Source organism: Pochonia chlamydosporia, chromosome 3, assembly GCF_001653235.2.
Source record: "Pochonia chlamydosporia 170 chromosome 3, whole genome shotgun sequence".
NCBI classification, from domain to species: domain Eukaryota; kingdom Fungi; phylum Ascomycota; class Sordariomycetes; order Hypocreales; family Clavicipitaceae; genus Pochonia; species Pochonia chlamydosporia.
In genome coordinates, this window is record NC_035792.1 from 4,475,225 (window position 1) to 4,610,086 (window position 134,862).

A 134,862-nucleotide genomic window follows, 5' to 3' on the forward strand; every position below is an offset into this window, starting at 1 on the left:
CTGCCGCGAAGGATAGTCTTTCCAGCGAGACCTTTGCTGCTTTTTCCACCGGATGATTGTGGGGTGGACATGTTTGGCCATCGGGGCCCGCCTCTTGCTGCTGCGGTGGGAGGCATCGTGATTCGTGGGTAGATGGTTGAGATGGAAGGTAGGTGGGCGCGGTAGTTGAATCACAAAAATTCTTTGGGTGGTTTGCAAAAGTTGTGATGGATTTTGATGAAGAGGTGTGAGAAATAGGTTGGGGGGTTTCACGGTGAAAGAGTTGGTTCGTGTGAGGTCGTCTGAGTTGAAGTGAAGTGAATGGCAAGTGAGGCGAGAGTGAAGAGTGAGGGCTCGGCTGGCATGGATGCGGAGACCCAGGCCAACCGGCGAGTAACACCAACAACGGAAAACATCTGCAGCAAACGACCAACAGCTTTCTGCAGCAACTGCTGACGCAATATGATTCGTAACCTAGCACGTATTTTGTTTCAATTACCATTATGAGTTCAAGGGCATTTATTCCGTCGCGAACTCGGGCATAGTTCATCACCTTGGCACATATTACCCAGGAACGTGTTTGACATCCAAATATCGGTCAAGTCGAGATGAATTCATAGCTAAACACTTTTATGCGATCCGCTCTAGTCGATACCTTGACACCCTGTACGCCAACAACTCCTCGTCTTCAAAGACTCGCCGCCACCTGGGGGGGCTGCACCACGACAGGCACAGTCCTGGCCTTGGTCTGAAGGTATCTAATGGTATCAATTCATGTACTTTTTGTTTCCCTGTTTTGCCGCGCCATTTTGTTTTGTAGTTCCACCCAAATGAACCTTGCCAGGTCATCAATGAAAAAGGAAAAGGAGGACATAACGCGCATTAATAAATAATACAAAACAGTTTGTGTGATTCACAACTGTCGATAAGGTGGCATGCCCACATTGTCTTGTCGTATGCCAAATATTAGTTGTATGTGTCGTAAAAGTCAGCGAGAACGCAGCAGCCACTCAGCGAGGCATATTCCTGTGCGGTTGGCTCGTTGCGATGTAAAAAGGAAAAAGGGTCATTATCATGGGCATTCTCGTTGCCTTTGCTCACGACTCTGAGGAGTCAGCCACGGCGTCTTCAACCAAAGGCTCGGTAGGCTCCTCAGTCTCCTCGGGAGCAGCTTCAGTAGTCCCGTTGGTGGTCTCCTCAGCCGCTGGTGTTTCAGCAACTGGCGCCTCGCTCATTGTCGCATCCACGGTACTAGGCTCTTCTGTTTGCTCTGCGGCAAGCTCCTGTTGCGACTCTGATTGTTCTTCCGCCGGTGCCAGGGCTTGGTCCGCAAGGTGAGCATCTTCGTCAGTACGGGATCTTTTACTTGGCCGCTCCAAGTCACCACCAAGGGCATCCTTAACCGCCTTCAACTCCAACTCCAGCTCGTCCAGGCGGCGCTTCAAATTATTCTCTCGGCGATGGCTATCGTCGAGTTGGGTCTGGAGCTGCGAAGCGCTCTCCTGACTGGCGTCCAGCTGTGTCCTAAGCTGTGTCTGCTCAACGCCAGCAACTTCTTGTCCGCGTCGGGCAGCGGCTTCTTGTTGTTCAAGTTGGCTCAGTCGGCCCCTGAATAGCTCGTTGATGACTTCCAGCTCGCTAACTCTCGTCTTGAGGCTCGAATTCTGAGCAATCAGCTGCTCATGTGTTTGCGGTGCGTCCCGATCGCCGTTTTCCGAGGCGCCGTTAAACCCAGTTCCTTGGTACGGGTCGTCAACCATGAATGAGGGGAGCCCTTGGTTGTACATGGATGGTGTGCCGGTGCGGGAGATGGGAGAGTCGGATCCATCGTTGCCGTTCGCCTTGTGCGAAGTTCGACGTATAGCTTGGGCGGCGGCGACGGCATTGTGCGCAGAAAGGTCGGCTCCATTTACATCGGCGCCCAGGCCAAAGTTCTGAGCCGCCTGCTGCTGTTGCTAAAGGAGAAAGAACGGGTCAGACATGTCTTTGTGCTTGTCGAGGATGTGCGGAAGTTGATTTACCTTCTTCTTTGCCGCAAGGTCAGGTCGAATCGTTTTTACACGATTACGGCTCTTGATAACGTCGGTCTTCAAAGAGATCGGTCGAGGGCGGCCATGCAGCTTGAGGAAGAGGCCGCAGGCGTTGCAGAGCACAGAGCCAAACTCATCGCGACGCCACAAAGGAGTCGTGGATGTTGTGCAGTTTTGGCATGTTGGCTGCGTAGGGGAAGTGTTAGTGGCCATCATGTTGCCGGTTGTGCGCTGTGGAAATGCGTGGGTGAATGGGGAGGCGCCCGGCGATAAATAGGCTGACTGGGTACAGATAACTATCGTGATCGATAAGACGACATGACGATGCAGGAAAAAAAAAACTTTTGGTCTCCCGCATGCGCCCGACTGATAAGCGGCGATAAGCAAGCCACGTTTTGCGACAGACCCAGCAGCCTCCAGTAGCCTGCCCGGGATTACCCACGATAAGACACGTGACCCACTCTTATCTCACGCGATAAGGATAGCAATGTCAAATCGTGGCTCCCTGCCAAGGATGCTGCAGCGGAGGATAGGAGAGACCTGGTTATCGACAAGCAACACCAAAGTACTCTCCTGAGCTCCATATGCGTCTTGAGAGATGAGCAAGCTCAAAGGAGAAGTGTCGAGGCGTTCAATCTCATGCAGGATTGGTGTTTTATTTGGGTATTATCGCGGACTTGTCAAACTCACCAAATTGCCGTTCCCATTAGTCGCGGCTGGCGGCGTGGCCCCTGTGTAGGTTGGATTTTGCGGTGCTGCAGTCGCTCTGTTTATGAGTATTAGCTCCATATACCGATTGTTGGTGCTGGAGGTTTGATAGTGAAGTTGACCAGCCTAGACTTCTAGGCCAGTATAAATGAGCCTAGGGCCGGGCAGTGGCGGCTTGCATCGACGCTGGCATATTGACTCAAGATTCGCAATTATTCATAACTCTGGCTTCAATACAGCTTCCATACCTCAGTTGCGGTGAAATCTGCGCGACATTGCTCGCCGCGAGGGCGGTGATGGCGGGGAGTTGTTGCAAGTTTGCAGACGCCGAGGTGGAAGTCGAGCTGGGTCGCGAAATCGGCTCGGTGACTTGTGGCAGGATCTGGGGCTCCTCCATGATGATAATCGGCGCTGTGTGTATGTTTCGTCGGATACAGTATTTGCTATGGTATCGGAATAGAGAGCGTAGAGAGTCGCCGAACTCGGTCGCGACTTGTTGCCAACCCTACGTGTCGATAGCGATGTCGATTAAGAGCGGATCAGAAGTACGACGGGAAGACTGTTCGTATGTGCGTAGGAAAAGATTGCGCGACGGAGATGGGTGGTGAATCGAGCGAAGGGAAAAGGCGAACTCGGAAAGGTATGGCGCGTCGCAAAACAAAAACTTTTGATGGTGAGCAGAATAAGATGTCGGCGAAATGGTGGCAGTTGAATGAATGGCTGAAAAGAAGACAGCATGCAACGAGTACAGGGCAGAAATGGGGCAACAAACACACAACGCTTCAAGGAAATAGTGACGTGTTGTTGATGACGGGCATGTGGTGAATAGGAGGATATGACGATGGAGCGCCAGCAAAAATCGAAGGAGTACAGACAGTAGGGAAGATGGGACTATTTTTGATGATGAATAAGGACCAGCCAGACCAGACCAGACTTGACCACCCCAAAATTGGCTTGACCAGAACGGAGCACGCGGCGCATACAAACTCTGCACCAAACATTCGATGGATACCAGATGAGACGTGTAAAGCCAGTCAATGCCAGTCGAGGCACGGCCAGGCCGCATGGGGAGCGGTTAGCCCCTGTAAATTTTGGTTGGGGCCTTGCCGGGCCGGAAGTGGCTAACCAGACTGGCTGGGACTTGACATGCACAGGACTGAAGCAGACTGGACCAGACACAAGAGCCGGGCGCTTCTTGACCACTTGCAGTTGAGGAGAACCACTGCGGCCGCTGGTGAGGGCGAGACGGCGTCCAGTAGCAGGTCGAATCTGGTCGCTTCCGTCAGCAACTCCCGACATGTAATTTCAAGTTCAATTTCAATTACAGCGTCATGCCGTCGGGCGGTGCGAGACGAGGACACATGCAGGCAAACTGGAGGGGTATGCAGTCTGTGCAGGGCATCGAGGCTTGATGACTTTGGCATCAACCAGCACGATCAGCTCAACTTTGACATCAGCCGCTTGCACAACTACCTAGGTACTTACAAAGCAGCCAAGGTGCCTACCTAGGTAGTTTGCCCACGGCTGAGTAATGCAATCCTGCTTTCGTCTGTTATTTCCCAGACCCTGATATCTCCTCGGTTGGTCCAACAATTTGACTCCTTGCTATGCTCTCCAATGTTTATTACTTAGTATGCAAAGTGACCAGACTAGAATAGCAAAATCGAATCGAGCATAAGAGCGGAAGGCCCACTGTCCAAGATGATTTGGCTCTTGGCGTCATATGCCAGCCCACTCTCAGCTTTTCGCCCTACCCACTTGACTTGACATGACATGATGAAGGTCGTTATTATTTGGCTTCCGTACTTGACTCTTTTGTGCGGTCTGGTCTGAGGTGTGCAGACGGACTGCCACGTTAATAACTGCATGGTTTAAGATGGTCCGGTCTGGTGCCACCAGTTCTGCCCCTCCAGCCCCTCCAGATGTCTACATAGTCCTCCAGCCCAGCCTGGCTTTGTCAGTCCCAGCCATCCAGATCAAATCAAATGTCAAATGCAGGCCCACGACAGCGGTGAGTGAGGTACCTGGGTCACTAAACTAACCCAAACTAGACCCTGCCACTCGACGACATCGCCGTCGGTCTGCTGTTCCTCTCATCTATCCACCTTCAAACCTTGTTCCCATCTCCTACTTCAATCCTCTTTTCCTCCTTCCTACGAACCTCGTCTTTTCACACACTCCCTCTAATCAACACACTGTCGATTTCCAGAATGTTCAATTGGGCGAAGCAACAGTAAGTCGATCGAGCTCTTTTCTCTTCCGCTTGGCCTTCATCGTCAACCCCGCCACTCCATCGCAATACCAACACCAGCTAACCATCTGCCGGTCGCCGGCACTTCTAGGTTGGCCAACGTCGCCGGCACTCAGGAGCCCATCTACGGCCCGTCTGCGATCAAGTCGGTGGCCGAAGAAGGCAAAGAGACTCCTTTTACCGAACTTACCCGCGATGACTTGAAGTGGACGGCCATGGAGTCGACCTGTGTCGAGACCCAGAGCTTCTATCTGATGTCGGACGACGGCCACATCGGTCTTGCGCAGGTCATCTACAGCAACGTTGCGTATGTTTTCCCCTCTCCCCCATCCTGTGCGTATGTGATTTAGCACCAAGGACCCTCTGCTAACATACATCCCAAGTGGCGTGCGAACGACTTGCCAGTTCAACTCCAAGGTCTTCTCCAAAGATCCTTCCAAGCCCCACCTGTGGTGTTCAACCCCTCTGAACAACTTTGAATTCAACGAAGACAAGACGGCCTGCTATGCCGACGACTGCGCGCTCGAGCTCTCCGAAGACGGAAACGAATACACCATCAAGAGCATGAACGATGAAAAGTCCATCGTTAACCTCAAGATTACCCGCACAGCTCCGGGTTTCAAGGCTGGCAAGAGCGGCACCACCCAGTACGGAACTGATCTCGAAAATCCCTGGGGAAGCATCCGCCACGTCTTCTGGCCACGATGCGCCGCCGAGGGCACCATCACCACACCCGATGGCCCCGTCGACTTCAAGGGCAGGGCCATGTACTCGTTCGCTCTGCAGGGTATGAAGCCGCACCACGCCGCTGGCAAGTGGAACTTTGCCAACTTCCAGGGGCCCAACTACTCTGCCATCATGATGGAGTTCACCACCCCTCCCTCGTACGGCTCAACCGTGGTCAATGTTGGCGGCATTGTCAACGACAAGCAGATCATCACGGCCGGTCCTGGCCACGAGGCTATCCACACCGAGGTTAAGAACGACTCGGAAAACGAGTGGCCCGAGCCCAGCTCTGTCAAGTTTGAATGGACAGGCAACGAGAAGGATGCCAAGCCGACCAGTGCCGTACTGGAAGGTCCTCTCGGAGACCGAACGGACCGTGTGGACGTCATGGCCGAGGTGCCTGGCTTTGTCAAGACGATTGTAGCCGCCGCTGCTGGTACGAAGCCGTATATTTACCAGGTATGTTGCCATTTTGCCGTTTTCCCCGTTTTCCTGTTTTCCCGTTACCAAAGTAGGGATAGAACGGCCCAGCTAACACGCAGCGCAGTACGCACCAAAAATGACGCTCAAGCTCAAGATTGGCGACGAAGAAATCACCGAAGAAGGCCAGCTATTCATGGAGGCTACGTTCATCACAGAATAGGCCGGCGCGAAGATTCAACAAAGAAAAAAACAAAGATAGATTGAGAAACAAAGTGTGAGGATTCTAATATTTGTGCTTGGAAGAGATGGAAGAAACGACTGCATGCATTACACATCGTGTTGGGTATTACACACTAATAAACCAGAACAGGCGTTGGAGACGGTATTGGTCACTCGCTTTGATATATCCCTTCTTGTTCCTAGCATATTCGGCAAATATTCATCTTTTTTTTTTTTCGGTGTTGGTATTACGCCGAGCATTATACAGGTACAAAATTTAATACTCCTACAATGATGAGCTAAGGGGAGGTTGTGAAATGAGTTTTCGATTCCCTTCCGTTAATTGCAAAACGGCATCTAAAAGCAGCCGTCTCTGGTATATGCAACCAACCTTAAAAATTTTGAGTGTAGTCGTGGCTGGTCGCGACTCTTGGACACATGCCGCATTTCCGCAACCGGACAGCGCCGCAAGAGACAAGCATCGACATCCTCACTTGGCAGCGCGCTATTAAGTCTACCAATTTTCCAATTTTTTTAAAATTTTTGTCTTTCAAAAAAAAAAGGGGGGGAATAATAAAAAGCAGAAACACATAAAGGCAATCCTCTTGTAGAAATGTTTCCTAGTACTGGTGGTGCTACACAAAACACAATCCACCCATCCAAACTCACGCGCTACATTCCAGCCACATGATGCCAAAAACGGACAACAAATATACACGCCATAACTCAGAATAATATTCCGACTTCTCTCTCTGTCTCTTTGTTTTTCTATTGTACTCCTTCTTTTTGTTCTTTGCTTTATGCACAATCAATCTTCGACATGGACGCCTACAAGCCCGACTTCCCCTCCCCTCTGAATCCTCACGCTCCCCCACAAAGACGAGACGTCAGAATCAAGCGAAACGTGAGCATCAGTCCGGCACAGCGTCTCCTCCGGTACAAAGCGGCAGAAGCGTGGCGGTCATATGTCCTCCTCCAAGAGGCGAGAGAGTATGAGAAGCTGTTGATGGAGAAGATTGCTTTGAGAGAGGTGTGTTTTCTTTCTTTCTTTTGGCTAGTGTTGAGATGAGGCTAACTTAAGCAGGGTATGGGAAAGACTCAGGACTACATCGAGCGTGTTGATGAAGAAATGGGATATTTGGAAGAGGAGTATCAGTTCCATATGCCTGACTTGAGCTTCTTCACCCCACGAAGGGTTGTGCTTGCGATGGGATTGATGAGGCGGTTAGATGTGGGAGGGTGGTTGAGATGCGAGTCACAATGATACTCATCATTTGTACAAGGTGGTTGAAGATACATATATGAACAAAAGTCATAAGTAGGATACGGGCTGGTCCCATTCTATAAGGGGGGTGGTTCACTCCCAGTCTATACTAATTATACATTATCTCTTGACGTCATTGCTTCTCCTGTGTCTCTTTACTCTTTTCGTCCACGTCTTTAGTCTTGTCTGCATCTTTACTCTTCACACCCTCACTCTTCTCCTTCACATCTTGGCCATCCTCCCGCAACGCCTGCTCAACCTGCCAAATCGCCCTCTCCAACTCAATCTCCAGCGCCGGCACATCCAACGTCTCCGAAAACGACGTAACCTGCTCCTGCGTCAACAGCAACCTCTCCTTGCCGTCCTCCACGGCCCGTATCTCCCCGTACAACTTGTCCAGCGTCCTCGACGGCGTAGGCTTGAGCAACTTCTCCCCCACCAGCCACTGTATATGCTTGCCGCCCGCAATCGCCCTCCAATGCGACCAGGCTCGATACACGAGATAGAAGAACGGCAAGTTGGGGATCCTACAAATGTCAGTCAAACAAACACAACAAGAGCAGAGCAAATACGCACACTGGCACCAGCGCAAAAGGCAACGTAATCGGCATCCCCACAAAACACCACATCAACCTCCTCCGATGCAAACCCTCCCTCTCCCTCGCCAACCCATCCACCACGCGCAGCACATCCCCCTCGCGCAGCACACCTCCCGGAAACACCAGCTCCACCTTCTCCTTGCCCTCAATCTCCTCCTGGCGACGGCGCGTCGACAGCGGCGGCACGCTCTTCAGGCCCCATTCCTCGTAGGGGATGCGCCGAAACGCATGGTTCCCGTACTCGACCACCTTCTTCTGCCAGCCCGACGGCTTCTTCTCCCACTCGGACCATTTGCGGGCGGCGAAGGCGGTGCCCCTGTCGAGGAGGGACGAGTTGGGCGGCGAGGTGGTGATGTGTAGGCGCTGGGCGTAGAGGAATGTGCGGCGCGTGGAGAGGGGGAGGAGGAAGATGCGCATGGTGGTGGATGGATGCGTCGATTGATGAGTATGGGAGAAGCTGTTATGATTTTGTGCCCTTTTTGTGTTGTTGGAGTGGCGAGTTGGAGGCCGCTTGTGTCGCGAATTCGCCGCTGCGCTTATTGCGTGTCGGGGGGGGGTTTATTCCTCCATTTTGATATGGGGTTGCGGGTGTGTGATTTAATGTTCTCAGGCGGTTCGTAGGTTGAGCTGGTGAGGTTGACGGTTAGGGGGTGCGAATCGATGGGTGATGAGGTTGAGATTGCTAGGATGCTAGGCGACGATGTTGAGCGTGATGTCAGAGCTGGGCTAGAAAATTTGAGAGTCTGTTTGACTGCTTGCACCAGACTGTAATAGCTTGCTGCACATTGGTTTGGACCCAGTTAGGACCGATTCGATGCATTTGATTGATGGATGGACTTGGCAGAGATGGAGGATTGCCGGCTCCACAACCACAACCAGGACATGACCAACATAAGACCAGCCATGCAGTCGTCATGACTCCAACCAACACCTCCATGTCGGTCGAGCCACCCGATGGCCTGCACCAACACACCTGCGGCTGGAGCTGGAATTGACTGGTGGCACAGTCGAGTCGACCTGGGCTAGACCAGACTTGACTTCTGAGTTGACATTCTGCACATGCAGGTTCAAGCGGCCATGCCCTTGGCCCACACTACCAGATCAGACCAGACGCCATACATGCGGCTAATCAGCCAACGTGGGGACAGACATGGACCAGACATGGACAAAACACCGAACCGTGTAAGTCAAGTGGTCCTTTTCCAATGTAAATAAATCGTCTAGTGTCGTCGTCTATTATTGTTGCCAATGAGTCTCTAAGAAATGTGCCCTAGCCTATTTCTGTATCCGTAAAACACAGAAAAAAGAACAGAAAAGAAAGGAAAGGAAAGGAAACTCCAAAAAAAAAATCACTCAATCGTCTCGCTCACCCACTTCATCCACTCCCTGTTCGCTAGCAGCCGCCCCATAGACTCCTCATCCAACGTCACCAATATCTCATACGGCGAATCTCGCTTCTTCCCTGGTAGTACAAGCCCGGCACCCATATTCCACGCCGGCTGCGCACGACGTACTGCATCGGCTGTTCTCCCGCGTGAACCCGGTTCGTCTCCGGGCTCCAGTCCCGGCAGTCCAAATGCGATATCGCCACCCAGGTGACGCCATGAGTTGACGATGAAGTCCAGCGGATCCTGGGGATCAATGTTGACGCCCACAAGACGAGGGTCCGGCGCGGCTCGAAACATGGCCGTCCGCATCGTGACGCTCTTATCGTCGATGGCCTTTATAGATGCGTCGATCATGCATATCAGCTTGCCAAGCTCCTCTTCCCTAGTTGAAGTTGTGGCTGGTGACGCCTTTGGACATGTTGCTGATGCTGATGCTGTCTCTTCCCTGTCATCGCCAATCGCAAAATGACTATCGACGCTGGCGCTAATTCTGGGCATGCAAACTGCATTGCTTGCATATCCGTCTAAACCATGCTCAAACGCACGCCTTCTCCACGACGCCGGAACCAGTAGGTGCGCCATGGCGGTCGAGCTTCGCACATGAAGACCCTTGCCCTTGTCTGTGCCGTTGGTAATATTGGAGTGGTTGTTATTTGCCGTCGTGGACTTTTGTGGCTGATGAGATTCCAGTCGTGCAACAGTGCAGAATGACCACGTAACGGCCGCTAGACAGGCAAAGGTCGATGGACAGACGCCGTTGGCAAAAATAACGTTGCCCTTGGCCCATTTTTGTGCCAGGGACTTGAGCATTCCAATCTTGTCCTGGTTGAATTTAAAGATGCGTCCCGTCTTGGGAACATCGCCAAGAGCAGTCGGCCAGGCTTGGCGGTTGCAAGGCGCAGTCGGTCCTGTTGGTTCTGGCAGTATGGTGTATTCGGGGCATTTCTTGACGAGTCCCTCAAAGGACAGCTTCTTGACAAGAGCGGCCGTCTTGTCCTCGGGGATGTCGACGTCTATGTTGGTGGGATATCCAAGGTCGACCTTGACAGCATCGCCATTGACGGCACCGCCATTGACAAGGCCATGGACAACCGCAGCCGACGCGTGCTGAAACGTGTGAGCCGCAAAGTTCGACACAAAATTGCACATGCCAATGCCATCCGAGATGGAATGATGAATAAAGACGCACAGCAAGAGACCACCGCCTCGGATAACGCGTGCATGAACCTCAGTAACGGGCGCTCCAGGCCCGTCCGGTGTCAAGTCATACGACAGACCAAACCAGGGCCCAACAAAGGCCTTGCAGGGGAAACCCTGGGCCGCCAGCTCCGGGTAACTCCAGCCAAAGGGTAAGGGGTCAATGTCCCGTCGATTGTCAAAAAACTTGAAAGAGACTACATCATTTGGCGTCGTAGACAGGTACACCTTACCCTTTTCCGGCCCAAGACAGATCTTGCCAGCAAAGTGGGGGAATCGTCGACATGCAAGGCTGAGGGCACCTTGGATGCGAGTGCACAGCTCATCAAAGTCGTCCAGCTTGTCATTGAGCTTCAGGCAAAACACTTGCCGAACATAGGCTCGCATGGCAACCTGGTTCCAGGTGCTAAGGAGACGGAGCTTGTCCGAATCCGAATCCGAATCTGAGACCAAGACCATCCTGATCCTGCCCAAGATCTGGGGGTGGGATGGGAAGGCTTAGTTTTGTGTGCGGCGCGTCCTCTTTTTTTTTTTGCTCCTTTTCTTTTTTTTTCCTTTTTCTTTTCTTTGGCCTCTCTTCTCTTTTTTTAGTCCCTCTTGTTTCCTCTTCCCCTTCTCCTCGCCAGGCAAGGCACGCTCGGTAAACGGCCTGGTTTGTTTCTCGTTCTCCCGCTTATCAATCTGGGGTCGACGAGTATTTCTGGAAATGGCCAAAACGGGGAACTTGGGTGTCACCGCAACTTTGACCTTGCTTCTTCAAGTTGGGCCAAACGACGGGCCGTGCTGTGCTGCTTCGTCTCTACTTCCCTGTTGGTAGAAACAAGGCTCAAGCTAGCTGATAAAGAAAATCGCACCAGACCGAAGTGTCTCGTCTAGGCGAAAGAGTGCAAAATGCCTGCAATGGACTTGTACTCTGAAAAAAGAACAAAAAGTATCACGAGCAATCAAAAAGACGGCACGAATCTTTCTCGATCTGCGGCTCAAAAAAAGTGAAGAGCAGAAATGTAAAAATGGGGAAAAAGCAAATCTACGAGGAACCAAAAAAAAAAAAAGAAGGAAACCAAGAGGAATCTCCCCGTCTCAAGTATGAATCACGAAGCCCTCCAACCTCAACATCAGGCAAGTGTGAATGAGAAGCCCAGTCCTTGCGGGACTGTGACTCAATCGCACCTTCCGCAGGAAAAAGCAGATCTTTGTTCAACCAGCGTCTTGTCCAAAAGAAACGCCAAACCTGTTCTCTTGCTGGTCGACGACAGTTTCACCACCCCAACTTGCATGTACGCACAGAATCCAGACGTAGCCCGTGAAGTTTGACACTCGAATCCGGGTTTCGTCGGGAATTCCGCAAAACGTGAACTGGTGGCATCAAGGGGGAAAAAAAAATATGTCCAGCGAATTGTCGAGCCAAGCCTCATTGCCTTTTTTTCTCCTGTCACGTTGTGCATCTCGGTGTGTTTGGCGTCTCTTCATCAGCCAAGACCCCTTTGCTGGCGCATTGTTACAAAACTCGTGCTCTTGTGGGACGGCGCCAAGAAAAGGAATGGACAACACAAACACTGCCAGCTAATTCATTTGTGACTGTGTTCCCGTCGTGTATCGTACCAGCAGATGTGCTGTTTCAACGGCAAAGGTAGCAAACTAGATCTGCAAACGGCCCCACACATCTTCAAAGTCTACAGGGTAAGTCGTCATCTACTTTGATCTCATCAAAACCGTTGACAATAAACATGCATGCGTCAGGTAAGCTAAAACCAGGCTAATCATCCTCATCTACCTCAAATCCTGCCCGTTTCTCCCCTTCACGACACGATCCGCCTGCGCAACACCACCCGTCTAGATCGTCCATAGGTTACACCGTGACAAAACGCTATCAGTTGTGCTACATCCCGAGTGTGACGATAACGCGTGAGACACCAGCCACAAGGGAGAACGTGACAAAGTTGCAGATACGTCATATATGAAATATTATCATCCTAGATTCGTGCGAGTTATCATATTACACAAACTCACCTTGTTTCTTCACATCTGGGAGGCGCATCAAGTCGGAAGAGTGGACCCACCTACTGGTACGGGATTGGCCGCAAAGTCTCTTAAGAAATAATAACACCACCGCTTCCAACAACATCCTGGGCGGATGGTTTAGTGGTATAATACTCCCTTAGCATATTTCCACCTGTGGATCTAATCTGGGAGTGGTCCGGGGTTCGATTCCCCGTTCGTCCAACTCGGTGGTATCAATCCCACCATTATACACATCTTTTTTTGCTCTTTTTGCTGTTAAACTTTTGATCCGAAAGAGTCCAACAACTCCTTTCACCTTTGTGTTTGGTTGTTGCTTTTTTTGCTCTTATTCAAATTGTTTGCCATGTGACCGCTGGGTAACGCTGCTCCCAAACCTCCACGTATTATATTATGTAGTGATATATCTATCGCATGAATGCATGTCTCATCAAAGGCTATGTATGTGTATGTATGTCGCCTGATCGTACGAAAAGTCAGCTCATTTGGCTTCATCGGGCTTGGGGCTTTTGCTACGACCGCCAGCCAACCCCCTGCCCACAATCTTCTCCGTCCATTTCCAGGAAGATGGGCTTAGACGTCCTTGTTGTGTCTCGTCTTTGGCCGGTTCCGCAAGCTGCTGCTGCTGCTTCCTTTTGCCATGTTGCGCATCGCCGTGCAGGTCAGCATCGCTCTCATTTTCGCTGTCCATCCAATCCCGATCGCTCCACGTCATAGAGTCAGCCCTATCCGACGATCCGGCACGGGGAGCTGGTGAGGTGACATCTCCATCAGGCTTCTTCGGCAATTCGGGGACCTCGTCCAACGCTTCGCGTGCTTCTCTTGCCTCGTTGGTTTCACCGCTGTTTGGTTCGTCAGATGAGCCAGAGCTGCCCTCATTCGCTTGATCAAGTTGACCCAGCCGTTTGACTTCCCGACCATCGGCATCGGGCGACCGGTGAGACGCGAATGCGCGCTCTACGTTTGGCTCCTCGTCATCACGCATCCGTGCGGCCTCGGAGTCACTGAAATGGGCGTCCACCATGTGCTTGACAACAGGCCAGCCATGAGCATTGGCAAACATGCGGCGCACTATGATGTTGTTGTGGGCGTCCGGTTCCAGCTTCACCAGTACCTTTCGCCATGACAGGTCCCGATGATAACCTCTGGCAATCTTCTCTTCCACGCGCATGCTTGAACCGTCAATTATCTCCGCCGGGTGTTTGTCGGGGTTGGTGTTGGCAGTGTCGTCATAATCCTTTGTCGATTCTATGGAATCAGCGTGGTTGATGGAAGGATAAGGCGACGAGCCATCGCTCTGCATAGAATTCTGAGACGTTGCAGACATCTTGCCGGATGTCTTACGACGAACAAGCGTCGTCTGCCGCTTCTTCATGGGCGGAGGCGGTATATCACTAGGATGGTAAACCCGGTCGTGGAAAATGGTCCTGGGACGCTTCGATGGATCGAGAAGGTACTCAGTGGTGGGTACGCTTGGGTTGAGAAGGTCGCCGGCAGATTCAAAAAATGTAGTTTTAGGTGGTGCAGTCATCCCATCGATGGCCTCCTCCATCTCCTGCCCAGTTGTCGCCTTACCTGGTCGCCTGTCCGTAACATCAGTAGCACTTGAGTCGGCCGTATCAGATCCATTGGGGTGTATCGTCTGGCCGCGTCGCAAAATCTTCTTCTGTTTTGCAGAAGTCACTTGAGGCTTAGGAGGCTCGTTGCTCTTAAAGAGGTTGAAGAAGCCGGCCAGAGCCGACGAATGCGAGGGCTCGCTGCTGGTGTCAGAGGTAGGATCCTCGCCGTCGTTGAATGGCAGTGGCACTGAACGAATGCTTGCTCTGTCGTCCTCGTTGATAGCGTCGTCCGAAGGCTGCGGGACCTGGCGCATGCTTCCCCTTGGTGTACTTGTGCCGGAGTCACTCTGCAGTGTTTGATCGTCTGACGGTAGTTTCTGCTTAGACCGCGGAGACAAGATGTTCGTGCCTGTCAGCTCTGCCCAACCAAATCCAACAACAGTTTCTACTAAACCGGCATCTCGCCGAGCCTTTTCGACGCGGCCAAGACCCTGCCAATCCAAGAATAAGAGACAGCTTGTGCGAAGAGGAACTATGCCGTCGTTGACCACATTGGAGTAGACGGTGCGGTTTCGGAACTTTTTGAGGGCCGTATGCGCTGGGCCAGTAGGCAAGATGCGAAGTAGAGGCTTGGATTCAGGCTGCGATTCCCCGTATACCTTTTTGTGTGCAGACTCGCCAAGATTGCTGACAATTGCGCCCCATCCGCTGCGGGCGAGTGTTGGGGCTCTCCAGGTCAGGCCAAGATCTTGTCCGGTTCGTCCGACTAAGCCGAAGTCAAGGGCAAATTTCACATATAGAGGATTTTCGTTGCTCAAGCCAAGAAACGGTGAGGCTAAAGTGATGAAGTTGACTGGCTGAATTAGATTGAAAAAATTGGGGGAGTGTTTTTGAATGTAGGCAATGGCGTAGGTCTGAACCAAGCCGCCAAGTGAATGTCCAACGAAACTGATGCTTGTAATCTTGTAGTGCCTGCAGTAACTGTCGTGTTTTGCTTTGGCAACATCGGCTTGTATTGTGCTATGCTTGTGGGCCTGTTTAACATCGTGGTCGTCATTGTGGTGGTGTTGGTGGTTATGGTCGCCCCTCATAGCTTCAGCGAGACCCTCACCAGCCCCCTTGCCAAGCGGCAGAAAGGGTTGATCGGGATACGTCATAGAGAGAATATATCTTGAAAGTCGTTTGCCGAGGTATTTGATGCCCTTTTCGGTCTTGGTGGCGTTTCCAGGATATCCGCGTACGATGACCTCTTCGTCGTCATCGTCATCGTCGTCAAGGTGGGACTGGTCTCTGTCGTTTTCTTCGCCTTGTTTTGTGTCTTTTGACTGTGACTCGGTTGAATCAGCCTTCTTAGTCGCCCGCTCCCGTGCCCGCCTAGCTTTGGCATCGATGCGCGCCTGTTTTGCAGCAGCATCTATGCTTTCTTTAATGTATAGCATATCAGCTCCGAGATTGCTGTGCAGCCCGTGAGTCAAAACGACTAGATGAACCTTCCTTTTCTTGTGTTCTTCCGCTGGAGGTAGCTTGTCCTCTTCCGTTTCCGGGTCTCCCGTTTTGACTACACTTTGTACAGGTTTATCCGCACCCTTAGCTTCCGCTCTCTTTTCACCTATATCGTCCCAACCAGGGAGTCTCGGTGTATTCCACAGGGTAGCTGTATCCTCCACTTTGAGGTGAATGGCGCGAGAGAAGACTCCTTTGGTTTGTGCAGGGTGATGGCCGTCCTTTGCACCCTGACTCTGCTGGTGATCACTAACCCGGCCAGGTTGCGGTACAGCGCTCGAATTGCTAACAATAGGGAGTGATTGACTCAGGTTGAGCGATTTGTAGTCGCGTGCCATCACAACCTCGAAGCCTACTGCAGCCGAAGTCGAGAATATAACCTGTGATGCAACTTCGATAACCCAAGTGGCACATTCGTCATCGTGCTCAGGACTTTTCCCAAAGCCGCCATGTCGGCCGGCACCGGCACCCTGGCGGATATCATCTGGAACGATCAGTTCACATTCCCAGGCGCCCCCTGCTTTGAGCATGGGTTCAAACTCGGGGACTCCATAGCGGCGAGGGTTGAGGAACTTCTCGTTGGGGTTATAGTTGGCGGGATAAGCCGAGACGGAGAGCGTATAAGGTCCGTGTACAAAAGCAGCGCGCAGAGCAATGGTGGAGGTATTTCGAATTCGAACGTGGAGTTTTTCGGGCGAAGGTAGAATTCGATCTTGCGAGGGTGTGTAGGTGATGGTGTATCGGACGACTTCACCAATCTTGACGCTGCCGACCTGGTGCAGTAGAAGCATAATGGGATGAAAGTCCCAGGGTAGGGCAACAGTCCACCTTGAATGTTAAACAGGCCCGGTCGACCAGAAAGCTGCCAACGCAGGGTTCAAGCTTGTTTGGCGAAGCGTGAGGTCGGGAGGGGTGCTGCACCGAGATTAGAAGGCAAAGGAGGTATCAACTGCACGCGAGCATCATCGACAAGCACGTGGTACACAAAAGTGTTGATGTCAGAGCGCGACAGCCGCCACTAGATGCACAAGGCCAAGCGCGACGTAGCATAAATAGTACAAAGAATAAGGGGGCAGTCCTAGCACAAGTTCGTCATGGTGCGCGAGGGTTATGCGGTGAAATAAAGTCATATAATATGGAGAAGGTCTCGAACAGAATACAAGTCAGCAAAATATACGGGGTTGAGATGGTGGGACTGATGACATGTGCGACATTGAACCAGACGCCAGCAAAATTGTGGATGCAGATGCCAGATGTGGATGTCGATGCAGAAGGTGCAGACAGCAGTTCTTCCCTGCTGACAGCCAAGGGGTCTGGTCTGGTCTGTCGATGTGGAACCAGCCGGGAAGAAGCAGGACTCCGGCATGGCGTGGAATCCATGGATTTGGCAAGTGCGCTCTCCGGAGTTCCTTCTCTTTGGCACGCCACCTTTTACGAGAGGCAGCCGATTCCGCTGCACCCGAGGTTGGCATCTGGATTGGAGGTTTGTCGAATGGAGTTGATGGTATGGCCCGTATTTTTAGATACCAAGCTGTCTTTCAGACATGGTGGAAGGAGAATAAGTCGAGTCATTTCATGACAGCACACCTACATACCTAGGTAGATACTCGAGTATTGGGACCAACGTAAATTTCTGTTCCGTTGGTACTTTGTTTGATGAGTTACTAGGAAAACATCACACATTCATGAGTATCTCAAGCGACGACTCTTTCCTCCTTTCCATTTCGCCAAGGAAATCCTGTCTTCTCTCGCGTCCTTCCAAACACCGAATAGCCAGAAGCACGACCACAAATTTAGTGTAATAAAATAGCCGTTACTATAACCATTACATACCCTGATTGCTTTGCCCGTATGCACGGAGCAGGAAGAGGACAAGGAGAAATAGAAGGATCAAAAGGAACACCAGAACTGTTAGTTGAAATCACCATATCCAACAGACCTTCGCCCAAATAGGCATCTCATAGTGTCATGCGTAAATCAGAAGACGACGATAAAAGAGGAGGTAGTGTATTTAATCTACTCTTGGAAGATGAGAGCATCCTTGACATGGAAACACAAAACTTCCCTGACTGTTCCATCAAACAATTCATCCTCTGCCAAACCTACAAGTTCCTTCTACTCCAAAGTCCTCGAAAATGACTTTAAAAGCCACCCTCTATGTCTCCCTCGCGACATTAATACCCCAAACCACCACAGCCACCCCAGCCATAATACCCAACATCGTCGGCGGAGATCCAGCAAAAGAGGGCGAGTTCCCATACATCGTTGCCCTCGCACAGCCTGACTGGTTCTTATGCGGCGGCACCTTACTAAACGCCAATACTGTCCTTACCGCAGCTCATTGCACCGATGACAGCGCTTACAATACCTCAGTTCGAGCAGGATCACTGGTACGTACTAAAACATGACCTCGGCGAGAAAGAGTGTAACCAAAACGGGGTGTCATTAACGGAGTACCATTAGTTGTATGCGTCGGGCGGTACTGTATCCAAAGTTTCATCCTACATCATTCACCCCAAGTACGACGCGTAAGATGATCCCGACCTTGCCATTTGGAAATTGACAATCCCCATCGAAGAAAGCTCAACAATTCGCTACGCGAAGCTGCCAGAGCAGGGGACCGATCCTGATGGTAACTCCATGGCCACTATTGCCGGTTGGTAAGTACTCTGTGACCAGTGACGTCCCTTCCAATGACTGATTGTCTAATCCCGGGGAGTGTTCGGAGAAGACGAAGAAGAAACTCCCAAGACATTACACAAGGTGTCGATTCCGGTAATAGACCGCCAGACGTGCAGTGACTTGTACACAGGACGTGTAGACTCCAACGTCACGGATAATATGATTTGCACGGGCTTGAAGGAAGGAGGGAAGAGTGCTTGTTACGGTGACAGTGGCGGCCCTGTTGTTGACGCGGCTACGGGCGTTCTTATTGGGATTGTTTCATGGGGTGCGGGTTGTGCTCGGCCTGATGGTCCTTCTGTTCATACTAGGGTTGCGAACTACGTTAACTTTATAAAGAAATACATGTAGACCCTACTTCTAGCTTTATGTAGATAGTATCCTTGGGGCATGGTTTTACGCCTCTTGTTGGACAAACATATAGTCTAACGGAGACATTATACATTCGGTAATAAGGATATCACATAAAACGCTACAACATACATCATAAACTCGTGAGAGCAAAATCTTAAGCATGCCCGACCGTAGACTCCCCATCCGGAATACCAGGCTCAACAAACGTCCTCCACTGAGAAACCCGATTCATCCCTCTTCCTGTGCCGTTCAACCCCGCCAAATCACTCGATTTTGGCCGATCTCCCCTGGCTCTACGCCGGCTACCCCGTAGGGGTGAGTGAACCTCCGCCTCATCGTCATACTCCCTCGACATCCGAGCCCCCACAACTCTCTCCGAGCGCGGTGTGTAGGGCGATATGTTGTACGTTTCTGCGTCCTTCGTGTGATGTCGCAGGGCACGTTGCAGATGGGGAGGGACCATTGCTGGTACCGGCAGAGGAGGCACGTTCATTCCTACTGGGTATATGGGTCCTGCCGCTGGAGGGGATCCTAAACCAGACCGAGTCTCTGACAGACGATCTGCTAGTCGTCGTTCTTGAGACGTTTCCACACGCGCTCGCGAGCGCCGGTTATCGCCGTACTCGGCTCTGTCGTGCATTGCTGCAACCCGTGGTTGGGGACCAAATCGTCCGGCACGGCTGAAATTCTCGTTCATAAAATGTCCCCCAGCGTTTCCAATGCCGTGGATGTCTCCCAACCCACCCATTATATTGTGATTATGCGTGTCATCGTAATCATTAATGTACTGTAGATGGCGAGCAATGGTCGCATCTTGAGATTCCTGTACTCGTCTCATGTGCATTTCCTCCTGATACGTCCTTGGTCGTCGACGAACTGGAATCATTGTAGGATGATGAGGTCCCGTAAACCCTCGTAATTCTATCGGCGCAGGCGGGCCGTCGCCATGAAAGATGTCCCCAAGATCACCTCTGATGTGAGGAACTGGAATGTTCATGTCGTCTAGAATATCGGCGCGACGAACGTCGTCGTCGTTGTTGAACCAGGGACAGTCGCAATTCTTCCATTTTACGCCGCAAATCATGCAAAATTCAGCGCCACAGCGACTTTACCGTGTCAGTAACATTTCGCCTCGTCCCCAAAACAAAATTGATAGCAATAATATGACTTACCAAGTCATGTGGTTACAACCCTCCTCCAGTTCTACCAAGGCTTTGCACTTATAGCATCGCTTCCACCCTTCTGCCTGTGCTTGTGCAAGAATAGCCGCCGTCTCCTGATCGTTCGGACATTCGGTGGCTCCATGCCATCGACCATTGCAGGCGCAGCATACCTTGGTTTTGCAACGACTACACTTTCCCACTTTGCGCCCATCTTCTCGCCGAATATTGGCTGGTTTAATCCATTCTCCACACTTTCGAGACGGACAATAGATTCGGTTCTTGGTTGAGTATTCGGCGAATTTGCGATTCCAAGTCTTCTTGAATGTGTTGTCAAATAGGCGTTCGACGTGCTTCAGAGGAATGTAATCTTGAGTGCAGCATCGGGGAGGCATGTGTTGAGGATCGGTAATGGAGAGCTTGAAGATGCGTTCAAGGCATGAGCGACACATGTGATGTCCACACCTTAGTTTCGAGGCTTTAGAAGTTGAAATATCTCCCATGCAGATTACGCATTCGACTCTGTGGCGGCCGTTAGTCTCATCCGCCCCAAAACTGGTGTGAGATCTGCAGCTGAAGGGGAGCAGGGAGAAAAGACTGACCGTTTCTTTGGCACCCTCACTTCTCTAGCCCGTTTCTCCGGGCTCTCCTGTCTCGCCAAGGGTGCGCCAAATATACTTCCTATGATAGCAGCGGGCCCGCCAGATATTGACCCAGCCCTGCTTTGGCTCGATCTTACAGTGCTTGATCTCCGAACTTTTGGATGATCAAGTTGTATCACCTCCGCGGACCGGTGACGTCGATGCACTAGTGGTCTACCGAAATATATTAGAATTTGCGCGAGGCAGATCTCCACGATTGCAAACATACCTCTTGGACGAAATAGGCGGCCGTGAGTCTTCAATCACATCTGGGACATGATAGACCCTCTCTCGACGAGATGAAGTGCTCCGATCTGGTGTCCTGGACGATGCATGGGCTGCAGAGCCGCTGTCGCTCGCAGCATAGTACCTTGGCGACCCATTTTCTTCTTCAAGATATGGCCTTCGTCGTCTCCTGTGGTATCTCCTATCAGATGATGACTCGATATACTCATCCCGACTCGGTTGTCGCCGGTGTCTATATCTGGGCGGTTCCTCTTCCACTTCTTCTACGACTTCTATATGTTCCTCGTCGAGATCTTCTCCATACGCAAGCCCGCTGGCCGCCGAGGAATGTCCCGAGTACTCTCCACCCGCTCTTGCCTTTCCGTATGCGGGAGAAATATCCCTTGCCGAATGCCGCCTCGCCAGAGGAACTTCATACCGGTCGTCCGGAGCGAGACAGTTAACAGGTCTTCGATACGCGGCATCAGTCGCTGACCTGGATAATGCGATAACTGGAACTGGCGCTGGGGGCGGGGGCATCGTCGGCGAGGCAACAGAGTACTCGTTTGGCTCCAAGCTCCTTGAACTTGGGTGCCGTTGTCTCCGAGATGTCGTCCTACGCGGGGAACTATGTACTTCGTCGTTGACAGGATGGGGCAGCGAATCGGGAGACGGGTCGGGCTGAGCTCTCCAGACGGGGATATGGTCGTCGCGCCGTCTCTCTCGACGGGGGATATAATCGCCATCCAAATCACCTAGGTGTGAAGCCCGCCCCATTATCCAAACAGCCCTGGTGGATTATTGGGTTTTGGGCCGTTAAGAGGTTTTCCTTGTTGGTTTCGGGCAACCATGGGCTGGGAATTCCACCACCACCCCAGTTTCTGCTTGGTAACCCACACTTTGCTTGTCTGCCAATCCCCAGCTCCAGCTGGTGTGGTATAAGGTAGGGTGTAACAGGTATTCTGCTTCCTCGACTGTTAAGTGGAAGAAAGGGACAAGAGGAGAAATGCGGGCAAGTAATCAAACAGCCCTGTGAGCGAGCGAACCAGTCGGGGCTGTCTTGCCTGCATAAAACTACTGCAGGATACGTTGTTGATTGGAGTTGGGCAGGGCGGTCGGTGCATAATAAGGCCTCGCCGAATGCAGGAATGCGAAAAATAATGAGCCAGGAAGAACACGAACAACTACTGCCGCATGCAAGCTCTAGATGTTGGTAGTGTCGGGCAGCCACGCTAGATATACTCCAGTGTGGAGGATGCACGTCGTGATCAGGAACCTTGGATGGGCACTGAACTCTGTCGACTGTTGCTCCCCTCTCGGACTGTCTGCAAGGCAAGCACAGGTCCTCCAACCCCTGGCAGACAAGTACCCAAGACTGGTGATCAGATTGACTGGTCGACCGACATGGGAAAGAAAAGTGGTATGTTCAAATGAGCAATGGGCAATGGTGCGTAACACCAAATGGCCGTGAGGGGTGACGGTGTGCCTAGGACGATGGGTCAAGTGGACGACGGGTCGTTAGAGATGTCGTGGTCGTGGTCGTGGTTGTGGTCAGGCTGACAAGGCGTCTGGACTTTGGAGGCTTTCGTTGTTGTGTCCGGGCTGCACACCGGCTGGTGCCCACAAAAAGTGAAGTGATGGCGAAGACGTTGAAGAGGCAGGCCTAGTTGAATTTCGGGCATGAACTTGTTGCGAAATGGCCAGGCACATTCGATTTCTCACGCTCTAGCCGCCAGCGTCAGTGTCAGTGTCACCAATGTGCTGCTTGCCGGCGGTTAGAAAAATGTGACGAGGCGTCGCCTTTCGGTTTTCGTTCGTTCGTCGCTGGTCGCTCTTTCCTTGCGCAAAATGCGGTGGTTGGCCCTTGGATCTGCACCTTCAGCCGTCACGTGGGTCGACGTCACAGCTTCGGACGGCAGTCTTGGCCTGGCAAAATGGCAAAACTGGTAGTGAAACCTAACCCAAACACAGCGCTGTTCATTCCTTAACACGAAAATGAGAGGGGTCGAAAGAAAAAGACTCGGAACACCTTTCAATCAAGGTCATACTCATGCCTCGATTTGCATCGGAGCCACCGGTCGTCACCCCCCTCCTCATCGGGCGGGCTTGTTCTCCGTGACCTCGCTGAGCTTGTGAGTTTGTGAGCTTGTGAGCCGGAGGGCAGCACTGCTGTTCACGTGGAACAGCATCAACCAGGAATCCGGATGACCCTGAGTTCTTGAGTGTGAAGTGGGGGCAGCGGCCCGGGCCTTCAGTGGGTCCAATGCACCGGTCGAGTATTTGCTGTTCCGGTGCCAGATACATCCCGGAGCTTCGATTTGCTTCGCACTGCGCTTCACGCCGGCCGACAATGGCAGACACAATGTTTTCGGAATCGGCGGAGAAGCGGGGGTTCATGTGCCGCCATCTGCGGACATGATGCCGGCCTCATCTGCAAGTGCTGATTTAATATATGGAGGAGGTGGCTAATACTTTCAAAGCTTCATGACCCGGATCTCCTTAGTTTGCACTCTTTGCCAGCTTCTCTCAACAATCTCACGGTAAGTGGAACAAGGCAACCATTTTCTTTTTTGGGCTTGTGCACAACACAGTCCGCAACACCATCAGTCTCCTCCATTCACTTTTGCGCCAAATACACTGCATGGCAGCTCTATTGTACCTAAAGTACAGTATCCCGTTCTTAGCGTCGCCCTCGGATCACCCTCAAACCACCGACCCCGACAGTGATGAAACTCCACTCTTGCGTTCGAGGATCCCGTCGGCAATGTCCATCAATGCAACTACCGATAGTGTCCCTATTCATACGCCCCTTACAATCTTTATTCGGGCTCTCTGCTCGCTTCTCGACGGGCTCTTCACGGGGAATCTCCATAATCCTTGGCGGCGATCACATGGACGCCAAGCGGCCCCTATTTCGAAGAACCCTCACATCTATTGGGTCGCGTGTACGGGACCATGGTACAGGCCAGCAGCACCAAGCCTTGCCTGTTCGGCGAGTATCCGACGGAGTGGATAAGTAACGCAATAATGAAAGATCCTTGATGTTGTTAACGACTGGCATGTTGACTATTCTGCTAGCACAAGTTCGACATCGGAAGCGCCCGCATATTAAATTGTAACAACTTGGTGTGAACCATTTCACTTCTACTCAAATAATCAATTCGAGTTCTTCATAGAAGACGTCTATCGTGCCCTGTACTGAAAAGGGGCTGGTTCGGCCGCCAGCGGCACTTCGGGCCGTCTCACCGTTTTCTTCCAACTCTTCCTTGTTCTCTGCGAACATCCCCCAGCCGTTACGGACGTCCAGTTCCGAAGGGAAGCAAGAAAACATACCCGGGGACTGGAGACCCCGCATTTAGTCAAGTTGCTGCAAGCCATACTTTGTCACCCTGGGCTTATGATGCGGCACCATTTGCGACAGAGCAGGTTTCCAGCCGGTGACTAGTTCAAAGTGGCTGTCCCAATACTCCCTCACTTGCCAGCATACTCAAGACATCTTTTGCCTCGGCTTAGTACCCTTGCCTTCCTTTTGTAATGCTTTACGTCCGACTTAAACCAAATTGGCGGAGAACTCCGCTGTTTGTTATATCATCGTATGTTATACACGGACTAGAGGTGCTCTTTTCGGCAACTCGATTTGCTCCACCCACCCAGTTACAAGATCTACAGGTGTCAAACTGTGTTTTGTTTGGTCCCAATCAGTAGGCAACGCAGCCACACGCCTACCCTGGTGTATAGTCGATGAGAGTATACAATCGAAGTATGCTCAATACAGACATTCGTCACTCGTCTGACGATAAAGCCACAACCCAGCGCCGCCTGAGTGATCCATAGCCGACAGACTCAAACTGCAGCATGTTGACAGCTAAATTCCGGCCAATTCTGTTTGCAGATGGGCATGGATCATCCACTAAGAAATGCCTGTCGTCGTACCTCGGCTTCCTTGATGATCTCGGCCGCCAGGCTTAAACTTGGTGCCAGAGATGAGTAGTGTTGCACCTCCATAACAACCTCGCTGATGAGCTCATCCAACGCCTGCTGGTGAGGCACAATGGTAAGGAGTATGCCGAGCAAAGAAGGCGACATTGACGCTCCCATTAATAGAAGTGTTTGAGACATCATGGACAACGCGCCTTGCCAGATATATGGCATGTGCCCCGCATGACTGCGAATTTGATATTAGCACGCATTAAATAACAAATAGCACAACGAAAACCGTGGGGATGATAACATACTGTTCCATAATATGTTCCAACTGCCGCACCGATGCCTCCAGGCACTTGTGGCAACACTCCCTAACGGCTGGGTCTAGGACTGCCTGCTCGTTGTCCAGTACGGCCAAGATATACGGCCGGTATATTATAGTCTTACAAGCATAGAAGCGCAACCGCAAAACCGCCTGTATTGGGTCGTGCAACATTGTCCGCGAGAAGGGAAACTGTAATGGGAGTGGTAAGCTCTCATACCACTGGTTTAGCTGGTAGTCGAGCTCAGCGACAACTGGCTCCAGACTTGTCGTTGACGCCATGGAGTCCTTCGAGTAGATGAGCTGGCTCACTCTGTTGAGAAGTCTTCGGAGTGCAATTTCAGCCAGGAAGTACCACAGTTCATCACGGCCAACCTGCTCTTGATCTTGATCTTCACCTTCGAAGCCGCCTGGTAGTCCAACGTTTTCCTCAAATTGCACTACACCAGAATGCGGCAGATCCAACTCTGCGAGCAGATCACTCTCAAATAAAAGCGCATTCCAGTATATCCTCTCTACCAATTCTCTCTGCTGCTGTGGAATCCTGTTGGGAGCCATCAGGAGGAGCTGCAGTTTGGTGCTCGTTGTGCAGAGCAAGTTCCACGCCTCAAGAGGCCGAACGAGGTAAAAGAGATATGCAGCGGCAAGCAAATGGCACTGTGCCGCAAGAACATTGTTGGTTGTGATCATACCTGGGAGCAGCGACCAGGCGGCAGTAAAGTACTGCAAACCTGGGGGTTCCTCGTGCGGCACAATGCGCGATATGCTTCCTCGTAAGCTTGCTTCACCCAGTGCTAGAACCAGGAGCACAATGCAGCTCTCGGGGCCCTCTCGAAACCCGTTCGACAACGCCGTTCGATATTGACTTCGCCATGTGTATGGATTGACGCAAGCATACCATACATTGACTCTGTCAAAGTAGGCTTGGATATATGCCTGTGTATTCGAGAGGTCGACGCAGGGTGTCTTTGTTAATGTGTGTAGAGGCTCTCGAGCCATCTCTAGTTGTAGGAGAATTTGCGGGTCGTAAGGTCTGGAGACAAGGTCACGGATCAGTGGCCATTGCAGTAGGTGCATAGTTGCATTCGTGTGACATTTGGGCATTGTAGAGATGTTTGTGCCGACAGGGACACTGCCCCATGTACCCAAGCCTCCATTGGGAATAATCGAGATGATATTCGACGAGCCAGAAATAAGCGCATGATCGCCGCTGAGGGCGGTACCGTTGCTCAACGACGGAGAATCTTGTGATGCATGCAAGCCATTGGATTGATTCGCGGCGAAGTTGATCTGCAATAAGTTTTCGATCCGATTCAGATGCTCTAGAATCAATTTATCACCAGCATCTAACTTGACCCCTGGCTCCCTATAAACGCACTCAGCACCTAATTCGGCGCATAGTTTGCATTTTGGCTTATTCCCATCACACCGCGATTTTCTGGAGCGACAGACCTCGCACTATATTAAAGGTTCACGTCAGTTTAGCCTCTCCAATCTTTGCAAAGAAACTGTCGACTCACAGCAATTGTAGCTCTGCGTCGAGGGTAGTCAACGGCAGAATCGCTTATTTTTCGCTTAAGCGATGACAATAGTCCATCATCACTCCCTAGGTGGAGCGAGGTCGCTGGCGCAGTGTCTGACGACTGAGACAGAAGACGGGACCTCACCGTGGGGTGGTTATTGGTCTTTACGTCTCGGCCAGTACTCATGGTTCTCTTTGCCTTGAAATCAGAAGGGGATTTCATCGCAGCAACCATACCACCACGTACGGGCAGCTATAAGACACGCGGTATCGAAAGGCAAGGATGGTATTTTGAAGGGAAATGTCAAAACAAGACTGAGCATACAGGAGCAGTCTTGAGAAGAAGGTGCGTTGATGAGGCAAGAGACTGATGCTGACAGAGTTTGGGGGGCTATAGAAACGGCCAAAGTGGGATTAACCGAGTCAAGTAGCAGTCCCTGATATTGGCAGTTGACATATGTCGGTGCTCAGCTTGCCGATGCGCCAAGAGCACGGGATCAACAACCAATACAACTGGAAACGCGATACTCTTAAACGGGCAGCAGTTTCATGTCGACAACGCTGGGATATCGATGTAATTGCCGACGACCCATTCGCAGCAAACAAGCAAAGACACTTATCCGCCAGCTGGAGTCAGTCAGAACACTGATCTGGCTGGCTCGGCTGACGAGTCCTCGGTTCAAAGCTAACGCGAGCAGTGAGCAATGGAGCCTCGAGGGATCCAGTCTAGGTTGACCTTGGACTCAGAATGCAGAGCAAGTTTTATGGTAGGGTCCTCTCAGACCGTTGCCTCTTTTAAGGACGGTTTGACGAACGGTTGCGACGGGGCGCGGATCTGTAGAGACAATGAGCGACAGCCGGAGAGGCTAGAAACGGAGTAAGAGACGTTCAAGGTCTGAAGCCCGGACGGGATTCAGTATCGGGACGGGATGGCTTGAAGGCTTCTGACGATTTTGTATTGACTGGCAAAGTGAGGTGAAGCTCTGTTGGATGTCGCTCTTGGCCGGATCAAGACTTGGAGAGATAGACAAGGCCATGTGGTTTTATGGGGTTACAGTCCGTGCCAGTCAACCAGGGATGTGTGGGGATTGGAAATCTCCACGCCAGAGGCTTTCACTGAAAGAGCCACATCTCGCACGCTATTGTTTGCTCCGAGTACGAGGGGGTCTGGCTGGCTGCTAACCATTTCTGCCACTGGTTCCAGTCTGGTCTCTTCTGGCCGGCGTTGGTGCTGAGCTGAAGGTGTGGTTGGTGCTGTCGTTTGGAAAAGCACGAAGTACTCCTGGTTGAGAGCAGGGAACAGGCTGCACTCCGCGCTATGTCAAAACATGTCCAGGATACGCAGGGCCGCCAACTGCCACTTACCCATGATGAATGCTACCTACCGCAGCCCAGCCTGGCCGAGCCTGGCATCGCGTGTGACACAAGTGGTACTGTGTGGCATGCGGAAAGGGTGCGCATGCGAAGTCGTGAGATGGAGTGGAACCGTGAGGAACATCTTCACGTCGTTGACGCTTAGCGAAGCTGTCTTGGAGCGCCCAAGATGCAAAGGTGTGGGAAAGTGGCGTCTGGAAGGAACGACCCAGCAGGGGGCTGCCCTAGTTGGGAACAAGCTCAGCAAGGCAGGCACGACACTGACCTTGAACCAGGTCGAGCATCATGGACCCATCGATCACAACCCCAACCCGAAACCATCGTCACGGCCGTATCAGAGCCTCGGAACCCATCGTTACTGGCTTGAATCTTACCGACTTCCAGAATGATACCCGCATTTACCATCAACTCAGGGGAGACTGGAATCACGAACACCAGCGTGTTATTAACACACCTGCGGAAGCATTGAATGTCAATCTCCAACAGGCATGGAGTCTCCATGACCGACTTGAACTCGGAGTTGACTACTCGAATCATGAAATCTCTCGGTGGGTATCTCCCAGACTCTCTTGACACTTAGACGGGAGAAAGGAGGCTTGAAGCGTCTTTATCGGAAAGATACCATCTCCACGAGCTGTGAATCCTTCATTGTCGATCGCCTACCACATTGTTTGTTGAATATACGCCTATCCCGTTGCTATGTTCCAACATCTATACAGCAGATAGATCCAAGGTACTAATATCTGACCTAGCATTGTCACATTCTCAAGCATGGTATACCACCCGCTCGGCTTTTGGAATCGGTACATTCGATCATCGGAGTCGGGATCTATTATCAGCCCTAAACCATCTGACCAAACTACGTACGTTTATCTCCGTTTCCTCCAAACAAATTCGGTACGCGCCATTAATGGATTATATCCTTCCCATTATCATTCATTATGGGAAGATCCCGTGTATACCCACGGTCAGGAGGCAAAGCAATAACTATGTTGTGGCGATAACGTGTGCTAGTTCAAGGGCAACCTGTGATTCAGTTACGTGGCAAAGGCATCTCATTCCAAGAGCTAGATTTGATCTGCACCTCGGCAACCCCATTCTGAACTAAACCCAAAAATACGAGTCAATCGCCTACCGAGTGCCCGTATCCTGTCAATTTCTCGGCAAAGGCTTGATTCTGGAGCTCGGACAGTCAACCAGGCGCTTGGACAATTATGGGGCGAGAATATCAGACGGTCAAACGTCAATTCTTTACGCCGGACGTTCTCACCGTCAATGTTTGCTTGGCTTCTCTAGGGTTCAACCTTATGCAACATGACCAAAGCCAGATCGCCTGAACAAGTGAGTGTCTATTCATGCACGTCATCGTGGTCGTCATTTCTTTTGATTGTCTGACAGATGTTCGATTAATTTGGCAGAGTATTTATTTGTCCAACCCGGCATATGCCCGAAATTAGCTCACCATCCCCTATTATCACATCGACCATTAGCGTCTCCGTCGGAAGTCCCAGGACTGCCTTGTCTTGGCTTTGTCGTCCTTGATTTTGTTGCTAAGTGTTGGTGCCGTGTGACTGTGCAGAGTTGACCCCTGGAAGTAGCTTCTCCTCACACCGACCCCAACGTCTGTTGCAGCCAGTTACGCTAAGCATTTATCCTAAATTCCTAGCACCCATTTACACCGAGCAACCTCACGGCACCGCGATCTTTTTGCCGCTGATCACGGTTCAATCTTTTGCCAATGTGATACTGCGAGTGGGCTGAACTGAGACAGGCTGTATCTACTTGCTCTCAGAGCTGTCGACATCGACTTGGCACTTGGCGGGCAGGTCCAGACGCCTGCAAAGCCATCAATTTCAAGCCAAGCCGCAAGTGGGTGCCGATTTACCTCGGAGCCGGAAATTCCAGATGTTTCAAGTTGAAATCCGATCATTTCTTCGATTGATAAGTGGTTGGATGAAGAATTATAGACTCTGTCCCCGCTACCGCCAGCCCGAATCCCGCACCACCGGTCCAGTCTATTGGCACTACACCCTATTTCAAGTTCTACTACAAGGTGCCTTCATATCACAGTCCCTTTTTTGATCTTCCAGGTCTATGTTAACAACATGCAACAATTCTTCCAATTTATCCTCAACATTGGCCCCCGCACCGTAACGGCACCGGCCGAACGGATGATCCCCAAGCCAATCCTTCCCCCACAATCCTGATCTGCCGCCTCGGGGAAAAACTAGGAGATCAGGCAAAAAGCTTCTCACCATAGTGTCAAATAACCATTATGCGGTGGCTTTATTTCCCCGAGCTGAATCTCAGGGAGGGTTGCATGAAATAACTGCCTTCAATCTGGCATATACGGTATATGCGATGGGTGTTATGCCTAGATGAAACAAACGTTATTGCTCCTGCGGGAACACATATTACCGTTGGAGAAGTTGAAATCGCACATAGTAAGAAGTCATGAAACTAATAAAAATAGGTCAAATACTCAAATCCCGGCGGCAGGCTAAATGCATCCAAGTTGTATTACCAGCTGACACACAATATTCAAAGGGCACAGCAGATATGTTCAACTCGCGAATGTCTATATCGTAGGTACAGTATATACATGCTCTAGTCAAAGACAACAATCTACTCGTTGAAAATGACTGAAGTAATTTCCCCCGCAACATTTGCATAACCCGCAAAATCACCCAATTTGCCACTCGCAGGATCCCTCTTGATGAGAACAACCCTGGCGTCTTTCTGCTCTCCAACCGCCACCAAAGTACCAGCCTTGTTCATAGAAAACTGGCGAGGATAGCGCCCACCACACGGGGCCTCCTGAATAGGCGTGAGGCTTCCAGACTTGGCGTCAATGGAGAAGTTGATGAGCGGGTCAGAGATAATCTTGGTGCTATTCTTGGGGTCAAAGTTGGGGATGGTGAAGGTGTTGTCGCCGCGAGACGAAACAATAAGGTACTTGGCATCAGGCTAAATGTGACGGGCATTAAATTAGCAATCTTCCTCTTCTTTTCGTTCACTCCTTGCATAAATGATGGCAGGGGTTGGAGGTGGTGTGGGCAGTCGAGTATTGCACTTACAGAGACAACCACTTCAGATGCGTATGCCGTTTTGGAAACAGGTTTTCCCGCACCGTGGGAACCAATGTTGAACAGTTCCTTGAACTTGATGGAGCCAGCAGGGTAGGTAACCTCGTAGCCGATGATGGTGCTCGCCAGCTCTGTAACCAAGTACATGAAGGTCTTGCCGTCGCGAACAGCAAAGGCGAGGTGGCGAGGACCGCTGCCAGGCTTGACGGAAATGGGAGTCAAGGCCTTCACTTTGAGATCATTGCTGCCGACGGCGTAGACGTACACCTTATCGGCGCCTAGGTCAGGCACAACGATGAACTTGCCCGTGGGATCGAGAACAGTTTGGTGAGGGTGAGGAGCGTCCTGTCTGTCTGGATCGGGGCCAGGACCGTTCATGCGATATTTCTCCGTTTGAACGAGCTTCAATTTCGAGGGGTTGAAGACGTCCCAGGCCGTAAAGGCGCCGGCATCACTTTTCCTTCACGTCAGCTACACCAAACGCCTTTGAACAGCAATTGACGTGTTTCAAGAGCAAAACTTACTAGTGAGCCACGGCCAAACCTCTCCCACCACCATACAAAGCACCACTAACAGGACCACTCAGCGAACTCACCTTTTTAAGCATGCTCAACGACCCATCAGGATTCGTCTTGAAGGACGAGATCGAGCCCTTGCTAGAGGTCAAGCCCTCATCGATACAAAACAGCGTCGACTCGGCAGAATCGAGAGTCAGCCACGACGGACTGCCCTTACATCCGTCCGTCCACGAAATCGTCTTGAGCACAGGAACGCTGCCCGAGGCGGTACACCCCGGGCCGCAAGCGTTCGACACGTCCAGCGTCGTGACTTTGCCGCTGTACGAAGACACGTACAGCATATTGGCGGCGTGAGCTGCCGTGACGAGCAGCGACGAGGCGACGGCGGTGTTGCGCATGGTGGGCATTCAATGTTTAGAGTGCTTGAAATTTGAACGACATCGTTTGACGGGGGGGTCTGGTTTATAAAGGGAAGGGCTCGGTGACTGACGTATTCTAGGTTTGTGGTACCACTGACATTCATTGGCATGGGCTGTGAGACAATAAAGGCGTCCCCCCACGTTGCGACATTCAAAGATCGTCAGGACACGATTCGGGTTGTCCTGCAGAAATAGGCGTAAGCTAGGCTGAGAATTGTTCCGTCAATGGTAGCGTGGCGGGACTTTTTGCCAATGGTCTGAAGGATATCCATGGTTTGAACTCGCTTGGCGATAGGGACGGCTTACTATGCTGCAGGATTCTTTCTATATGGGGGGGATTGTTCCGCGACCGCTGTGGGTAACGTGGTAATATGAATTGCCGGGCCTATTATGGACCCTGTGAGGTTTTGATGACCAGGGGAATGAAAAGGTTCTGGTGATGCTGTACTAGGTGAGGGCAATCACAGCCGGCTTTTCATCCGGCTTGTTTGCCGGTCCTTGGCGTCTACACTCTAATTATCGTGGAATGAACTCGAGCTGTTCTTGACCTCCCCAGGATGATGTTTATGCTGGCTTCATTATTTTGCCCCCACCGTAAGCGCCACCTCCACCAAAGGCCAGATCAAGCTTTCGATGATGCGGGTAAATGGAACCTTGAACCTTTTTTTGCTTTCCCCAGCCGGGATTTGGAGCCACAGCCGTCCGCCTCCCCCACGTTTCTCCTCCGTTCTTGAGGGTCAATTGATACCCTGGGATGTGTGCCTTTGCGAAGCGGGTGGCATTGCGTACTAGCCGTGAATAAGGCGTGGTCTGGTTAGCCAAGATGAAACTAGCATCTGAAGCTTTTTGTCCATGTTAGCTGCTCCCGTGTTTGTGCAGGCAGAACACGGGATTTCAAGGTGGGAACATCCAATCTACTGGGCGGGACATCTACAATTTGGACATTTGATTGCCAACTACCTAGGTACCTACCGAGGTAGGTACAATTTGACAAATACACTTCACACCGTCACATTTAGACATCCCATTTACGTCTTTCCACGGACTACAACAAATGGTATCTCGCATAATCTAATCACTCGCTCTGCCTGCCTGGTTTTCTTGACATTGCTTTGCCGCTCCATAATCATCGAAATTCCACAACGCCACTGACACCAAGGCCACATTTCTGGCCATGTTTCCATTGTATTGTCTTCTCTTTTCGCTTGTTTTTATTTTCCGCACATAACCGGGCCCTTGTATTTTATCCCATTTTCGTTTCCATTCAAGCCAATTTAATTCCCTCTCTTTCTTGAAATGCCTCCCTAAGCCTTGGTGTTGTCGAATTCTTGGGCTGCTGGCGTCGTAGTACCCTTTGAGTGAGACATGCTATACGGCGCCTGATCAAGACTTGTTAGACATCATTTCAACAACCACGTTCCAGGGCCGCCCAACTTACCAAGACTTCCTTTGCGTTACAAATTCTCCAAGCTAGCTTCCGTACGTTACCATCAGCCAATACCACAGCGGGTGCAAAGTCAATGCCAAACATTTCCCTAATAGCATATACGATGCGCTTGGCATATTTGCCATCACGCTCAACATGGCTGCCAAAAGGTTCATCGATTGTGCTAGGGGCAATGTCTGGGTCTCTGTCAAGACAGTTTTGAACGACCGGCAAGATGGACGACTCAACTGCCTGGGCGTACATGCCCTTGGAATCAAGATCGACGTCATCCTCTGCGAATTGAGCAATGCGGATTTCAAACGGCTCGGAGATAGCCATGGCATTGTGTTTTCCGTTGTGGTGGTATCGGAACTCAAACACGCCTTGCGTCCACCACAATTTGTCTCCGTTGAATTCAACTTCACCCTCTACCATGTCCGGTTCCATCGCGTCGCTCTTGGGAGACAAGTGCTCCGAAGTCACAATGCTGCTGTCTGCGGTCAAGGCATCGTAGACGCCCTCATTTGTGGGAGCCCAGCGGCCGAGGGATGGCACTTCAGTAGACTCTCTGGAGCGATTATCCGTCACCATGTACAGTCCAATCCAATCCTTTTGGCTATGGTTCTCGGGTGCCCTCCACTTCACTTTCAAGGGAGAGCCATACTCGTAGACCATGGTCTTGACAGGTTTGGGGAACCGCCCGCTGAAGCTCTCCTTGCCAGTCGCCCTATCATGAATGTTTGATTGAGCAGACAGTGTTCCTTCCACAGAGAGCGAATACAGCTTCGGGTCTAAGCCTGCCACATCGGCGGGGATTTTCGTAAGCGTAAGGCGAGCCGGCGCGATATTGAAGAGAGCAGACGTATCTCGAACAATGGTCTTGACGCCAGAAGCGAATTTGGGACGAGCGGTGTCAATAAAGTCTTCCACAAAGTGAGTGGTATCATCGAGAACCTTGTCCACGCTCTCTTGCCAGCCTTTGACAGGCGGTGGGAGCGAACGCTTGATGAACTTGGTAAGCCCGGCTTCTCCGCGCATACTTCTGCCATAAATCTTTTGCATGTGTGGCCTTTCAATGTACGAAATGTAGAACAGGGTCAGGAGCTGTGCCACGAGAGCCATGATGAATATGGACCTGCTCCAGGTAATAAGCGCACCACCCCAAGCACCAGCCGTTCCGAAGATTCTCTCGGGGTTGTTGAGGAATCGATAAATGGACGTGTACGTGAGCTTCGCCTCTTGATCCCAGAAGAAGTCACCACAGAACCAGCCAAACTCACCAAGCGAGTCGTATACGCTGAAAGCAGTCCAGAGTTGCAGGGCAATCAGACCGCCACCAAGGACGTGTTTAAGCAGAACAAGGCCATATCCCCAGTCCGCTGGCAGAGAGTACATCTTGTAACAAGCGGCAGCAAAGGATGCGTTACACATGATCATGCTGATGTGATGCAGGCCCTTCCACTGGCGCCAGGCCTCGCCTGCACTCTCACCATACTTGAGGAAGTGTCGGGTCCACATCTTGGTCTTGGACTGTCTGTCAAGAATGATGCCCAGTCCAAGGTGGTACCAAACGCGCCACAGGAGTGCGTGAGCTACGAAAAATGCCTGCCAGATTGGCGTCGTCGGGGTTGCCAAAGTAAGGATGGCTACGTACATGGGCAGGAGAACAACCATGGAGTCTGGCACTCTGAAGAGGTCCATGTTGCTGAAACCAACCATGTTGTGAACCGGGACTGGTGGCTCTTGCATAATCGTCTTAGGAGTAGAAACCGGGCGGTCGATGGAGCTTTGGTCGGACATGTCGAGACTCACTGTGGAATCACTTTGAACCCGGGAGAGGTCCCTCTTTCGCGGCAAGGGAGGGTTGTAGGTCTTTTCGATGTGAGGATTCTCCACAGTCACGAGGAAGGCGAATTGAGCGGCATGAGCGACTATGGAGATGAAGAGGACCTCATAGCTGGCGGCCATCATAGAGATGCCGTAATAACCAGCGTAGCCGATCGAGTACATGGGGTGCGGTGCCATCTCAAACACGCCATCAAAGGTCAAGTCTTGATCGATGAGATAGAAAAAGTCACCCCAGTACCACGCAAAGTCTTTGACGACTCTGTGTGCATCCAGTTTAACCCAGAGATTAAAGCCAACAAGGGCAATGCCTAGCGCCCAACGAGCCATACCAACAAGCGCATTCTCCCCTTCAGGAGTGTGACCACAGACGATAGCGAACAGGCAATATGACACGAAATCACACATCAAGATCAAGTCAACAACCCGCCGGAAGACTAACCAGGTGTTATACTCCAATGGTGCCTTTTCGAATTCGTAATCTTCCGGTATTTTTGCTTCGAGCTCACGCTTGAGGAGGTTGTACAGCCATGGCCGAGGATTTCTGCCCGTTTTTGGGTTTTCGAAGAGTTTCCAGCGTTTGGCCCAGGTGATTAGACGTCGATGGCGGGACTGAATGTGTAATAAGACTCCAATTCCGATATTGTAGCAGGCTCGCCAGAACAGAAACGTGAGGGCAAAGACGGGTCGTTTCCATCCATCCGGCAAGAAGTAGGCGACGAGAATCATGGATGCCAGAATAGCGAGGACAATGGCATCAGACAAGTTCTTGGGCTGTCGTGGATCCAAGAGCTGCGAGACCATGTCATGGGTAGTGGGCACAATGAAGACTGCAAGGTTGGATGGCACATTAGTTTGGCACTTTGACAGAGAGAGAAAAAAAGCCGATCTTCATCTTTTCGATAATAGCAAGTTGATTGCTTACCTGTGCCATCCGGTGTTCGTCCATAGGTCTTTGAATTGGGCTTCATCTTGTCGTGGTCAGAGCCATTTCTGGTATCCTGGCTGTCCACAGTTGAAGCCGGTGGTTGACTTGCGACGTTGGATGGACCCTTGCTCTGTCTCTGGCGAAGGTCTGACGCTTCCGCGTCGAGGCCAGTGCTTTTACTCATGGTTATAACGGACACCCAAAGAGACTATCCGCAAAACACGAGAAAGTGTGTTCTGGAAGGAGAGGGAAGCGAGGAAACGGGACGCCTGGAGGAGAACAAGGAATGATGAGGGACAAGAGGGAGGGCCCCAATGGATAAAAATGGGGGCTCGTCGCGGTCCACGGCGCTCACTCGAAGTGTTGCCTGTCCTATTGCATGCGATTCTGCGATTGCCCTCTTTGGATACGGGCACAGGGCTTCGGAGGACTAGTTGAACTGGAACGCTGGGGAAGTTGCTCGCGTGCCCACACATGTGCAGGTTCTCAAGTAGCGGAGAGTCTGATGACGGATATAGCCTCCACTCTGGCACAAAGACTGGGGCAGGCTTTTTGGTGAAGCATCAAGTGCGTTTGGCTTCGGCACAATGTGTGGTTAGTGCTGGTACCTATGCACGTTCAACATGCGGCGCCAGGGCGATGTCGTCAAATCAAGCCAGTAATGTGCTGCATGTGCCAGCAATTGGATGCGGTGCGAGATCGATGGCCCGTCTGCACTCTGATTGATTGCGGGATGTCGAGAATGGTTGAGACCAAAACAGCGCAAAAACGGCCACAGGACCAGCACAAGCAAGGGACGAGCCAAGGGACACGGGGGATTGAAGGTTGCAAAAGCGCATGCAGGCGTGGTCTGGTGTGGTGTCGTGTAACCAAGGGGGAGCAGGCGGGGATGTTGAGGCTAATTGGACGGAGCATGGCTCAGCGGCCAGACTCTGCAGCATCTCTGGCTGCACCTTCCATACCTGGGTACTTTGTAAGTCAAAGGCTCGGCAAATCCTGGCGTCGGACACGTCCAAAAATGCAACTTGACGACACCAGACATCGCAGAAGGCCATCTGGTCTCTGTGCAATTTTTGTTCCGCCTTGGTCGTTCGCCAAATCCCCAACCGAATGCCGTGCCCAAAAATATTATGGGCCTGTGTCTCAGTGCAGCCCTGTCTAGACTCCAGCAGAGGCTAGCACCGGGAAAGTTGAAGTGGCTACGGGCAGCCGGAACAGTTGACGCTGTGCTCCCCCACATGCATCGCCTCAATTGGCTGTCCCGCCTCCCGTCCAGGTTGAGCCTTGATTGACCTACAGCGAGCCATGCTGACAGTCACTGGCTGGGGCTTTCTGACCAGATTTCGTGTTGGCCGAATCCATTTTCACAAGCCAAAAAGTCAAGGTGTCACCTGAAGGTCACGATACGATGATCAGATTCAACAAATTTGCCCTGGTTGGTTTTGAGTTGGGTCGACAATTTTAAATTACCCTTACACTAGCCTGTCTGGTAAATACAGTGCAATACTCGAGGACCTCAGTTGTTTCTACCATTCGCGACATGGACTTGTTCCCCGAGGACGCTGTGCTGGACCAACATATTATTTGCTTTTCACCAATGACAAAGTACATGACATTCCACCGCAACAAAAAACAACGCGAAGATCAATGCGGAGTGTCCTCCGGGCCGTAATTGCCCGTCCAATGGCCACCGCTCAAAGTTACAACGATCTGTGACCAACCTGAGTCTCGAAGCCCACTCACATGTAATGTTCCCTGCGAAGCTGGCCAGCCTGAATGGGAGCATTTCGTGTTGAGTTGCGGTTCCCTGGTTCAGCATTCACGACATCAATCTTGTTCCCCCACTCATCACCTCTCCTAACTTTTGCTACCCAGTGATTCCTTTATCTCCCCATTTCCCAGCACCAATCCATGCAAGCGCCTATCGTACGGGCCCATTGGAATCTGTTCGTCTGGTGAACCCGAGAGCAATTGCTCTGTCAATGCCAGCCCGTACAACAGGATAGGCTTTGCCTCAACATCAGGCGATGCCGCTTTGGCCAAATATCTATTCATAAAGAAATCGTAGAACCCCTTGCCGTGGCCGAGTCTTCGAATTGCACCAGATTCATCAAAGTCAAATGCGACTCCCGGCAACAGCATCAAATCCAAACCGGCTTGGTCTGATCTGTGAGCATCCGGCCCTCCTAGAATGCGCTGACGTTCATGAACAGTAGCTGGATCTACGCTGGGGATGCCCCATCGATCTAGTTGCAAGCTCTCGTAGTCTTGAATGCTCTTTAGATGCACCATATCCATAACACGCAATGGCGTGTTGGGCGTTTCTAGCGGAGACTTGTGAAGATAGGGAATGAAAACTTGCTTCCCCGAATCGAGGGCGTGTCGAACAATGGCGTCAGTCTGGATCTCGCCTGAGGGCATGGAAAGATATACACTGATTCTTTTGGCGTCTAAATATGGTTTGAACTCTTGCAAGGACTCGAAGATCTTCCTACCTTGACGATGTGAGCTATCTGTCATTGGGATTCCACCTAACCGGGAGCAACATACTTTGAGTAGCGATTGAATCCGCAGATACTGTAGAAAGCTTTTGCTTGACCAAATTTCGCAGCTGCTGCTTAGCTGCGGAAAGTGGTGAAGCCATTTTGAGCTGCTCTTTTCACTGCACAATTGAACGAAAACGTGCAAGTATAAGACGTGAATTGCGGCGCACCGTTTGGGGAGCTTGCCTGTGACAATAATGCGAGGCTTTTGTCTGGTCTGGTTGCACATTGGAGGCCGAAGTTCGGTGGTGGTTGTAGCTCAGTGTTTGCTGGCGCAGTGTGGCGCATCGGTATCGATTGTCGCCGCTGGTTGGTTAATTTGCAAGGCAATTGAAGGCTCTCAGTTCTGGCTGCCGTTGTCCGCATCACAGCTTTCGTCAAGTACTGTACTCGTCTCTTGAGTTGAAATAGCCTTTCTCATCACTTCCATGCTACTTGAGCAACTTGAGCAACTTGTAGAATATTCCTTCGCTTGGTCCTCACTACATTTCTCGCACGACAACTTGCTCTAGTTTGCTGAGTTCACAGTACCGGAGAACAGTCATCGCTCTTAAACATATCTTGACCCTGCTGTGCCATGCAGGCACGGGGAACATGTGACGTGCCAAATTTGGCGTCGTGGTTCAGAAGATAAATCGTAATGTAAATGCATTATCCCCAGATCCCTAATACCCTATGACAAGATAGTGACAATCTACTGAGCCTTCTTGGCAAACTCAACCCTAAGAATAAGATGCTTGAAACCAAATCCATCCATCTTGTTGCATGCCTTGACGGCATCTCCACGGTCTGCGAAGCTGATGAACGCGAATCCCTTGGCCATACCTGTCTCCCTATCCTTCGCAAGGAACACTCTGGTGACTCTACCGAAACGCTCAAACATATCCCGCAGCTCTGACTCCTCTGCCATCTCGGAAACCTGTGGACACAGTCAGTCGTTCGTTGCACACACACAGAAGGAGCGTAATCTTGTGCGGTTGCACTTACATTGGTGACACGCAGCGTAGCAAAGTCGTCTCTCTCGCCATACTTGGATCCTCCCATCCGCTCGCCAGCCGCTCCAGCACGGTCGCCACGCAAAGCAGGAGGAACGTAGGAACCCTTCTTAACGGCACCACCGGCACCCGCAGGCGAGGGCTCGTCGCCCATACCGGCAGCAACATCCGCGGCGCCGTTCTCTCCGATAGGCGCCATGGTATCCTTGTAGGGACATCTGGCCGTGAAATGTTCGCCGTTGCAAATACGGCACTTGACCTTCTTGTCCTTCAGCTTGTCCTTCATCGACTGCGCGTTGGGGTCCTGGCTCTCGTCCTTGGCATCCTTGCGCCAGTTGATGCTGGGTCGGAAGATGATGTTCTCGCCGACTGATGTCGTATCGGCGGCAGGGCCAGCGCCGTCTTTTTGGCTGAGACCAAACTTGGTCCACGTCTTTCTGTCGGCGACTCGGGGGTTGACAGTCTCCTTGTGTGTGACATAGCGAACGCGGCGGGTGGTCTTTACTTTCTGTCCTTGGTCGTTGTATCGGAATGTGATGATGGTCTTGGTTCCATCCTTGTTAGAGATGGTCTGGGGAGGAGGGAGATCGGTGGTTTCCTCGACATCATCGTCGTCGGCCCAGTCGTGCCTATTTTTGATGGTGGGGTCAGCAATGGGAAAGCATCTCCTGCGACAGTTCGCTCTGGGACTTACTTGGGCTTGGGGGGGGCCGTTGTAGCCATGATTGCGGTTTCCAGAATTTCTCCTCGACTTCTTATGCGTTGTAGTCGGACTTCTGGAAGACTTTTGACGTTGCTCGGTGTCCGGGGCCTGGTCGTTGCGATCGTGGGGTTTCTTCGATATCGATGAATTTAACACTTTTTCGTGGGAAGAGTGTTTGTCGTGGGGCGGTTCGCATTAGCCACAGCAGGTGTGGCTTATGTGCATGATCACGTGACTTATGTTGCGATGTCATTTTCTTGTGACGGTGATTACCCTGGACCTAAGTGGCAAGCTACCATACTTTCTGGACCCTTCCATACATTGTGCTGAAGCTATTGATGGGTTATATTTGTCAATGTGCAGCAAAGTCCAAGGCTATAGGCCTTTGGGTTTGTTGTGGCGAATTACGACGTCGGACCTGCGATCGGGTTGATGGTGAGAGTTAACTGATGCATGTGTAAACGAGAGACACTATGCTAGCGCTATGAGAAACGTTGGCTCCTGAAGTGCAGCACGAACAATTGCCCTTCGGCCAATGATGAAACTTGCCCTCATAATGGTATCCTAGCAGCATTTGTTCAGCGGATTCCCGGTTCGCCCTCGCATTTTCAACCGTGCACCGGAAAGATGACACGAGAAAGCGAATCTTTCCCGACCAGCCATACGGCAATACGGCCGGAATGGAGCCAGTGGCACCACAATAGATTGGCCATCAAGGAAGTTTATTGTCAGAGCCCTTGAACTGTGGCAGCTCCACTAACAGCACTCCGTACTATGGATCTCATAACATCTGCACCCGGAATGACATGTCTTCTCGGAAACTAGAGCAATTGACTCGGGTTGCAATGGCCCGCGAAGTGCGCGAGTTTATCGCCACCATCAAATACCTTGAGTTTTCAACCCAAGCTCACACACACCATACTGCCTTCGAAAAGCATTCGCCAAGTGCGGCGCAGCTCATGCCCACCGCGTAATCAAAGAGGACACTACCGAAAGCCCCGTGTGTGGCGCCGCATACGTCCTGTGACACGCTGAGAGTTTCGACCACCTCTGATAAATTCGAGGCTCGGCCTTCTTGGCAACCACATTTGTGCCACCCTTTCGCAACTTCTCCTCACCCAACATAACCTTTTCATCTCATCGCAGTCAAACTTCCGCCCTTGCAGCTGCGAAGATCACCAGCCCGACACTCGTGAATCCTGAATTCGAAAGCCAGCGTCCCCGACTTCATTGAATACCGTCGACATGAACACCAACAAAGGTGAAGAGCCTCCCCCATATGGTGGTGCTCCCCCCGTGGCTCCGAAGCCTGCGTACGGCGGATCACCATCGCCTTTCCCAGAGCAACAGCGCGGCTACGAGCAGCAGCAGCAGCCGTACTATCAACAGCAACAGCCGCAGCAACCCTACTACCAGTCTGGTCCCCCGATGGGCTACAACCAACAGCAAGGGCCGTATCCCGCCGGTCAAGGACCTTATCCACCTCAGGGACAATACGGACCTCCGCAGGGACAATATCAGGGCGGCTACCAGCAAGGATACCAGCCTGGCTATCAGCCTCAGCAGCGACAGGATAACAAGTCTGGCCTCATGACTGGTTTGCTGGCTGGTTTGGCATGCTGCTGCTGTTTGGACTGCCTGTTTTAAGCGTCGCTTTATTCCGACACAGCTGCATTATTTTTCGGGAAGTTGTGTCTGCAATCACGCATGTGCAGACATTAGAATCGAAACCGAACTTTGGAAATGAAGAAACAGGAGTTCGCCATTCCTTTATAGCACCCTACGGTCAGCAGTTACGAGCACCTCAGCCTCTATTTTCCTTTGTACGGACATTCGCGAACGTATATTCAGAGCCATGGATTGTTGAAGGGCAGTTTTGGAGTGGACAGGAGGAGAGGATTGATAGTGGAAGAAGGGCCCTAAATTTCCTTTATCGATATTTGCTGCGGTGTTCTTTCCTCGGCGTTGGAGTTGGGGCATAGACCACAACGTGATTTGCATGTTTGGGTTGTCCCTGGTTGAATTAATAGGGCATGCACGTTTGCAGTCGTGAATTAGTCTTATTTTATATCATTGTTTAATACTCTTTTGCTCTCTACGGACAATGTGTGAGATGTTCTTCACGATGTGCATGTATTTACTCAATCACGAGCATTGGCAGAATCAGCAGCCTCGGGATAGGAGTTTGTTGGGGCCGGTAGTGAAATAAGCTCTGGAAGGTTGTGGGGCTGAAGCAAGCTTTGGCCAGGTCCAATTGACATTGAACGAAGTCACTTGTGGCTTGCGAGCAAATGTGATAGGAGAAGAGGCCTCAAGTGATGTAGGGAGGGAGTATGTGAGCTTGATAAGACATTTTAACTTGGAATAAATTAGATTCAACGAAGAAAGGAAGCCTTTCACTCTTTCGTCAAAGTCACCTCATTTCTAAGGGGACAAAATTCACAATATTTGGAGCCGCTGGTCACAACTCGTACAGTGCCAACGACTACCAACTTTAATGTGATCCTAGCCACCTACCTGTGAGGCAGACCGTTTACTGCAACATCATCAGCCAGGCCGTGCCGTTTGTGTCAATATATGTAATCGCATTGGTGGGTGTCCGTAGATATTCAAGTACCTACCTACCTAGGTAATTGGTGATAGCTTCCGTCTGTTGTCTGGCGTACCTGCGTGTCCACCTGCATCTCTCATCAATGCGCACAGTAGGCATTCTGGCTGCAGGAGAGTTTTGTACTACCGCCACGAAAATTAAAATCTAAAATGTTGCAAGCTGCGATATCCGTGAGAAGAGGTTGATTTACTGTGCGTCGCTGCATAGGAGCCAACATGTACTGAACTACTCTGACTTTTAAGACTGCCTACCTAGGTAGGTAGGCAATATGTTGCCGTGCATGGTGTCATGTCCTATGTTCATCAATTCGTGTCGAGTCGAATATGGCCGAAAATAGGTATTCTGATCCATACTGAAATTATGCAAATTCTCGCCGCTGGCTGTGGATTGACTGCCACAAAGGTTACATATGTACATTAAATCATCAAGCGCAGCCTTCGGTGTGAATGCTGGAACATTGGTGGAAGAACAAATTGCGTCACTTGTCGCACTCAGACATGCAAAACCGATACGCGATGTTGCACTAGTTTTCTGCCGAATTCATGGTGTCACAAGCAAACCAGTCACCATGTTCAACTTGTGGAATACGGATGACGGTGTAGTCCATGTATTTTCCATTCAGCGTGCAGCGTTCAGCATTCGCGTTTCCAGCAAACTACACTCAGGTGGCACCCTTGTTCGGCACCGTTGAGATGTGCAGCAATAGCTTCAGTGGCAGCGGCAACGAAGCTTGGTTTTTGCCTCCCCCACCACCTTTCAATGTTGCGTGTCAACGCCACGGCGTGCACATCATGTTGCCATTCTCGTCATTCATTTTGCCCAGTTGAGGCATATCTATAGCGCCTATTCTCTCCCCGTTTGCCCAACTCAATAATGCATAAGATATAATTCTCTTTTTTTTGTTTGATCTGGCGCCAGCCGTTTTCCTTGAGCGCTTGCGTTCCCACAAAGGGCCACTTGGAGCCAAACAGTCGCTTGTAGTTGAAGGGCAGTGAAGCACTTGGCAGGGCTCTGGGCTCCATTTCAGGTTCCAGCCTGACAGGGGTCAGCTGGTCGCGCCCATCATGACTGGATGGCATTGTCCAGCCAAGGAAGCCGCGCATTCTTGCGGCGGTGGGTAGCTCATGCCATTCGAGGGGGAAGCAGGTCTGAATGGTGCTTGCTCCTTCCCTCTCATGTCTTGCCTTTGTGTTGTCTTGCGGGTGCACTTGCGGGTTCCTTGTCGTCCCTCAACTTCGCCGCCTCTGATGTCACTGATTGCATTAGCCAGGCCCCCGTCTGGTTTTTGTCCAAACCTGAAGTGTACAAGACATGGAGCACCTTGTCGTGACTTGGTGCCAACTTGAGACGGATTCATGACGCGCTCTCTGACCCTCTTTCAAGTAATATTCACTGTCGCTCCTTTTTGCTCTGCTCATATTCTTCCTTTAGTCCCTTTTAGCCTTGAACCTGTTTTCTTGAGGAATTGTTTCTTTCATAGCCCCTCATCCATGATTGTGTTCAGATAATCACGGTTTTTATTCTTCTTTTCCTTTTCCATTTGCGTTATTCCATCTGCTGCTGTTCATATAACCCTCCATCTCCTACACACCTCGCGACCATTCTCACGGGGCAGACCCTGCCGCTGCCCCTTGACCCCTAAGGGCATGAAGCTCTCCTTGCCCACGACGGCATTCTTCAACAACGAAGCAGCATTCAAACATTAGCCATTTTGCGTCCGAAAATGGCATCGCGAATACTTGGAAGCGAGGCTGTTGAAGCCAGACTCTGGCTGCCGCCCATATCTTTAGCCGAAGCAACATCTTCACTTTCCCAACATGTGGCAATCTTTGCCCGAGAGGACAAGGCCAAGGACAAGGCAGGGCTTGGAATAGTCAGTTTCTTGACCGCTATTGGCGTGGCTTTGGCAGTATTTGCTGCACAATTTTCCTTGTTTGCATTACTTCGCAACAAACTAGCGAGAATATTGTAAGTGGTCATTCCCAACATAGACGTCATAGGCTGCACGTTGCACAACATGTAGCTATGACATTGACATCGACGGTTCACGGACATTGACAGAAATGAACCAATCAGCAAGCCTAAAACCTATCTTGTTCCTGAGCGAGAACGAACCGAGCCACCACCGAGAAATTTAGTAGCCATGATCCGTGCAATGATTCTCTACGACGAGCGGGAGGTTATCAAAAAGTGCGGGTTGGACGCCTACTTCTTCCTGCGTTATTTAAAAACGCTTCTCGTCATCTTCATACCAATATGCTTCGTGGTATTACCGATCTTGATTCCCATCAACTATGTCGGTGGCCAAGGTCGTGATATCGCTATTGATGACAGTGCCAGAAACTCAAGTACAGGTCCTACTGGCCTGGACACCTTGGCATGGGGAAACATCACTGCGCAAAACACTAGCCGCTACTCGGCTCATCTAATAATGGCCATCCTTGTTGTTATTTGGGTATGCACGGTATTTTTCTTTGAACTTCGAGTTTACATCAAGATTCGCCAAGATTATCTTGCAAGTGCCGAGCACCGTCTTCGAGCTTCCGCAACGACTGTTCTCGTCAGCGGAATTCCCAAAAAATGGCTAACCGAAGAAGCCCTCCTGGGTTTGTTTGATGTGTTGCCAGGAGGCATACGAAATCTATGGATCAATAGAGACTTGACCGTACTCCTGGATAAGATTTCTCTCCGGGATAATATTCATAAGAAGCTGGAGTCTGCAGAGACAGATCTCATCAAAACAGTCAAAAAGGCACAAATGAAGCAGCGAAATGCTGAAGAGAAGACGAGGCGTAGGAAGCTAAATCTGAAGGCCTTGACGAAGGTAGAGAGAGCCGCCCGAGACGCAGAGGAAGATGCGGAGGCCAATCGTGTGGCTCGCACTGAGGAAGGCACAAATGCCGGACACGGCCAAGATGTTCCCCATACCGTGGACGCAGGCGTCCGTGAATCCCAACTGGACAACCGTGGGAGATCGCATGCGAAGTCGCCCTCTCATGATTCTACCGCACACTCTGAAAGTCACCTTAACCCACTGCACCACGTTGGTGCCGGTCTGAAGGGCGTTGCGGGAGTTGCAGGCAAGGCAGGACGAGGCGTCAACGATGCTCTGGGTACGAAGAATGGCTTCGTGGATCTGAGTTCCTCCCCAGAACATACACATCGGAACATCCCGTCCCCTGTACCGGCAGAATCGCTTGAAGCACCACGGACTGGCTCTCCGGTCGGGTCCATGCTGACTTCGAGCTCCACAAGAGCCATAAAGCGATCTCAGGATGCTGGCCACGGGATGGAAAACTCCGTTCGCAAGGTTGATAACATTGACGACTTGTATTCCAACGAAAGACCAAAGTTCTGGCAGTTCTGGAAGGCGCCTCAAGGCAAGTTTGCATCACCAGTGCCACAAGGTGCCACAAGATCAGGATCCGATAACGAAGAGTCTACCTGGGAATCTTTCAAGCACTCCCTTCCATTCATGGGCCCCAAAGAGGAACCTTTCAAATATGACGATGCGTATGAATGCGAATATAATCTCGACATGGAGACGGACGCGGAGTGGACAAAATATATCAAAAGACGTGACCGCCCAACTCACCATCTTCCACTCTTTGGGGCAAATTGGATGTTCGGACTTCCCCTGGTGACCAAGAAGGTTGACACGATTTACTGGTGCCGCCAGGAGCTTGCTCGGCTCAACTTGGAAATTGAAGAGGACCAAAAACACCCGGAGAGATTTCCATTCATGGCCTCTGCCTTTATCCAGTTCAATCACCAAATTGCAGCACACATGGCCTGCCAAAGCATTGCACACCACCTGCCCAAACACATGGCGCCCCGGACAATCGAGATCTCGCCGCGGGACGTCATGTGGGGAAACATGGCAATCAACTGGTGGCAGCAGTGGCTTCGGTCCGTGATAGTTGTGACGATTGTTGTTGGCATGATTCTCTTGTGGGCGGTTCCAGTGGCATGGACAGCAGCCATCGGCCAGGCTGATGCACTGATTAGATCGAATGGCTGGCTATCTGGGCTTGAGAAGAACCCGGCGCTAGCCAACCTAGTCAAGGCAATTGCTGGTGTGTTGCCGGCAGCTCTCTTGGCGCTTCTGCTCTTTTTGGTGCCTGTGATCTTCGGGTTGCTGGCCGGCTTCCAAGGCGCAAAGACAGGCTCGGAGAAGACAGAGTTCGTACAGAGATACTACTTTGCCTTCCTATTTTTCCAAGTCTTCCTCGTTGTCTCTATCGCGTCCTTTCTTTTCAAGTCTCTGGACAACCTGATTAATAGCTTTAGTGAACTATCGAACGTCAGTACAGTGCTGAACGTATTGGCTACCAACTTGCCCTCTGCTGCGATTTACTTCTTTTCATACATGGTGCTGCAGGCGCTTTCTACCAGTTCTGGCACCTTACTACAAGTTGGCACTTTGTTTACGTGGTTCATTATGGCGCCAATGTTCGACAGCACTGCCAGGCAGAAGTGGACGCGGAACACGTCACTCAATCAGATCAACTGGGGCTCGTTCTTCCCAGTTTATACGAATTTCGCTTGTATTGGACTTATCTATAGCGTTATTGCGCCGTTGATTTCCATTTTTGCTGTTATCACCTTCGGCCTGCTCTGGCTTGCCCAGAGATATGCTATGCTCTACGTCAACCGCTCGGAAACTGACACCGGCGGAGTCTTGTATCCTCGGGCAATCAACCAAACTTTTACTGGAATTTACTTGATGGAGCTTTGCCTCGCTGGATTATTTTTCATCATCATTGACGAAAACGGCAAGAATGCCTGCACACCACACGGCGCTATTATGATAGTGGTGTTCCTGCTTACGATACTGTATCAGTACGTCCTTAACAAATCGTTCTCACCCTTGTTTCGATATCTCCCAATCACGCTCGAAGATGAAGCTGTGCTTCGCGACGAGGCATTCCAGCGCGCCCAGGATATCCGTTTCGGGCTCGTTCAAGAGGACGACGACGATGATGATAACAGCGAACACGGGCGGATGAACGTTGGAGAGAAAGCAGCGCAGATTCCGGACAGCGACAAGGATATAGAGCTTCAAAATCTGGAATCCACTAAAACAGAAGGGTCGGCTGATCTCTTAAAGCCGGTTAAACAAGTCGGGACGTGGGCCAAGGCCGGAGGCAAACAGGTCGGGACATGGGCCAAGGGCGGTGGCAATCAGCTTCGCAAGTTGAAGAATATGACTGACAACACTAATGCTGCGCAATACCGCCGCAACCAGCGGCGGAAGGACCTTGAGGCGCAGAAGGCTATTGGCGATGCCCTCTACGGCGGCATTCCTGATGACATTGAAGACCTGACGCGCGAAGAAAGAGATGTTCTTACCCAGCACGCATTTTTGCATTCTGCTTTGCGAGCTCGAAGACCGACGGTCTGGATTCCACGGGATGACTTGGGGGTGAGCGATGACGAGATTAGGCGCACGAATGCTTTCAGTAAGCATATCTGGATCAGTAACGAAGGCACAGCACTTGACAGCAAAGTGCGGGTTGTGTACGGAAAGAATCCTCCAGATTTCTCAGAGGTGGACATTATCAACCTATAAGATGAAGGTCACCGGGGGTGCTAGCAGGATGGTGGGATTGATGCACTGGTGGCCTCGAACCTGCACGAAGAAACTGCTGATGATTTTGAAGACTGTTGGATTGGCTTTCGGGGTTGTTTATACCACACATTGCATAGCGTGCACTTTTGTACTGGTGGGAATTTGCCCACCTTGGATCCTACAACATTTGAATAGACATGAGCCGAAATATATTTGTTCCATATAAGACTGTCCAGATTGTGAAGTTTAGACTCAAAGATTCAGATGGTAATATTTGCTGAAATGTATGCATATGTATATGATATTATTCTGTCTAGTCTATGCTGTATAACGATTCAAAACGCCATGCTAATGCTAATTCCCGATAAACCCAACTCAAATCTATACTGTAAAACGCCGCAAGTGTATAAAGTTTCCATCACTTCATCTACAGCAAAGCCCGCTTCTTCTCAGCGGCCATCGTCTCCTTTAACTCCTTGGTCAACACATCATTAAAGTCCTCCGGATTATCAAGATACAAGTGATGCCCAGCCTTGGGAATAACCACGACCCTCACACTTCCATTCTCATTGCGCTTCTCGTCGTCTGTCCCGTGAAGAAGGGCCTGGACTTTCGCCTCCTTGAGTTTCTCCTCTGCTGCGAGACCACCCGCCACGTCCATCCAGTCGTTTTCGCCGTACATGAAGACCATGGGGATGCCGGTCTCTTTGAGAGTCTTGCCGTCTTCTTGGGAATAAGGCTGGCGACCGACTTGGTGGATGCGGTTGATGACGGGGCGGCGGGCGTATGCGCCGGGGGCGAGGATGTAGGCGAGGGCGTATTCGCCGCTACCCTTTTGCTTGAAGATGGAGAAGGAGTAGTCGTGGAGGGCTTGGGCTTCCGCGGGGGGAAGGTGGTTGAAGCGGCGGGAGCTCCAGCCAGATACGAAGCGAGGGCCAAAGGGGCCGGCCATGCGGACGATGCTGAAGGGGGAGATGTTGGCGTCCCAGAGCCAGACGAGCCAGTTTGGTAGGGGCCGCTTGGGGGCATTGGGCGGTGGGTTGGCGGCTGTGGTGGTGGTTTGTTGCTGGTCCTGGGTGAATTCGTTGGGGAGCGTGGACTCTTCGGGTTCGGGGAGTTTGGCGTTGACGGCGTAGGGATCCTCGGGGATGCCGACTGGTGATGCGAGGATGAGCTTCTTCAGGTGGCCGGGGTATTTGATGGCGTAGGAGACGGCGAGGTAGCCGCCTAGAGAGTGGCCGAGGAGGGTGAAGCGTTCGATCTTGCGGGCCTTGCGCCACTCTTCGAGGGCGTCGATGAACCAGTCTTCTGCTTCCTTGACCTTCTCCTCCTTGTCCCGGGCGTGGATTTTGAACGGCGGCCGCGACGAGTTGCCCATGCCGAGCATGTCGAGGGCGTAGAGCTTCAAGCCGGGGATGCGGGTGATGGGCTCAAAGTTCTTGTAGAAGAAGCCTAGGCCGGCGCCGTAGCCGTGAACCATGACGAGCGTGTCCTCGACATCTTCGCCCTGGCGCTCGATGCAGATTTCGTTGAGGGCGCGGTTCTTGCCAGAGAGTTGGACGAGTGAGCGGCGCCATATTCTGGTTCCGAAGGGGTCGGGTTTGTCTGTGGTGGTGGTTGTGGTGGCGACGCTGGTGAGGCTGTCTACGGTTTCTTTGAGGTACGGGACGAGGGAGATGACATTGCGTTCTGCGAGGGTGGGAGTAACGCTTGTCCACTGTACATAGTTAGTATAAGCTGGCTTGACATTTAAAGAGCTTCTTGTGCTCTGGCTGGTAAACTCACCCATTGATAGGCAGCATCCTTATAACCAAGCGGAAAGTATACAGATGGAGGTCCGCCCCGCGTGGGCTTCTGCTCCACGTTGTTGGGAGCCTCGACGCTAGTGGTCATTCTGAATGTCGATTGTGACACGGGTACGGTGGAAGAATTGTACGATGAGGATGAGAATGACACGGAAGAGGCAGAGAACGAAGTGCGCGGAACTTGCAATCGTTTCAGAAGCGTTGTGGCGACTTGTCGTTGCCTAAGTACTTGCATTGCCCGCCGGGTTTGGGGACGGATTTGGAGCGGCACACGAGTACCTTTTATCCAAACGGCCAGGCACCCAGCCAAATGACGACAAGACTAGGGAATTGACCGAGATGAAAAAAAAAACGATGGCTTCCTTTGCAGGGTCTGCAGGTCTGGGGACCGAGTGAATGACAAGTTGTGCATGCGACAGCACGGAGTTAAGGCAGGGGTTTACTAAGGTTTGCAGATTCGGATTTTGGATCTGTCCGGAGACCGATATGGACGATTGATTGATTGCCGTTGCACAGGATCAATGCGACCAGGCCCAAGCCAACGAACGAGCTAGTCGGCGGACTGTTCCGAATTTGCGGTGGCTTGTGGCTGAGGAATGGGAAAATGGTAGCCAAGTCCGCAATGGGACAGATGGTGGTGTTTGCTGCCTGCGGAGTTGAATGGTTTTGTCTTGCAGGCGTGACGACAACGATTACGAAGATGGTGGTTTTATCAACAGTGAATTGGGCGTTTGTTGGTTGGTTGATGTAACTGGGCTTGGGTGTCCTTATTAATAGGTCGTGCGAATGAGATGAAATTCAATTACGATGGACCTGAGTAATGGATGGAATCAATCACGTTGTCTGCCCAGGCAGGGTCTTTGCCCGCCTTTCCAACGTGGCGGGAGTTGGAGGTGCAATTGGCGATTTGCAGGGTCAACGGTCGATGCGATTCCGAGGCGGTGGACATACAAACGCTGAACGGTCCCGCTATGACGTCCACGTTTTAATGTTGCGGTTATGTCTGGTCATGTTTGGCTTGTGATGCAGTTGAAGGTGACAGGCTGGCTGTATTGCCTGCCCGTGCTGGGCGGTGTGTGATGAGTGATGAACCTCAATGGATGCTCAAGTGTGATGTTGAGGCAGAGAGAATGCAGCATATTTTTCCAGCATCGACAAGTGAGCACATGCATCCAAAACCAAGAGCTCTGGTGTCTTCAGAGTTTCTCACTCAGAATGGCATGACCACGGTACGGAGTACTTGACGAGAAACTCCCCACTGATTGGTCGCGCTCCACTCACCTTCCACTTGACCATGATGCTTCCTGCCACTTACTTTCAATTGTGCCTTGACCTCAGACTCGACTCGACACTACCGGACCTCAGCCAGCACTGACCGTTTCTCAACCACCAGGTCGACGACTTTCCATAGCCGTTTGTCACTAACATTGGCCAACAGCGACATCTACACAGACCACATCTCGCCATTGCCATTTGCTTTGCAGCGGCCATCTCCATAAGCCGATCTCTGATCCGGTTTGAAGCCCACGAGGCCCAAGAGCTGCCCTTTCGTCCTTTCTCATCGTCGACGACCTCCCACGACTGCATGGCATATCGCCTCAGCTGACCGGCTGATATCCAGCCCGCATCGTCAATTCTTCCACCGGCGCGTGCCTTCCGACCCCACGACCTGCTCCGACCATGGCCGACGACATCGATTCCATCGTCAAGGGCGCACCAGCCGGGACTCCAGACATCAAGAGCAGCTCTGGACCAACTCCCATTGCGCCCGCTACCGGCAAACAAGGTGACCCTCTCAACCACGCGCCGAGCTCCCCGTCCATGGTCTACCTGAACCTCCTCATCCTCGAAGCTTCCCTCCGAGCGCAGTTCCTCGAGCTCCGTGCCAGAAAACGCCATCATACATTCTTCTTGACCCTGCTGACACTATGGGTCGCCTTCTTCGGCTACAAGCTATACTTTGCCCCTCGCGAAGACGGCCGTGGTGTTGGAGGCTCCATTTACTGGGCGCTGGAAGGTGCCCAGAAGGTGTGCTTCATGGGAGGCATCATCACGGCAATTTTGGTCTGGGGAACCGGAATCTGGGACCGTGGCATCCGCTGGCCCAGGAGATGGTTTGCTATCTCCAACAGGGGTCTGCGCGGATTCAACTGCAAGCTTGTCATAATACGGCGGCCGTGGTGGGCCGAGGCGCTCTCAACAATTGGCTTCTTCCTGACGTACGGCCTGTTTTCGCATACCGCGAGCTCCTCCTACCGCCACGTAGAGCCTTGGCTGTTGCGGGAGACGGAAAAGGAGCTTCAGCTTTCCAGTGATGGCCACCCAATGCTGGTGTTGCCTCACGATGATGAGGAAAAGGGTGGACATGAGGAGGACTTGGCACCCGGAGGCGACTACGTCAAACTGCTTCTGCTGCCGAAGCCATTCTCGCCAACATTCAGAGAAAACTGGGAGCTTTACCGTACCGAGTACTGGGAGAGAGAAAACGAACGACGAGCACTATTACGCCGAAAGGTTAAGGAACATGATCGCAAGATGGCCAAGCAGGCATACGGCTGGCTTTGGTGGCTGCCATGGCGGGAAATCCCCCAGCGCAAGCCGCAATCACACAAGACTCTCCATCGCCACTCCAGCAGCGAGAAGGTACGGAGGAATCGCGGCGGCAGCGTGCGCCGACTATCTACTAGCTCGTCCCGAAGCCAAACGCCAACTTTAGACGTGGACGATGGACAGCTCAGTCGCCGGCCCAGCTCTGCCTCGGATAAGCGCCGCAAGAAGCCGTCATCCATGTCCAAGTCGAAGCGATCCGGAACAGATTCACGCTCAGTCACCCCAGAAGCGCCGTCGCCATTGACAAAGGAAGCTACCGTGTCTGTTGACGAGTCTTCTACCGAGGGCAGTGGAAGGGTTTTACGCAGTGCCGGACAAAAGACTGGCAAGGATTCAGTTGAACCGGACAAGGCGAGTTCATAGGAGATGCGTTGTAGATATCTTAATGTGAGAACATGATTAATGTCGAAATTTGGGACACTTTTCATTTGCAATTGTTTCCATTCTGCTACTGTAGAAGCCATTATTGACAGGGATATTAAGGTCAACCGTACCATCTCTTGCTGTCCTGCTGGGAGATGATGCTGACCTAATAGTTCATGACTCTCACTCTGCATCTCATCAGATGAGAAGTGCAAAGCGCGCCCACAGATTAAGCTTCATTTACCCAATTGAGCAGGTCGTGCCCGAGCTGACCCATTGAAACATGCTTGGCGATGACATCCGAGTACGGGATGGCCAGATCAGCGTGTAGAAAGCTTATTGGAGCATAAATGAAGTAAATTAGCATCATATCGTGTGAACCTTGCAGCTGAACATGCAGGATTTTTCTGATCATATTAAAGTTTTGGCTCGGGGAAACTTATTGCGAGTTGTGCTTCGGGTTTGACGGTCTACGACGGCGCAATTAGAGTTGAAGGCTATGAAGCACGATTTGATGTTATCGCGTTATTTTCACATGGCACAGCGTACGGAGTACTAGGCCAATAACTGATTCACGACACGTGTGAGCTCTGCAAATTGGACCTTGATAACCCGTCCAAAAATGGTTGGTGGTCTCGAACGTGTAGACCGAGTGTCTCGTAGTAATATCATCTGCCGGTGCCAGTGGGTTGCGCCAATTTACCACCCCTGACTAAATAGGATGAACCTTGTGAGGGACGGATGCTTGTCCATCGCTTTTTTACTTTGCCTTCATGCAGGTCCCAAAGCCACAGCCGGTGGACGCACCGGCGTCTTCGTTTTGATCAATTCGGGAGCGCGATGAGCGAATGAGAGTTTTGGAATGGGCACATTTCGACAAGCATCACCCTAAGAAAGGAAGGAGAAGAAAGGCGGCCGTAGCGTGCTACCAGGCCGTATTGCGAATGGTTCGGCGCACACCGGCCTACGTGACATGATGGCGTCCATGTCGATGTTTCTCATATATATAGCCTGGTCTGCTTTCCATGGAAGTCTGCAGCATTCATTTAAATCCAGTCGCTGGAGTACTTACTGCAGCGGCATTGCGCTCTTTAATTCCTAATCCAGTCACTCGTTTACTCACTCACCATGCTGCCGCGATACATCACCGCCGTGGCTGTCGCCGCACAAATCGCACAATGCAATCCTCTCGAAGCGCATGTCGGCGTCAAAGTGAAGGATTTCCCGAGGGGATTCCGCACATGCGTCTTCTACGACGACTTCTCCGAAGGCAAGGACTCCCTCCCCGACCCTGCAAAATGGACCATCGACCTGGGCACGCAGTATTCCCCCAATGGTCCTGCGCAATGGGGAACCGGCGAGATACAGACCTACACGGACAACCATGAAAACATCCACATCACGCCTCATCAGACGCTGAAGATCACGCCCCGCCGCGATAAACACGGAAACTGGACGTCGTCGCGGATAGAAACCACTGCCGAGTGGGACTTTTCCTGCCAAAAAGGCGAGCGTGTCCGCGTAGAAGCGAGGATCAAGCTCGGCGGCAACCCTAAGAACCAGTCGCTGGGCATGTGGCCAGCCTTCTGGGCCCTCGGGTCAGAGTACCGTGGTAATTACTGGAACTGGCCAGCGGTAGGGGAGATTGATATTCTCGAGTCGGTGAACGGGGAACGCAAGCTGTGGAACGTGGTGCACTGTGGTACGAATCCTGGGGGCGTGTGCAATGAGCCCGTTGGGATAGGGCATGTCACGGAGCCGTTTGAGAAGGGTGTCTGGCACACGCTTGCGTGGGAGGCGCACAGGGCGTTTGGAAAGAGGCAGGAGAGCATGAGTTGGTATCTGGATGGGCGTAGGACGTGGACGCTGTGGAAGAGGGATGTTGGTGATGAGGCGGCGTGGGAGGCTATGGCGGGCGCTGGGAAGATGTTGTTGCTGAATGTTGCTGTGGGGGGAGGGTTTCCGAATGGTGTTGCGGGGATTACGACGCCGACGAAGGATACGCTTGATGGGGAGGGCGCGAGTATGGAGGTTGATTATGTGGCTGTTTATAAGAAGGAGAGGTGGTGATGTTGTCGTCAGGGATGTGGTTTGGGATGGAGGTTGATTTTGTGTGGGGTTTTCTTTGTCGAACATTGTGAGGGGTCAACTGGTAGGAAGTGTTGACAGTATCTTGATCTGTGCGACCGAAAATCCGTAAACACTTGTCAAAGGCTTGCCTAAGAATGCACCAGCCTCGTCTGGAGTCATTTCTTTCAGTTCCAACACATCACTGCCAGCAGCGTCAACGGCGACTTTTGATGACCGTGTGGTGATTAGGATCCGTCCTCTTGGGCTTTGCGGGAGAACGTCAAGGAGACCAGTGGAGTCTTGCAACCCATTAAGCACGAGTATGTCATCAGCATTATCAAGAACGAGCAGCCAATGGCCAGCAGCCTCTGAACCCAAATAGCTCCGGAGAACTGCTTTTGGGCCGTCATTGTCGCCACATGGGATGGCTAGCTTCTGAATGAGTTCTGTTGCGGTTTTTTTTTTGGAAAGCTGGCATGCTCTGGGCGGGCATCCAGAGGACAGAGTATTGTTTTAATGTAAGTTGAACACGGTGCGCTAGCTCAAGTACGATTTGGGTTTTCCCCATACCGCCGAGTCCCACAAGAGCTACTCGTTTCCTTTCTTCTTCAAATAGCATTTGCCATAACTTTTCAATTTGATGTTTACGGCCAGTGAAATTTTTGTTCTGCCCGAATGGTATATAGGAGACTAATCAACTGACGCATTAGGTGGCTGTATCTATGTTGGCTCTCATTTTAGGCACTAACCTCTGTCCTGCTTATGTACCTTTGATGGCCCTATCTCTGCTAATATCGCCTTCGCGTAAGCGGCTGCCATAGCTGCGGCATACGGCTGCCAGTCTTTGTTCTTTTGCTCATCTCCATAGTCACATACACCACGGATAACGCCGACCGGGAGGCGATTTATAGTTCCAGCCGCCTCCATGTTAAGACCAATAATATGATATTTATCTTGTAGTTTATTTTCGTCTTGCGGAATTCTTTAGAAGCTTGTCTCCTGAGTCGGATGGAGCTAGACGTCTATCTCACCATCTCTGGAGCCTCTAATGCCATCTTAAACCCGGTGGTCACTTCACTACATGATCCTCGACACTTTATGAAATAACTTATAAACGCAAAATACTGTTTGGCAAAGTTTGCACATCCCCAAACTTGCCACCAGTACTGACCCAATTGCCTTGGATTTATCGACTATGGTCCCCCCCTAGAAGACCATAATGAGAATCACACACAAGACTGTACCAATAACACACCAGAAAACAACTTGTTCAACGCATTTTAGTTTGTCTGGGATGTAGATACCTAAACCTGGCACCAGCAAACGTGAGTGCAAGCTTGGGCGCTGGAGTGGTGTATCAAGTTTTTGGGGGAGGAAATTTGTAACAATTAAATTGGAGCCAGCTCTTAAGGGGTGCTTAAAAAACTCAAATGCCCTAGCTAAGACTAGAGTTTTTGTTGCATCATGCAAAGGCTCGGTGTAGTGGTAGTTGGACGCAATATCCGCTCGAAGTGATTCGCATTGTATTGGCGGGATATCTTTTATTGTGCCTGTTCCAGCCACAAAATCTGCCCTGCCTGGGTCTGAAAAAGGTTCCATCTGGAACTGCTCATAGTTAGCATCAGGTAAGAAGATACTTTATTAGATCCTACCTCAACAATTCGGACTTCTAATGGAGGTATAAGTCGCAGCCACCGAAGCCCAGAGAGGTAACCTGAATGCTTGTATACCCGGTTGAAGAACTGGTTTCCACGTTCATCAAGGTAAACATCCCGGATCTTTGTGAATATCTCTTTATCAGACTGTAGGCCAGTAAGATTGATACTGATAACCTTTACCACTGTAGACTCAGTGTAATCAAGGCAAAGTGACAAAAATTTGTTACGAGTACCCACGGCGGACGGGAGTGGGTTAGCTCCAGCGTTTGAATCTTGGTTGGAGCTGCTTGCCTCGACTGGAGCAGGGTTGATATTGTTTCTTTGATGCATGTTGTTCTCCAGCGTATCTTGCAAATCCCAGTTTCTAACTCCATCAGCAGAACCTGCCTGAGATTCCACGTCGCTTTGGGATGGACAGGTTTGATGGCTATAGGACGGTCAGCTTGTTGTAACTACCTAGTAACCACGATTAAACTGACCTGTGTTCTGCAAAGTCTTGCAAGACGGGAGAAGGGTGTTTGTCCATCCAGACGGCCGTGTCTAGGACGAGAGAATAAAGACTTGGTTGCTCATCTAATGAGAGTGAATGAGAATGTTCTTTGGAGCGCTTCTTTATACCAACGTGTCTTTTCAACTGGGTTTGTGACTAGCTGCCCCGGCGATGCATGACTCCGCTTGAAAAAGCTAAGTGTGAATTGGCTCCTGACTTAGGCGTTTTTGGTGATGAATCCCGAGACATGATGAGAGTTTTTGACTTCCCTTGTGGAGATGGGGGTTTTGCGAACATGGTGGTGCAAAAGTAGATTTGAGCCTTGTGTAGGAGGGATGTGTAAAAGAAAATGAGGAAAAAGTCGGGGGTAAATGAATTTTGTGCAGTGGTACAGTGGCCCTAACCTTAACTCTGAAGCGAGGAGCACAAGCACACTTTCCGTCTGGATGAGCTGCGAGGGTCTGGTCTTGCAGAGTATTGCTCGGGGCTTCACATGACCTGCGCCACTAGAACCTGCACCAGGAGCAATAGTGCTAGAAGATAGTAGGAGTAGCAGCTCTTACGCAGCACATTTTCAGGTACGGTGAGGAGCCATGTGCAATCTGGAAGTGTTCAGGGAGGTCAAAGCATAATATCACGGTACTAGAGGGAGTCTATTGAACAAAAAAGCCTATCTCGTACTATTCCTAGCTATGTTGGATTGATCGTGAAGTATGGATGGGGACATTCGACTTTGCTACCTGTGGCGGCATCGGAGTGCGGCGAATAAAACTACTTTTTGGTCGCAGTCTCTTAAGCGTTTGTTTGATAATAAAGCGGGACCAGAAATCTAGAAATGTTAATGAACCATTTGGTCACTCTACGAAGGCATATTGTACAGGCTTACTGTAACTAGTGAGATCCCCGTGGCTATTACAGACGGGTTTACACCCTGCGAAGCCATTAGAGTCCAAGCATATATTGGTGAGCAATACTGGTTCGAGTTTAAATTTCCCAAGGATGCAAGCTTTAAGTACATCTGGAGCATTTGCTATTGTCCTTAATGAGGCAAAGCTAGAGCCCCCATTAGTGCTATGCGTACAAGCCTTAACTGGTTAACCATACATACATAAGCTATCCTTTAGAACAAAATTTCAACTGCTAAGTATGTCGAGGTTAGCGGGACGGGCCGTTGTGGGTCTGGATTAGCTGGTTCTCATCTGAGACTGACTCCCAAGATGCTATCCCAGGTCGAGTCACATATAAGCACAAAAGGCCCTGTCTCCCAACGGTTAAACAAAATGAGGCAAACTGGTTGATCACTTGCTCTGGCATAGCCTTCCACAGCGGCTGTAGGGTTGGGCATGCTTTTCAAATCAATTCGCGGCTGGCTCCGCCACCACAAGGCTGTTCTAGAAATGTTTGCCACGCCCTACATCGTCCGGGAACTCTGCTTGAATCACACCAAAAGCCTTGTTGCCTTAAACCTATGCATATCTGCCCTGCCATCTGTACGCCACGCTTGGGCGTGGCGGGGTTTGGGATGCAGCCCTGCGATTACACTTCTCACGACCAGCACATCAGGGCTTACTTACCCGGTAGCCATTTATTGGTTTTATGGTAGGAAATATGGCCACAGCCTCACCGGTCATATTTCGTCGTAAAGTCTGTAGAACAACTATGCGTTGACCCCTCTTTCCAGCAAAATCCCACGTTGTGCCGTGTGCCTCAGCATATGTCATTCAACCTTAATAAGTCCGCAAAAACTCTTCCCTCCATCCGATTCTACCTTGCACTAGACAGTCAATATTTGCTTGGATGCGCCAAATGGCTCCACCAACTCGAGACTTGTGCACGGTGGGATGGATCGCTCCTATGTCGTTGGAACTGGCCCCGGGTCGTGCAATGCTCGAAGACTGCCAAAGAGTTTCTGCCGGGGGCAAATATTACGATGTTGGACGCCTAAGCGGGCACTGGGTTGTCATGATTGTTTGTTCTCGAATTGGCAATAGTTCGGCTACTATGGCTGTCGCTGATATGCGCCATTGGTTTCCAAACATTAAACACATCCTGGTAGTTGGAATAGCAGGAGGACAGCCCTGCTATGGTACCGGTGGAAAGGAGCAGATTGTTCTAGGCGACGTTGTCGTCGGTGTCCCACGAGGAAGCGAAGGAGGAGTTGCACACTACGAATGCGGAGCGTGGGAAGCAGCAGACCTATTCTCTGCCAGCGGACACACTCTGCACCCATCAGACGATCTTCTCACAGCCGTTAACACCCTTCAAGGCGACTACATACGGTCAGGATCCGAGATCCCAAGATTCCTGGTTGAGCTACGAGCAAAGCTAGAGCTAGACGAGCAGGCAGAGTATAATGACCAAGGGGCGGATAATGATTTTCTCTTCCCAGACACGTATCGTCATTCGAATCGCGACATGGATTGCGAAGGGCTTTGCGATTTTACAGCGGCGAAGAAACGAGCGGATCGAGGCATAAAGGCCCAGCGAAAGGAAAACTCACCCCGTATTCATTACGGTAACATTGCATCAGGAAATGCCCTCATCATATCAAGCGAGAAACGGAATGCATTCTATGAAAAATATCAAGTTTTATGCTTTGAGATGGAATCTGCTGGTGTGATGCACCACAACCAAGCACTGGTCATCCGAGGTATCTGCGATTACGCGGATTCGCACAAGAATAAGAGATGGCAGAAATATGCCGCTGCTACAGCGGCAGCATACGCAAAGGAGGTCCTACTACTTGTACCACCAGCTGAAACAAGCAATAGAGGTGAGCCTGCCCAGAGTATGTAGATGTGAATTTAAGCCACGCTTTACCTTTAACTAAGTCCTAAAGTCGTTGCCAGGTGTCATTTTCTAGTACCATTTGGCAGGAACCAGGAATTTGTTGGTAGGACGGAAATTCTGTCACAGCTTCAGGAAAGGATTTGGCCAGGCAAAAATAAGGACGATTGTCAGAGAACCGCCGTCGAAGGCCTTGGGGGGGTCGGCAAGACGCAGATCGCGCTAGAGGCTGTTTACCGTGTTCATAAAGAGCACCCGGACTGCTCTATTTTCTGGGTTCCGGCCGTGGACGTAAACACCTTTGAAAACGCATACCGCGATATCGGCAGACAGATGAAGATTGCGGGCATTGACGAAGACAAAGCTGACGTTAAGCAACTTGTTAAAACTGCGCTAAGTGACGACAGCAGTGGCAGCTGGCTCTTGGTTGTCGATAATGCCGATGATATTACGTTGCTCTTTGGCGTCACTAGACTGTCAGACTACCTCCCATTTAGTCGAAATGGCTCGATTCTGTTTACAACGCGGAATCACGAGGCGGCCGTGAAGCTTGTTGTTCATAATAGCGGCATTGTCCCCGTACTAGAAATGGACAGGAGCGAAGCCTTCGATCTGCTACGGAAAGGGTTGAACGAAAGCCAGATCAGCGACACGAAAAGCACTAAGAGGCTACTTGATTTTCTAGCTTACCTGCCGCTGGCAATCAGGCAGGCATCCGCATATATGGCCAAGAAACAGATATCAACTTCAGAGTACCTCGAGCTTTGTGAGTCTGAGCACGAGGATATGATCGATCTGCTAGGTAGAGACTTTGATGACCCATATTGATACAAGGAGATTGCAAATCCAGTGGCCACAACATGGCTTATTTCGTTTAACCACATCTCAAAGCACGATCCGCTGGCGGCGGAGTACCTAAAGTTCATGAGTCTTCTGGCGGAGAAAGACATCCCGAAGTCGCTTTTACCTACAGCTAGGAAAATAGAGGCCTTGGAGGCAATCGGCACGCTGAAGGCATATGCATTTATTACGCAACGTGAAGGACAAGATTCATTTGACATGCACCGGCTTGTGCGTCTGGCGATGCAAAACTGGCTAAAGAACGAGGGACTGAAGAGTTGTGTATCATCTGCGATACAGCAGCTTGATCAAGCATTTCCCTTTCCGGAGCATGAGAACAGGGACATGTGGATGAAATATCTACCGCACGCACGAGCCGCGCTAGAGTTTCGGGAACACCTTGAAGGTGGGAAGGTGGACGCTAGCCTTTTGTATAACGTGGCCCAAAGTTATTCTTTACTAGGACAATATCAGAAGGCAGAGCAGATGTATCGGCAGACACTGCAGCTTCATGAGAAGGTGCTAGGCAAGAGCCATCCGGACACACTTTCCAGCATGAATAACCTAGCAGAGGTGCTCTCGGATCTAGGGAAGTATAAGGAGGCTAAGCAGATGCATTGGCAGACACTCCAGCTAAAGGAGAAGGTGCTAGGCAAAGAGCATCCGTCCACACTTAACAGCATGAATAACCTCGCAGGGGTGCTCTTAAATCTGGGGAAGTCTAAGGAGGCCGAGCAAATGCAGCGGCAGGAATGGAAGTTAACGGAGAAGGTTCTAGGCAAAGAGCATCCGTCCACACTTATCAGCATGAACAACGTCGCACTTGTGCTCTCAGATCTGGGGAAGTATGAGGAGGCCGAGCAAATGCATCGGCAGGAATGGAAGTTAACGGAGAAGGTTCTAGGCAAAGAGCACCCGTCCACACTGATAAGCATGGACAACCTCGCACTTGTACTTAAGAAACTGGGGAAGTATAAGGTGGCCGAGCAGATGCATCGGCAGACACTCCAGCTGTACGAGAAGGTGCTAGGCAAAGAGCATCCGTCCACACTTAACAGCATGAATAACCTAGCAGAGGTGCTCTCGGATCTGGGGAAGTATAAGGAGGCTAAGCAGATGCATTGGCAGACACTCCAGCTAAAGGAGAAGGTGCTAGGCAAAGAGCATCCAGACACACTTTCCAGCATGAATAACCTCGCAAATATGCTCTCAAAGCTAGGGAGGTATAAGGAGGCCGAGCAGATGCATCGGCAGACACTCCTGCTAATAGAGAAGGTTCTAGGCAAAGACCACCCGTCTACGCGAACAAGTCAAAGGAATCTCGATGACTGCTTAAGAGTGAAGAGATAGCTAGGAGCCGCAGCGTAAATTAAATCTCTTCTGTCCCCATAGAGCAAATTAGCGCGGGTGTTTAGACCTAACGGCGCTGGGCAGTATGCCAGGCTGTCGCGAACGCATTGGTTGATCTCGCGTCCGTCTCGCGGTTACGCGCGCTACCACCAGTCTCCATTGTGCAGGCACCATGTGCAATGCCCACCGAACACAGAGAAGCGGCAGTCAAGAAGTAGAGGGGGTTCTTATAACCAACTTGGCATTAATTCTTCATGTACCCGTGTAATCAGTAGAGGAAGTTGCTCACAATCCTCGGCGTGATCCACCTGCCTTCGGAAAATACGTACAGTAGCCTTAGCGCGCACTCCAACAACACAAGGAACCGGCCAGACTTGTGCACAATAGCCCCCGAAGGTATTGTCCTATAAGTGCTTAAATTTAATTGGCTTAACGCCCAACACAATGAGTCGCTTCACTACGTGCTGGAGGGAGCTATGGACAAAACAGAAGGGAGCACGATTGCGACGCTCGGTGACTGGCCACATCCCTTTAACAATGTGGGGAGGTTCTTGATTCTGGGAAATAGATAAGTTTCTGTGGCTCTAGTTCGTGTCCTTGTACTTTGTATCTGTTGAAGTTAATATAGTTATGAACCCTTGACAGTTTTTGGGTCACAGCGCGAATGCCGCGAGAAGCGAGGTAGACGAAGGCTATTAACAGTCTTGCCTTCTAATAATCACTGGCATTAGTCCTATCGCTAAGCGGCGGTTATCAAGAAAGCACAGAACGCGTACAAGCCAATGGAAATTGAGAATCTAGTAATAGTATATAATTTCACTATCCGCTATCTACCCCAGTGTGCGCCTCTTCATGCCCACGCAGCCAAACTTAGCCCGTTCCGCCTCCCATGCGACGTGCCCAAACTTTTTGACCACCAAGTCTTTCGTCTGAGTCAGTATGAGCCCCTTCAGCGTACATCGTTCGATTGCTCTTCCACTCGCATCATCAAGTAGATAACCAACTCTGCGCCATGCATATGCGGCAACAATGCGTCGCCTCTTCCCATTCACCAGGCGTCTTCTGATCCAGCCGCCGTTGCCATCGCTATCACGTCAATTCCCCCGTCGTCTGCTAGCAACGACGGGGAGACGCCTCAGACCTTCAGCAACATTGCCACCCTTGTTCTCGCCGTCCGCAGCAAACGCAGACGCAGACGCAGACGCAGACGCAGACGCAGAAGCAGACGCAGAAGCAGAAGCAGAAGCAGACGGGAACAAGATGGAGGATCTTTGCGCAGCTCACGACGGACTCTCGCAGCTGGACAGTTTCAGCCTGTACCTCCGGCAGAGAAACATCGACAAATGGGGACTGGTCGTCTACCGCTGCTCTTACAAAAATGACGCGGTCTGGGCTCGTATCAAGGAAGTCATAAAATCGCGCATACTAAAGTCTATCTCGAAAGGCAACCGTGGCGGCGAAAATGGGGAGGAGCATTCAGCGCCATGCAATATTGCCGAGACCATGGACTGGACGTTTGTCGAAGACCAGGCCTCGCTGGACGGCATTTCCACTCATGATCTCCGCGCACGCTTTCTTGCCCAGCGGCGAGAAGAATTTTCTCGAGAGCAGCTGCGAGCGCAGGATGCCGTTCCGAGTTCTCTCGCCCAAGACACGTTTGAGAGCGAGGCCCGCTATAACTTCTTCATCAAGATTGATCAAGATGTGCTGCAGCAGGCTGTCAATGAGGGTATTGAAGACTGCAGTGTGGACGACGAGAGCCGGCTCTACTCTGTTTTTGTCAACATTGTCAACGCCAACTGGACACCAGAGCAGGAAGAACAACCCGAGCGGGATCCAGATACTGGGTCGGATCAATTTGCCCCCCTAGAGGGCTTTACACATGAGCACGTTGGCTGGTACAGAGCGTCGGTGAACAAACTAGACCTCGAGTTTTACGAGAATCTTTCGGCGATAGATCTCACTAGTATGTGGTATATTGACTATCAACGACCACCCGAGATAGTTTACGGGTAGCTGAAAAGTTTCAAAATGTACTCGTTCAGATTCCTCTGCCATCTCCAGCTAATTCAACACATGAAGCCACTACGGGCTCTAGCCTACAATGCTCAGTCCTCAAATTTATACTTGAGCTTTGGGATCCTGTCCTCGATCTCGTCCAGCTCAAGCAAGACGCTCGCAGCCATTTCCGTAGTTTGCGTACCAAACCGTCGGCAAATGAATCGAACCTGGTCAGCGACGTAGGTGCGAGCAAACTCGGAAACCTGGGCAAAGTATGTCGGGTCTAAGGCACCCCTTGATCAGCGTTTGATTCACAGATTGATGGCCAAGATGTTAATACTTACAGAACTCGTTCCAGTGCGCTGCTAATCTGCACCATGGAAAACCCCAATAGTTAGCATTGTCCTTCCTGTTTACGTTGTGCATTTCTTCCACTTACCCCTGGCCTTCTGGGTTATAAAGCTCAATCAGCTGCAGGTTTTGATAGATGCCTGCGCTGACAGTGTCCATTCGAGAGACAACTTCATCTTCATTTAGGTACGCAAACGTAGAGATGGTGGTCTTGGAGATGGAGTTGGCTAAAAGACATTCCTCAGCGCCGGGCTAGAAAATTAGCTGTTTCGCAAAACATGTAGATAGGCTTTAAGCTGCTAGAAACATCGTGGTATAGGCGGCAAGACGCAAAATATTGGCACTATGTGTAGATACAGTAATAATTGCTAATAAATAATAGTATAAAATTTTTAGCTATTACCTTGTAGTAGTATTATTGTCTTTTCCACTAGTTAAGATAGTGGGTTTAAGTGTAAAAGTGGAGATTTAACAGACTTTTGATGCGGCACTGTAGTGGTTTCAGATGTTTGGTTACGTACAGTGAAGGATGGGAATTGGGTCGTCTGAGTCAATTGTTTGGGCAGGGATTTGCATTATCAATGGGCCTTGGGATGAATTCGATATGGAGTAGATATTTGCGACATCCGAGTTGTGTTATGTGATGGACTTTGTCCTTTTGTTGAGTTTTGTGACTCAGGAAGTGGATGGTGCTGACGGAGCTGAAGCACTTTCCTAATTGAGAAGAAGTCAGGGCGTGTAGTTCGTTTATTGGTTGCTTGTGAGTCACTGGCCAGTCATCGCAAACTAGATCAAGATGCAGTTGATCGCAAAGAGTGTCACTAGTTTGGTTCAGAGTTACTTGGCTCCGAGAACTCGGGGGATAAGTGGCCATCATGCAGACTTTTGAAGAGGCACTGTAGCTTAAACTCTAGATCCATACCGCGCACACATAAGAAACCAATGTCACATCCGTAACTCGAAACACAAACACTCAAAATAAACTTTTGAACCCTCCCTTAACCTCCGACCCGTGTCAAGATATTAATAGCCACACCCAAACCGCAACCATGGCCAGCCAAGCACTCCATCTCCACACACGGCTCGAGTCTCAAACCATCCCCATTGTCCTACGCACCATCCAGCCGCAAGACGCACCAGGCCACTCAGCCCTCTTGACCGCCGACATTCAGAGCTCCGACCCCTCTGCGAGCGGGATATCCGTCTCGCGGTCGGAGGAGCTCATCGCCGCGCAGACACAGTCCGCCGCCGTACCAACTATTCTTGGCGCGGATGGAAAAGTCATCAGTGGACCAGGCAGGGTGAACATGGTATTGGTGCTGAAGACGGAGGGCGAGAAAATCATTGGCCTGGGGGGCTTCGGCGCCATAAAGGACTGGGAGAGGGAGGGGAGGAAGATCCGCGCGGGGGATGCGGGCGTCGTGATTGACGAGAAGTATAGGGGAAGGGGGTATGCCGTCGAGGCGATGAAGTTGGCGATAGATTGGGCGTTTACGCCTGTGGCGGAGGGCGGACCGCAGTTGGATCTTGTGACGGTCACGACGACGGCTACGAATAAGGCTATGCTGGCGTTGACGGATGATAAATTGGGGTTGAGGGGGAAGGGTGTGCTTCGGGATCATGAGTTTGGCGATCCTGCGGGCGAGATGTACTATGAGTTGACGGCTGAGGAGTGGAAAACCCTGAAGGAGAAGTTGTGAGTTGGTATGTACAGAATAGTTCCATTCACAATCTAAAGAAAGTTTAAAAGAATGTACAGCATCTCAGTGTAGATGTGTGGCAAAATGCTCAGACCAGCTGCTCCCCTTGCGCCGTTCAAACGCCGTTAATCCCAAAATACAAACAGTTAGTGTTTCCTCTTCTCCCAGATCAAAACAATCACAGAGTCAAGCTCTTCTGATTCATCCCCTTCGTTTCCCTTGTTGGCCGGTTTCGTTCCCTTCTTCAAGTAGGCTTGCCATATTGACCCGTTGGCAGCCTTTGCCGAATCGATCAGTTTCCATACGTCCCTCCTCCCGGTCCAATTTAGCGGTCTTCTTTCGACCTTGTCTTCATTCATGACGATCTGTCCCGAGACTGGAGTATGTTCGGCGTTTCCAAATGCGTTTCCTTCGTCTTCCCCTTCATGCCGATGATAGCGATTGAGGCCATCTGGGTGGTGGCTGATTGATACACCGTTGATGACAACCCAATTGTCATGAAAGAGATACTGGTGCATGAAGCAGGCCTCTCCGCATACATCAGTCACCAAATGCGCCATGCCAACATCCAGTCGATGTCGGTCTTGGTAGTCGTGCAGTAAAAGGGGGCGACTGCCGGTTTCATGGCTCTCAAGATGAGGCTTGTAGTTGCTGTCATGGGGAGAGTAGAATGCCGGAATGACATGCATGTCCATGCCCGCCCACCTCTTAACGCAATGCTTCAACACTACATCCCATTTTTGCGCTCGGAACGGCGGTCCAGCGGATGCATCCGTCTCCATGCAAGGCAGCTTGGGAATAAGACTCACGGCTTGTCTGGTTAAGAAGATGGCTCCTCCGCCGTTTGTGGTCACGGATTTGCCTTCCTGCTGCCAGTCCTGTTTTTCGCTGGGGATGCCAATATACAGCTGCTCGCTGGTATCATAGGTCGATAACCGTTCTTGTAGATAATGTAAATTCGGGAAAAAGATGGTATCTTCGACGACGCCAAACCAGCGCTTCTCTTGGCCACTTGCAGCCAGGGTAGCGCCATATGTTTTCATAACCCGAATCAATTCGTAGTACCTTCTAGTTTTTGATGTCGGCTCAGCAGTCGCCGTGGCATAAGCGTCAATACCTGCGTCGTGCAGCGCCTTGTCTATATCGTTGAGCTGCTTCTCAGTCGCATTGTCAAGCATGAGTACTAAGCCTGCACCATTGCTGGTCCCATCACTCTTGGTCAACCATCTTTTCCACGCTCGAAGCACAGCCCAATCCTTGTCAATGATTCGTTGATACGAGGTGGATATGCCGAACAAAAAAGTTGCCCCGTACATCTTATCCTGTGCTTTGTTGTTATGAATGGGAAGCTCCATTCTCTTTGCCGCACGCAAATCCGCCGAGGTCGGGTTGCTCAAGTCGATAGTCTTGGGGGTATCCCAGTGAGGCTGAAAGTTTGCGTGAATATCCGTAATTGGACTCAAGTCCAAGGTCTGTTCCGAGGATTGTACCCTCCAAGCTTGCCATTTCGTAAAGTTGGCAAGTCCATAGTGGTCAATCAACCTTTCGAGATATTCTTCCTCCGGTAAGTGATTCCCTGCTGGGGTTGTGTCCTCCACATCAAACGTAAAGGTCCGGCCCTGTCGGTAAGGTTTTGTAGCTTGAAATAAAAGACCAGCTATTGCCGCTGTTAATAAGAGATGGCTGAGTCTCACTTGGAGCACCGGCACGCCCTTAGACAGCAACATGGCTCCGGCCAAAGAACAGCGCCAGGCTGCAGAATCAAATGATGCTGAAGGAACGAAGTGGACTCAAGATAGAGCAGGACACATGGTAGCAGGGGCGCTCTTCACAAACAGCACGTTATGACATGGTACGCCCAGGAGTCCAGGACTGGCTGCTTCAGCGTGCTTTGTTGGACAATGACAACGCTTCTTTGACTAACTAGGTAGCTAACGAGAGGAACAAACTAATCCCGGCGAGTCGGCGAATGCGCGATTACCTGTCCTTTTTAATAAGAAACGCAGGTTGAGCAAAATACTCACTGTTGCATGGTGATAGGCGAGGATCTTCCCACATTATTCGCGATTTACGGCTTATCATGGACGGATGGGCCAGGTGTGAACTGACGATCTACTGGCCCAACCTGCAAACCAGACATATGAAACCAACGTGGGTACATCGTGGGTGGAACAAGAGCGCTGGTTGAGGCGGATCCTTGCTGCATTTCGACCAACCCCTTGCCATGGGTGGATAGCCGATCAGGACAACTCCTGCCAACAGCGGCAGAAATCAGCCGCTTGCCTTTGACAATCCCTATCCATGCAGCTTTTCACGCAAGTTGTGTCGCAGAGTTGCAAAAAAAAGATTAAAAGTGTGGCCGTGGATGACCTCCCATGTGTCTTGTGGCACACGTGAGGATCATCGTTGTAGCTCAAAAGTCTTCCCCTTCCTCGGCTAGGTGATTCGGGTCCGCTGATAAGTTATAAGAGGGTATTGGTACAGGATTATAACTAAGGTAGTCTATCATTTTGGCATACACCTTCTTTGGTGCAGATGACGGCATTTTCGCAATACGTATAAGGACAAGAAGAAAGATGAGGTCCAAAGAGAAGGCTGCCTTCGCACTCCGTTAGCGCTGCATGACATGCAGGGATATGGCCTCAGAGCCGTTTGCTGTGGACTGGACTTACGTCAATCTTCATCTACAATTGTGATCTGTAGGTAAGTACATTATTTTATCTAGAGTGGACCACCATTGAGCCGGGATCCTTCAGCGTTTCTATTTGCTGTGAGGGAACCTGAATTGGTAGAGCGCTGACTCCCTGTCTTGCTCTGCTTCTTGGCTGACAGTATTTGCTTTGATGCATAACTGGCGGGCATATTCACTGCCACAGTGGCTTTGGCCTGGCGAAACAGGTCGAAGCATTCCGCAAGAACTTGATCTGCAGTTTGGCCAGCGGGCGCGATGCTTGAGTTCAAGACTTCTTTGATGTGATCCTCGATTTCTTCAAATCCTGCCATGTCGTTGCGGTATCGATCCGGTAGGCCACTGTTGTGTAGAAGGGCGAGAAAGCCGGCAATCAATGTGTTGATGGCCGCGAGGATTGTTATGGGCTTTCCGTCCTTCAAAGACATGGAGCCCAGAGCAGTCAGGGCTGCACCAATGAAAAGTTGGAGGATCAGGAGCGTCAATCTCAGGACGCTGGTTAGGTGAAATAGGAAATAGAATCGATATTTATGTGAAACAACCTCTCGATACAACCCTGGAGGCATGCCCAAGGGTGGCCATAGCCAATGTGTTGGATGAGCTGGTTTGTGGCTTTCACCATCTTTTACTCCACCAATGCCACCAGCGATTACTGCCCATTCTCCAGAGGATAGAAAACGGTGGGCAACCACCTTCTGATGCCCGTTTGGCTCATGACTTATGGGGAGTGCAGGATCACGTTCAGTCGGTATGCTTTCCCGGCCTTTGCCCTTGGTCGAGTTCTTGCGAGGACCATCTTGAGATGGAGAGGAGAGGGGGATTGGAGGCAGAACAGGGATATCGGTGGACATAGGGCCACCTTTGGGTGCCTTGGACATTGTTGCAGTATGCCAATGCCCACGATGGCTTGTAAGTGGATGCAGGGATGTAAAGATAAGGCTGTAGGATGAAAATATTCCAGCACTGAATGGAGAGCTGACAGAAGACAAGGATTGGGGGCGTTGAGGATTGGATTCAAGACGTCTCACGCAAATAAAGCCTGGGGCTTTAATTGAACGCGGAGAGTGCTCTTTCCCATATTGAGAGATACCTTCCTGCGAACGCTTGAATCAGATGTCACTGGCAGCCTGGGAAATTGGAAGGAGCGACCTGGAGAGACCACTCGTCTCATCTGAATGTTGTGTACCTAAGCATGCAAAGCAAATAAATCACATACTGGCCTTTACTTAATTTATCTTGCACACTTGTCACTCGATGTTTTCCGGCTCTTATTCGAAATTCGTCCTATCTTCCATCCCAGTCTTAACTCCTTGAGATTACCGGATGTGGGTGTACTGGACACTGCGAGTTACGGCTGTGTACTCACAGTGAAAGATGGAGCGCACCATGTCTGACCAAAATTATTGCAATGCAGCAGGAAATGCTTGGCATTACGATGATAGCTATTTTCGAAACATGCATCTTGAGTTGCACACATCACGTCTAGGGTGTCTGGAAAACTGTAGAATGCTGACAGAAGAGCATGTGCACTCTGCGCATTGTCCGATTCTTGGTTGCAAGTCCTTGAAGCCGGATCTGCATAGGTGGGGCCACTGTAGAGGGGCAGAATTAGCAAAGCTGTCTGGAGTGCTGACACGCTCACCGCCCAATTTTGCAGGTGGCAGAATCCCAAAAATTTGGCCACGGCAGCCGAGATAGCTTCACAAGAAACCACGATCGACATTTGCTGATTCCCGTACAAGCGGAAACCCTACCTTTATGCAGCGCTTCAGGGCCATCCTGTTCGCACATATAAGTCATAGAGTCGTACGATCTGCGTCTGTCTGCGGTTCAGTGCGCCAACAGCCAATTCCTCTCCTTCGATCCCCGCCGTTGAGGAGACTCACGTCGGCCACACAAACAATGGCGGACGAAGCGCCAAAAGTGCAAGCCATCGAGCGCGATGGCAAGCAATACAGGGCTATCACTGAAGGGAAAGCGACCATTCTAGTTCCTCACGAGGCGAAAGTTGGCGAAGACACTTCTGGCGAACAAGAGGTCTTCTACAATCCCATTCAACAGTATAACCGCGACTTGTCGACGTTGGTAGTCAAGGTTTACGGTGAGATGCTATTGGAGAAAAGAATCGAAACATTCAAGTCAAAAAATACAAAGCAAGGAAAGAAACGAAAGCGAGATGAGATCGAACAGGATGCCAACGGTGCGTCCACACAACCCGTCGAAGAGACGGTCGCAGAGGCGGTCGCAGAGCCAGAGAAAGAAAAGACAGAGAACGGGCACGTTTATAAACCGGCATTCAAGGTCCTTGACGCATTATCTGCATCTGGCTTAAGAGCCTTGCGATATGCTTTGGAAATTCCTTTTGTTACGTCTGTGACAGCCAATGACTTGTCTCCTTCAGCTGCGGAATCAATAAAGGTGAATGCCAGTCATAATGGGGTGGCAGATAAATTCACTGTCACCAATGATGATGCTCTTGCTCTGATGTACCGATCAATTGCAGCAGATCTATCGAGAAGAGATAAACGAGGCAATCCCAGCAAATCGCACAAGTTCGATGTCATTGACCTTGATCCGTATGGAACTGCTGCTCCATTTTTCGACGCCGCGATCCAGTCTGTCCGGGATGATGGCGGCTTGCTTGTTATTACCTGTACAGATAGTGCTGTATGGGCTGGACACAGCTACTGCGAAAAGACGTTTTCTTTGTACGGTGGTGTCCCCGTTAAGGGAATGCACTCCCACGAGGTAGCCTTGCGCCTTATACTAAACGCCATTGCCACTTCTGGAGCGAGATATGGTCTTGCTATTGAGCCCATGCTGTCACTGTCAATTGACTTCTACACCAAAGTATTCGTCAGAGTTACGCGGTCACCGTCAGAGGTCAAATTCCTTGGAGCGAAAACCATGATTGTTTACAGCTGCGACCAAGGCTGTGGGTCTTGGGAGACACAACCCATTCTCAAGAGCAGGCCATTCCCGAATAAAAAGGGAAATGGCTCCTTCTACAAGCACACAATGGCTCAGGGGCCAAGTGCAGATCGATTTTGCCAGTATTGCGGTTCCAAGATGCACATCAGCGGACCAATGTACGGTGGTAAGATACACAACCAAGATTTCATCCAGCGTATACTGGATGAGATTCCCAAGACATCTACCGATGTATATGGGACTTTGCCTCGTGTAGAGGGAATGTTGCGGACTGCCTTGGATGAATACATTCCTGGACCTGAGTTGCCTACAGGTGTTGACCCGAAGGACGCCGAAGCAGCAGTGGTTGACCACACCCCGTTCTTCTTCATCCCTGGAAAGGTTGCGAGCATTCTGTCGTGCGCTACACCGACTGACGACATGTTTCGAGGTGCGCTCCTACATTTGGGCTATCAAGTAGGTAGAAGCCACTGCCGCCCAGGCAGCATCAAAACAGACGCACCGTGGTCCACTATCTGGTTTATTTTGACGGAGTGGATCAAGCAAAAGTCACCGATCAAGACGTCCAAGTTTAAGAAGACTATGCCGGGTTGGAAGATTCTGTACGATGCCGGCATCGTTGGACACGAAGACACGACGGTGCCGGAAGGAACTGCAGAGGCGGAGAATAATGAGGCCAAGATGGAGGATGTTGAAGAGCAACAGCAGCTAAAGGAGGAAGCATCACCAGAAATTGTTGTTGAAAAGGACGAAAGTGGCGATGGCACAAAAGAGTCTTTGACGGAAGAAGAGTTGCGAAAAACGTTGGTGTTTGATGACAACCTGGTGAGGCTCGGCCGACAAAGAGGTACCCGGTACATGAGGTATCAGGTTAACCCTCACAAGTATTGGGGCCCAATGACAAGGGCGAAGGGTTAAGAGTATGAATCTGAATCAACAAATGATTGAATGATAGTTATATGTGTAGCAAATAGCAAAGGGCGGTGATTTTAGCGGCATCATGTAGAAAACATGTGGTGATATCAGGCAGGGTTTACTGCCCCACTGGCACTAGGCTTGAGTTGTTGATGTGACGTGCTTACCAACAGCTTGTGGTGTATCGGAGTCAAACATGGCATGTGGATGGATGCCTGTCTTGCTTACACAAATATAAAGCACTGAGCCAAATTTTCGATGCCGCTGGGCTGACATTCCTTTCAACTTGCTAATCTCACATTTCTTCTCACACTTCTTGCGGACCTGTCACCCCTCTCCAACGTCAACTTGGTGAAGATGGCTGCCAACGCGGGACAAATGACCCCAACACGAGTCCGCGATGTTGAATTGACAGAGTCAACTTTGACATGGACGAACGCTGATAATACCAAGGAAGATGCTACAACCCACGAGATTCTCTTCATCATTGGCTCCTCTCCCGACCACACACCTAGTTTCACCATATTCTGCCTGAAAGAGGATACGGAGAATCAAACACGCCCTTTCCAGCTCCTCCTCCTCCAAACGGACAAAATACCACATGAGCTGAAGAAACTTGTCATCACGGGCTTACCTCCCCATTTACAACCTGCACCCAACAACACAGTTGATATCGTCGTCTCGACAAAATCCGGTACCGGACTCGCACAATTATTCTGGCAAGATGTACTCCAACCACTCCTCCAGTCTGCTTCCTCAAAGGCCGCCACGGAAGCCTACGAGGTGACAGTCACGCAAGACGCCCAAAGTGTCCGACAATATGCCACGACACTCAAGCAATCATCTGCCCCCCGAACTATCATCCTGCTCAGCGGTGATGGAGGCATTGTCGACCTCCTGAACGGACATGAACCTGCCGCTGACGCCATTCTCCCACTCATTGCGTTACTTCCCCTAGGCACAGGAAACGCCTTATTCCACTCCCTGCACAAACCATGTGAATCTGTTCCTGGACCAACACCACTCGTCCTCGCCCTGCGCACACTATTTCTCGGTGTTCCAGCAAATCTGCCCATCTTCCAGGCAACTTTCACACCTGGCTCCCACATCGTCACCTACACGGACCCATCTCTCAGCACCAGCGATTCACAACTCCCGCACAAGCAAGACGTCAAGACTCTCTACGGCGCAATTGTAGCGAGCCACGGATTCCACGCAAGTATCGTCTACGAAAGCGACACGCCTACCTACCGCGTCCACGGCTCAAAGCGCTTCGGGATGGTAGCCCAGGAACTATTGAAGATTTCGCATCCCTACAAGGCAGCGCTGGATGTCCTGCCTCCTTCGTCGGATACGTTGGAGAGAGACCCGCATGATACACATGGGTATATTTTGGTATCGATGGTGTCCAACTTGGAGAGCAATTTCACGATATCGCCTGCTTCGAAGCCATTGGATGGGAAGTTGCACTTGGTTCATTTTGGGGCGATTAGTGGTGATCGGGCGATGGAGGCGATGATGAAGGCTTATGATGGGGGGAAACATGTGGATGTGAGGTGGGATGATGGCGAGAGAATACGGTACGAGGAGGTGAGGGAGGTGAGGGTTGTGAGTGAGGAGGAGGAGGAGGAGAGGTGGAGGGTGTTTTGTGTGGATGGGACGATTGTGCAGGTTGAGAGGGGTGGGGGGATGAGCGTTGGACGAGCGGATAGGGAGCTGTTTAGGATTTTGGTTGATAGGAGGGTTTTGGGGAGTGAGGGTTGATGATATACAGAGTAGATGGGAATTGATACGCGGTGCGTAAGGTTGCATTCATAGACAGTAAGGGATATGCGTTGTAAGCTCTTATGAGGAGAAATAAGTGTCTTGTATATTGGCTAACTCCGACCTGCCTCACTGCACAATCAACTTATTCACCCTCCTCTCCATTAACCTCTCAAACTCCTCCACGCCATTCTCCAAAGCCGTCATCTTGCCCCCCTTTAACCTATACACGATCCTCCTCCTCGGGGCCTCCTCCTCCTCATCACTCTCCTCGCTATCATCCTCCTCCTCATCCAGATTCCCCTCGATCGCACCCCTCATGAACCATCTATCGTGACTAACCAACACGACTGCGCCATCCCAACTATTCAACGCGATTCGCAGTGCCGTCACCGTCTCATAGTCCAAATGAGTAGTAACTTCATCGAGAATCAAACAGTGAGGGCGTTTCCAGAACAACCGTGCGAGTTCACAGCGCACCAGCTGTCCTCCGGAGAGTTTGCACACTGGTATATCTGATGCGATGCGGCCTGGTAGACCGAGTTCGCCCAAAAGACCACGAATCTCACCCTCGTTCATTTGGCCGTCAATTTCACGGCTGAGAAGACCGAGCGCAGTAAGCGTTGGATCTTCCTTGCCGATAGCCTTGATTGCTTCGACGGCATGTTGGGAGTAGTAGCCTAGTTTTAGACGCGGGTGGGTGGTGACGCTGCCTGTGGTAGGGCGTGTCTCCTCGACCAGCATCTTGATGAGGGTAGTTTTGCCGGAGCCATTCAGGCCAAGAATGCCGATGCGGTCGCCCATTCCGACAGTGAGATTGATGCCGTCTACAACGAGGGGGAGTCTCGGGCCGTACCGGTACGAAGCACCGTCCAGAGAGAGGAGGGATCCTGGGAATCGCAGATCGGGAGGCTCAGGTAGCGTAATGACCACTGGCCGTTCTTCAGGGGGAATGTCGATTTCCTCTCGCGAGGTGTGGAAATATCCCACCAGTTCGCGGTTGAGTTTGAATCGATGCCCCTTGGCATTGACTTGCATGCCCATACGGTCGTCGAGCTTCTTCTGCCGCGACTTTGCCTGACGGATCTTGTTTTGGTCGTCGTTCGCCTTGCCGGCTTTCATGTTTTGTGCGATTGACTTTTCCATGTGTGCCCGCTGTTTTGCCTGTGCGGACTTCATCTTTTTAAGCCAGAGTTTGCGCTCGGCTTGTGAAGACTCGTAGGTTGGGAGATCGCCGTGGAAGTAGGTGAGTTGCTTCTCCTTGAGGAGCATGAGATCCGTACAAACGGAGATGAAGTCACGGTCGTGAGATACGATGATGACGGTGGGTGGCTTGTCCCCTTCGGCGACGTGCTGCAGGTACTTTTGAAGCCAGACGATGCCCAGCAAGTCTAGGAAGTTGGTGGGTTCGTCGAGAATCAGGATGTCAGCGTCTTGGAGCAGAGCTGTTGCGAGGGCTGCTCGCATGTGCCAACCTCCAGACATGCTGGAGATGGGCTTGCCCATGCGGTCTTCTGAGAATCCGAGACCGGTGAGGATGGACTTGGCTCGGGTTTCGACTTGTGCGATGCGGGATGGTTCAACTTGGATTTGAAGATCGGCAAGCATATCCGCCGCTTCTTGGGTTTCGGCTTGCAAGGTGTCAGGTGTTATTTCCTCGCTGGACTGATTGATTCTGATGGGAGTTAGATGTGTAGTCACTTGGTGGTAAGATTGGCAAACAACGTACAAAGTATCGGACTCAGCGACAACCTTTTCAAAAGCGACAAGCGCTTTTCGAGCCTGCAAGCCTCGAGCACCACTTCTTAACCTAGCTTCTTTGTCCAGGCGGAACAGGCGCTTTTGCAGACGATCATGCTTGAGGGATCGCAAGGCTCGGACAGGTCCAAACGGATCCGAGGCATCAACACCGTCAGAGAGAGCTGAGAATATTTAGCAGGGATTGATTCATGAGGATACATGTCTTTTTATCGGTTGGCCAACCTTTAATCTCCTGCTCGATGGCATCTCTTGCCGTCGCGCGATCAATAACCTCCTGAAGAACGCTGGCTTCTGATTTACCCTTGTCACCGGGCTTCTCATCGCCATCATCCTCAGTTAGTTTCGTCTGCTGCAGGATGGCAATTCTGGTGCCTTCTGGGATACCAGGAATGAGCTTGTCCGCAATGGCCCTGAGTAACGCTGCGAGTGAAGATGTCTAGTCAGTGAATTGTTATGGGGTGTGGGAGGTGAGCAAAGTGGGAGCATACTGGACTTTCCAGTCCCGTTACGACCGACGAGGGCATATCGCTGTCCCTCTTTCAGGAGTAGCTTTGCATTGGACAGAATCTCGAGGCCTTCGGAGCGTTTGGACTTTCCTTTGGTGGCTGTTGTGGATGTGCCCTTGTCGGCTGATGTGACGAGGATTTGCAAGCCTTGGACGTCGAGCTGGAATTGAGGGTTGGTGTGAGTAAGGGTTGCTGTGCAATAGAAATGGAGGAGGACAGTACCTCTCGGTAGTTTGGTGAATCAATATGGAATCGTGTCTGCTTGGCGGTGCAGAGAATGGTGGCAGCTGTTTCTGCTGCCATGGACGTCATTTTGAGGCGAGGGATGATTGATGGAATTGCAGGTGTGGTGGTCAATTGAGGTCAATCCAGTCAAGTCAAATATAGGCAAAGACAGAAACAAGAAATATGTACCAATGAAGCAGAGAATACAAGAACGAGGAAGCCCTGGCTGCGGTATACAATTGGTGTCGCAATGCAGAGCTGTGGTGAAGTGGAGGATGTCGAAGTGGGAATATTTATATGAAGCGATTGTTTGGGCAGCTTCGTGTGGGATTGAGTCTGGTACTACGCAATTGAGCTACGAAACACTATGGTACATTCTTGACCAGGACCAGAGCAAAGCCACGCTTGGATCCAACAACAGAAATGACAATTGAGCAAAGTATTGATACTACAAGATCTGCCCAACATGAAAATACAGAACTTCATGACCACAATGATTGTGCCCGCCCCATTCATTCGTTGGAGGTCGTGGAGATTGGAGACCTGACTTTCCTAATTCGGTTCGGCGTGAGTCACGTCACGAATTTTGACGAATTTTGAATTGACTCTTGCCTTGTCTCGGGCACGGCGATATGACATAGCTCTCGAAAAAACGCGCGATTGTCCAATTACACAACTTTGTATGGATCAAACTGTGGCAGGTTGTCACAAAGATCAAAATTTCCCGAGAGACAGACACCTGGTATCTTGTCATGACAGATCTGGTCTCATCTCATGAACCATGACATCACCCCGCTCTGCATCAGTCTGGAAATAGTGACGAACTAGCACAAGACCTTTTTCCCACGGGACAAACTGTTGAACGAATGAGTTGAATACGTCAAGATTATGTCCCAGCACTTTCCCGTTCGTAGCACACAAAGTAGGCAACGTTGTGGGCTGCATTCAACTTTTCGCCCATTCGTGTGCCGCCATTACAAGAGACCATCAAATCTCAGCCTTTCATCACTTATTTTCGCTGTCCATGCTCGCCCATATATTTATCGAGAGACTCCTGTGAAACGTTAGCATTTTTGTGCCCATAAACCGTGGTTCAGGTGTCGGTTACCCTTTTAACGCATCTTCTTGGAATCTCATACCCATTGATTCCCTTCGGATTTGTCGTAGGATATTCCACCCGCATGTCCATTGCGCAGATTATATGCTGCCGGAGGTAATCAAAACAATGCCTAATGTGGTGAATGCCCGCCTCTTTTGGCTCTTTATCCATGTCGCCAAGCAGTGCATGTATCGAGGTCGAATTGTGTATAGTCGTCTCGTACGCTGTGTGAATCATTTCCTACCAGAACCAGATCAGACAAGAGGTATTTTGAGGAAAACAAAAGAGGTAATAAAAAAGGCCAATCGCTCTTGAATACTCGTACCAGACAATGGTATTGATGAGTCCAAGCGGTGCCATATTGATTGGCTTTCCCATCGACTTGCACACCCGGCGGAAGTCTGTATTCTTCTGCGTTGTCTATGAATATTAGGCCCTCGAACGGCGGATAGTCCTTCTTCGTGTCCCATACATCTGCTACAGACATGTCCCGATTGTATTCTTCCTTGAAGGACCGAATTTCGTATTCGACTGGTGTAAGGTCAGTAAATAAATGAGTTTAGTGAGTCGGAATGACTGACTGGAGGGAAAAGGGTTTGGAAACTCTAATGTCGACGTTCTGGATCTCAACAATACGTAGATGAGAACAAGCGCACCGACATTCAGTACAGTGAAAAAGGCGACGACTCGACGATGCCGTGGCAGATTTTGCGTCTTTGGCGTGTTGGAATGAGGTAGAAAGGACTCTTCCTCTTCAAGAGCAACATTTTTGAGACTGTCTGTCATGTTGGACAGAGTTTGAAGCAACTGTGCAAAGACGACTTGGAGAGTAATGGCAAAGGGCCGCCTACACAATGGCTCTGTAAGATTTGGTGAGAAAGGCGGAAAACCATTGACGGGAACCGACTATAGCGACTAGGTGTAAAGTCAAGTCAAACCCCGAACTATTTGTTTTACGGAGGGTCTCCATGTATCCACGGCTTGGCGAGTACACATAGCTAGTGGACGGCAGGGTGCCTTCGGACAGAGTGTTCTAGTACCCATTGTACACAATACTTACGTCCTTAGAGGAAGGGAACACTGAAGAGCCAACAAGATAAGCGAACTGCAGGACACCACATGAACCAGCCGGCTCTTGTACTTTGGAGACTTGCATGGTGGCCACGTCAATAGTTCAGACTTCCGGCCGAACATGTCCGTCACTCAGCTTTCAACATCTACCAGTCTCTCTAGTTACAATAAATTGAAGTTTTAGATCAGGTCACTGGCAGAGTGACACTACAACTGTGTATGTTTATTGAGATTAGGCCGTTGTGCTTAATTACACGGCCCAATTCGAACCAAATACGACTGGACGTACGTTACATGCAGTTTACTCGATTATAACTGACACGCTGCCTTCTCTCCGACTGTGCTAATAGAAAGAAGGCTTCGCAACTTCCACTGCCCAAGTAATTTTACGGGACAGTTTGGAGACGCTCAGTCTCTCATCCAAGGATTCCCTTTAAACTATGCTTCGCCCTGTGATCCAACGTCCAATGAACCATTTCATTCCAATCCTTGCATTGATGCTCAACACCCCAGCCATCCGTCGTCTCACGCTTGCCTCCAAGCGGTGGCTCTCGAGCATGCTCGATTGTCATATCTCCAGCACACATGATTGACTGCCGCAGGTAGTCGAAGCAGTGCTCTACATGGTCTGGAATGGGATCCTGAACCTCGTGCTCTCTATCTCTGCCACCACCATGATGGCCGCCATGCCCATTTGGATGATGCTCTTTGTGCGAATCTTCTAGCTGACGTTTATGAAAATGGGCTGTTCGGTTGCCAAAAGATACCATTTCGTAAAAGAGGAGGCGGATCATTCCCTGTATTTGAGTCAGCCCCAAACCCCTCGATTCTTTTGACAGAGGCTTGTTTCAGATGGGACTTGCCAGACAATGGATTTGATGGTATAGGGCCACAGAGTAACGGTCTGGACCTTCGTCAGTGCTGATTCCTGGCTTGAGACCATATTTTTCGGCGGCAGGTACAAGGACATAGCCATGACCATCTGGCGCAGCTTCAGCGACCGCGAACTTGGAACGAAAATGAACATAAGGACATGATCCAACATGGCGTACCTGGAATTAAGCTGTCCCAGGCAGCATTGCTCTCCTCAGATGGAGGACTGGAAAACAGTTCATCTAAGCCGAATACTACGCTATGCGTCTTGACTATACGTAGTTTAGCATTCTCTCCCATTGCTGTTAACCTTGCGTAAATATTCGCAACTCACCAGCAGGAACAAATGATTCCGGTTTCTTGGCCACATCCTTCAAGAGATGTCGGGATCCAAAGACGGCTGCAAGCGGAACTACGACCAAGATAAGGCCGATGAAGAGCCAAGTTCTTTTTCGTGATGTTTGGGCTGGTGGGAGTCTGTCCAGCCCTTTGGTATCATCGAGCTGTTCCTCTGAGTCGTTACTTGATACAGCATAGTAACAAGACTGTTGCTTGGAGGGCGAGGAAAATAATGTGCCGCGAAGGTAGCTTCCGATCATATTGAAACGTTGAAGAGTTTGTAAACTCTTCATGATTTGTAAAATATGAGGAGGGGAGGTTTGTGAGGGTGGGAAGGTCTTAGACCCTGAGATAAAGACCTTGGGGCCCCGGGGAAGATAGTGATGCGAAGTGTCTGTCTTTGGTCAAGCTCGAAGTGCAGCTTGAAGTGCCCAACTTTGGTCAAGAGTCGCTCTGACAAACTGTTCTCACCGTGGAAGCGATTTGCGTCCTCGGGATTTACCCATTTAGAACAGTACTTACAGTTTTATGCGCCTGCTATAGATCCACATTGATGCTTTGGCCTGAGAATAGGAAACCTTTTAGGAAAGTGAATGTAACTGGTGTGGATGCTCGGCATATAGTTGCCAACACCAGAGTACAGGTCTAAGTGTCGTTTGATCTAGACTTGCTAGACAAGACATCCGTATCACTATCTATTGCATTAGAAGTGGAGCATCGTAAGCTATTGATTGCGTCTCTTTCCAGTGAGCATTCATGTAGCATCACATTGGTTGTCATGGGTATGTTTACGGGACTGATCCGGCACAAACCTCCGTAAAATATACGGAACTTTTGACAAATCCAAGAACACATTGCATTTTGATGCAAGTTTCTTGTTGGCTCACAGCAGTAAATGCGCCAAGAATGTTGCATTGCAGATTGCTGATCATTTAGCGTATTTCTCAGCTAGACAGGTGATGAGACTGCATCCAGAACCTCGTCGAGTTGTCCTTGCGTTACGCCAACTGTCTTGCCTGTCAATCACTTATCATGTGCTCGTTTTCTTCACATGAGCTCGTTTGAAGCCTTTTAGTAACCAGGTATTTCTGAATTGGGAATGAGCCGAGTGGAAGTAACGCTGTTATCTCACTTCTACCTGAGACATCGCGGCTTCTGAGAGAGTCGTTGAGCGGGCTTCATGGCAGTTGTTCAAGCATTTCTCCAAGTACGTTAGTCATCTTCTTAGTATTTTATCCAACTCGGCTCAATTTGAAGAAAGTTTGGCGTTATACATGTATATTTTCTTCCTAAAATAAAGTCAATGTAAAGACTTTACTGCCCCAATATGAGGAACCAGTATACATGACGCATATGGACATATACCAAAACGCAGTTAATCCATTTGCTCGGCATAGTGTCCACCTCGTTAGTAGGGTGTGCGACTAGTATACTTTCATCCAATGTACTTGCAGTCAAAGATAGAACAACGGCACGATCCCAGGGTTACATCAGGGTTTCAAATAAGCATATCGTGTGGGGATCCGGGTGCAGGAGGTGAGAATTTAGTGCCTGGGATCCGGTGTGGTTCAGATCTGAAGGATTCGCTTGACATTGGTGGCCAATAAATCTTGCTGCAGGATCTCGATTGGGAAAATACCGAGACAAGGTTTCTGTGCGTGGCAGACTTCAGACCCAGGCCCCGGACCCCGGACCCTAGATATCGCCGGGTGATGGACTGGCAAACTCACTTGTGCGATTTGCGGAGAAAATTGACAGAAGGACTGTTGCCATGGCTGCCGGTGTGTGTTCGTTGCGTTCAATATCTCCAACTCCAACTTCCCATCTCCAGTATGTTTGCAAAGCAGGATGGCGTGTCACACTGCCATGATGGACGAACAACACAGCAGACTTCTTAGTTCAGAGTCATTACCCAACGACGAAACTCTTCATATTTGGGACAAACATGAGGTCGCAAAACGGAAGCGTACCCAACGACTTCACATCGGGCTGTTGTACTTTGCAAATGTTCTTCTCATGACGGCAGTCATTGTACTGTGTATAAGCAAGGATAATTGCCAGGACCCAAGCCTCAAAACATATTGTAGGTCGTTCTTGGTCCTCATGTGGTTATAGAGTTCTCACCAATGTCAACAGCCCCGGCAAACACGGCTGTCGAGTATGAAGAAATTGTCTTTCACGATATGCCAGGAGAGTGGTCGCCATACTTTGGAAAGCCTACGGATGAAAAGGACGAACTTTGGGATCAATTGTACACAGGTAAAGTCTTTGCACATAACCCTGCGCCAGTAGTGGCCTCGCTAACATAAACATGTGGGAACAGGAACAGGTATTTTGAGGTTCACGCCAGAGGAAACGAAGAAAATGCCAAATGAGACGGTTGCAATTCCAGGTCCGGATGGCGATGGCGGAATATATGATCTTGAGGTGTTTCATGAACTTCACTGCTTGGTAAGACTGACTCTCTGCGAGTGGCCCGTAACAACAAGAAGGGATCAAGTTTTGGTGTTGATTTGCTAGCCAGAATGCTATGAGAAAGACTCTTTTTCCAGAGCGATATCCTGGTTTCGCTCTGTACCATCCAAACGGCACAAAAGACGACTTTATCGAGATTCATCATAGTACGTCTCACCGGTACTTATCGTCAAGCCTGTTCTGCGATAAAATAAGTATGCTAATTGACAGTAGGCCATTGCATTGACCGTTTGCGACAAGGCGTCCAATGCGCGGGGAACATAGGAGCCAATTATTATTATTGGAACACTGACGCGAATAAATGGATGGTGAATATGCAATCTACACATACGTGTCGCAAGTTCGAAACATTACAGAAGTGGGCGCGGTCTAGAGACTTTACAAAGTGGGATCCCAAAGTGAGAAGTCATAGTACAGAGAGAATTGGAGGTTAGGCAACATGTAAAGCAATACGTAGACACAAATCCGTGCTTCTTTCTTTTCTTTTATAGCTTAGATCTGGCCGAGGAGGCTTACTGTACGAATAAGACTCTAATGTGAAATTCCATTTGTTGTGAGCGAGAGATCTCTATTGTCATGATTCAGGAAACTCAAAGAATGTTTTGCCTGCCACCAACTCGACTCAACTCATGGGAAAGTCGGCAGTTCGTGCACCGCACCCGTCTTGGACACCCTCCTGACAATGGAAGCAGCATGCTTCTCGGCTTTTTCCAAAATGGCTACAGGATCTCGACATCGGTGCTACTCCCGAGTTAGACACACGGCATTCAGGAAGCTAGGGTGAGACATGTACGTCTTCACTCACTATTGTGCTAAAGTCAGGGTATGGCGCAGGACCGACATCTCTAACCCAATGAAACATGATCAACCCCATGTCACCGTTACACATCAATACTTGGCGCAGAATATCGATGCAGTGGTCCGTATGTCTCCGCAGTGAGCTTGCGCGGTCGAATGTCCAGGCATGGTCTCTGGTCTTGTAATAGTCGACATGCGTCCATTTCCGGAGCATATTCTTGTTATTGCACTCGGGTTAGTAAAGCTTGGTATTCATCTCCGTCTCCTGGATGAGAAACTAGGAGCTGCTTGTGGAAGGGAAGAAGATACCAAACAATGGAGCTGATGGAACATTTCCAAGGTCGCCATTCCGCCGCCGCCATTCTCCTTGCCGAGATCAGCGACTGTGGCAGTAGATACGACATTGCCCGATTCCCTCATTTCCTGCTCTGTCGCAGCAAGTACTATTGAGGTGCCGTCGATCCATTCTGAAAGAATTAGTTAGTGGCCGTTGACAAATCGAAGAGTCAGGTGAGGTACACAAACTGTTGTGTGTGAAGCGGTTCCAGGCCTCATCCAGTTCATCACTCGGCGGGCCCATGAACACGTTGGTTGCATTGATCGACCCGTCGAAACGATGCCAGTGGCGAGGGGCAAGGCTTCTTGCGGGGCCTGCATGAAGGAAATTTCTGGTTAGCTTGAATTGTTGAAGTTGAGGTTCCATGCATGTATGGGTGTTGGTTTGTCAAGTGTGTGCTCACCCCAAGCTAAGTCGGACTCTACACATGGGCGACCAGTGCCAATGTAGTATCTGGTCAGAATGATGCCAAGAAAAAAGGCAACAAGGACTGATCCAGACCATATCAGAGATAGCAAGAGCAAACTTGGTGTAATTTGCTTGTGCGGCGAATGTTGTTCCCAGCTGTCGCGGTCCCTCACTTCAAACGATGGAGAGCGAGGTTGATGGACCTTTTGGTAAGGGCTTTTCTTGAAGATGGAGAACATAGTATGGCCTCGAGACTTCTTTCGTGAGGTGACAAATGATCGAATCGGGTAAGAACAGAAAAGAATTTTGTTGATCTGAGAATGTAAGCCAGAGCTCTCCCGGCGCTGTCGATGTGGATGTAGGAGAGATGGTCTACATGCCACCCGAGGGACGGGACACTTTCAAAGATGTCTCGAGTCTCGGTTCTAGATTTGAGGTCAGCACTTGGCCAAGTTGAGCCCAGAAACACCAACGGCATGTGCCAATGGGCCAAGTCGGTCTGCATTTCCAACAGACACCCATCCTACCTCGTTGCTTTTTCCTTGACATGAATATACGTATTTGGGCAAACTTGCCCCCAAATGTCTCTTTAGACCAGATAGTGATTCCCCACGAGGTTCATGGCAGGCTATGGCAATCCAAAGCCATTCCATGTACGATTTTATCCGGTCTATTCCACATGCAGCGCTTAGCTCACCGCCCCCTACATGTACTTACACGTAGAAGCGACAATACATCACATGCATACATATGCCTATCCCAACGTGCCGTCTCAGCCTTTGAGTTACCAGGCACCTTGGCTTGTTTCCTCGTTCTCTGCTTCTGATGGCATTCAAACTCCTCTTTGGCCGCTTGCTTGGCCTGCTCACCGTCTTGAAAGCATTTGCTTCTGCGGACAGGGTGCCTTCGGCCGTAGAGAGTCGTAGTAAGGACGTCAATGCAACATACTTACCAACCAAAGCCCCATATGTCAACATCTTTGCCCACCTCTCGGACGAGGAGGATGAAGCTGTACGGTTGTTCCTGAACACAACTTCAAGCACCTTAGGGTAAGAAACCAATCTCAAATCCGTCTCAGGCCGAAACTGATTAGAATAGCGTCGGAAACTTCACCAAAATATGGTCACTCAACACACTTCCACCGAACAAAACCGTGGCGGTAGCCTATCTAGATGGCAAAACGCCGCAACCACCGCGGTACGCTCAAGCGACACTCAGATTCGAGTGCTACATTCAAGAATGGATGATTGGGCCTCTTCCCATTAGCAATGAGACATTAGCCAGGCCATTGGACTACATGTACAATGGGAACGCTACGATGGAGTTTCCAAACTGTGTGCAGCGCGAACCGTTCGAGGGTTTGACCAGCCCTAACGAGACTGTCGAATGGAATGGGCAAACGTTGCCTCACGATGATCTGACGGCTCCGATTGCTGTGGCTCCTGACGGGGCGAGATATGAGTTTGATCCTGTGCAGAACTACATTTCATGGAGTACGTGTGTTTCCTGACTCCCAACTCTCTACCTCAACACTCATTTGGCATGTTCAACCACAGCTAATATAATCCAGTGGATTTCTCATTTCTTGCTGCCCTCAGCCATACCGGCGTCGGTCTTTATGACATCCGTTTCAAGGGCCAAAGGATCGTATACGAGGTCGTGCTCCAGGAAGCCATGTCTCACTACGCAGGTATTGATCAGCTGGCGTCTGAAACAGTGTATCTGGACACAATGCTCAAATGGAAGCCCGGGAAGCTCGTACCAGGTTTCGATTGCCCTAGCTACGCCACTTACACCGATCTTTTCTGCCTGTTCGAATACCCAAAAGATTTCCCTCTCCAGAGACACACTGAGGGCTACTACCACGTCACCAAGAACATTGCATTTTTGGTGCGCAGCGTCGTAACAATTGGAAATTACGACTATCAAATAACCTTTGAGTTCGGACTGGACGGTTCGATTCAAGTCCTTGCGAGAGCGAGTGGCTATATAGCCTGGGCGCCGTGGAATGACACGGCCGAAGATGCAGCGTACGGTTTCAAGATCCGCGACGACTGGTCGGGAGCTATGCATGACCATGTATTGAACTTTAAGCTCGATCTTGATGTCAATGGCTCAACAAACAGTCTTTACAAGACTGAGTTTAAGCCATACAAGCGGAAAGTTCCATGGTCAAACAGCACAATCAACACCATGAAGCTTGAGCGTAGCATCATCATGAATGAAAACCAGGGACAGATAGACTGGGCGCCAAACTCAGCTGCAACGTATGCTGTGGTCAACTGCGACATACCAAATCAATACGGAGAGTGTCCAGGATGGAAGATCTATCCATCAACAGGCGCCAGCATTTCTCTCACGGTTCAGAATTCGACGATGCTAGGTAAAGCCGGGCACTGGGCCACTCATCCACTCTTCGCAGTAAAGCGCAAGGACTCGGAGCAAACAGCTTCCTACATGTGGAACTACTATAACATCCAGCAACCGCTGGTGGATTTCAGCACCTTCTTTGACGGAGAGTCGCTTGATCGGGAGGATATTGTTTTGTATTTCAACTTGGGAATGCACCATCTTCCTGATACTTTTGACATGCCTAATACTTTGTTCAGCGGAGCGCAGTCTGGTATTACTATCAGGCCACAGAACTATGGCAACTCTAATCCTTCGTTGGCGACAAAGCAGATGGTTCACGTAGCAGAGGATGGGAAGAGTGTAAAGTACTATGGGCAGAAGATGGCATCAGGGACACTTAACTTGGACGCGACAAATCCTGACTTGTCGAGAGGTTTTTTACGGGCTGAGAGGTAAACTCTAACTACTTTCACATAGATATTATACCTTGTAAAGCCTTTTGTGAAGCATTGGGTGGCCTCAGAGAAGCCACAGTATTGTGTCATGGCCAACAGATAATGAATCAGATATCCAAGCACATGAACAATGCTCACCATACGAGAAAGCTCTAAACATGTCAAGGTGCATCAATGAAGAACTGAAACATTACTGGCCCGGTATTTCTGATGAATGTGCTGAGCTAGTACCGAAAGCAATGAATGTCTTATCTGATACCTGAGACCCTCGTGCAAACAAAGACTCGGTCCAGACTACTATCGGGTCTCAAAACGCCCGTGGTTGTGATCGTCAACCAGTGTTGCTGCCAAGGCCAGCTTGACACCACGATAACCTTCAACTTCCTATTATGGAAGTAACCGAAATCTGTGTGATGAAGACTTGCAGGTCTAGAATCTCTCTGCATTCTGCATTTTGGTGTTGTCCTTCCATGGGCCAAGTCTCTGGCCGCCAACACTCTGCGATGGAAGCGGCAAGATATCCCGGTGAGACATCGCAGGTGGCTATTTGACGGGATGGAATACACTAATGCCCGGTCGGCAGCTCTACAGGGTTTAATGATTGATCCAGCAGGATTTACAGTATGGTGCCATCGTTGATCTAACCCGCGCCTCCCCGCGCGGCACATTTGCCGAACCACCCAGAATAGGCAAATGCCGCGAAACACCTAGACTCGCGATTATTCTGATTACTTGGCATTTTCTGAGACTCGGCTACATCTGTGAAGTGACTAGCACAAGACAATAAAATGCTGCAGTATGACACACCGCCGGGAAGTCGAGCATTCGCGGCTTGGTCGTTGCCGCAAGGGCAGGAGAGAATCAATAGTATTCCGACTATGGTTAGTTCGTACTCGGCAGAAGCGGGCAAGCTGCAGGTCTAATATAGCTCGTTCATGCATCTTCATGTAAAGCCTGTTGGTACATTGACGACTTGTACCTCGTCTTGCCGGCTGGTATATACACCCCCTGGCTCAAAATCACCAACTCACTTCCATAGGGAGCCTCACTAGAGATAGAGTGACAGTTTCCGAAGATGAGAGATTTGTCATACCTGAAGATGCGTAGTGTACCTGTTCCAATCTAGTCTCGCCCCCATCATCCGTTCATTCTCGGGTGCGCAGCGCACCATCCACACATGTAGATAGTACACCATCTGCATCAACATCCTCCTAACCCATCACCGCAGATGATGGCTATCAGAACCAACGCTGAACACGTTGCGCATCATTAGAAACTACCCAAAACGCAATATGGCAAGGGACGACCAACCACATCACAAGCTTGGCACCAGTGGTCGACTTTCCGCGAAAGAGGCAGACATTCCCAGCAAGCTTTAGAAACGTCCCCTGCTTTCGTGTGCACCCACAGCCCGAGAACGAAAAAAAGTGACTTACGACACTCAGGTATAAAGACCGTGTATCCTATGTCAACTCAAGTACACCCCCCGAGAATAGCCATCTTTCTCATCAGACTCATTTTTTATCTAAAAGGGAAAATATCATTCTGTTTCAACTTACTTCCAAAGATGCCTTCTCTTTCCAAGATTGTCATCCTTCTCGCGGCAGTTCAGCCCCTGTTGGCTGCTCCCGTTCTCGATACTTCTGTCCAGCCACGGGTATGACCGCTTCCTTCCCATGTCCTTTGATATAAAAGCTAAAGGTGTACTTGAAGGATGCTGTCCAGAATGACGTTGATGCCGCCAAGCTGCGCAGCTACTGGCCCCGGAACGAGAATGATGTTGATGCTGCCAAGCTTCGGACCTACTGGCCGCGCGAAGCAAACGATGTTGACGCCGCCAAACTTCGCAGCTATTGGCCTCGTGACGTGAATGATGTCGATGCGGCCAAACTCCGAAGTTACTGGCCTCGTGAAGCAAACGACGTCGACGCTGCCAAACTTCGGAGTTACTGGCCTCGTGACGGTAATGATGTTGATGCCGCTAAACTTCGCAGCTACTGGCCGCGTGAGGACGCTGAGGCCGAGAAATAAATGCTAGCACACTCTGTGGGAGTCTTGGAACCAACCAGTTGCTCACCGAAATATGGCAACCAGGCTTCGATTATCTATTGCTAGGTTCCTATTCTTCTGAGCTGTTGTTAGATTGTTAGCTTGATGGATATTGTAACTTGACCAAGATTGCTGAGAGCTCGTAAACATATCTTTCTGGGTTTAGATAGTAGCGCACGAAGAGTATATCAGCTCAATTACACTCTTTTCTCATAACCGAAATCTTGTAAATGCTATGTGATTATTGTTTCCATTGAAGCCAGTTTTAAGGAACACATGAAGTTTGATGAAGAACAATATCAGCAGCGTATGTATGGGCTGAAATCACATGGCCAGGCAAATTATTCTTAATCCTAGCAAGCTATTTCGAAAACGAATCTCCAGATATTACGATTCGATTCTCTACTCCTTCACACCACACGACCAGCTTCGGCTCCCCAGCCCACACGTGCCGATGCATCGTTTGACCACCTTCTAGATTGGAGCCCTTTACGCAATTCTTCTCAAGCATGCATTTCAAAATCATCGTCACAATTTTAATACGGGCTGCCCAAAGTTTAGGCGAGCCATGCGCCGAAGTATCAGCATCATGGGCAGCCCAAGCCACTGCGCCCTTCACCCGCGACTACAGAGCTCAAGTCCCAGCTCGACTCGCAATCGACTGTCTCACGTCTGTGCCTGTCGATGTTGAAGGCGACATCAAAGAAATTGAAGAGCTGAAGAATTTCCTACAATTCCAATCGACGCTCAGCTACTTGAAAGAAGGTCACTACGCCAACATCCCAGAAGAAGTGCACAACCAGCCTCTAGACCTGCTTAGCCGATTAGACGACGTAGCAGAGTCGATCAGAAATAGAACATTTAAAGACGAGTTCGCCGTGCAGCTTGCTATCCACAACTTATTCAGGCAGAGCGGTGACTTCCACCTTCGCTTTCGACCAGACATGCAGGAGATTTTCCTCTTTGTCAGACCTGAAAGCAAGCTGGTCTCGTTATCTGAGGATGGAGTAGCATTGCCACAGCTCTATCTTCTGTCGGACTTGGAGAGGGATACAAAAATTTCGTATTCTGCTCTGAAGACGATCAACGGAGAGGACGCGAGCCAGTATCTTGAGAGGTTATGGACGCACAATGTGTATCATGATGCGGACGCTCGATACAATAGCTTCTTTCCTAATCCAGCGGCTCAGGCTCTGGGTATGGATAGTGGTGGGCAATTCTATCTCACGCAGGGGCTGTATGATGGCCCGACAACCGAGTTCAAGTTTGTCAATGGCTCGCACGTAGTCAGGGAGAATGTTGCCATGATTCGTGAGTTTGTCAACTTCTCGGGTGTGAGGGACGGACCATCCTTTTTTGCCAAGTTTTGTCAAGGGAAAATGGGGAGACAAGTCAGGGAGACAAGAATCGAGCCATCGAAAAGGTCGAATACAAACACAAGTTCAACATCGTTCCCAATGCCAAAGGGATATCCCCAGCCACTTATCTCACAGAGCGGGCTCGCAATTCAGGGCTATCATCTCAACAGCACTAAATATCATGATGTTGCTGTTCTCGCTGTGCCCAGCTTTCAGCCAATTGCAGCCGCAAAAGATGGAAGAAGTGGCAAAATCAGTGGCTTTCTTGAAGCTCAAAACGTCATCAAGGAGTTTATTGCACAATCAGCACGGGATATGAGAACCAAGCTTATCGTTGATTTGCGCGGAAACAGTGGCGGAACAATTGACATGGCATTTGAGTTATTCAAGCAGCTCTTCCCTGGTATTGAACCGTTTGGAGCTTCTAGATCTCGAGCACATGAAGCTTTTCGACTTTATAGCTCATCGGTTGCCGATCTGGTCAACAATAGGACTCCGACGGTGGTGAATTCACAACTGTACACAGACATGGCAGGTAGCACGGCGAATGTTGTAGCAAACCTCCTCAATGTCCAAGGGACGCGGTTCAAGGACTTTAAAACATATTACGGTCCATACACCGCCAACAAGGACGAATTCACCGCGGCACAAAGATACAACTTTTCCAACCACTTTGGCGGGCATCCACTGGCGCCGTACGTCAACCTCAGCGGCTACGACGAGCACTCCTCGGCGCGACCACTTCGACTTGATCCTCCGTTCCGCCCTGAGAATATAGTCATACTACAGGACGGGTTTTGCGGATCTGCGTGTGCGATGTTTGCCCAGCTCATGGGCGAGCAGGGACACGTACAGACAATTGCGGTTGGTGGTCGGCCTCGAAATGCGCCAATGCAAGGTATAGGCGGGACGAAAGGAGCGCAACTTCTCACATTTGACTCGATAATTCGACACATGAGGACGACGGAGGAGATGGTCAAGTTGATGTACGGGGTTCAAGCTGCCATGAACCTAGTTCAGACAACAGCAGTTGGGAAACTGTTGAATACATCGCAGTTGTATCTTCGTTCGGCGCACTCCAATCCTGATGAGCGGTTGAATGGCGCTGTCAACTCTCTCGATAACTTGAGGCAAGGCGATGGGAGTAACACACCACTTGAGTTTGTGTACGAGGCAGCGGACTGTCGATTGTTTTACACTAAAGAATCCTTCTTTAATCCGGTTCGACTGTGGGAGATGTCTGCCACCGTGAAGTGGGGGAATGGAAATGGTGACGGTGATGATGATGATGATGGGAACCGCATGGTAGATTGTGTCGAAGGGAGCATGGGGCATGCAACGGCCGCAGGTGTCAAGAGGGATGTACCATTTAGTGTGCGAAAGAGAATGGCATGGGATGATAGGATGCAATTCTGGGGCATGGTGTTAATCGTTGGTACGGCGTGCTTCATGCTGCTGAGTGTCGTTGTGCAGCAGGATTGGCGTTTGCGTTGGCGACGAAGATGAAGCCAGGATGAGTCTGGTCTGCCACTTTAGGTTAGAAGTCATGTTGTGTAGAAAGGCGAGTAGGGTAGACCAGTTTACCCTCTTACTTGATCAACCCGAGAACATTTGATTGCTCACTGCAACTAAGCCTCGGTGCAACGTTGAAACGCTGTTGGACCGACGGTCAGACACGGCATCTCTGCCAAGACATCTCGACTCTCACGGCCTAGCTTGAATGCGCGTTTGGTACATCTCCGGTCATGCTGCTCATGAATGTCAAGTATATTTGGGTCTGTGCTGTCCATCATATAAATACGTGGGTTGCTCCTTCCCTTTTCTGCACCAAGGTCCTCCATCCGTCTACATGAACACCCCATCGCCAACTGCACTCAAGTGCTCTCTCTGTATTGCAACCTAGCAACACCACACTAAATAAATACGATCCATTTGCACTTCTTAGACCCTGTTTTGATTCAGGCCAAAAATACATTCACAAAAAGAAGAAAATGCCAACCAAGCTAACTACAACATCCACCGTCCCTCTTCAAAACTCGGATACCCGAATGCCCGTCGTCGGCTTCGGCGTCTACCAGATCGACCGACCAGCCACCACAGACGCATGCCTGCGCGCCATATCCGCCGGATACCGTTACATTGACACAGCACAGATCTATCAAAATGAGGCAGAGGTAGGTCTTGCGCTACAGCAATGCGATCTACCTCGTAAAGACATCTTTGTCACCACCAAGATCCGCTATCCCCGCCTTGGCAAAGGCAAGACCTACCTTCGGGCGCTGCAGAGCGTCCAAAAGATTGACCCCCGTGAAGATGGATACGTGGATCTGTTTCTCATTCACTCGCCGTATGCGTTGAAGCCTAAAGAACGAAAAGAATTATGGCTGGCGCTGGAGAAGTTGTGGAAGGATGGGAAGGCTAGGGCCATTGGGGTAAGCAATTATCAGCCTGAGCATTTGGAGGAGATGAGGGGGTATGCGACCGTCTGGCCGCCTGCTGTCAATCAGATTGTTGTAAGTCGCCATTTTACACTCCATGTTTGTTCGCATCTTGCTTTCGAAGTGGTGGTAGCTACTAAAGAATATTGTGTGCTAGCTTCATCCCTGCACACAACAGCGTGAGACAGTAGACTACTGCAATAAGCATGGCATAGTTCTCCAGGCACATAGTCCGCTATCTAGAGGATTGAAGGCGCAGGAGGACGCAGTTGTCAAAATCGCGGGCAAAGTTGGTGGAAAGTCGCCTGCGCAGGTGCTGATCCGGTACTGCTTGCAGAAGGGTTGGGTGCCACTGACCAAGAGTGAGAATGAAGCGCGGGTCAAGGAGAATATAGACGTTTTTGACTTTGTACTCTCAAAGGAAGATATGGCGTCGCTGGACCGACTTGATCGTGGGGAAGCGCCAAAGTTTGAGTAATTTAATCAGCGCCGTGGGCATAAACTGCTAGGTATATAAAATCCAAGCTGGGAACTTCTCAAATGGTCTTCGTAATAGTCTTAGTATTTACGTAGATATGTGCCATGGTGGAGTCTTTATCCTCTTATTATTATTCTCTGCTCTTACTAGGAATCCTCTTTACAGCGAGTTCACGATCCGACATTTAGCATGGCATGTTAAGTTGCTTTGTCACACATACACTTGGGCTCTGAACGACTCTTTTTGTGTTCTCATGATGATGCGTCCATTTTGATGTCGCGGATGCTTGCTGTTGCTGGCTCTCCTTGTTTACACTGATATTTGCTGACAAAAAAAAAAAAAAAAAAAAAAATACGTGATTCGCACACTGCAAGCCAGTCCTAGGTAGTTCAAAATAACCTGCTGGACTTCAAATTGCAGAATAGGGTATTCCCATAAATGGCCGTCCACGGACTTAATTGTAACGGCACTTACAGCACGCCCTACTTGGTAACCGTCTCGGTTCTGCTGCAATAATAAAAAATGGGACACTCGAGAAGCGTTTGTCAATCTAACTTGGCCTTACACATATTCCACACTAGTTTCACTAAACTCGAATTGCACTCTCATCCCATCTCATCTCACCACCCCGGCCAGGTTCCCATGAAGCCTCGGTTCCGACGGCACGCTACCACAACAAGCTGACATCAACAAAACGCATCAGCAAGACGCTAGTGACGCCCCTGAAAAAAGTTCCTTTCCCCGGACACCAATTATTATAAAACGAGACTATCCGCCCTCACGCGACCCCCGCGTTCCTGACTCCTTTTCCCCTTCCGTATCTCACGTCGCTCATTCACATTCCCACTCCCTCTCACCATGAATGCTTCCACGCCGCTTTGCGCGCCCACCGCAGACGCAGCCTTCGGGCCAGCCGTCCAAGGATGCCGCAACAGCTTCGACTTCACCCTCGTTTTCGAACAATCCATCTTCGTTATTCTCCCCGCGTCACTCCTCCTGCTAGCCGCGCCCCTCCGCCTCATCCACCTCGGCAAAGCGCCCCTCGTCGTGGGCGGCCCTCTCCTCCGCAACGCCAAGCTGGTTAGTCCCTCCACCAGCCAAGCACAAAATACAAACCTTGTAAGAAATGTGAAGACAGAATTAACACAGCAAAACTCACCAGTCGGTCGCTGGCGTCCTCGCCACCATCCAACTAGCCCTCGTAGCCCTCTGGGCAACCCGACCGGGACCTGCATCCCGCGTCACTGCCATATCCATAGCTGCTTCGTGTATATCGTGTGCCTCAAGTGTCATGTCGTGTGCCCTGTCGTATGCCGAACACGGCAAGTCCCTGCGTCCGTCGTCGCTGCTGAATGTGTTTCTGCTCGTATCGCTGCTGCTTGACGCGGCGCTGCTTCGTACGCTTTGGCTCAGTGAGTTTGTAAACGGCGCTATACAGGCTGTCTTTTCGGCGTCGTTTGCTGTAAAGGCCGCGCTGGTGGTGCTGGAGGCTGTGGAAAAGTCCCGGTTTCTTCTTGTCCTTGGCATGCCGGCCGGAGACCGAGACCGAGACGCAGACGGAGAAAAAACGGCGCCGGAGGAGACGGCCGGATTGTATGGGCGCGCCGTTTATGCGTGGGTCACGCCGTTGTTGAGGACCGGATTCCGGCGGCTCTTGGCGGCGGGGGATTTATTTGTCTTGGATGCGGAGATGAGGACGGCGAGATTGGGCGAGCGGTTTTGGGGCGTGTGGAATACTGGTGAGATTTTTACCCTTTTTTCCTTGTTCGAGTCTTTTCAGAATCGTGCACTGTTTGCTGCACTCTCACTGCTGGTCTCATCCACTAACACCACCAGCATCCTTTGCCAAATCTCACAAACACCGCCTCATCACAAGCTGCATCATCACACTTCGCTGGCCACTAACAGCCGTCATCATCCCACGCCTCGTCCAGCTCGCATTCACAATTTGTCAGCCCCTCGTTCTTAATCGCTTCCTCGTATTTCTCAGCGATGCCCCTGAATCTCCCAACGTGGGCTACGGGCTTGTCGCCGCCTATGGCCTCGTGTACTTTGGCATCGCCACATCGCAGGCACTCTACTGGCATTCCAACGCGCGCTTCGTCACCATGCTCCGAGGGACTTTGGTAACGGCTGTATTTTCCAAAGCCACCGAGATAAGCATCACTGCTACGGATAATGCCGCTGCTGTCACGCTCATGTCCACGGATGTAAGTCATACCCCCAACCTCTCCCACCACTGCGTCTTAACCATGATATAGGTCGAAGTCATTGTACGGGCCATGAGGCAAATTAATGAATTCTGGGCAAACATTATACAAATCGCCATTGGAACATGGCTTCTCAGCAACCATATCGGCTACGCGGCCGCTGGTCCCATCATCGTCTCAGCGGTTGCACTGGCCGCTACAATACTCGTATCGCCACAGGCTAAGAAATACAGAGTAGGATGGTTGAAAATGACCCAAAAACGAGTCGGTAAGTTCCCTACTCCCCTCAACATCGTTCACTCCTGACTCACTACCAGGCATCACGTCCGCTATGATCGGCCACATCAAAAGCATAAAAATGTCCGGCTTATCCCAAAAACTCTCATCCACCATCTCTACCCTGCGCGTGGAGGAAATCAAAGCATCAAGGCCATTCCGCGTCTTCGGCGCAATCACTTCTGCCATTGCGCAGATTCCGCTCCTGGTGTCTCCGCCCGTCGCATTCGCCATGTATCAGGGTGTGGTGGCGAGTACGGGCGAACAATTTGACGCGACGAGGCTGTTTTCTTCGCTGTCATTCATCATTTTACTTGCACAGCCGTTGTTTTGGATGTTTGAGGTTGTGCTTGATTTGAGTGCGGCGTTTGGTGCGTTTGAGAGGATAGAGACGTTTCTGGTGGAGGCTACAAGAGAGGACTATAGATCTGTTGCTGCGGCACCGAGCCCGTTGACGCCGTGTACGCGTGCTGGTTCGGATATTGAGCTTCAAAGCTTGAGTAATAGTGCTGCTGAGCAGGGTCAGGTTGAAGGAGACTTGGGTTCAATGCTTGAGGTACAAGACGGTAGTTTTGCTTGGACGGCTGAGAAGACTGCCGTGCATCATGTGCAACTTCGTCTCTCTCGGGGCCAGTTCGCCATGATTGTCGGACCTGTTGCCTCTGGAAAGACGACCTTACTCAAGGGTCTGTTGGGGGAAGTTCCTCATGTATCTGGCAAGATCTGGCTTGGATCAAACCGTCTTTCATGGTGTGATCAAAGCCCTTGGATTCTGGTCAGTCCCAAATCATCTGCTTGACGACTCACCATGTTGCTAATACTCATCAGAACCAATCTATCCGCCAAAATATTATAGGATACTCTCATTTCAACGAGCCTCTGTACAACCAAGTCATCAAAGCGTGCGATCTACAAAAGGACTTTACTCAACTTCCGAACGGTGACTCAACCGTCGTGGGGAGCAAAGGTCTCGCCCTCAGTGGCGGACAGAAACAACGAGTAGTAAGTTTTTGCAGCATCTTTGGAATGAACACCAACTGACCATCAGGCACTCGCTCGAGCTGTATACTCCAAGCCGGAAATAGCACTTTTCGATGACCTATTTAGCGGCCTGGATAACCAGACTGCGAAACGAATATTCAGGAACCTCTTCAGCGCAGAGGGGCTGCTTCGACAGTGGCGCTGTACAATCATTCTCGCGACACAATCAGGTATGCCAAGTCATATCGTTTGTGTAGCGGATCTTGCTAACAACTGCAGTTGGCTTCCTCCCATCCGCAGATCTCATCGTGTCACTTACTCGCAACGGCGCCATCTCCCAAAAGGGAAAGTTTTCTCAACTCCAACATGCAGAAGGCTATGTCAAAAGCTTACTGGTTTCTCGGCAAGAATCTACATCCGATGAAGACACAAACGATGACGAAGAGGATCTTCCTCCTCGCACAGGCGCTAAACCTGCTACAGTAGCGGCAAAACAAGATGACAAGCGCCGACAGCTAGGTGACTCGACTATATATCGATACTATTTCAGCAATATTGGTGCTTCGTTCGTCATTGGCCTGCTAGGCTTGGAAGTGGGATGGGCATTTCTGCAAAGTTTCCCGAGTATGTCTCCCCTTACGTGGAAACTACAAGACCCCAATACTAACACGTTACAGCTGTTTGGCTCAACTTTTGGACCAACGCCAATAACAGCGGCGAGCACGGCAAGACAGGCTACTACCTGGGCATTTACACCGCTTTACAAGTCCTTGGCGTATTCTGGTTCGCCGCCCTCATCTGGTTTGTCCTGGTATCTGTTGCCGCAAGATCAGGCATCTCTCTGCACAACCGCCTCCTATCAGCCGTCATCCGGGCGCCATTATCCCTCTTCACAACCACGGATCTCGGATCAATCACCACCAGGTACGAACCCATTTCCACCAAACCCCCCGTCAGACCAACTAACAGATTCAGATTCTCCCAAGACATAGGCATGGTAGACAACAACCTGCCCCTTGCTCTCGTCGTCTCCCTAGCAAGTAAGTATCCTCCCCGTCTTGAAAAAACACCCATCTCACAAGACCAGGCTTCCTCGGCGTCATCGCCAAAGCCGGACTGCTCGCCTCATCATCCTACTACGTAGCCATCAGCTTCCCCTTCCTCGGCGCTCTGTACTTCTACCTCCAGCGCGGATATCTCCGCACATCCCGCCAGCTTCGACTCCTGGACCTGGAAGAAAAAGCGCCCGTGTATTCGCAATTCCTCGAAACGCTAAGCGGCTTGTCTACCCTCCGCGCATTCGGGTGGTCTCAGGCTGCTATACTCAAGAATTACGAACTGGTAGACCGATCACAGAAGCCGTTCTACCTGCTCATCATGGTGCAGCGGTGGCTCGTTCTCATCCTGGACCTGACGACCGCGGGACTGGCTTTGCTGGTTGTTGGATTTGCGGTCTATATGAGGGGTTCGGTGTCCGTGGGACTGACGGGCGTTTCGTTGGTCCAGCTTATATCGCTGAGTGAAACGCTGAACTTGTTGATGCAGTTCTGGACTTCGATGGAGACGTCTCTTGGTGCGGTGGCGCGGATCAAGCAGTTTGCCGAGGAAACGGGGGAGGAGTACCTCCCCGGCGAGGATAAGGAGCCTGCACCTAGTTGGCCGCAAAATGGACACATTGTAGTTGACAACTTGTCTGCGTCTTATGGTGACGACGGCGAGGTGAGGGCTTTAGATGGTGTTAGTTTGGAAATTAGCCCTGGTGAAAAGGTCGCCATATGTGGGCGGACAGGAAGGTAAGTGAACATCACGACACGTCCTGGTCGTTGCTAATCTGTACAGTGGAAAATCATCACTCCTACTCGCGTTTCTCAAACTCTTGACACCCGCATCCGGCACCATAAGGATCGATTCCCACTCTCTGTCGTCCATACCGCGAGACACCCTGCGCAGACGCATCATCACCGTCACCCAGGACCAGTTCATCCTCCCGGGAAGTATTCGCGAGAACATCGACCCCTTCCAGGAATATACACCCGCCGATATAATCGAGGCCCTGCACCAAGTCAACCTCGGGGAGTTCATCGACGCGCAGAAGAACGGGCTGGATACAAAGTTTGAAGAGGACGCGCTGAGCCACGGGCAGAAACAGCTGTTTTTTGTGGCGAGAGCCGTGTTGAGGAGGCGTGTGGGGAGGGTGGTGCTTCTCGATGAAGCTACGAGCAGGTATGATTTCGTGTTTGACGGGTGGCGATGAGATGCTAATGATTGGTAGTGTTGATAGGGAGACGGAGGTGATGGTGCGGAGTGTGATTGAGAGTCAGTTTAAGAGTCATACGGTTGTGTCGATTGCGCATCGGTTGGAGACGGTGGTTGACTATGACAAGGTTGTTGTTTTGGATGAGGGTAAGGTGGTGGAAGTTGGAAAGCCGAGGGATCTTCTTCGCGAAGCGAGTCGGTTTAAGAGCCTTTGGAATGCTAGTAACCATGAGAGCACTTCTTAGGGTTAAGGTGGTTGTTATATATCATACAGTATGGATGATTGCAATATGTAGTCTAGATAAGAAGTATTCGATCTATGTGTCTATATTGTCCCTTTCGACGGTGATGAAACGCCCTTTACCAGCCCTCATGGCTACGATATGTTTTTCCACACGTTTAGCAGTATCAGAAGCCGATGTATATGCCGCTTGATCTGATACCATGGCCTCTGCTCCCAGTTTCCAGCCCGTGTAGAGTCGAAGAAGCGTCACTTTGCCCCACGAGCCAGACCAGTCGACGCAATCATGGCCGTCTCTCAACTGCAGAGCTTTAAACCATGTAGCGCATCCTGTCAGATCCAAAAACTCTAATTTGTACAAGTTGTTGCTGAGCATTCTCAACACGAGAAGTGCTTCACTCCAGTCATGGTCTATTGAGTGAGAATAGTAGTTGGTGCCTCCATAAGGTATGCTGCGACCTTGTGGTGAGGATATTGTTGAGAACATTGCTCGCGGGGTCAAACACGGTTCGGGCCAGTATGCGAGACTCAAGTGCGTTACTGAAGGCAACTTTGACGACAATGACAATAGCTGCTTCCATGACACGTCCCGTGGGCTTCTAGGGTCCAACGCCAGTGACAGATGAGTCAAATTGGGGAGTAAGAGTCGTGGGGGGCTTGGACTGACGTCGACAGCTTCCCAGGAATCTTGAATCTCGTCAGTCGTCTCGGATCCAGTCGCACTGAATAAAATGTCTGATACGTCTCTCAGTTTCAGAGAACGGCCGATCGAGGTTGACAGATCCAAGCAAGTGATTTCTGCATTTGCTCTCGACTGCATGTCCAACTCTTCACCGGTGTAGACGCCTTCAGGAGGCAGCAGGATAATCTTCAAGTCTGACAGTGATATTCCGCCATCCGACGTAATCCCAACATATCTAATAAGGGCTGGCTTGAGATGACTGGGCACGAAATACAAATGATATTGGTTGTACACGCGATGAAGGTCCCAGTCAATCGCCAAACGCCTGAGGGTGATGTCAATGAGACTATTTTGCTGCGGGAGCCAAGCTCCAGGCAGAGTAGTTCTGTCGAAGCCAGAGAAATTCACACGCAAAGATCGAGAGAGAGGAGCTGCGGCATCGTCATCATTTCTTCGGGAGACCCAGCTTCGAGGCGGAGCCGGACCTGCGGGAAGTCTGCGACCATGGCTGTCAAACCTTTGGCGAACAGGCCGCCGTGGAGCGGGTGGCGGTGTCTCGGGAATCTGAAGTAGCTCTCTGATAGCAGGTGGGACACTTGGAGAATTCACTGGCGGTGAAGGCGAAGACGATGATGCTGCGCCTGAGTGGCGAAGATTCGCGAGAAGTTCGTTTACACTCCTCGCAGGTTTATCTGGTGGGGAAGAAATAGCGTTAGCATTTCTCCCTCAACGACCTGTGATCCATGTAACGATATGATTGATAACAGTGACCCCATGGTTCCAGACTAGAATCAGATGTACGAAACGCTTACCAGACGATGGCGAGCTCGCCGCTGATCCCGTGAGAGACGGCTTGAACGACTTGAGGTGGTTTCTTTTCTTAGGCATGCCCAGTTGAGTGCTCCGTGTTGTGCAAGCGGACGAAGCTCAGAACAAAGGCTCGAGTGGCAGCCGTCAGGTAACAAGCTTGATGACTTGATGCTTGACTCATCGCGGTCGAACCCGGTCGCCTCATGCTCCAGGCTGCAAAAGTCCCCGCTGATGAGAGCATTCATCATCGGTTGAAGCTGATTTGTGAATCGTGATTCGTCCAGATCGTGGTCGCCTCTTGGCCCCACTCATTTCCAATCTCGGCCGACTTCTTCAACTTCCTCCACCAACATTCTTGCTGTCCCTTGCCAACTCATCTATTCCTTCATGCCCGGGCCGAATGCCAATCTTCATCGACGGCAGCCTAAGAAAATAGAGACCATAAAAAAAAAGGGCCGTATCGGTATAGTGTCATTCTTGCCGTTTGCTTTATGCGATCTACTACGTGGATGTGAATCCTGCAGCAACCACACGACCACTTGAAACTGGACTCCATCTCCAGTCCCGAATAGACCCTAAGAGCTCGACATGGTGACGGGATCTCTGATTTCATTCCGTGATATCACCCCTGCTCCAATGGCAACCTTCTCGACAACTTGACCGACAAGGCAGCCAAGAAGGGCATCGGCTCTTTATCAAAGTCAGGCCATTCTGCTTTTCATCGAATTGATCGAGTAGACAACGACATCTTCTGCAGTGACCACGTTTCGTTTCCTGTGTCACGATAAAACAAGACAGTAGCATATTTGTGCTATTGACAACAACGTATGACTCTACGCTTGAGCACGATAGGCAAAATACCGGCTATAGAGTGGCCCAGCCACCTTTAATTTGGATGTCAACGGGTACTGATCTTAGTAATTCCTGCAGACGCAAATGTATGCCATCTGCGAGCAGAACCAGGGCCGTAAGGTAGCGTCCCATTACCAACTCTTTACTAAGGGTGGCATTGCGGGATTTCCGCTTCGATTAAGCTCCTGCTGTCGAACTAGCTCTTGCCCTGGATCAAAAGCAATGTATCAGATATAGCAATCACTTGGGTCTTTCAGAGGAATCCCCACATTCGGCCCCTCGTCCGTGGTCGTCATCCTAGTCCGTTTTTGAGATCCATTTTTGGCAAAGCGAAGCGAACAGATCGGGAAGCCCGCGAGGCTCAAAGTAGCAATCGGAGTAGCGTCAGGATCAACCAAGTTAGAGCTCTCTGATGGATGGACCCAAGACGAAAATGTAGCTGGACTCTTGAGGCATGATGCGATATCGCTTTCTGCACGTTTTCTGAAACTGAGTGTTGCACGGGAATAAACATGGCCTGCTGCAAGTACTCCGCATGCTTTGTCAATTATCGCGCATAATCATGGGATCGCAACCTGCTGAAGGTTCCGCACGCATATTTGGAACGGAGTCTCATCGGCCGCCTCTTGCGCTCTGCTTGCTGCTTGTTACCCTCCTTGATCATCAGCACACTTCTGATTGCATCGACGAGGCTACTAAACTCGATGTTAGAGACCCGACTTTGACCTGACAAGACAATAAGAATGAGCTCAAGCTCTTGCGGAGTATCATATCCACCACGTTGACGGCTGGTGTTCACTCCTCATTCAGTACTTGTGCAGAGGGTGCGCAATATCTTGTTGTTTTCAAACTATGCGCTGGTCAACTGACATGTGCAGCGATATCGGCGCTCCCCTTTTAGAGAAATTCAGGCCATCTGACTTGGGCTGTCGGAAAACGAGAGTTTGCTTCCTCTGCTTTTATTACCTCGCTCACATGTTATGAATGCAGGCAGACATCCTTGTTTCCTCGTGTTACCCCTGCTCTGTTCTGCCGACCGGGAATCCAGTGGGAGTCTGAAACACGAATCGATTGGGCCGACTTACCTTCTAGATTTCAGGACTGAATTTCAATATATGTGACGCGAATATTGGACGAAGAATAGCCTGCTGTAGAGATACTTTGTGTGGACAACTTGGCACTTCTTCGCCCAATCATGCCAAGCAGTGTTTACCAGAAGTCTCTTCGATTCCAGAAAGATCGTGGCCAAGACACGCGAGATCGTTCTGGCTTGGGTGAGATCTTGGCCGCAAGCCCCGGCAATTCATTTCAAAGTAAACGCAGTGTATGGGCATTGCGGCAGAGTTGCGGTCCTGCATGCTGATCATCGCAGGCCGCGACTGCAAAGCTACTCCCTGTTGGTACACACCATGTGTCTAACCGCCACGAAATCATTCCACTATTGTTGCCGTTGTCACATTGCGCAATGGACCGCTTGGTGTGTGGGTTTGCCGCATCTATACTTCTGCAAACTGGACATTGTTTGCCTCAAATGCCTTCAGAGGTATAGGGAGTCTGGATGCTTTCAGTTATCCTTATGACAAGATTCTCAGTGTCACCTTATGCTCTGAATTGCACATCTTCTTCCTGCAAATTTGCCATCAAGTGCAGTTGCTGTACTGGGATGTAAAACAACGAGAGTACCCTTTTGTGCCCAGTTGAGCTGGTTCGGGACCCAGGCCCAGACGGTCATCGATCGTGGGCGGTATAATCCTAAGAAGCAGCCAACCTTTCATTGCGTATGAATTCCAACGCCCTGTCTTTAAGCTCGAACGGTAGATGCTCTTCTTATGCCAGAACTTTTCCAGAATTGACGTCTGATTTCAGCTTTGGTGCCTAAGTCTCGAGAGATCCAGAAAAGTGGCTGAGCTAAAAGACACATTTTCTGAGAGGGTGTGTGATTTTCTGCCGCTACACCAACCAGTGGTCTCATGCTTCACCCATCTCGATCCAACACATGGCACATGGAGCTACTAGCCATCAACCCAGCACTAGTCACTGTTGAAGACGAATAGTTACACTAACAGGCTTGGAAGCATGACGGCCGCCCCGTGTATACTTTGTGCTGTCAATACGAGAGGGGTGCAGCAGAAAGTATGCCATCTCCACATGGATCCGTTTTTGACTCTTTCCTACTCCCTCAGTTGGCATGTTTACTAGAAACAGCCATGGTCAAAATGATCGGCTACCTGTAGAGACGATTGGTGTAGAAAAGGCGCGAAACTCATCCGAGATGAATGGTTAGTCATTCCACTGTTTTCTCCGACCACTTGTCGCAGTAACCGCACCAGGTGGTTCAATATTGCTTGGTTTATGAAGGCCGGCGCAACGCGGTCATCGCATGCGTAGAGGTTCGATTCCTCTGGGGCATGAAACTTCTTGGGCTCCAATGGACTCAGACCTCGGGAAAGAAGGCTGCCACCTCCAAATGCTTATGTCGTGAGACTTGCTTTTATCGTATCACCACGAGCTCAAGTTGATGCCTGCTCCCCATACACCCCCTGGATATTGTCGCGTGGCCATGCGGAAGGCCCGAAGCTCCGGGTTTTGGACAGAAGTGTTATGCGAAACGCCAATTAGGTGATGAGTTTGTGCCTTTGTATGGGAGATTTTGTCTTTCCCTTTGCCGTTCAGAAATGAAATTGTGTAGATGAAGGGATTTTGTCTTCGCTTCCTTCCATGGCCAAGTAGTTAATCAAAGTCGTGGGATGTTTGTTGTTCGCTCCTTCCTCTAGAAGCCAACAGTCACGAGACTCCAACCACCACGAGAACCATCTTCACAGAGAATGATTGCTAGGAGCAAAATGTCAATTCTTCTCTTCTTTTGGGTCACTAGCATCACATTGTGAGACCAACATACCAAGTTTCATATCCAGGCGTCTGTGTAGGCCCAAACACAGCACAGCACAACGGTGATGTTTCCGTCAAGCTCGGCACCAGAAGTGGTGGCATCCCTCAAACATGCAACTACCCGTGTCGCCGCCGCCTTTCCATCAACACCTAACATCTGGCCTATCAGCATAATCAGCCGTGAAATGGAGGTTGCTCCCGGTCTTCGGGTAGCGACATCGCCATGCCATTGGACAATGCCAAGGGCAAACAGGTAGCCGGACCGAAGAGTCGGTAGGAATGACTTTCTGCAACTTGTCCAAGGAGTAAGCCCATCAGGAGGTGAGCTATTTGGATGCCTCATTAACTTGTATGAGGTCAGTTGTTGAGGGATCTGCTGTGACGACGGATATGATGCAAGAGGAGAGTGTCCTACTATCTCGTCCGAGTTGCCTCTCGGCCATATGATGAGAACCACAACTGACAGGCTTTTTCGGATTTCTGAGGCCAACAAGCACGGCAAAGATACTAGCCAGTTCTGAAGGATTCAATGTTGAATAGCTTGATACGCCAACGCCACGTCAAGATCTGTCATGCCCCTGCACGTTTGATGGCTCTCAATCCGCTTCGCTTGGATGTGGCAGGTGGAAAGCCAACCCCCTGACTACAAGTTAGCTCCGCAGATGTCATTTTCAATTTTGGACCAAAAGGTCTGGTGTGCTGTATTCACAACAAGGGTTATTATTTGGCCATGTCCCGTATCCTTTTCGTATGAATCAGCAACCACCTGGCCATTCTGTCTTCAAAAAGGGACCAGACCTCGCAACGGACTTCGTTTGTTTGTCCTCTCTGCTGTTGTTGTGTTTTGTCATTTTGGACGTGAATGTTCACATTCACCGAATCCTCTCTCACAGGCATTTCTCTTATTAAGTAGCCGTTTCCCAACCACATGCGTACGGGGAGCTGGTTCACTGTCATCGAATTGTCAGTCCCTTCTCTAGATGTCGTGCTACATCTACCATCTCTGGTCAGTTGAAGTCCCGAACACGAACCCTTCTTTCCACGCGATACACCCCAGCCACAAAGTAGCTGGTCCGCGGCTCAGAAACTGTTCTTTTCCAGAGACTGTACACAAGGGGACAATGTTACGCGGTGCCTGCCTTTGACTAACATTCGGAATTCGGTATCAACTGACAGAACCAATATCTAAGGGTTTCAACTTCTGGACTCTCTGTAAGCGCATACGCGTTTATACGGCCATCAGTCTGCCCTCTGCTATCAGGTTTGGATGCAATTGAATACAATAGCTTCTATTTGGAACAGGTGGGTCATTTCGCATTGTGGCAGATAATGTTACAATATTACTGTAGCGCCCTCCTCCTCAACAAGAAAGTTGGGATATATCGCATGATCAACAGCGTCCCTTTATCAAATGCAATATGTTCTAAACGTCAACGCTAACAGCTGTGATTCTTTTGGCAGACCGTCTAAATTTTGATAACCTCCCAGGTTGTACGATCTCAATTTCCAGCACCTATTCCAAAAACCTCATCATCTACGGGCCCTTCCCAAGCGTGTCCAAAGCAACAGGCCATTCTGTCACTGCTGCGTATAGTTCAGCTGTCTTTTAGTAAGTTCTGTGGAAGTCAACCTCACATGTAGCCACATTGTATCGTCCTGCTAATCGAGTAGCAAGGGTTAGTTTCCGATCCAGAGCTTACCGTTTTCTTGCAATCTAAACACATCGGATCTATTCATTAAACCTGTTTCGTACAGCCGCTTGTATGAGTAGCACACAGATGTTAAACAGTATCTGAATGCTGTGTTGGCGTAAATTAATCCGATATTGCTCATATATGGCTGACGTTTGTTCTCAAGCAAATCAGGTTCTTTTTTGGTTCACGGCATCGCTGATTCCGCTACATCAGTCGTTCATTCAATATTACCTGCCAAGGCATCAACTTTCTAATGCATCCACAAACCTCCAAGGTAGGAAACTCATCTCAGATTTCATCATTTGTCTCCGTGGAGAGGTCTCGCCAAGTAGCGATGCCAACAGGGCGCACGCAATGGCCGACGCCAAAGGCAACCAGAAATTTCACACTCCCTGGCCTCGTCCCCCCGACGCAATCATCTGCCAACTGCAGAAATTGGCCGGCAATGGAGTGTATCCACTTTCTTGAAGGTATGTTCAATAAGTTCATAGCTCTTTCTCCCACCCCTGCCAAAGGATGAGCACCTCCAAACGCGAGCACAACCACAAACGTGTTGGTTGGGCCGGTTCCCTTTGATATTCCAGACGCATTATTGAAAGCATGGGGACTACTTGGACCGATGAAAGGTTAGAAACCTTTCAACGAGTCTTTCGGACACAGCAGAGTTGTCAGAGATTTACGAGATCAAATCACATTCAACACATCCACATCCATACTCCAGGTGGGTTTTGTGTAACCTCAAAACCCCCCGGGCAATGGCGTGGCGTCCTTGTTCCGACAACTCTGCACAATCCTTGCCAAGTGCATGCCCGGCTACTGTGCCTGAAGCTCTGAGTATTCAGATGTACTGTACCACTTGTATCTGGACCCAGCTGCATTACCCTGCCTGATGCACGTCCACCTAACATGCAGAGGCATCCCGAACTGGAGGCCCCCGGCCACCCTCACCCTGCCATTGATGTCTTGCCTTGAACACTGGGGGTCTTTCTGGCTAACAAATCGGAAAAGCAGATGCTTATATCACGGGTCTCTCGGTGACGGCGTCTGAATCACTCCCCCATACAACTACTGGTGTGGCTGGCTAACGCTCTTTCGTCCAACCACTTAACGCTGTCTTTCGTACCGATCTTGGTGTGGACAGTTATGCGCAGCAGACAGCGTGAACTGACGTCTTGCTTGCTTACAGAACGATTACAACTCCTCGCCGCCGCCATGCGCGGAGCTTGACTACCTCGATATACAGCCCCCGACGGGAGAGTTGAGGTGAGTACACATTCCCATTGGTAGCCTGTTCTCGTTGCAGCTAGTGCAGCACTAGGAGTGTCACCGTTTCCTTCATTACTGTCCTGTTTTTTCATTTTGTTTACTTGTCCATATCCCCTTTTGGGAGGTCGAGTCTCATAGGCTGGGTCGCATTGCCACCACCATTTCTCCGAAGTTTGTCGATGCCTCGTGAGCTGGCACTTGCACCGTCAACAAAAATATTAGATAACTTTGGACGAATGCTCTTCCCTCAAATTTCCACAGCATCTATCTAAACACACATTGATTTTCCCCCCCAAGAGATGAATCCTCTTGTGTAGACTTTTTGCTTGTTGATCCCAGTCTCCCTTGGAGCTGTCTTTATAAACCTCCGAGGTTATTCGAGGAAGCGTCCACCACGCCCGAGTACCTATCCCACATCTGCTTGTCTCGTGCAACCTGGGCGTTGGCAGTATTACCAAGAAGTTTGGTGGTACTTGAACACATTGTATCGCATGGAAAGGCAGGACAGCATCTCTTGTGGTAGTCAACTCCTATGCCGTCATCTCGATTTTGAGCATTTCTCAACTTACTGCATCGTCAAACCACCCGTCTCTGGCTAACCAATGGATAGATACAATCAGGACAGCGGCACTTCGTCGCTCACAATAGATGCTCCTGAAACTTCGCCTCTTCTGAGCCTCTTCCACCCAAATAACGGCTTGGGCACAGGTTCGAACTACACCCACGACTCTGGCGGCTTCTATCCCGCCAGCGGGTCAATTTTTACACCAGATGGCAGGTTGCGTCTGAATTCAAAGTAGGTAGCCCGGGCCATGACTCTCAACCAACATCAAAAACGCGAGATCAAAGGAGCAGAGAGAAAGAGAAAAGGCTCTCGGCAAGTTGTCAACTCTAACGATCTCACAGCACTACACCATCGACTGGCATGGCACATGTTCATCTTCACAATCACCGTACAACCCTGCCCCATCTGGGCCCTCATATCAACTCTCGAGATCAGTTTCCCAACTCAGTCGCACCGTATAGGCGAGTGTCAGACCAATTTGCGCGATCACCGTCCTTCCCGGATTCAAGAAGACAACAGCTAGCTGGTTCACAAAACCCGTTGACGGCCTACACGCCTCCTGCCACAAGGATGGATTCGCACCAGTACACGCACAGAGCGGGAGCTCAGAACGAAGTTCCGCCACTTCTCCCGATGGAAATGCTGGGAACCTTGCAGTATATTGACCCAAACATGACAACCATCAAGCCAGACATTTCAGGCGTCATCGACAAGGGACCGTTCCTGTCCTCAGACCGCGAGTGGACCTGCTACAGGCGGAACTATCTGGCCTGCATTTGCTCCTTCAGCCTCAGTCCCAGTTATCCTGGGGCCGGAATTCAATTCACGCCGACGCCCATGTCTGGAACAAGCACAACGCAAACTTTTCAAGTTTACGGATTTGCCATGTGCATTTCGGCTGTAGTTGCGGACAATGAGCAACACAGCATTGAACTCGTCCAGCATACGCCAAAGAGAGACAAGGGGCCAATATCCAAACCAAACAAGACTCTTATTGCGCCCAAGACGAGCGCAACTCCACATACTACTTCGCTTAACTTATACGGGGATGGCTCAGGCCTTTCAAGCTCCAGAAGCCTCTACGCGGACGGATTCGGGGCTCAGCCAACCGTTGGCCAACAGGTGCCAACCGAACACACGTTTGAGCGTATCCAATTCAAACAGGCGACACAGAACAATGGAAAGAGAAGGGCAGCGCAACAGTACTATCATCTAGTGGTCGAATTATGGGCAGACGTTGGAACTCAAGGCAGTGAGCAGTTCGTCAAGGTGGCATTTCGGAAGTCGGCGAAGATGATTGTTCGGGGCAGGTCGCCAGGCCATTATCAAAACGAACGACGCAACAGCCAGGGAAACGGCACAGGAGGTGCTTCTGGCAGCGGAGGATTCCGAGGAATGGGCCCAATGGGGGATTTTGGCAACGGCTCTGGTATGGCTGGAGCTGGCCTTGGAGGCTACAACTCCGGATACGACAGTCGTGGCACCAATTACAACAACGTCAGGCACCAAGAAATGTCCCCAGAGAGCATATTTTCTTCGAATGACGACCGGCCTTCTAACAAGGCATATTCTTACTATACCGGGGGAGCAGGGTCATCCTCGTCGTATGAAAACCACAACGACCGGGTGGACTTGTTTGGTCACAGAAATGGCACCGACACGTTGCATTCAAATCTCCCCAACAACGCCACCAACGACCGAAAGGTCAAGCCCGAGTTCGATTTCAACATGCTGCCCAGTCCTTTCAGTGGGGGAGCACGGGCCGACGATCACCACCGAGAACGTTTTGATAGCCGGCCCAGTCCCGGTGGCTTCTACCCGTCTATTGTAACTCCAACCGGACTGGGGGCACTTTAGAGAGACCACAAAAAAAAAAGAGGCACCAGACACAACAAGCGAATAGTCCTATTACGGAAACGGCGCTAGCCAAGATGAGAGAAAGGCGAATGCTTTTTTTGGTCTTGATCTTGTTCAGATGCCCTCCCCCCAGCCTTGGCCCGGCATGCATATGCTTTTGAAAAAAAGAAGACGCTACGGAACCAACCAACACCATCTCACACGTTGGGGCCAAAAAGGAGTGAGGGTGCATTTTACCTAGGACAAAAAGGGGTGGACAAAGACTCTTAGAAGGACCGTCCCCGGGGGCCACACTAATAAAACTCGAATGAGTAAAGTTTCAGGCATGGATTAATTGGCATAAACATTCTTGTTTGATTCGGTACAGCTGGGATACTCTTGTGTATTTTGGGACTGGGAAGGGGGGAAGAGCGGAGGAGAGGCGCTTGGATGGGAACACCACACCTCTGGGAAACGACATCACTCGCAGCATAAGTGGAGAAAAGGACGGGTATTGTTTGCATGGATTTTGCCTTGAGGGAATGAGTCCGGTCGCAGGATCTGGGTGACAGAAGGTTTTCCGTACTACAAGAGCAAGGGAAAGAAAAAAAAAAAAAAGGGTGAAATTTTTGTATGAAACTTGATGGCGGTGTGGGGGATCGGAACAGGCTTGTGCTGGACTGGACTGCATCCCTGATGCGGATCAACAAGGGGATGGGATGAGATGGGATGGAAAGATATGCTTGGAAACGAGAGGTTGGGTTAAACGTCAGGCGAGATGGGTGTTATGTGAACTGGGATATTTTCTTTTTTGTCTTTCTATCAAGTTTTTTTTCTGTATTATGAATACCCGCGTTTCTACCTTACCATCCTTGAAAGTTGCTAGTTAATTTTCCTATGCCACCGTTTTCCTTGGTTTATTTTCATAAATCTTTTCAGCATTCACCTCTTCTTCTGTTTTTGTTTTTTTTTTTTTTTGCTTTTTCTTTCCCTATTAAACAATCTGCGCATGCTTTCCGAGACATTGTCTCCAATAATAGGCACGGGCGGGCATAACATCCGGCGTGAACGACATCAAAGAGCTTCTTTTGATTTATTCTGCTCTTGCTTCTCTTTGGTTGGAGCTTGGCAGCAAGGAAAAAAATAACACCAGGGTGTTTCTTAGTTCACATACGGAGTACATGTAGCAACGAACCAGCAAAAAGAATGTAAAAAAACCAGGGCAACTTGGGGGAAGCATGCGAAAAGCAGGGGATGGTGTGGCTGCTCAACTGGCCCCGCCAGTTGAGCAATTCGCAGGTGCCATGTGAACGGAATTGGTCATGCTTGTGCTCGAATATGATGTTTTAGTGTTTTAGTGTTTTAGCCCTTTTTGTCATTTTGTCCCTTTTCCTTTGCCTTGTTGCCCTTTTCTTCCAGTAATCTGTTTCTTTGGCGTCATTGATAAGCAATTCGTAACCGTCTTTGTCTCCTTTCATGATCATGTGCATTCGTCAATGGCGTTTGAAAGAAAAGCATGATGGAGGGCCACGCCCAGTTCCAGGCCTCGTTGGCCCCCATCCCACATCCCTCCATCCTGACAGGTCGCGGGAACCTTGTCTCTTTTGTCAGTCTCCATTCTTTTTTTGGTCACTGTAACCTTGTAACCCATCCATTGAAAGCGAAAATTGGACACTTTGGCCCATTCCAGTTGGGCCACCTGTTGGGATAAGAGGAGAGATGAAGACACCAACAACTCCTCGGCCAGAGTGGTCCAGACCACCACCATTCACTAAACTGCCCCCTAAAAGCCCAATCACCCATGCAAGCAGCCGGGTCCGAACAAGAGGAGAGAGACGGTGCGTATCGTAAGAGTGGCTGGGACTCCGTAATCTGTACAAAATCTAAAAAAAAAAGGAGCCTTCTCGTGGCCTTGTTTCTGACCAACAATATTCGAAGCAATGTCGTTGGATGTGAAATGACAAAGCCATTGTGGATCCTAGTTGGATAGTTTAGAACCAAAGAGGCTCGATCCGTCTCGTAGGAGGTGTTGGTTGCTGTGAGAAACCTTAATTCACTCCCCCCTTCGGATGTGCCGTACGGCCTTGTGCGACAAAACCATGACGAGGGGCAGACAGCAATCTGGCATGGCATAGCACCTGTTGCTCCATTCTTCCTGCAGTTCATCGTTCTAGTGTATGCTCCATACGGGATGACCCTCTTTAGATCACGATGCAATCCTGCAAAAAAATCAGACGTCAGGGTGAACCCAACAGCCTGGAAGTTGGGTAAGAGTGTGCATCAGTTGACTGAAAGTCTCCGGCTAGGGCAGCGTCGCCAACATACCAAACTTCACTTAGCCCATGCAGCTCACTCCAGATTCAGCATGTATTTCCCTGGCTACATTAGTACATGTAACTGGCAGGCGCCAATGCCGGTTCATCCCATCAATGCCAGTCAGTGTACTCCGTACTCTGCACGGAGTACTCCATACTCCGTAGTAGGACAAGATGCGCCTGACCGAACACCCATTTTTCTGAAATTGGAAGTCGGAATGTCTCTAAGGCACTTCTTGACCGAGCGCTGGGCTAGCCACACCTGGAACAAAATGGTTTGTCTGACAGAGTCTCTTGCATACGTACGTATTTTGCGGCCTCACATAGAAATGCAGCATCTGTAGATGAAGTGGCTGACACAGGACAGAACGAAATTTCGTCCGGTCAATGACCGAGACGCGGAAGGCAGTGGATCAGGCATGGAAAGAAAGAGAGAGGCTGCAATCGAAAATGGGTCTGTCTCTGTGACGGGCAGTCCATCCGGAACATGGTCATTCCAAGTGTGATGCAACGGGTCTCTTTCGCCGCCAAACCAGAAGGCAGAATCCAACCAGAAGACACGGTCACGACACAGAAAACTGAAATGGAGGTGTGAGATCTCGAATAGGGTTTGAGGCTTATCTCATGGTGCTGATGGCGTGAAGGGTCTTACTGCCTGGACGGAGATGCTAGGTCCAAGATACAGCGGCCGGAAGTGAGGCGAGTGTTTCCCGAGTCCTGGCAACGAAAAAAGGCGGGAGGGTGGGCTCCATCCCGCCCATGACAGGTCGTTTTTAATGTTGCGGCAGGGGTTTCTTGTCAAACCGGAGAGTCGTAATAGCCGCCAGGATCAGCCATTGAGAGGCATGAGTTTCCCGGACAAGGCTTTCTGAATGACCTTGCTGATATGATTTGGTTTCCATGTATTATGGTGCTTTGGACCCTGGGTGCCTCCCCGAGTCAAGGTATTGATCCGTCGAAATTGAGCAAAAAGTCTCGAGTCTGTGCGGGACGTTGGGCCAGATTTCTTGTGTGTGACGTGAGCTTCCCTTCCTCCTAATCATTTCTCAGCCGTCAGATGTGCGCAAGGGTCGCGCAACGGCCCTGTTTGCGGGAATGTGTCCCTCTTCTGTCTCTCCATCTAGCTACTTCTCGGTCGCTCTCAGTCTCTCTCTCTCACGCAAGCACGATCTCGTCCCACGTACGGAGCACGCATCTGGGCGTCTGGGTAGATGATCACCTCGCACGGGCGATCGTCATCTTTTTTCTCCTATCCGTCTCCTTCAGGGAGCACAGGTTTGAAAGGTCTCAGCCCTACCGGATATGCTGATACATACAGTACCTCATCTCAAGTTTCACAGCATGACACCAGTTGGCGCCGCTCCCGAATCGATGAAGAAAGCAACGTAAAATTATCAGGGACCAAAGGAAACCTGCTCAGTTTGCTTTCATCGTAATGTTGTTTGTCGCAGCCGTCGTCCTGAGTTCCATCACGCATCCGATCTTCAAAGAAACCCTGAGCGGGACAGGGTTGTTTGTTTCGTTGTGAAAGGACAACTACCAAAATCCCGCTCACCACGTAGCATATCATGATGCTCATCCTGCTTGTCAATTTCCACCACGTGTCGGCGGTATGCAGTCACTTGGCCGATTCCCTGCTTGACACTTGTCCGTGATGTTTCAGCTGACGTTGATGTATGGGCAAAACAAGTTCGCATGTTGAACAACCCTGGGATATGCACCGTTAGACAAAAGACAAGGTATAAAAAAAATGTCGCTCGTGATATATTGATTGATTACAGCCATGTATTCCGTGCAGTCCAGGACATTGCTCCGTGCAGGAGGGAGGCTGTCCTTTGCAGCAAATTGGCTCAAGCCCAACGGCCGAAAGTGGATCTCGGCTGTTAAAAGAGAAATTACATGCTTGGCTAGGTTGGAGGTGACCTGTCAAAATAAACGGGAGAGGCTCATGCGGACCTTCACCGGTGATCGCCTGTGCGTGTTCGATGCAGCCAGACGCGAAAGAAATCATTCCAGGGTCGCCGCCATGTCATCGCATCTTCTTTATTTTTCTTTCACAGTGCTACGCTGTTGCCTGAACTGGATGGTGACTGACAAAATCAATAGTGAACAAGGGCAGGGTTGGATACATATCTTATTAAACCGGTGAGATAAATGCATCCATCCACCCCCCGCTAAGGGGTCAGCTTATTGAGAAAGGCAAAAGTGCGGACACACGACACAGCCGGGGGGGGGGGCTAAAACAGAAGCCTTGCTCTCGGGTCTTCTTGCGTTCGGGGATGCCTCTCGGCCGTATCCTCAATTTGCGACAAGGAGTCCATCGGATTTCATTTTCTTGGCATGCCTGTAGCAAAGTCGAGGTACTTGGAGAGACTTGCGGTGCTGCCGAACCCCCGTTCGGCGCTGTGCTCTGGCGCATTTTTGCTTTCTCCGGATCGCTGGAATCAGTGGCTGACGAAGTAAACAGACTATTCACGCAGGAGCATGCGTCGTGGTGCGTATCCGCCCCTCAAGAGGGTCTCCAGATTGCATCCGCCATGGCTGTTACCTTTGCCATTTCTGAGACGTCATGCACGCGAACCATATCTGCTCCCCCTTGCACTGCCGCTGCCATAGTGGCTGCTGTGCCCCAGATTCTGTTCGACGGCTCTTCTGACCCTGTAACCTTGCCGATAAAGCTCTTGCGGCTGGAGCCTACTAGCCATGGCAAACCGCCAAGGCCGGGCCAGGCCCTCAGTTCGTCCAAGCATCTCAGCAGCTCCAGGTTCTGATCAGCCGTCTTTGCAAAGCCTATCCCGGGATCTAGAATGATGCGCCACCGTCGAATGCCAGCAGCTTCAGCTGCTGAAATGCGCTGGAGAAGTTCCGAGGCTATTGTCGGGATCAAGCCACCCTCATAACTTGTGAGGTCCATCATAGTTTGCGGAGTACCGCGCATGTGCATCAGGCAGATGGTTTTACCAAGACGTGCGACAGTCGAGAACATGTCTGGGTCAAGCAGCCCAGCTGAAACGTCATTGATTATATCGGCGCCGGACGCGATGGCTTTTTCAGCCACAAAAGCCCGATACGTATCCACGCTGATGGCGATATTGCATGCTTCTGGCAGAGATCGGATCAGCTCAATGGCTGGGACCACCCGGGACGCTTCTTCTTGGGCAGTGACTTCGGGCCGACCAGGAGCTGTAGATTGGCCCCCGACATCAAGTATGGTAGCTCCATCGCGAATGTGACGTAGCACAGTGTCACGGAGGTTTGTCAAATCATTCTTGCCGCCATCTGAGAAGGAATCCGGAGTCAGGTTTAAGATAGCCATGACCTGAGTCTTCCTGTTGTGAAGAAGAGGCGTGAGAGTGTGAGAAACACCTCTAAGAGGTGTCATGGACGAGAGAGGTTCTCCTTGACGAAGCTCGTTTAAGTAATCCTGAACAACTTTCCATGGTTTCGATGGATAAAGCGATTTTGATGGTATCAGCCTGTCGTCCGTGTCGTTAGATTTGGACAACTGTCAGTGCTTCAGGATAAGAACAGCGCGTGCTTACTCTGACAAAGGCCGGAGAACAAATTCGCGCTCTGGAATACCAATATGAGGCACATTGAGGCGCTCATGGTTCACAGTCTCATCACCATACAACAGGATATCCAAGTCAATATTACGAGGACCCTTATCAATGACTTTATGGCGACCCATATCGTTTTCTATTGCTTGCAGCTGATCAAGCAACGTGAGGGGCTCAAGATCTGTTTCCACCTGTCGTTGTAAGCAGTCAGTAAACTTCTCTGGTTGGATACGTCTCTGACATGGAGACAACCGGATAACCGACACACTCACCTCACAGGCGCCATTCAAGAAAGGATCCTGATCCAAGACATACATGGGCTCTGTCTCCCACAAACTGCTCGTCCTCGTTACTCGAATTCCCCGACGATCCATCTCGCGACATGCCCTTTCTATCTCAGCCACTCGATCACCCATGTTGCTTCCGAGGGCAATATATGCTTTCTTCTTGCGGTTGCCGCCATGACAGCCACAGCCGGAATAGGGTCGGCCCCAGCAATTGTTGAGCACCAGCCATGGCAATTGTTGTTTCAAAGTGGAACGCCCACGCGATGAGATTCGAGGTGATGGTTGTGGAAGTGTCCAGGCTCCAGGTCGTGATGTTGAGATAACCCGGCGTGTGGTTCGCGCTTGTCGTTGCCCTCGACTGGTCCGTAGCGCACGCAAAACGGCAACACCAGATGGTGATGGTGCCATTCCAGCTGTATGCAACCAGAGCTTCCTTCTTACCAAGGATGGAAAGCAACGCTAGGTTTTAGCCAATGACGACCAAGACGGCGAGTGTGTGGTCGCTCCGTAGCTAACGGAGGTGGACGTGTTGTTTGGTGGTTGAAATTTGGCGCGGCGTTGCGGCGCAAGGAATTGCCGGCTCCGTCCGCCTTTCGAACATGGATCGACATGGAGTGAGTGGCATTGGCGTTGGGCACTTGCGTTGGCATTGGCATTGGTCTCCGATGTCAACGTGGTTCAGATCCGAATGTGACGCCGCCCCGGCCATGAACAACGGCCCCGTCAAGGTGCAGGCAGGTTATGGCTATCGGTAAAGGGATCTGCAATAGTTCGGCTCGGCCGAGCTGTTGAGTTGACTGTGCCGGAATGATCATGATGGGAGGTAGTTACCCTACACAAGGACGGGAGAACGGGAAGGCGCAAGCGAAGGCAAATAGATATCCACGAGCATGTCGTCACTTCTTGGCCAGCATTCACCCATCGGCCAAGAATCAATTGACTCTCTTACCATACATGTCAGACTGTGGTGTTCATACATTATCCATTAGCATAACCCACCTCTCACACCAACTGCACGATCCAGTTGTGGTCTTCCGCGTAGTTTCCACGGCATAAGGCCACCATCGGCTCTCAACCCCCAAATGCTCAATAATCACCACCCATCACCCATACAGGCACCATTCCCTTGAGCCTTTCCCCATGAAGCCACCTCTCCGCGTGTCTTGGCCCCTCCGACGGACAAAGTGCTTGCCCCGCGACGCCCGACACTCATCAATCCCCCTTCTCATCCAGCTTCCTCGGCATCTTTCCCCAGAGTCTACCAGCGCACAATTCCGCGCTAAACCAGACGCGGCACTAGCGCCAATCCGTCCTTTCACGAGCCTCGGCACAATTCACCTGCGCCCGGTCGCTCATTGGCCAGTTTGCCTGACATCATCCACCAAAATGGACTCTAGGCCACTTGACCTTGGCCGCAGTGTCGTGTCCGGCCGTGGTTCTCATGTGAGGACGGGGAACAGACAAGCTGGCCGGCTATTTCAATCTTTCTTATTTCAATCTACAGCTCTCCATCTTTTCGTGTGCTCTGGTTTTCAAAACTTGTTGCAACTCTTGATACCCCTTTTTTTCTTTTCCCACCGTTGAAACATTTGTCGTCTTTCCCGCATCTTTCAGCACCAGACAAGATGGCCTCTCCTCGTAAGTTTGATTGATCCGAGATGTTTTGTGCAACGTCGGCCTTTGCCACCAACGTCATGGCCGAATGGTTCTGCGCTCTCACATGCTGCAAGGTAACTGACCGTGTAACTTTTTTTCGACAACAGAGCAGATTCGCACTCCCATCACGGATCTTTTCAAGATCCAGCACCCCATCCTGCTGGCTGGTATGAACGTTGCTGCCGGTCCTAAGCTGGCTGCTGCGGTTACCAATGCCGGTGGTATGGGAGTCATTGGAGGTGTCGGCTACACCCCCGACATGCTCCGTGAGCAAATCTCTGAACTCAAGGAGTATCTGACCGACAAGAACGCTCCCTTCGGTGTCGATTTGCTTCTTCCCCAGGTCGGTGGCAATGCCCGAAAGACCAAGTAAGTTGCTCTCAAGTTCCCGACCAAATGTCTCCGCTGGACCCCGTCGTGTGTGTGGAATCACATGCGAAACTCCCACGGACGAAGGTGCAACACCAAAGCAAAAATACCTTGCTAACTATGGCTTCCCTCACAGCTACGACTACACCAAGGGCAAGCTCGATGAGCTCGTCGACATTGTCATCGAGTCCGGCGCCAAGCTGTTCGTCTCTGCCGTCGGTGTCCCCCCCAAGCACGTCGTCCAGAAGCTCCAGAAGGCCGGCATCCTGTACATGAACATGATTGGTCACGTCAAGCACGTCAAGAAGTGTCTTGAACTGGGAGTCGACATCATCTGCGCTCAGGGTGGTGAGGGCGGTGGCCACACCGGTGACATCCCCACCACTGTCCTGATTCCCGCTGTTGTCGATGCCGTCAAGGGCCACAAGTCCCCCGTCTCCGGAGGTCCCGTCCAGGTCGTTGCCGCCGGTGGTATTCACAACGGCCAGCTCCTCGCCTCTGCTCTCATGATGGGCGCCAGCGGCGTCTGGGTCGGAACCCGCTTCATCCTCACCGATGAGGCTGGTGCCCCCAAGGCTCACAAGGATGCTGTCCGCACTGCTGGCCACGACGACAACGTCCGCACCATCATCTTCACTGGTCGCCCCATGCGCGTCCGCAACAACCCCTACATTGACGACTGGGAGACCAACCGAATCCAGGAGATGAAGGAGCTCACCGCCAAGGGCACCATTCCCTACGAGGTTGATCTTGAGCGATTCATGGGCGGCGAGGCCAACGAGCACAGCGGCGTCGAGAGCTACAGCAGCAACGCTGCCTCCGCCGATGCTGGTGCCGAGGATGACGATGATGAGGGTGATGATCCTCTTGAGCAGTTCCGTCCTTACCTGATGGGCAAGTGCGCTGCTGTTGTCAACGAGCAGAAGTCTGCCAAGGCTGTTGTCGATGAGTTTGTCAACGATGCCGTTGCCTGGATCAAGAAGGGCAACCAGATGATTGCTAAGCTGTAAAAAGAATGAATTTCATATGGTATCTTTTGTCATGATCATGTAGAGTATATACAGCATATTGATGCGCATTGCATAATTCCAAAAATTCAAGTTAAAAATTGTAAATCTTGTCCCGAAGAGCGTTCACACGAGTGGTGCTACGTCTAGTGAAATATTTTTCATCTTTTTGACGCTTTCATCTTGATGAAGCTTGAGAAAAGGAAAACGTCTATTCATGCTAACCAACTTCAGCCAATTTAACTTCACAAGTACGCCATCATTAGCAGTTGCAGCAGCTAACCCGCCCGTGCTGCTTTGATCATTTCCTCTAGGACACTACTTTTTTGAGCCCCGTCCTACTCTACCCTGATCCGCGTAAATTCATTCCACCTTCAGCTTTTGCTTCCCCGCGCTGGTCGTGGTTACCGAAAGTATACCTGGTATGCTGTGAGATGTGAGATGTGATGATGGACTTGTTTACCATATCCTCCGAGTGGGTCGTATTGCACTCAGCTACCGAGGTAGTTGCGGATCGCACCCTGTAAGCGAGTAGCTCCTTCACCAAGAACATTTGTCAAGTTTTCCAAGTCGTCACTAGCAGTGATGCCAAACTTTCGGACAAAGTCCTTGGCAGCAGATTCCAGATCGCCATAATCTTCCTCGATATCCTCCTCTGGTCGTCCGAAGTAGGCGTTCGACGAGATAGCCGACGCGCCTTCGAAACCTTGTAGTCGAGTCTTGGCTTCGGCCTGGGCATTGGGATCGAACGAGCCCTTGCCAAAGTATTCATCGGATGAAATTCCCTTCTGGGCACCGAACTTGCTTCGTGCGTAGTTGTTGGAGTCATCTGTAGCCGAGTTAGAGTGATGTCCCAACACTAGATATTATTGTGTACTTGCCTTCGGATGCCTTGACGGGTCCGACCGACCCAAAGCCGCCTGCATTCTTCTTGGGTGCCTGGCTGGCAGCCTTGGCTCCTCCGACCTGGCCGAATCCAAGACGTGCAACGCCCATACCCAATCTTTCAACTTCTGCATTCGACTTCTGTCGGGTGTGAGAGCTGCTGCTGGTTCTAGGAGGGCTCACAGGCGTGGGTGACATAATAGTAGCAGCACCGGGAGCGTCCTTGGCGGGTTCGTCTTCAGCCTCTGGGTCGTATCCCAGCTTAGCGATTCTCTCAGCCTCCTCCTTCGCTTTCTTCTCGGCTTCATCAAAGTCGATCACATCGCCAGTCACCTTCTTAGCACCAAGTTTCTGGGTTCTTTTAGCGCCGAGAACATTGACCTTCTTGGGTCCACCGGTTGCGGTGGTCTTGCGAAGAGCAGCTGACGTAGTAATCCGGCTAGCAGCAGGTTTAGAATCACTGGTAGAGTCAGGCTTGGCGAGGGGTGATGTTGATCGAGATGTTTCCTTGCCATTGCCAGCGTTCAGGAAAGGCGATGGGGTACGGCCAACGACGGGAGGTGTGGCGGTTCGGGAAGTCGGAGGTGTAGGTCGCTTGATGGCTGGCTTATCCCATGATGAGAAGAAATCATCATCAGGCTCTCCTGCAGGAGTCGACGAGCCATCATCGGCGTTATCTGTAATGACGACTTCATTGGGGTGCCTGCGAAAAATTGTTAGAGGAGCTCTGAGAAGGTGTCAAATCATTCGGCCAAAACAAACTCTTTAGCGTCGCGGGCAGCTCGTCGCTTCAGTTCATCCTTATATTTGGTGGCCGCATTGGACTGATATTTTGTCTTGGGGTCTTTGCTGTTCAATGCCGCTGTTCCTCCATTTTGCTGGAAAAACTTGGTGGCAGACTCGTTGCCACCCACCTTCATCAGACGCAACTGATCCCACTGCCATTCTGTAAACGGTGGTTAGAGGAGCTCCTTGAAACGGAAATGCAGTATACATACGGTCCAAGTTTGTCGATCGTACAAAGGAGATGTGGACACCTAGATTTCGGTGGTTGGAAGAGCAGTCCAGACAGAGGTAGATGCCAAACGGTACTGAAGTCCACGTAGGGTTCTTCTGACCGCAGTCAAAGCATATCTAGGTACAAAGAGTCAGAAATTCCACGCGACACGAAGCAATAGGCCTTGGGTGTACCTTATTCGCAGGCTTCGACTTGAGCTTCTCAAATATCTTGAGTGACTGCTGCTTGGTTGCGAGGCCACTCATTTTGGGCGGTTTTGAGCGTGTCGCGGTCGCTCGTCCGTAGAAGTGTAGAGTATCGTATTCACCAGATTGATTCCGCCTGCTTCCGATGGCGAATACGGCACGCAGATGATGGCAATGCGCACGATTGTTGCTAGAGATCAGGACAAGTCGTTCAGGAGACGTGATGCGAGGGGCGGGCCATTTGGTAAAGTGGCATATCGCAGACGCTAACCTTGATTGGGCTAGAATGCAGACCCCACATCCAACTTTCTGCCGACCCAGCTTCCAGCGAAGGTATCTCAGGCATGTGCCATCTTGACCAGCTCGAAGGACAACTACAACAAACTTCAGCTTGTGAGAGAGCTAGCGAAGACCTATTGGAGCTTTGCGATTAACTCATCTACCTACTCGTCACCAGGCAATTGCCTGTACGATGGAAGCTGCTCAACCGCAAGCATGAAGCCAGCCACAACGACTCTCCTGGCCATCCGGCCCACGACGAGCCTCATCGCGCCGATTTCATTACGATGCGCATTTCGGAATCGATCATACGCAACTCAGGGAGGTCAAGGTGCGAGTGAAGCCCTGGGTTCCAAAAGACGAAGCGTTACGCCGTTCAACGACGACGGTTACGTACCGTGGAGCGAGCTATCCGCAGGAGAAAAGACTGCGCGTGCCACACAACAAACTTTCAACTTTGGCTTCGTACTGGTTGGCCTGGCGCTTACGGTAAAGAGCTTTTCATACCAAGAATATGAACACTGGTGGTGAGGAATTTCGTTCTGACATAACACAGGGCGCGGTGGGCTATTTTCTGTGGACAGATGTGTTTGCGCCAGACAGCAAAATCAGTCAATTCAACAGAGCCGTCGACAAAATCAAGAAAGACCCCCGATGCGTTGAAGTGTTAGGAGATGCAAAGAAGATCATTGCTCATGGTGAAGAGACTGCCAACAAGTGGAGGAGAGCAAGACCCGTCGCGTAAGTTTGACAGCCTCTCAACCAACCCATGGCGGATATTGACCCTTTCCCAGATCATCGGAGCGTGTTGACCAACAGGGGAATGAGCACCTCTTGATGCACTTTCATGTACGTAATCGGACAATATATCCTGCTATTTAGACATGGAGACTAACCTATACTAGGTCGATGGCCCGAATCAAAACGGCGTGGCACAGCTTCACATGGTCAGGCGACGCGGCGAGTCAGACTTCGAATACAAGTATTTGTTCCTTGACGTCAAGGGTCACGAACGAATTTATCTCGAGAACGCGGACTCGGCGTCGAGCTCAGGAAAGAAGCACCTGAGCTTTTTTGGGGTGAAGTGGTGACATGGGCAAGTGGAAGAGAACTAGGACGCAGAGGCAAATGTATACCTGCTTTTGTGTGTATTACTATTTATTGGCATATGGTCATATTGCGGCGAGTCTGTAGGCTTAATTAAGCTGAGTTTCATGTATAGGATATCGAACGGGACGGATGGTCGTCTGGATGGGCATCAAGGCATTGTATCTAGGTCTCTTAAGCTTCATGATGCTTAATATTGAGGACTACGACAGCTCACCGTGAGTTGTAGAAAGGAAACAGTAAATGTACCAGGAGCAAATAATCCTATGAGTGATTCAGCTGAATGCTGTCTTTCAAATTCTCATCTTAAGTCAACTTTCTTCCAAATAACAGCCAAGATTTGCTACATAGCTATAAGTGTTTTTACATCTGACAATCTTTCCAAAGCCCAAGAAGCATTTTATAGCAATGGTAAACATAAAACCGATTAATAAGTCTTGTTCAATTTATTCTATTCCATATAGCTAACTCACAACCATTCACATCCTGAAGCACAACCCATTCACTACAAGCACACAATTAATAATGAATTCGCCCAGGCGCGGAAGCGAAGTGAAGAGAAGCAGCCCCTTAACTGCCCATGATGCAAATCCGCCAGTATATAATAAGCATCACGATGCTTTCCCTGCCCTCGTGAAGAATTGTTCATCAGTACATTTCCTCGGGACTAGAATCTCCGCTATCAAGTCTCTCGCGCCCTGTTCAATTCTGGATCCCAATTATCAGTACTTTGTTTGACCTACTGTGCTGTCAATGCGCGCCATAACTCCCCGGACTTCCCTGTTTTCGTGAGAATTGTTAGTTAGTCCGTCTCCAAACTCAAGGCTCAGCATCGACATCCCAACATTTGGCAATGGCACCAGACGACCAGACTTAGAACCACGGTCATGGTGACATTTCCTGTGAGCAATCCAAATATCCCAGATATCCAAACGCCCTGGCTGAATTACACAACAGCCGTACACGAAATTCACATATTTGAACTTGCAAAGCATGCAGTATTTAGCTTGTAGTATACAGCGGGACCCGAATTTTCCATAAGACGACTCACAATTCGACAGCAAGACTATGTACTCGGTATGCGGTTCGATTATAAGATTTGATATCCGAACATGCCTGTGGTTTTATGTTTCAGCGTCGGCTCTAGACTCCAAATGCGAATTGCGTGTTCAAAAGTAAGATGTCACAATTGCCCGGGTTTGTAACAATACTCCCTTTGTGAAGCTGTAACAATCACTATAGCGAGCCATAAAATACATCCCCATAACCTAGATATCCACCCTCATACATCACCAATATCAACTACAAAATGTAATCACGTATCTCCAATGTCACATCCGCATCTTCCAGCACAACACCATCCAAAGCCACCATTCACATACTCCCACAACCCATCAACACAACCCATCTCACCATCACCACCAACATCATTCCCCAACAACACAATTGGCCAAACCCTCACAGTACCATCGCCACAGCCACAACACCAATACCACCCCAACACCTCCAGCATACCACTTCCCTCTACCCACCGCAAACTTTATGCCCTCCATCCAACGTACCCTGCGCCCACCCTCTCACAGACAATCACCAAGATGCCACGCACATAGACCTTCCCACTGCCGCGTCCACGGCACAGAGTCACATCCGCCAAGGCAGCGGGACCAACGGCCCTGAAAATCTCCGAACAGCTTTTTATCCAACATTTACAGCCGTGCTCGTGACTTTTGGAGTTTGCACAAAGTGGCTATGAGGGCAGTTTGTCAGGCTTACAGTTTGGGGAAAGTGGTGTTCCGGATTTGGGGGACAAAAGGTCCTGCGGCGTGGGATGTTATTCCCAGACGGTAGGGGAAGGTGTTTACTACGGGGTGAGAGGCGGATATTGTGGCGGAGTTGGGGGATTTGGTGGTGTGTTTTGTGGTTGTTTCTGGGGATGTTACAAAGATTATGTTTGGAATCTTGAGATATTAGTTCAGTGGGTGAAATGGATCTTGAGGTGTAACCTATTGTAGGATATCTGCTAACGTTACTGGGCGATGTATGGCAAGCATGAGAAACTGATGACTTGCTGCTAGCATATAGACTACAAGATACACTTGGTACGTTTCATATGCTCAACTACAACATGTTGCGGCTCGGAGCAACTATCAATCGGCCATGGTGTCACGGAGACGGGACTTACATGCATTAAAGCTATAGGAAACGCTGCAATGGTTCATCAAGCGGTTCCAGAATCGAAACTTTCCCTCAACGTCCCCAGCCGGTGTTTTCGGGGGGATTGCGTCTCACTACCTAGGTAGTTCTGCCCCGCATGTACTCGACATCAATGGTGGAAATCGCTCACCTTGCTTTTATCCTAGAACATATGAAGCCATTGATATTGCGTTCCTGCGGTCCAAGGTGCAACAGTCAGTAGCACTCCGCAGGCAAATTATGCGCGCTCGGCAGGAAGAGAAAAGTTGGAGAACGTTTCGTTGCAGCAAACCCGGCTGCATGAAAGGAATGTAGTGGAGGGACGGATCCGTGTCTTCAATGTTCCTCCTGAGAACCTCTCAACTCTTGCCGCACGATGCCATGTCCGAGACGACCGGCCGAAACGTTGAGATGGTGTCCATGTCTTGGGGTTCAACCATGCGCTGCAATGTAACCATCTCCAAAAAGCTTGACCGGGCTGGCACGTTCTTGAGGTTCAGGTTCTCCGTGTCTGCATGTTCCCAGATGTTGTTCATTTCGCCCTTGGTGCGCAGTAGACAACCCGCAATGGTGGTTGTTGTAAGACGATCATTGTCAGAGGGCAAGGGTAAATTCTTGCTTACGGTGCAGGACTGACTATCATCAACCATGCCATATCGTTCAACTTCTGTCCTTGTTTTGGGAACCTGTCCCTCTCTGCAAGGGGTCCGCTCCCCCTTTTCTCTTCCTCCTCTCGCTTCCTTCTCCCTGTTTTCCGGACCTTTGACCCCTTGAGACTCGAGGCGTCCGTGAAGAGCAAGTGGTTCAACAGAGCTGCGTTCCACCATGTACAAGCCCGCTTCAGTGCAGGCGTGTAGCCATCTACGGCAGGTCCCAGGTTCCAACCCCGGCCTACAGCCAATATATCGCCCGATGCCGACAGGATGATCGCATTAGATCTTGTCATTCGATCGAAATGAACCAGACCACTTTGAAGTCCAATGAATGCAACTCCCACCTCTTGTCATGATCAGATCGATGTTTCAACACAAAAGTAAAGGACACCATTGCATAATTTAGCGCGCCGATCAGAGTTGCGGAAGGACTAAGTATGTGTTTAGCAGGTGGTATCCGGCCCGTCCGCTGCCGCCTAGTGCCCTGAATAACTGGTAGGCATTGGTCCCTAGAAGTAGACAGTTTGCCTCCTTCACAAGACCCGAGTCTTTACACCTGCTGCTTTTGGAGATTTTTGACTAAAGAGATCTCCGGTGTCAGGACTCTCTGCCGTCCAGCATCCATCACAGGCGCCAGATCATGCCAGTCGGCGCCCCACTTAATAGCCATTGTCTTTGCAAAGACTCAAAGGGACAGGATCGTCCCATCTCCGAACAATGCCTCCGACAAAAGCTTCCGGTGGTGGCCCATGTTCCGAGGCCGAATTTACGGTGAATTTTGTCACAAAAAGGCGTCTCTGTGATTCACCGAGGGCAAGTCCATTTCTCAGCCTATTAGACAAAGCATCACCATTAGCAAGGGAAAAAAAAATCTCAAAAAAATCTCAAAAAAATCCACAAATGCCATGAGTAATTTTGTGAGGCAAGGCCACGACTCAGCTAGCCCTGTGCCCTTGTTGCCCATGAACTAGCCATGATGTCGACGTGGGGAAGAGGCACACCAGCAGGATTACGGAGTAGAGCAAATTTTGCTTGCTCAGGGACCCGCGTCGTGACAGGGCTTGACAAGGTGCATCCCGGCTCACTGCCGAGCCCAAACACCGACACTCGCCGAGAATCTTTGTCCTTCTGGTCCTCTCGGTGCGCCACGGTGAGGCCTGGTTGGATGTGCCTGATAGATCGACACCCCGGCACCGATTGGCGTCCAGTCTCATTACGATAGTTTGGCTCTTTTGGCTGTTGGCCCTCTTCCTCGTCTGATCTTGGCAGGTGCAACGTAACAGGGCCACAAAGCCTGCTAGCCACCAAAACGATCTTTCGTCGGCGAGCCGTGCCACCAAAATTTTGACCCTTGGGGGGCAGCCTTGAGCGACCTTGATGGCTGCTGAGGGGGTACTTGAGCGGGTGGAATTGCCCAAGCGGTTCGCAGGCAGCCTTTCAGACTGGCCATCAGTTGAATAGTGTCACGCAAGGCACTGTAGAGACTAATTTGTAATTAGTATCTCTCCTTGGAGGGGTGATTCATCGTCAATCTTGGGTGTACAAACCTGTGTCCGTAAGTATAAGCAGAAGGTAAAACGATAAACGTGCAAGCATCAATGCAATGCATTAGGTACCTGGGTCGCCTTTTTTTTCTTCATCTTCGTCATAGATTCTGCGCGTGCCTCACAAAGACGTACCTCGTATTGATTTCACATGCCAGTAGGCTCACATTGTATCCTTTCCGGGTGTAAGCACTATTGCATCTGTAGTGCCCACGAAATGGGACGTTGGAGAGAAGTTTAATTCAATTCGTGCTCATGACAAACCCGGCTCACACTGCGTGTGGCGGTGGTTGGCGCCAAAATGTCGTGCTGGTTTCCGTTGTGCATGCAGGGGCGATGGGAAAGCTCCTTCCTACTTGCAATTTTTATGACACCCCGTTATACTGTATCCTGGGACTGGACAAAAAATAATTGGACATGGAAACGAGGCAAACTGGTCTGGTAGAAAAACTTTGAGCACGTAATACGAAGTTGTACTGCGTCATGGGTACATCAGGACTACAAGGAGATGATCAAAACGGCGCCAAAGTTCAACGTTATTATGCGGGGGAACCTGTTGCTCTGTGGTTACTACGCCATCAAATACAATACCGTACATACCTGATGTACTACTGGCGATTTTCTTCTCTTTAATGTTCCTCTTGGGTAGCAAAAAGGCGACCTATGGCCCATCAGCTTCGCATCAAAAACACGTCTTGATGAGGCAACTGGGCGCCTTGCACGGCATAAAGGCAATGCTGAAGAATTTTTCTTCCAACGTGTCCCAACAGGAGTAAACTGCATTTTGTCCAACGTTGACTAGGCAGGTCGAAGTTGTAGAAGGTCCCTTTGAGAAAGGCTCGTACGATGCTTTTCATCAGGGAGTGAGCGGCTTCTAACGGCTTCCTCAGGTCGAAGAGGGCTTGACTCCTGTGGTGGAAGCGGGATAATTCCTGTCTGCGCCAGATATCAACGGGCTCAATGAATTCATTGGTCAATGCCTTGGCAGCAAAGCTTGCGCCAGTGTGTGGACAATACGGCGCCTTGTCCAATATGTCGTGGTTCGCAAACACCGCGAACAAAGACTTCCAATGTTCTGAACAGGCAACAGAATCAGGTACCTGCCACTGCTATCATATTGCTGCAAAAGGCAGGTATTGGCGGTTGAGCTGTCGACTGGCCGGGGTGCCTTGCCTTGTTCGTAGTCCCTTGGCCAGATTGCGTCAAATTCCTTCATGTACAGCTCCGAAGCCGCCGTGGAGTCTCTCCGCATTAATTTATTGCTATGACGAAAGTGGGAGGCTTTCCTGCTGGAGCCATTATTTTTTTTTTATTCTTCGTCCTAAATTTCACGGCTCTGGGAGCTCTGAGGGTGTGTCTGGGAATTTGTCGTCGTCCCGATTCTCCCCGGACTGACTCAAGGCGCAACACACAGCGGGAGCACAGAACATTAAACCGTATCGCGCTGGTGGAACCGTAAAATACTGTACTTCGTACGCGCGTCTCTAACACGCACGGCGTAAAATGTTTGGTGATGGTGGCAACGAAAACGAACCAGGTCCTTTGATCTGATTGCACCCGCGAGTGTTGTGCGTGTAGCCAAGCAGGTAGGTACACGGGGCCAGCAATTGGGCCACTTGTCGCGTACAAGTCGGGCCAGCACAAGCTGGCTGAATGCGTGAGCCACTCGAAGGCACTTCCTCACCCAACATTTGATGTGACAGGCGTCAAACGACAGGCTCTTCGCACCAGGCCAGGCACCTCTCTGGTCAGGCTCAAGCTCTGGCTCGGGCTCAGGCAGGGGCTGCCTGGGCTGGGCCGGGCTGGGCTGGGCTGGGTTCATCTGGCCAGGACATGGAGGAATCGACATGGACTTGACTGGAGCCAGATTGCCAGATAACTCAGATAACCCCACCCCCACAAAATCCTGTTGACAGAACGGGGAAATGATGTGCTTATTTGCGGCACAGAAACATGGGGACCACTGCATATCGCCAGCTGCCATCTGCCAGGTGCCGCAAACCCCGGAACTGGAACTGGAACTGGCACCAGGCCAGACCAGACGGAACTGGAAGTGCAACTGTCTGGAGCTGCAACCACAGACGTCTGGTCCAATAAGATCACAGGGAGACCGGTCCTGACTGGACCTCCTGCTATCGGCGGCGTTAATTTCTTTTCTCTCTTTTTTTAAATCAACGGCTATGGCAGATTGTTCCAGCTTGTGTCTTCTCCCGCGCAACGCGCCAACTCGATAAATCCTGTGCAGCCTGGTGCTGTTAGCGTATTAATACCCTAATAAAATCAACTAATCTCGTAAATCCTTGCTGAGCACTATGCTGCTCCTGCAAGCCTTGCTCATGTGAGTACATGTGTAAAAGTAGGCACAACACCAGCCCTGCCTGGTACTCAAGTAAGGTATGCAGTGCAGTAACCGAGCGCCACCAAGATGCATCCAAATCCACTCCTCGTCAAGCCACTGACAAAGAATAAAAAGTCAACAATACAATTGATAGGCGATGACCCCTCTCGTGCCGGATCCCCGTTGCAAGCGGATGAAACTTTGTCGCTAAACGAGGAGCAGTGTGAAAATTTTTCCAACTCACTACTCTGCAGCCGTCCAAGTACTGTACTGTACATAGAGTAATGTAATGTCCCAGTACAGTGCAGTACTGTACCCTTACACTATTGACAACTTGTGTCTGGTTGCCAGGTTTTGTTATGTTGCCCTCCAAGGCCAGGCTGGATTTCTGTTGCGACACCCACGGATCTGACCAGACCAAACCAGACGCCAGCGATTTTATGCAGCAAATCTGTACATGTACCCCCATCCCATGCAGAAAAGTGCAGCCCCCACCTTCCATGCCTAGATTTCCCCATGGGTCAGGACCTGAGCCTGGTCACTTTTGCTCACTCACATTGAACTGGGGATGACCTGCCATGGCGAGCTTCAGCGCTTCGTTTCAACGAGAACTTGCCTTGATCATTGTCGTTGATCTCAACGGCTTGAATGCCACGAAGCACAAGCGGCGGCATCCTGACAAGCCTTCGATCCCTTACCGCCATCCTCGATGCTTCCTACGCTTCCTCCTCGTCCTCATCCCCCTTGGCTGCACCGCCGAGCAACGGGCTTGACCAGGAGATTGCTTCCTTCGCCCACACATGTAAGTGCGGGACGGAACAGCATGGCTTCCCACACACACACTTGTCACGGTGCTTCCTCATTTGTTGCCTCCCTCGAGCGGTGAAGAGACAGACCTGTCTCGGGGAGCGTATGTGCGGTGAAATGTGAGGGTCTAGCCAATGCCGCCTTTCACAGCATGACCGTGACGGCTGCTGTTGCCCACAGACGGGCCTTCCTGTCCACGTCCAGGCAGGTACTCCGTACTGTATCAGATTGCTGGCAGCCAGATGCCCAAATTTGGTACCAAGGATGCGAAGGCGGACAGGTTCCGGATGTCCGCTATTGGACGGTGGCTTATTTGGTTTGGCACCCGACAACGGATAGATCAAAGCTCAGGCGTGGCCTGCATGGCCTTCGTCCTGGTGTTTCTGGGACGTATCGCATCATTTCTGCTGACGTGATCGCTAAATGGTAAACCAGACGGCTTGGAGTTCTCCATAGCCAAATTCAAGGTGGTTATATTAGCCGGTTCAGCGCTGCGCCTCTTTTTCAACACAGCTATTGTTCGTAGGTTTGACCGGTACAGCATGCCGTTATGCCAGTAAAATCAGTCATCACTCCACATCAACGTTTGTCTCATTCCTCCCGCAATGAGAGGGAAAGGTCCGACTAAATGCCTTGGCTTAGTAGGACCTTGGTGACAGTAGGAGTGAAACTTTGCCCTTGTCCGGGTCAAATGCGGGCCAGTCTCGGGGAATATCTTCTTGTGTCTTCCCCCATATTCCACAGGCCATCAGAGTTTTGCGGGGTGAACCTAAAGGAAGTTTTTGCCTGGATCAGGGAGTAAAGCCTCCTCTTTCTGTTGCCATCATTCCAGTCATTAGCTTCCATAGGCTCTCAGACCACGCATTTGCCAGACGCGGCTGATGTGCGGGACCTTGTTTGCTATAAACGGAGGAGTTAGTCGGACACAAAGGATGAGGTGGGGACAGCAGAGAAAGAAAGGAAGGAAGGAAGAAAGAAAGAAATTGATCAGACCTCTGGTGAACAAAAACAAAAGCTTGACAGCTGAAGACGTCAACTGGACTGATCCCTCGAGAACCATTTGGGCTTGTCGAGGGCAGTTGTTTGGCATGCGCCAAAGCCAATGGCGAGGTGGGGCGTATGAACCTACCTGCATAGTTGTTGTCTATGTGTCGCCTTTTTGGGCTTTGCCAACGCCATCGGGGTTTGCTTGTTGTCATGGCACGCGACTCTTTTGTGACGAGGAAAGCAAGAAAAGGTTCTTTTGAGTACCTAGGTACCTAAGTGAGAAAAAAGGAGCTAAGCACCAGATTATATTAATTAAACTGCATGAGGCTTGCCCACTCACGGGCTGCTCTTGCCTCGATTCCCCCATCCATTTTATCTATGCCCCTTTCAACTCCAAGCCGAAGCCCTCCTTGGGCCGATATAAATGTTAAAAGACCTTCTCACAAATAGATCAGAAAGAAAGAGAAAGAGAAAAGCATATTTCCCAGGAATAAACAACAAAAAAAGTTGATAGAAGTGTCAATGTAGTTCCCTATATTTCTCAGGTTCTGGAATTCTCTCTTGCTGCACATTTGCCCTTCCACTTCACACAGCTAAAGCTGCACCAAAAAAAAAAAAAAAAAAGGTCCACAGCAATCCAATTATTTTGTTTGAATATCAAATTGAAGAATATGAATCCGCCATGGGAAAAGTGGTGATGTCTATAGTCATTCCGTCCGTCCTTTTTGCATTTGCTGCAACCAAAAAGAAAAAAGAAAAAAAATCAAATGGCTTCTCGAGATTGCGTACGGGACCAGAGCCCTAGCAAATGTAAACCGTTAACGCCTACTCTTTCTATACCTCTATAACCCAAAGTCATCATGTCGTGCAAGTTACGATCGCATCGTGTATCCTATACGCGGTCCATTAGATCGCCGCCAGCAAGGCTGCCAGCAGCAGAACTTCTGCCACTGTTGCTGTATCCATTCTCTGAGAGCAGGTCCTGAACAGCAACCTTGGGAACCTGTGGAACAGGGAGTTTTCGCTGCGCACCATCCGGGCGGCTGATGATGTCCGTAAGGGACATTCCGTTACCACGAGGAGGATTCAGCTGAGGAGGAAATTGCGGAGCATCCAGGTGCGGCTCCATAGGAGCCAGAGCGGGAGTCGTGTTGTGCTGAAGAGACAGATTCCGGATACTAGGGAGCTCGTAGCCTGAGAAGGGTCTGAGGCGAGGCGAGTGAGCAGGAGTTGCGATGGGAGTGTGGTCCGGGGTAGGTGAAAGAGAATCATGTGAGAACGTGGGTGACGAGGGTGCTGTTGAGTTGGGAGAGTTTGGCCTTGAGCGCTTAGCATGGCGCATCGCACCGTTGTAGTGGTCGTCGTGATCGTCGTTGGAGTGAGACCGAGCCATGTGGTAAGAGGACAGGCCGTTGGAGTGACCACGAGAACTATGCATGCCATGACCATAAAAGTGTCGGGATCCATGGCTGGGAGGGGCAGCTAGAGTCTCACGCTCAACTTGGGTTGCGGCTTTGGCCAACATGGAAATGTCACCACCACGGTTGTATGCGTGCATGGGTGGTGGGTGAGGATGCTGGGCAAAGGACGCGAAGGAGTGCGGAGGTGAGACGTTGGGCGACGCTAGAGTCGAAGTAGGAGCAGAGCGAATCGTCTTGGGTGCCGGAGGAGGAGCCATCATGCCCTCAGGGTGCATGTGTGGAGGTAGTCCTTGGTGGTGGTGCTGCTGGTGGTGCTGCTGGTGATGCTGCTGGTGATGCTGGCCCTTGTTGCCACGGCGCGAGTTGGGGTTGTTGTGGATTCTGGAATGGCGAGTCAACTCATCAGATCGAGAAAACTTCTTGCTGCACCCAGGGAACTGGCAAGCATGAGGCTTCTCGCCTGTGTGAGTGCGGATGTGTCTCGTCTGGTGCTCGAGGCGGTGGAAAGCCTTGTCACAGAGGGGACATTTATAAGGGCGAGGAAGCTCGTTTGTCGTCTCTGAAGCCTGAGCACCAGGCAGGGGCCCGTTGGGCTTGATTACAGTGACTGATGCGCTTGCCATTGCGGCGTCAGTCTTCTCAAATTTTGAGTTGTCGTGATCAGCTAGGGCTGACGGGTTCAGCAAGTTGGTGAAGTCAACTGCAGACTGTGACCGTTGCATGTGATCCAGGTGGTTGGACCAGACCAAAAAAAAGTGTAAGTCTGAACACAACGGCCTTCAGATACAAATTGAACCGAGTTGTTGTGTCCAGTTGCAAAGGAAGGCTTGATTGGTGAGTCCTGTTGTTAACCTGGACTGTGAGGAGAATTCAAGTTGAGGTTATCAAGATGGCAAAAAAAAAAAGTGATTGCGAGATGTCGAGTCGAATTTGTCTGGAGTGGGAAGAAACGGGGGAATCTTTTTTCGGAGGAGGGGGACGAGGGGGGGGAATGGTTTAAAAAGGGCGGGTTTGGCCGGAACAACGCAGGCGTGAACTGTGGAGGGTGTCTGGCCTCAATGACTGGTGCGAGCACGCAAGTACCCCTTCTGGGGGAACTTCAAACCAAAGCAACCACAGGCGGGAGCGTGCACTGGGGCACCCGCACAGAGCGGTAAAACAGAGGCGCCACTTGGGAGCGAAATGGGGGGGTGTGTGACATGGAGTCGCTGAAGCGGCCTGCCAGATGGAATCAGTGACAGTGACTGGGCATGTACGCACGCGTAAGGAGTGTCAAGTCAACCAGTTGACATTAAATTCTGGGCAAGTCATGTCAAGTCATGTCAAGCCTGGTCGGGCCAAGGCAGTTTGCGTCTGGGGCATCCGCACGAATGGTGACTGGAGGTTCGGTGCAGAGACGGCAGGTACTTTACTAGTCTACTGTGGGTGAGAAGGAAGGCGCAGGGCAGGACGTCTGGGGGAATGATTGATGCAACTGCGACCATCTCTGGCGGTGGATGGTACTTTGTCGGTTCTTCAGGAGTCGTACCTGCCTCTGGGGATGTTTGGCTGTGTGCAGCGGTCTTGGCTCTGGGGCATGAGTGACCAGACAACTTTAGAAGACACCAGACCAGACTTTGACCAGAGTTGAGA

The 134,862-nt window shown here is 50.5% G+C and overlaps 45 protein-coding genes and 1 non-coding gene across 46 annotated transcripts; 21 read left to right on the forward strand and 25 right to left on the reverse strand.

Annotated features, from left to right (window-relative positions):
• Positions 1-1,076: 1,076 nt before the first annotated feature.
• Positions 1,077-3,114, reverse strand: VFPPC_13775 (zinc finger protein; the record flags this gene model as incomplete). The annotated part of the gene is made up of 4 exons (XM_018291547.1): positions 1,077-1,934; positions 2,001-2,195; positions 2,700-2,775; positions 2,966-3,114. 4 exons carry the CDS (start codon positions 3,112-3,114, stop codon positions 1,077-1,079), a joined length of 1,278 nt encoding a protein of 425 aa, XP_018145889.1.
• Positions 3,115-4,927: 1,813 nt separating this feature from the next.
• On the forward strand, positions 4,928-6,337 carry VFPPC_05176 (survival factor 1; the record flags this gene model as incomplete). The annotated part of the gene is made up of 4 exons (XM_018284412.1): positions 4,928-4,950; positions 5,060-5,275; positions 5,352-6,153; positions 6,242-6,337. The coding sequence occupies 4 exons, from the start codon at positions 4,928-4,930 to the stop codon at positions 6,335-6,337; spliced, it is 1,137 nt and encodes a 378-aa protein (XP_018145890.1).
• Positions 6,338-7,156: 819 nt separating this feature from the next.
• VFPPC_13776 (hypothetical protein) lies at positions 7,157-7,600 on the forward strand (the record flags this gene model as incomplete). The annotated part of the gene is made up of 2 exons (XM_018291548.1): positions 7,157-7,366; positions 7,421-7,600. The coding sequence occupies 2 exons, from the start codon at positions 7,157-7,159 to the stop codon at positions 7,598-7,600; spliced, it is 390 nt and encodes a 129-aa protein (XP_018145891.1).
• Positions 7,601-7,733: 133 nt separating this feature from the next.
• Positions 7,734-8,616, reverse strand: VFPPC_05177 (mitochondrial k+-H+ exchange-related domain-containing protein; the record flags this gene model as incomplete). The annotated part of the gene is made up of 2 exons (XM_018284413.1): positions 7,734-8,127; positions 8,177-8,616. 2 exons carry the CDS (start codon positions 8,614-8,616, stop codon positions 7,734-7,736), a joined length of 834 nt encoding a protein of 277 aa, XP_018145892.1.
• Positions 8,617-9,548: 932 nt separating this feature from the next.
• Positions 9,549-11,243, reverse strand: VFPPC_05178 (C-8 acyltransferase; the record flags this gene model as incomplete). The annotated part of the gene is made up of 1 exon (XM_018284414.1): positions 9,549-11,243. The coding sequence occupies one exon, from the start codon at positions 11,241-11,243 to the stop codon at positions 9,549-9,551; it is 1,695 nt and encodes a 564-aa protein (XP_018145893.1).
• Positions 11,244-12,912: 1,669 nt separating this feature from the next.
• VFPPC_17269 lies at positions 12,913-13,007 on the forward strand. Its single transcript has one exon. It is a non-coding gene; the product is annotated as a tRNA-Ala (tRNA).
• Positions 13,008-13,284: 277 nt separating this feature from the next.
• On the reverse strand, positions 13,285-16,656 carry VFPPC_05180 (lipase/serine esterase; the record flags this gene model as incomplete). Its single annotated transcript, XM_018284415.1, has 1 exon — positions 13,285-16,656. One exon carries the CDS (start codon positions 16,654-16,656, stop codon positions 13,285-13,287), a length of 3,372 nt encoding a protein of 1,123 aa, XP_018145894.1.
• Positions 16,657-19,055: 2,399 nt separating this feature from the next.
• On the reverse strand, positions 19,056-21,704 carry VFPPC_15911 (serine esterase family protein; the record flags this gene model as incomplete). Its single annotated transcript, XM_018293664.1, has 4 exons — positions 19,056-20,007; positions 20,074-20,583; positions 20,664-20,876; positions 20,932-21,704. 4 exons carry the CDS (start codon positions 21,702-21,704, stop codon positions 19,056-19,058), a joined length of 2,448 nt encoding a protein of 815 aa, XP_018145895.1.
• A 1,200-nt stretch (positions 21,705-22,904) lies between these two features.
• Positions 22,905-23,324, reverse strand: VFPPC_15912 (hypothetical protein; the record flags this gene model as incomplete). Its single annotated transcript, XM_018293665.1, has 1 exon — positions 22,905-23,324. The coding sequence occupies one exon, from the start codon at positions 23,322-23,324 to the stop codon at positions 22,905-22,907; it is 420 nt and encodes a 139-aa protein (XP_018145896.1).
• A 751-nt stretch (positions 23,325-24,075) lies between these two features.
• Positions 24,076-26,882, reverse strand: VFPPC_05182 (C6 zinc finger domain-containing protein; the record flags this gene model as incomplete). The annotated part of the gene is made up of 4 exons (XM_018284416.1): positions 24,076-24,267; positions 24,861-25,092; positions 25,163-26,631; positions 26,694-26,882. 4 exons carry the CDS (start codon positions 26,880-26,882, stop codon positions 24,076-24,078), a joined length of 2,082 nt encoding a protein of 693 aa, XP_018145897.1.
• Positions 26,883-30,694: 3,812 nt separating this feature from the next.
• VFPPC_05183 (3-carboxymuconate cyclase) lies at positions 30,695-32,071 on the reverse strand (the record flags this gene model as incomplete). Its single annotated transcript, XM_018284417.1, has 3 exons — positions 30,695-31,036; positions 31,147-31,609; positions 31,680-32,071. 3 exons carry the CDS (start codon positions 32,069-32,071, stop codon positions 30,695-30,697), a joined length of 1,197 nt encoding a protein of 398 aa, XP_018145898.1.
• Positions 32,072-33,396: 1,325 nt separating this feature from the next.
• On the reverse strand, positions 33,397-36,475 carry VFPPC_05184 (phosphatidylethanolamine N-methyltransferase; the record flags this gene model as incomplete). Its single annotated transcript, XM_018284418.1, has 3 exons — positions 33,397-33,471; positions 33,531-36,193; positions 36,289-36,475. The coding sequence occupies 3 exons, from the start codon at positions 36,473-36,475 to the stop codon at positions 33,397-33,399; spliced, it is 2,925 nt and encodes a 974-aa protein (XP_018145899.1).
• A 1,673-nt stretch (positions 36,476-38,148) lies between these two features.
• Positions 38,149-38,935, reverse strand: VFPPC_05185 (5-formyltetrahydrofolate cyclo-ligase; the record flags this gene model as incomplete). Its single annotated transcript, XM_018284419.1, has 2 exons — positions 38,149-38,786; positions 38,842-38,935. 2 exons carry the CDS (start codon positions 38,933-38,935, stop codon positions 38,149-38,151), a joined length of 732 nt encoding a protein of 243 aa, XP_018145900.1.
• Positions 38,936-39,528: 593 nt separating this feature from the next.
• VFPPC_05186 (translation initiation factor eIF3 subunit) lies at positions 39,529-40,552 on the reverse strand (the record flags this gene model as incomplete). Its single annotated transcript, XM_018284420.1, has 3 exons — positions 39,529-39,753; positions 39,822-40,458; positions 40,524-40,552. The coding sequence occupies 3 exons, from the start codon at positions 40,550-40,552 to the stop codon at positions 39,529-39,531; spliced, it is 891 nt and encodes a 296-aa protein (XP_018145901.1).
• Positions 40,553-41,777: 1,225 nt separating this feature from the next.
• Positions 41,778-42,179, forward strand: VFPPC_13777 (hypothetical protein; the record flags this gene model as incomplete). Its single annotated transcript, XM_018291549.1, has 1 exon — positions 41,778-42,179. One exon carries the CDS (start codon positions 41,778-41,780, stop codon positions 42,177-42,179), a length of 402 nt encoding a protein of 133 aa, XP_018145902.1.
• A 2,687-nt stretch (positions 42,180-44,866) lies between these two features.
• On the forward strand, positions 44,867-48,715 carry VFPPC_05187 (hypothetical protein; the record flags this gene model as incomplete). Its single annotated transcript, XM_018284421.1, has 2 exons — positions 44,867-45,111; positions 45,220-48,715. 2 exons carry the CDS (start codon positions 44,867-44,869, stop codon positions 48,713-48,715), a joined length of 3,741 nt encoding a protein of 1,246 aa, XP_018145903.1.
• Positions 48,716-49,142: 427 nt separating this feature from the next.
• VFPPC_05188 (alpha/beta hydrolase) lies at positions 49,143-50,608 on the reverse strand (the record flags this gene model as incomplete). Its single annotated transcript, XM_018284422.1, has 2 exons — positions 49,143-50,432; positions 50,501-50,608. The coding sequence occupies 2 exons, from the start codon at positions 50,606-50,608 to the stop codon at positions 49,143-49,145; spliced, it is 1,398 nt and encodes a 465-aa protein (XP_018145904.1).
• Positions 50,609-52,200: 1,592 nt separating this feature from the next.
• Positions 52,201-53,493, forward strand: VFPPC_05189 (Spo7-like protein; the record flags this gene model as incomplete). The annotated part of the gene is made up of 1 exon (XM_018284423.1): positions 52,201-53,493. One exon carries the CDS (start codon positions 52,201-52,203, stop codon positions 53,491-53,493), a length of 1,293 nt encoding a protein of 430 aa, XP_018145905.1.
• Positions 53,494-54,621: 1,128 nt separating this feature from the next.
• Positions 54,622-55,563, forward strand: VFPPC_05190 (carbohydrate binding family 6; the record flags this gene model as incomplete). Its single annotated transcript, XM_018284424.1, has 1 exon — positions 54,622-55,563. The coding sequence occupies one exon, from the start codon at positions 54,622-54,624 to the stop codon at positions 55,561-55,563; it is 942 nt and encodes a 313-aa protein (XP_018145906.1).
• A 1,206-nt stretch (positions 55,564-56,769) lies between these two features.
• VFPPC_17644 (hypothetical protein) lies at positions 56,770-57,551 on the reverse strand (the record flags this gene model as incomplete). The annotated part of the gene is made up of 2 exons (XM_022429336.1): positions 56,770-57,199; positions 57,253-57,551. 2 exons carry the CDS (start codon positions 57,549-57,551, stop codon positions 56,770-56,772), a joined length of 729 nt encoding a protein of 242 aa, XP_022285626.1.
• A 1,966-nt stretch (positions 57,552-59,517) lies between these two features.
• On the forward strand, positions 59,518-62,688 carry VFPPC_05191 (kinesin light; the record flags this gene model as incomplete). Its single annotated transcript, XM_018284425.1, has 3 exons — positions 59,518-60,499; positions 60,551-61,264; positions 61,349-62,688. 3 exons carry the CDS (start codon positions 59,518-59,520, stop codon positions 62,686-62,688), a joined length of 3,036 nt encoding a protein of 1,011 aa, XP_018145907.1.
• A 1,029-nt stretch (positions 62,689-63,717) lies between these two features.
• Positions 63,718-64,704, forward strand: VFPPC_13778 (hypothetical protein; the record flags this gene model as incomplete). The annotated part of the gene is made up of 1 exon (XM_018291550.1): positions 63,718-64,704. The coding sequence occupies one exon, from the start codon at positions 63,718-63,720 to the stop codon at positions 64,702-64,704; it is 987 nt and encodes a 328-aa protein (XP_018145908.1).
• Positions 64,705-64,796: 92 nt separating this feature from the next.
• On the reverse strand, positions 64,797-65,199 carry VFPPC_13779 (hypothetical protein; the record flags this gene model as incomplete). The annotated part of the gene is made up of 3 exons (XM_018291551.1): positions 64,797-64,972; positions 65,034-65,059; positions 65,129-65,199. The coding sequence occupies 3 exons, from the start codon at positions 65,197-65,199 to the stop codon at positions 64,797-64,799; spliced, it is 273 nt and encodes a 90-aa protein (XP_018145909.1).
• Positions 65,200-66,089: 890 nt separating this feature from the next.
• VFPPC_13780 (Acyl-CoA N-acyltransferase) lies at positions 66,090-66,740 on the forward strand (the record flags this gene model as incomplete). Its single annotated transcript, XM_018291552.1, has 1 exon — positions 66,090-66,740. One exon carries the CDS (start codon positions 66,090-66,092, stop codon positions 66,738-66,740), a length of 651 nt encoding a protein of 216 aa, XP_018145910.1.
• A 146-nt stretch (positions 66,741-66,886) lies between these two features.
• On the reverse strand, positions 66,887-68,467 carry VFPPC_05192 (glycosyltransferase family 31 protein; the record flags this gene model as incomplete). The annotated part of the gene is made up of 1 exon (XM_018284426.1): positions 66,887-68,467. The coding sequence occupies one exon, from the start codon at positions 68,465-68,467 to the stop codon at positions 66,887-66,889; it is 1,581 nt and encodes a 526-aa protein (XP_018145911.1).
• Positions 68,468-69,153: 686 nt separating this feature from the next.
• VFPPC_17643 (hypothetical protein) lies at positions 69,154-69,424 on the reverse strand (the record flags this gene model as incomplete). The annotated part of the gene is made up of 2 exons (XM_022429335.1): positions 69,154-69,346; positions 69,390-69,424. 2 exons carry the CDS (start codon positions 69,422-69,424, stop codon positions 69,154-69,156), a joined length of 228 nt encoding a protein of 75 aa, XP_022285627.1.
• Positions 69,425-69,461: 37 nt separating this feature from the next.
• On the reverse strand, positions 69,462-70,307 carry VFPPC_15913 (C6 transcription factor; the record flags this gene model as incomplete). The annotated part of the gene is made up of 1 exon (XM_018293666.1): positions 69,462-70,307. The coding sequence occupies one exon, from the start codon at positions 70,305-70,307 to the stop codon at positions 69,462-69,464; it is 846 nt and encodes a 281-aa protein (XP_018145912.1).
• Positions 70,308-71,331: 1,024 nt separating this feature from the next.
• On the forward strand, positions 71,332-73,278 carry VFPPC_05193 (N2,N2-dimethylguanosine tRNA methyltransferase; the record flags this gene model as incomplete). Its single annotated transcript, XM_018284427.1, has 1 exon — positions 71,332-73,278. One exon carries the CDS (start codon positions 71,332-71,334, stop codon positions 73,276-73,278), a length of 1,947 nt encoding a protein of 648 aa, XP_018145913.1.
• A 354-nt stretch (positions 73,279-73,632) lies between these two features.
• On the forward strand, positions 73,633-75,039 carry VFPPC_05194 (Diacylglycerol kinase, catalytic domain-containing protein; the record flags this gene model as incomplete). The annotated part of the gene is made up of 1 exon (XM_018284428.1): positions 73,633-75,039. One exon carries the CDS (start codon positions 73,633-73,635, stop codon positions 75,037-75,039), a length of 1,407 nt encoding a protein of 468 aa, XP_018145914.1.
• Positions 75,040-75,168: 129 nt separating this feature from the next.
• Positions 75,169-77,618, reverse strand: VFPPC_05195 (ABC transporter; the record flags this gene model as incomplete). The annotated part of the gene is made up of 5 exons (XM_018284429.1): positions 75,169-76,714; positions 76,769-76,961; positions 77,023-77,220; positions 77,289-77,466; positions 77,529-77,618. 5 exons carry the CDS (start codon positions 77,616-77,618, stop codon positions 75,169-75,171), a joined length of 2,205 nt encoding a protein of 734 aa, XP_018145915.1.
• A 922-nt stretch (positions 77,619-78,540) lies between these two features.
• Positions 78,541-79,416, reverse strand: VFPPC_15914 (hypothetical protein; the record flags this gene model as incomplete). Its single annotated transcript, XM_018293667.1, has 4 exons — positions 78,541-78,585; positions 78,640-78,870; positions 78,956-79,161; positions 79,212-79,416. 4 exons carry the CDS (start codon positions 79,414-79,416, stop codon positions 78,541-78,543), a joined length of 687 nt encoding a protein of 228 aa, XP_018145916.1.
• Positions 79,417-80,117: 701 nt separating this feature from the next.
• On the reverse strand, positions 80,118-81,173 carry VFPPC_05197 (hypothetical protein; the record flags this gene model as incomplete). Its single annotated transcript, XM_018284430.1, has 4 exons — positions 80,118-80,498; positions 80,595-80,683; positions 80,754-80,846; positions 80,909-81,173. 4 exons carry the CDS (start codon positions 81,171-81,173, stop codon positions 80,118-80,120), a joined length of 828 nt encoding a protein of 275 aa, XP_018145917.1.
• A 4,583-nt stretch (positions 81,174-85,756) lies between these two features.
• VFPPC_05198 (copper amine oxidase protein) lies at positions 85,757-87,739 on the forward strand (the record flags this gene model as incomplete). Its single annotated transcript, XM_018284431.1, has 3 exons — positions 85,757-85,980; positions 86,030-86,424; positions 86,502-87,739. 3 exons carry the CDS (start codon positions 85,757-85,759, stop codon positions 87,737-87,739), a joined length of 1,857 nt encoding a protein of 618 aa, XP_018145918.1.
• Positions 87,740-89,305: 1,566 nt separating this feature from the next.
• Positions 89,306-89,769, forward strand: VFPPC_13781 (hypothetical protein; the record flags this gene model as incomplete). The annotated part of the gene is made up of 2 exons (XM_018291553.1): positions 89,306-89,395; positions 89,452-89,769. 2 exons carry the CDS (start codon positions 89,306-89,308, stop codon positions 89,767-89,769), a joined length of 408 nt encoding a protein of 135 aa, XP_018145919.1.
• Positions 89,770-90,296: 527 nt separating this feature from the next.
• Positions 90,297-92,651, forward strand: VFPPC_05199 (peptidase S41 family protein; the record flags this gene model as incomplete). The annotated part of the gene is made up of 1 exon (XM_018284432.1): positions 90,297-92,651. The coding sequence occupies one exon, from the start codon at positions 90,297-90,299 to the stop codon at positions 92,649-92,651; it is 2,355 nt and encodes a 784-aa protein (XP_018145920.1).
• A 485-nt stretch (positions 92,652-93,136) lies between these two features.
• Positions 93,137-94,061, forward strand: VFPPC_05200 (aldo/keto reductase; the record flags this gene model as incomplete). Its single annotated transcript, XM_022428441.1, has 2 exons — positions 93,137-93,697; positions 93,741-94,061. The coding sequence occupies 2 exons, from the start codon at positions 93,137-93,139 to the stop codon at positions 94,059-94,061; spliced, it is 882 nt and encodes a 293-aa protein (XP_022284523.1).
• Positions 94,062-94,919: 858 nt separating this feature from the next.
• Positions 94,920-100,029, forward strand: VFPPC_05203 (ABC multidrug transporter; the record flags this gene model as incomplete). The annotated part of the gene is made up of 13 exons (XM_018284434.1): positions 94,920-95,141; positions 95,224-95,800; positions 95,898-96,271; positions 96,323-96,539; positions 96,589-97,322; positions 97,376-97,549; positions 97,596-97,758; positions 97,808-98,152; positions 98,206-98,452; positions 98,504-98,568; positions 98,616-99,321; positions 99,368-99,751; positions 99,801-100,029. The coding sequence occupies 13 exons, from the start codon at positions 94,920-94,922 to the stop codon at positions 100,027-100,029; spliced, it is 4,437 nt and encodes a 1,478-aa protein (XP_018145922.1).
• A 72-nt stretch (positions 100,030-100,101) lies between these two features.
• VFPPC_05204 (hypothetical protein) lies at positions 100,102-101,595 on the reverse strand (the record flags this gene model as incomplete). The annotated part of the gene is made up of 2 exons (XM_018284435.1): positions 100,102-101,399; positions 101,520-101,595. 2 exons carry the CDS (start codon positions 101,593-101,595, stop codon positions 100,102-100,104), a joined length of 1,374 nt encoding a protein of 457 aa, XP_018145923.1.
• Positions 101,596-108,820: 7,225 nt separating this feature from the next.
• Positions 108,821-110,640, forward strand: VFPPC_05205 (NDT80 / PhoG like DNA-binding family protein; the record flags this gene model as incomplete). Its single annotated transcript, XM_018284436.1, has 2 exons — positions 108,821-109,014; positions 109,125-110,640. 2 exons carry the CDS (start codon positions 108,821-108,823, stop codon positions 110,638-110,640), a joined length of 1,710 nt encoding a protein of 569 aa, XP_018145924.1.
• A 4,803-nt stretch (positions 110,641-115,443) lies between these two features.
• Positions 115,444-116,910, reverse strand: VFPPC_13782 (folic acid synthesis protein; the record flags this gene model as incomplete). Its single annotated transcript, XM_018291554.1, has 3 exons — positions 115,444-116,410; positions 116,477-116,685; positions 116,767-116,910. 3 exons carry the CDS (start codon positions 116,908-116,910, stop codon positions 115,444-115,446), a joined length of 1,320 nt encoding a protein of 439 aa, XP_018145925.1.
• Positions 116,911-118,406: 1,496 nt separating this feature from the next.
• VFPPC_05206 (oxidoreductase) lies at positions 118,407-119,816 on the forward strand (the record flags this gene model as incomplete). Its single annotated transcript, XM_018284437.1, has 3 exons — positions 118,407-118,419; positions 118,545-118,806; positions 118,943-119,816. 3 exons carry the CDS (start codon positions 118,407-118,409, stop codon positions 119,814-119,816), a joined length of 1,149 nt encoding a protein of 382 aa, XP_018145926.1.
• A 488-nt stretch (positions 119,817-120,304) lies between these two features.
• Positions 120,305-121,961, reverse strand: VFPPC_13783 (arf gtpase-activating protein; the record flags this gene model as incomplete). The annotated part of the gene is made up of 5 exons (XM_018291555.1): positions 120,305-120,617; positions 120,691-121,401; positions 121,461-121,644; positions 121,697-121,832; positions 121,890-121,961. 5 exons carry the CDS (start codon positions 121,959-121,961, stop codon positions 120,305-120,307), a joined length of 1,416 nt encoding a protein of 471 aa, XP_018145927.1.
• Positions 121,962-122,396: 435 nt separating this feature from the next.
• On the forward strand, positions 122,397-123,271 carry VFPPC_13784 (import inner membrane translocase subunit tim-21; the record flags this gene model as incomplete). The annotated part of the gene is made up of 4 exons (XM_018291556.1): positions 122,397-122,669; positions 122,737-122,921; positions 122,975-123,029; positions 123,086-123,271. 4 exons carry the CDS (start codon positions 122,397-122,399, stop codon positions 123,269-123,271), a joined length of 699 nt encoding a protein of 232 aa, XP_018145928.1.
• A 2,828-nt stretch (positions 123,272-126,099) lies between these two features.
• VFPPC_15915 (hypothetical protein) lies at positions 126,100-126,803 on the reverse strand (the record flags this gene model as incomplete). Its single annotated transcript, XM_018293668.1, has 3 exons — positions 126,100-126,477; positions 126,596-126,695; positions 126,745-126,803. 3 exons carry the CDS (start codon positions 126,801-126,803, stop codon positions 126,100-126,102), a joined length of 537 nt encoding a protein of 178 aa, XP_018145929.1.
• Positions 126,804-131,703: 4,900 nt separating this feature from the next.
• Positions 131,704-132,069, forward strand: VFPPC_17642 (hypothetical protein; the record flags this gene model as incomplete). Its single annotated transcript, XM_022429334.1, has 1 exon — positions 131,704-132,069. One exon carries the CDS (start codon positions 131,704-131,706, stop codon positions 132,067-132,069), a length of 366 nt encoding a protein of 121 aa, XP_022285628.1.
• Positions 132,070-132,701: 632 nt separating this feature from the next.
• VFPPC_05208 (DNA-binding protein creA) lies at positions 132,702-133,952 on the reverse strand (the record flags this gene model as incomplete). Its single annotated transcript, XM_018284438.1, has 1 exon — positions 132,702-133,952. One exon carries the CDS (start codon positions 133,950-133,952, stop codon positions 132,702-132,704), a length of 1,251 nt encoding a protein of 416 aa, XP_018145930.1.
• Positions 133,953-134,862: the final 910 nt, after the last annotated feature.